Source organism: Telmatherina bonti, assembly GCF_933228915.1.
Source record: "Telmatherina bonti genome assembly, chromosome: 24".
Taxonomy (NCBI): domain Eukaryota; kingdom Metazoa; phylum Chordata; class Actinopteri; order Atheriniformes; family Telmatherinidae; genus Telmatherina; species Telmatherina bonti.
In genome coordinates, this window is record NC_136633.1 from 16,419,421 (window position 1) to 16,550,141 (window position 130,721).

Below are 130,721 nucleotides of genomic sequence, written 5' to 3' on the forward strand. Positions count from 1 at the left end.
AACTTTCTTTCGTACACTGCTGACTCAAGTGACATCACCTGGTGCAAGTCATGAAATCCTGCGCTTCCCCTTTAACAAAAACCCTTTAAGTGATTTTTAGGAGAGGGTGGGGTTGCACCAAAAATAGACACCTGATTCTTCAAGTGTCAACTCCTTCGCTGGCTTTAAAAAAAAAAAAACAGCTTCTTTCTGATGCTTGTCACCATGTCAACATGTCTGCAAGTATCACAGCGGTAATATAGAAACGCTGTTCCACCTCAGATGGCATGCAGAGCACAAAAAGATGTCAGAGAGGACTTTATGGATAAATAATTCTGTTTTATATACGTGTTTCGTCAGCGGCTCCTCTCATTGACAAATCTCTTCTCTTCCACTTCTATTTACTCGGGTGTGTGTATGTGTGTGTGTATATGCATCATGGTGGCCTATTCTGAGTTCATCCATTTCTTTTACACACATGACTGGTGATCTGAGTGTGTAAGGAATAAATATCTGATTTCTCTGCCCTCTCATTGCAACCCACAGTTTGATTTATTTTGGCCAGAAAAATAAAGAAAAAACCTGCTTTTAATGTTCCTTCGGCCCACAATGACATGGCTCTGCAGCTCATTTCCCTGCAACAGTTTACATTTAAGGCCAAACTGAGCTAAACGGAAGAGAAATTGTTCCATGGGAAGACAGATATGAGTAAACATTCTCAAAAAACACTTTTTTTTTTAAGCCTACAGTGGAAAAAAAGAAGGTGACTCAGCAGATCTACGCTGTGTGATGCATGAAGTTACGGTGACTGGGAGGTGTGCAAAACAAAGATTTCAAAAAACACATTTCTAAATTCAAAAACAAAATTGCATTTTGAAAACCAATTTGCAATAAAAAAAAAAAAATTCAATTTCAAAAACCAAGTTTAAATTTTACAAAACATATTTAATTTTTTTTTTTAAATCCCTTTTTAGGAAACACTCAGGAAAAAAAAATATGTTTCAAGAAACATTTTTATATCTATAGGAAACCAATATTTATTTTAGAAATAAAATAAAATTTAAATTTTGTGGGTTTTTTTAAATTTCAATTTGTTTTGCACTTCCCAGCCACCGTACAAAATAGGCCTCAGTGTTAAAAATAAAAGAAGTCATAAGCTCTGATATTAGTTAATGTAGGAACTTAAGGTACAAAATTCTCAGATATGGTTTTATTTATTTTCTTTCTTTAAAAACACTGCTCGATCTGATCACCACAAGTCCCTGTCACAGCACAATTTCATGTAAAATAAAGGTTTAAAGGTAAATGTACCATTTTTAAGCGTACTTCATGTAACAGAGAAACACACAATCATTCACTTTTTCTAACACTAATATTTCTACAAGTAAGAAAGTAAAAACAGCTGATGAAAGAGAAATATTTATCCTATTTGCCCTGATTACCACAAGCTGTTGGTCCAAACAGGGGAAGCATGGCCGGTACTGTACATGTATAACTGTAGCTGCGACTGTTTTGTAACCGAGGGATGATTTTATGTAGAAACAAAAACCTTTTGAAAAAATTGATACAACTATGTAATTTATTATACATTTAAATCAAACACTAAAACTGTACAGACTTATAATTTTAACCCAGTGGAAGCAGTTGTTCCCCTTTTTTACTATTAATATATAAAATAAAGAAGAAGAGCTGCTGGAGATGGAACAAAAGCCTCTCTGTGTTCACGGCCTGAACTGATGACCAGCAGGTCGACAAGCATGTTTTAATGATGCAACAAGAACTTGCAGAACTCAGATTCATCAGAGTTCTGTACTCCAAGATGACAAAAGCTGAACCACATTTAGTTCAGATCTTGCAGAATATTTACAAATAAGCTATTTCACTGATCTTCTAAAAGTTTGGAGCCTTTTAAAATAAATCTATGATGTGCTGAGAAGACATGAGAGTACATAAAGACTGACCAAGAAGTCTGCACCCGCTCCTCAGAGCCCGACTGGGTGGCTTTACTGCTATAAGTTACGTTAAATACTCACAAAACACTAATCTGCACAAATGAAAGTTTTTATTTCATTATGAGTTGTTGAAGACTCGTCGTCTCTTTCTATTGGCTCAAACCGAATCTGAATCCCTCCACAGCCTATCAGCACACTTCTATCAAACGTGTCCAACAAAATCGTGCCACTTCTTCTGCAACAGGATCCTCATCATATGAACAGCTGCTGTTTTGTCAAAGGAATAAAGTCACCAAGCTTAACTAACCATCATCTCATAACTTGCATGTGTAAAGTCGGAGTTTATTCTGTTTTCTGTGTCAGAAAAAAATTCCAATTAAAGTCTAAACTTGTTCTCCACCCGTGAGCTAAAGCACAGTTTAAAACATTTAATCAGTCTTTCATCTGTTTCTTCTCATCTAATTATTCGATGTCATTAGTAAAACAATAATAAGTCAACAAAAGTGACACAATGACAGTGATTTAGCTTCATTAATGCATTTTTAAATAAACATTGTCAACAGTCTTATGATTAATCTTCAGAAAACTTTTGTAAATCACACCTAAAAGCTCAAATCTCTCCACCTTTATGTCCACAGTGGTACAAATCCACTTCTCATTAGTCTCTCAGGGAGTCGGACCACCTGTCCCTGCTGTTATATTGACCCCTTTACAGCCTGCCTGCTTACCCTGTTCAAACGCTGCATGTCAGAGCTGCTGTAAATGGCCTTTTTGGGGAGCTTTCAGCAGCACCAGAGAGCTGTTGAGGAACACAAACGCCAGCATGCTTTCAGAAAGAGCCTAAAGCTGATGCTGTTGGTGCATTTGACAGTGATGGGGGTTCGCTTGGGGTTTTTGCATGTGGAATATCGCCCCACATTGCATAATGCACCACTTAGGAGCTCCTGATTTCAGACAAAAGCAAGCCTGCAGTACCAGAAGCCTTGCTTTAAACCAGAGAGGAATTATCAGTATGAGGAAGATGAGAAAATTCATTTTTAATTTGATTTTTTTATTGAGAGGGTGATTTGTTAGCTGCAATGTAAAACCATGCAAATGTTTTCCACTAGGCTTTGCCAAGACAGATTCATAAAGACTCAAACTGAGCCTCTTCCTCAGCATGATGGAGCGAGCCGTTTAAAAACAGAGGTATTTACGACTCAGCGCTCTCCTCTAGTTCCTGGAGCTCCACTAAGCATGTGGGACAGGCAGTGTGACACCACCAGCTCAGTTTAAAGATAGACGGGGCGTTGGTTCCGTCTATTTTGTGTCAGGGTCTGCACACCTGCTTGTCCGTCTGTCTTGAGGAGTTGAAGCACGACCCGACATTTTCTAAGATAACTTAGTCAGCAGATGTGCGATCCAGAGAAAGGAAGCCACAACAGCTTCTTATCTAGAATAAAACCAGAGTGGCATGGGAGAAAGTGTGCGTGCTCTATGTTCATTAATCCTTACTAAAATGAATAAAATGTCATTTTTAAAAGATTTTTGTTCATCTAAGCAATACACATTTTTTTCTGGCATCAGTTGACAGTGTCCCTTTTTTTTTTATTTACAACTCTCCTTAAAATTTCTATCATTTAAAAAGAAGAAAAAGAGGAAAAAGAATATTATTTCAACGTGTAATGTTGTGAATTCCCATGTTTTCAATAGAAAGGACGGTTTGTAAAAATAAAACTCAAAATAATCATTGAAAATGTGCAGATGTGATTAAAATTAAAAACCTGCTGAGACATTTTAAGAATCACAGAAGAGATGTCTTTGAAAGTTGTTTAAAGGTGGAGCATGTAAGATTTTCAATATTTTAAAAAAAATTAACTAATAAAATAACTACAATCATAATTAGACAGTTTTTTGAACATGTAGGTTCCAGTCTGTTCATATTTTATGCGTTATTAAATTACAAGTTTAATTAATGACAAAAAGTAAATTTTTTTACTGGTAGGCAAACATTTAAGAAGGGTCTTTGTCATTAATTAAACTTGTAATTTATTAAAACATCAAATATGGACAGACTGTAACCTACATGTTTTTAAAAAAAAAAACTATGTAATTATGATTGCAGTTATTTTTTTTGTTAATTTATTTTGAAAATATTGAAAATCTTACATACTCTACCTTTAAGGTAAAGAGTAATAAAAAGTTAATATTAACCCTAAAACCACTAATCCACTCAGATGGCGTTTAGTAACATTATTATACCTAAACTAAATAGTCTTTCTTTTATTATTTTATGTTAAATTTGCATTTTGGCAAGTGTATTAACTTACTGTTTAATCAAAGCAAACTGCTGATAAAATAATTACGTCAGTTCCATGATAAATGAAACGCTGCTTGTGCTCTGTCGCCACCTAGTGGCTGAAAGTAGAAACGCATCCAGCGCGTGGGCCATGATGATAAAAACACAGCTGATTGTTTCAGGAAAATTATGTTAAAAGTCCCCAAAAACAGATGTGAATCTCTGGTGGATTTGAAGGACTGCAATATAATAAGATGCATTGTTTCACAGCTGCTGTTTGACCAAAATGTTATAACACAGACTGGTACACAGTGATAAAGAGTGAGTTTGCATTGATTGAGGTTTTGAACTACCTGGAATTTTCCTGGAAATAATATAAAAACCAGCCCGTGTTTGTTTTTATATTTTCCTTTAACTTCCGAAAACCAGATGAAGGGTATCTGTTCACTGCAAATGACTTGGAATTCATTAAAAAGATGGCGGCTTATGGCACTGCCTGCTGCTAAATGCATACATAGTCTGTACTGGTTTATACCAATACAGGGTCACGGGGTGGCTGGAGTCTATCTGCAGATACAAGACGAGAGGCAGGGTACATCCAGGATCGGGCACCAGTCCATTACAGAGCCCTGCTAACGACTAAATGAGCCAAATCAGGTAATCTTGCTAGATTGTGTTTGCTAGTAACCAAAACAGGAGATAGTTAGCAGGTTATTATCTCAGGTGTATGCTGGAGAAAAATCTCCCAATGAACGACAAACACTCAGATCAGTGAGAAGGTACAAAAGTTCTATTTGTAAGGAGTTCGCACAAGCTAGCAGACAAAGTTGTACAAGCTGGTGGACAAAACTAACAACCAACTTAGCATGACACCCTGATATACTCTTTCCCCCAAGTCCATCTGGGAACATTTTATTTGCTACGTTTACATGGGAGTTTTAATTCCTGTTTAATTCCGAATTAAAGTTAATTCCACTTTAAAATTTGCTTTCTAAGCACTGACCTGTTGCTGCCAAATGAGCCTGATGTGGCTCCAAGGGGTCCTGGACAAACCTCAGTAAAGATTTATGGGATTAGTTGCCAATATGATTTTTTTTTTTAAAAAACAAAAAAAAACAACCATGCATCCATTTTCTGCAAAAAAGTTAATTCATGTTCGTGGTTTAGTCTGAAAATGAAGCTTTCCTGAAATAAATGAGATGTTTAACTTATAAGTGAAGTTCTTTTATGTTTTCAAACTGAATCCAGTTTCTTCCTGGAAGAAACTGATAATCATGATCAATTGTAAATGTTTCAGCTCTGTGTTTGAGATCTTTCCAAAACTAATACTTGTTTGGAGCTTTTTAATCAGGCTTCAGGTAGAAACGAGTCAATGAAGTGCTGGCGCGTCATTTTATAGTATAGCTTTTGTGATTTTTGGTTGCCTCCGCAGTGTGACCTTGTCTATCTTCCAGTCCAATCTGAGAATGTAGAAAGAAAAACAAGCAACATTCACTGCTTCGTGAGTCTGGAAAAAAAGGAAAACGCTGATATTTGGAATGCTTCGAGACACCTTCTCAGGTTACAAATGGAGTTTGACCAGACAGACTTCCATCATTTGCCAGGATTTGCTGCACAGCTTCGGTCCCGGCAGCTATGCTAACATCTTTATCATCAGTTCAAGTTGTCTTATTATTTTCCACCTTGGGTCTTGATTCTTGACACTTCATTCAGTCTGGGATGTTCATTTACAGTTTGACTCTCATCCTCAGAAGAGATTTCCCTTTTTCACCCTCACAGCCAAACATGCAGGCTCATGCGCCCGCAACTGGAGACATTTTTGTCCAATGGTCAAACACAATGACCCAGCCAAGACCAAAGTAATACAAACCAGGGTGGGTATGATGGATCTATATCCTTTTATTAAGTTTAATAGTCTCATATTAAGAAAGTCAGCTTTCCTCTCCATCAAACTTAGCAATGAGTTCCTCTTTTATTTTCCTATTTCTGCTTTGTTTCTGATTCCTTCCCTGTGGCTCTATGTTTCTCCAACTTTCACTGCTTGAGCTTGCCAAGTCTGGAACCCTGAGCTGTTTTTGAGAATCGAGGCATGGGAACTTTACCTCAAATACGTCAATTTCAGAAATGAGATCTTGTTTACAGACAGTCAGAGCAGACAGCCGGGATTATGGCCCAAGGAATTGTGGGACATACAAATTGCTAATGCGCTTTCCCTTTTGGCTCAGTGACCTTTTCTCTGTATTTAGGCATTTTGGGATGACTAAAAGTTGTAAAATATAATTTTACGGAGATGCATGAAAAGTTTTTCAAATAAAGTTGCCAATTTTAATTAACGGTTTTACATTTTAAACATGCTTTTCTGCTAGCTGCCACAAGAGGGCAGTGTTGTGCCTGTCAACCCCACTGCAGCAGTCTGTTCTACAAGGTTCCTCCTGTGTGCTGAATGAGGAGAAACTGAAATAAATTATGTTGTTAATTTGATGCATCAGTCAGCAAAAGTCATTTATTGACAAGATAGGTATAAAATGCACTGAAACAATGAAATTATATTGTTGTAAGGGGGAGAAAATTTGGATTTATTTAATTGTTTATTAAAATGATACTGTAATGTGTAACTACTATCACCTTTTAGGGAAAGGTTTAGAGGTCTTACCAAAACTTTCCTAAAAATAACAAATTAAACCACCTTGCTCGTTGTCTGTCTTTAGTTGAAATATTCCTTCTCAGTTTGGTTTCATCAAATGCAAATGTTGAAAAATAAAAGGTGGTAAATGATTTCATGCACAGCAATCAACTGCTAAACCCCTCTGTCAGGATGAGTGTCTGACGAGTGACTTTACTGCAACAAAGTTACTTAGTTTGAGTTTCTGCGTGCTGTCCTGAACCATCTGCCTGAAATGCTTCTGTTTTGCTTGGAGTCTGAGGCAAAACGGTACACACAGCCCTGCCAAAGAAAACCCTGTAAAAATAAATTAGTGAGAACGAGGACTGAGTTCTGAGGAGGTGAGGCCTGTGACACATGTATGAGCGGCTGCGCCAAGTCTGGCAGGACAGGAACACATTAGTGCATCCAAATCTCAGTGTGGAGCCGAAGTGTGAATCCCGCGGCCTCCGTCTTGCGCCAATTGAACTGAAATTTCAAACCAAGAGACCACTTCACAAGAGAGTGTCTCTTTAATGTGGAATCCAACTCAAATACACTTGTAGACCTGAAAAATGGTGGTATTATCATCCATACGGAACTGCTAAGTAACATTTTTGTTATTAATGTGTAGCACTGCAATTAAAAAAAAAAACAATAAGTTTAGTTGTTTAGTATGCAGAATTTGAAGCAAACTGATGTGCAAAATAAGCTTAAATGTAGCTGTTTTTGATAAAAAAAATAAAAATAAAAAAAAGTGTGAAATCCACCAGAAGTTGAAGAGAATAGAAGGCGAGACATCAGATGTGTAAAACAAAGGGGGAGTGAGGACATGTTCTGCTGCATCATACAGCAATCATGACTGGAACTCACAACTCAACCATCATATTAAATTATTCAACACAGAAAACACAGGTGGACGCTGCAAAACACAAAGAAGAAAAAATGAATAGGTAGAATAAAATAATACCCTAAATACTTAAAAAAAAAAAAAAAAACTTTGATTTTAATGACAGCTGTCTTGCGTGTCCTGCATCTGCTCACAGCATCATTGTGCTCAACCTCAGACATTAATGCTGCTCGCTTCTCAGATAATCAGCTCGCCACGCTGCCTCTAAATGTTTTCAGGCTGTTTCTCTAAGTGAATCAACTCAACTTGTTAAAGCCTACTCTGTGTTCACCAGACCTCCACCCAGTTACGTTTATTGTGTTGGGGAATGCTTTTCTGATGTGTGGCTGTTTTCCTACTGGCCTGAAACATGCTGCGGTCCAGCCAATCATTAAAAAAAACCATCTAGATCCAAATGTCCTGTCTAATTTTAGACCAATCTGAAAACTTCCAGTTGTGTGAATATCGTAGAGAACGTTGCCTGTGATCAAATGTAGGTTTAACTTGATTTAGATTAAATTGGTGAAAAGTTTTGACCTGCTTTTTTACAGTGCTGTGAATCTAAAGTCCTTTTGCTTAGGACTGCTCTCCAGCCTTCAGCACTGTGGATCCTTCCTTCTGACCTGCCTGGAGTCACACAGACTCACTTGGTTTTGGTTCTCTCTCTCCAATAGACGCTTATCTGTAAATTTAGGACAGTACCGTTTCTCTGGGTGTGCTCCAGGGGTCAACACTAGTGCCTCTTCTCTTGTATATGCTCCCCCTGAATTCTGTTTTTAAAAGCACAAAGTTTGTTTTCCTCGTTTTTATAGACGACAGTCAGATTTATCTGCCTGCAACTGAATGTGACAGCCAGTCTGCAATGAAAGAGCTGCAGGACTGTCTCAATCATGTGCAACCATAGAGGAGTGCTAAGTTTCTGAATCTAAATAAGAATAAAACCAACATTTTGATAAGTTGTAACGCTGGTTACTTCTGACCAATCGGTGAGGTGTGAGAGTCAGAATCAAGCTTTAAAAGCTAAGTTTTACTACAAAAAGGTTAAAAATGAGCTAGTCACAAATGGACGAATGTCCTTAAGTGCAGGTGTGCTGTTAGCCAAGCTGGGGGGGAGTCAGCGGAGGAGGTTGGGTCTCTTTCAGCTCCTGTTCATGTGGCAAAGCCCTTCAGCAGGCCAAGCAGCACCTGAGCTTGCACAAGTTCTGGTCTAACATGCCGTGGACCACCGACTCAGACCTCTACTGTTCCTCCTCCTGGGCAGACCCTGCAGGTTTCCCTCCAAGCACACCTGGACACAGTTCACCCCACCACAAAGAGCCAGAATATTGTGTGTCTGCCTCTTGTGTGCTTCTCTTGCAGATTGAAAGCACCTGGTTCACCACCCACTCACACAAGAGCAAAATAAGCTACAGCTGTACCAGGTTTGGACTAAGTAACCCTCTGCATGGTCTTGACAGTGTGACTGGTTCTTTGTCCTCTTATTGCTGTCCTCTTGGGGGGGATTGATCAAACAAATACATCAGCACCGTCATCAAGGCTAGCTTCTTTCGGCTAGGGACCTTGCCAAAAGTAAATCCTATCTTTCTTTTGGCTGATTTTGAAAGAGCAATCTATAAGTTGCATTTAGGTGATTGTAAAGCTGTGTGTGCTGGGCTGGACGTGGACCAGAGCCATTAGCCATTAGCATACCTGCCTTGTTTTGTTCTCCTTACACGGGTTCCCTGTCTGTTGTTATGTTTAAGGTTTATTGATGGTTTTTAAGTGTTTGCATTTTACATTATTTGAGTGAGTTGTTGCAACGCTACACTCCGCCCAGACCTCGAGGTTACCTGTCCAGTTCCTGCTGGCTGTTGCTAAATCCAGGCTAACACCAGAGGGGAGAGCTTTTTCTGTGGATCCCCCAGACAGTCAAAATGCCTCCCTCTTTCTGTCTTTCATATCAGTTTGTGGTGCACTTCATAGACTGAAAACCCACCTTTTCTCCCTGGCCGTAATCTAGTGGAAATGTATTGCTTCTTATTTATATTTCATTTATTTATTTTATTTGTTTTACTTGTACCTGCTGCTGTTGTTGTGAAGCACTTTGATCGACTGAAGTTGTTTTTTAATGTGTTATAAAAGTACATTTTGAGTTTAGTTAGAATTAAATTACATGTGTCCAGAAACAATATGAATCCGGCCAGTAGAGGCAAAAGTGACAGGATTTGAAGCATCTTGATTTAGATTTCCTCCATATCAGTGATTACCAGTTATTTTTTGGCAAACGTGGCAATTCCTGGTCCAGAAAGTAAAAGTCGTGCCATGTTTTTGGATCTACTTGTACATTTACAACAGGTGTTTTCACTAACAGGCACGTTTACCTGCCAAATAAACTCTGCCGGACAGGACTTTTACTTTCTGGACCAGGAATTGCCACCTCTGTTTTTTGGCATATATTTAGCATTTATTGTCACATTGTCTGACCTTTAGTCGTCGTTTCTTTGTTTTCAAAAACCTGTGTTTACCTGTGCCTGTAGTGACACTTTGGAGTAAATATTGCTGTGTTTTGATCACCACTGCTGTACGAGGTCTACAGACAGACAAATTTGTTACTCTTTGGATTTATTTGCACTTAACTTCAACAAGCCACCATCATAGTTTGATCTTCAGTCAACATGGTCTCTTTGTAGGAGTCCATCTAAGCTGGACAAATACCGACCCGACATAGCTGGCCTGTTGAGGAAGCCGACCCTCTCCAAAGACCAACAGTAGCATTGTTTGCCTTTCCTTTCATGGCCTGGTTTAGATCATATTATTACTCCGTTACTGTTTTGACTAGCTCGAGTCTCATCTCTTCAGGACTTTGGAATGACACAATGTTCCAACACTCTGGGATGCCTGACATGGATTAATATGGTGTGAAGTGGGTCAAGATGATGTAAAACTGATCTGAGAGCAGAAATCTTATGAAGTATCCAAACTTCCACTATCCATTTGTTTCCATTAAAATTGTGCAAAATCTAAATGAAGTCTAGTTTAGTTTAAAATGTTTACAGAATCTCCTGGAGTCTATTTCATCCTCTCAGAGATATTTTTCCACTGTATTCACTTATCCAAAAAAATCAAATCATTTTTCAGTGAACTGCAATGCTTTCAACCCTGTCTCAATGGATTCCCAGGTGTTCATTCACTCATAAGTTCAACAGGTGGACATTAAAAACCAGTTCAGTTTGTACATGACTACCTAAAGGTAGAACAGACACAACTGTAATCCAAAAAGAAAAACCGGCTCCATTAGAGACATGTTTCCATTGCTAACTTTTATGGAAGCCATCACAAGACTCGGCATGTGCAGCCGAAGAAGGTCGGGATCAGTTTACTCTGCTCCTCAAAGGAATGCTGGGAATTGTTTGCACTGTCTGAATTGGCTTCTGCTTCGTCTGACTTTTTTAGCTTAAACTTAGCCGTTTCTGGAAGCGCACGAGAATACAGATCTTTAAATTCAAGAGTCTCGACTGTGAAGAAACTTGTACATCTGTGTTTAATGTTGCGTCCTGGAAAGAGGTGGAGCTAGTGTGTTTGTATCACGTCCGAATGTGGGAGTTTAAACCCATAATCAACAGAATGTGGGATCAACATCCTGTTTCCAGCACTGGCAGGCGAGGCGTAAAAGCAAACCAATTTTAAAGATATTAATGCTAATAGATTGCCAAGTGCAGAAATAAAGCAGGGCTCTGCGGTTTCATCGAACACACAAACAGAAAGGAATTCAGCTGTTCACCACAGTAAAATGTGAAATAAAGGATTTCTGTTTTACATCACACGTTGACAAATGTTCCTGAGAACCCATGACAAGAATCTCTAATGACTGCTTCGCAACACAAGGCCGAAATAGTTGTGGTTTGATGCTATTCATAGTTCAAAGCATGTAAAGTACATGGCAAATTACTCACGGAGGAGGTGGCTGTAAATCTTCACCCACCCACCACCGAGTGACCTGCGTGATGGGAAGAAAAGAAATCCATCATTCATGTGAAAATGATCTCTTAATTTTTCTGGACAGCCCTGACAGGCGTGTTTTATAGGTGAGAGACGGCACCGTTCCTCCTGGGCCATTTTCTGAGCCAGTAATGTTTCACACTTTCAGCTGCATTTGCCGTTCCTGACTTTAAAATAACACGCGCACAAATTTTCTGACCATTAGAATAAACACAAGAGAACATAAGGCCGGGCAAATTCGTTTACATAGCACATTTCATAGAAAACGCAACCTAATGCGCTTTACATTATCAAAACAAACAGGCAAAATAATGCATACAGTCAGTTATGACGCAAACAGACATTAACAGGAAATAACATCTTCATCGTGATCATTATCTTCATCACCAAGACCTGATCTCAAAACACGAAGCGTTGGAGCTTAAAAACAAAATGTGGATCCTCTTTGTTTAGTTTTAGCTCTGTTGTAGAAAAATGATTATCAAACATCTGGTGGAGAAAGAAATAAAGACATTTACATGGTGAGCGCCACCCAGACTTAGGGAGCCTGAGGAGCCTGAGAGGAACTGCACAAAGGAAACATGTTTTCTGTGTTGAACGATCTCATGTCCAACACACAATGTATGAGAATAAGGCTCCTTCTCACAGTTATTCCCCCATAACACTCTGTCTTGTCTTGCAGATGCCCTGCTCCAGCAACCCCATAGCAAGCACACAAGAGACCTGTAAAAACCCCAATAAGACAGTCAAGCCGGCGGAAAACAAATGCATGAATAACCGTTTCTAAATCACATCGAGTCCTTTTTTTCCAAGGTGTATTATTCAGATGATAAATGGCTGGTTTGATTCCTGCTGTAATATGACAGATTTCTGACTTTATTTTAACATTGCATACTGAAACTAATCTTTGGATGCTTCTCTTGTGTTTCCAAAGGTGATGCTTTCAGATTTACTTTTATTTATCTGTAAAGTCAGGCACATCCAAGTATTGATTCAGCTTAGGCACCCACTAACGCATTGCATGGGACTATAGTGACTCCTTATGGCTTATTTATGGCTTTATTTATTTAGAATTTTTATCACTTAATTAATGTTTTTAGTTGTTTTCTTAACCAGCATTCAGTTAAAGAGACAGTATTCAGGGAATGATGTTTTTCAGGGAATGTGGGTGGGTGTGGAAGGGTTCTTTGCTCTATGTCCTTGTGTGTGTGTGTGTGTGTGTGTGTGTGTGTGTGTGTGTGTGTGTGTGTGTATGTGTGTGTGTGTGTGTGTGTGTGTGTGTGTGTGTGTGTGTGTGTGTGTGTGTGTGTGTGTGTGTGGAAAGAGCTTGTGTCTATTATTTTTAAATGCCTTTTTATCCACTGTTTGTTTTAATCCTTATGACTTGATTTTATCCTTTAAAGCACTTTGTGTTCCCTGTGGCATGAAAAGTGCTCAAGACATAAAGTTTGATTTGATTTAATTTGATTTAAAGATAAATAGACACTGTGATGATAATAATTGCTTTTTATTTCATTACTCTTACTGTAGACAACATAAAACTGGACTCCATCTTTTAGACTCTGTACTTCTTTTATTCCCCTTGGTCAGTGGATGATAAACACGAGAAAGAGGCTGATCATTTGATCAACGAAAGAGCCACAGTTTTACCCCAGACTGTCATGTTTACTGGAAACATATGCATATAACATAAATATAGCATGAAAATCATGACAAATACACAACGTAAACTGCTGTATTTAGCTGAAAGGGTGACAAAAGATGCACTTTTTGCTTTTTATTCTTCATTTTAAAAAAAATCTTAGAAAATAAAACAGGGAGAAATGAAAAGAAAAATAAAATAAAATAGGCAAGAGATCATCTTAGGTTGGGAAATAGGCATGAGGTCTTATTTTTCTTTTTTGTCATGTGAATTATTGATGAACCAAACAACATCAACAAATGAAATACTGGATCATTTGAAAATGTAAACCTATCAAACTAAAAGTGCAAAATTGCATTGGTGGATTTAGCTCTAGTTTGTTGTGACTGAATAGAAGATGGCACCATTTACACATATTTATTTAATTTTGATTCGCTTTCTCCGTTAATCTTTTCTTCTCCAGAGTACATCTGACTTACTGAATCACCGTGTCGACAACAGCTTGTTTAACCTTCAATTATATTCATTGTGGAAGCCACTAATACATTTTAGTGTGTACACTTAAATTGGGGGTTGAAATCCATTAGGGATAGTGTAAAACATGTAGAACAGTAGCATAGAGCAGGATATCATATGACTGTATAGCGAAGGTTTCTGCTCATTTTTGGAAATGAACACCTTCACCAGCAGTCTCAGTGAGGCAAAGCCTCCATTAGAGCAAATAATCCTTTAAAGTTTGGTTAATCTTATTTTTAGCCATATTAAGGTCAGTTGACTGTGGAAATGGAGAGTTTAACACTTGTTCAGAGTTCAGAGCCAGTATTTATTTGATCTCCTGGACACAGGGTTCTTTTTCAACCTAATTCCAGTGACCACACTGTGCTGCCCGGCTGCTATTTCCAAAATAACGGCTGTTAAACTCTTTTAATCCCTCAACTATGTTCCATTTCATGCTGTCTGGGTTTTTTCATAATTGCATTGCTAAGAAAAATACCAGTTCAGGCTTGACAGAACGTCCTCGTGTTTTAAACCCATGATACTAAAGTTATGGTTCTTGCTCAGTGTTTAAGTAATCAATCACATAAATGAGAAATAAATTGATTGTCTTGATATCTAATGAAGTAGCTGGTGACGCGATGAAGCCAAGTAACACTGTGTTATTGCTTAATCAGGAATATTGTTCCCTTTCCCAGAACTTTATTTTAACAAACTTTAACTCTTACAGTGTGTGAACATCTAAAACAGGTCTGGTCATCAAGATCCTGCAGCTATTAGATGCAACCTTTGTCCAACACATCTGAATTAAATGAATGTCTCGTTACCAGGCCTCTGCAGGGCTGGATGGCGTGTGGATGTGGGAAGTCAGACATTTGATTCAGGTGTGTTGGAAAAGGGATGCATCTAAGGCAGGGGTGTCCAAAGTCGGTCCTCGAAGGCCATTGTCCTGCAGGTTTTCCATGTATCCCTGCTCCAACACACCTGGCTTCCATTTAATGGATTCAACAATCAAGTTCTGCACAATGACTGATTAGTTTGAGTCAGATGTGTTGGAGCAGGGATACATGGAAAGCCTGTAGGATTGGACCGGAGCTGAGCATGCCTGATCCTTGTCCACATGTAGCAGGGTGTCTCACAAAACGAAGATATATTTCTCCAATTTGGCATGTCATCCACACAAAAACGCAGATTTATGCAATAAAAAACTATTCTTTTAAAAAGCTTCAACCAAAGTGAAGATTTGCAAATACTCTGTTTGCATGTCTGCATGTGGAGATATTGAACTGGGGTTTTAGGTTTGGAAACGTCACCGTCTGTGACAAAAAAAATCATGATGTCACATGTGTCAGCGTTCGCCATTGTCCAGGCACTTTGTGTTCATTGTTTCTACACTGCCATAGGTACCGCTCCACATAGACAACCAAGGGGAAGGACAGGATTAGGGACAGGTATTTTCCACCAACTAACCATATGACATGAGAGGCGTGTTTTGTGGAAGTGATGTCGTGAGATGGAAGGTTATTCAGGTTGGATAGAATTAGAGGCTCTACTGATGCCAAAAGGTTATGAATATGTTTAACAATGCGGATATGTGTGGATGGATTTGGTTTGAAAAACAAAGTCTTGTGAACTCCTTTTACTTATTTTTTTTTACTGGCCAAAGGGGGGTTTTGATATTTGGTTTGACAAAAACCCTGCTACATGTACATGATCTAAGAGTTGCAGGATGGTAGATCTCCAGGCTGCAAAATGGCACAGGATTGGATTTGTCGCACAAATATGGTTTTACTGTGATGCTAATTAGCTATTTTCAAGAAGCACAAAAACTTAATTCTGGAGCATTGGATGAAAAATATGCTGTAAATTGAAATTACAATGTTTTAAGTCTGCTGTATGGGTCTGTTGGGGCAGCATTGTTATCCAGGGCAGCTTCAGCTGTGTGGTTCAGAGAAAATAAGACATCACTTTCACCCAAGACAGATACTCCAAGGACTGGAGAATCTCCCTTCCTGCACACAAAGTAACCCGGCGAAACTGTAAGAAAAATAAACAGAATACTTTACTCGTGTATGCAAGTCAGTGGCCAAGTCCACAGCCAAACTGGGGTAAGTGATTGTTCCTGAAATGAACCCAATACTGACGTTACAGTATGGGCAGTTAGATTATAAGATTGCCTGTGCAGTGACCATTAGTGCAATGTCAAAGCCTCCTGCCTGCTGAACTAGTGGTGTTCAGCAGGCAGTCACCCACTTCTCCATATGGATGACATTTTCTCTGACATGCGTGGAGCCACTGTTTTCTCCATTATCAACTTAGCAAATGTTAACCATCAGGTGTTACTGGCAGAAGAAAGCCATGTGTAACAGGAGTGAGCAAGTGGGAAACGCTAAAATGAACGCTCGACACATAAATAGAGTTTAATCATTTATTTGTATAAACACTCCATTTACCACTTCAGTCCGTCTGGCTCAGCATTAGTTTGCCCTTCCAGCAATACACACCCCGAGGCGGATCACCCGCTAAGTACACGGCAAAATTAACACACTGGAGACATTCTGATTTGCACGGCAACCCACTACACATCAACAGTCACTTAAGTATCATGCATCAAAGATTCGGGATTGGACAAACCAGTGCTGAGCACCCCGGAGAATAAAAACTTTAAGGGGAGCGACTAAGAAAAAAAACACAAAACAAACAAAAAGAAAACATAGTTAGTCCGCTCTTACATCACCACGAATTGTGGCCGGAACACACAGATGGAGCGGACTAACTTAAAACAAAACAAAAACTAAATCAAACAAAAGGACAGCATGTAGCGGCACATCACACTGTAAACAAAACAAAATATAAAATTACTATAAAACAAAAACATTTTAATTTTACTTCCTTTTAAAACCATAAAAGCACAGCGTACCTGCACCCTCGAATTCCCACACCCCGTTTCATTCATCCAGCAGTCTGCCAGAGCCCAGCCCTGTCATACAAAGCATGTTAAAACCATGTCCACACAATAGAAAATGCAACACACTAAAAACCTATATTTACCGGATTACTGCTGAGGTTCAACACTTCCCCTGAAAGTCAATGTGGCCACTGATGCCCCTGGCTACCAAACAGGAAGCTGGCATAACCTGGCAGACTGCCACTTCCCTATTTGTAAAGGACCTGCCCCAAAGGCCAGCGACACCCCGTGGTACCACTTACTTCACATGACATGACTGCAATTATAAATCACTAAGGACTGTTCAGGTTCCACAGAGTTCTGTATGGGTTGTGTTCAGCCACAAGTGCATACTCCAAGATCATGTCCATGTTTCTGAAAGACCTCAAAGGGGTCAAGAACTATCTGGATAATGTGATAGTGTATGGCAAAGACTAGCAAGACTACAACCACAGCCTCCAGGCGGTGCTAGCTGCTCTCAAGGAAGCTGCTCTCTAGCTCAATACTTAAGTGTCATTTCAACCAGAGGTGTTAATAGTCATTGTTTCTGCATGTAAGACTACCAAGTCAAAGAATTTTGAGATTTTTAACTTCCAAAATTGTACATTTGTATGTTCCCAATATTCCATTTAATGCTTTTTTCTATGGTATACGTGTTTCCCCACAGCTTAACACAATCATTCTGATATAGCTAAATAAGTCAGAAAACAGTCAGAAAATAATATGGTAATTTGATAAATATCATTCATGTTCAAGAAAAATTCAAGATTTAGATTTTTTCTGGTCTGTAGAGTTTTTTGAAGGACACACATGTTGGCGTGTTGATTTATTTATGTTTTTCTCGACTTAAAAACTGATGACTTTTTCCTCTACTTGGGAATGCTGTGAAACACTTAAACATATTAAACTGTGATTAGTTTTAGAGATCTCTAGAAATATCTTCATTTAAGTGACTGATTTTCCACTTGTAATGTCCTGTAACCTGCACTTTCTCCCACTATTGGGTCCATACATAATGGTTTGGATCCACTAGGTCCAAACTTCAGCCAGAGACAAAACCAAATAAACAGGCAAAGATTCAGCAGATTATTTTTTTGCTTTTGAATCCACCTTAAATCTCGATGTTGTTTTTTTTTTTTCTCACCATCAAACCCTGGGGCTTTCCAGTACAGACATATCCAACCCCAGTTCCAAGGGCAGCAGGAATAAAATGCAAACCAAACCTTTTTGGCTTGAGCTTACAGCCAAATAAATCAAACATTTGATAGGGACTCTCTGTTTTCTCATACACATCTTGACAGGCATTGCATTACATCCTTGTTCAAGGCTGATGAAGTACACTCAGTCAGATGACAGCATAGCTGACAAAATGTGGATGTAAGTGGGGAAAGTACCACAATTCTGTACACACTCTGCATAAATTCTGTATTTTCATACAGAAAGTTCAAGTTGAAGCCAGAGATTTTAAAGCCTTGACAAAGTCAGGTATTGGCAAGTACAACCCCAATTCCAAAAAGTTGGGACGCTGTAAAAAAAAATGTAAACAGAAACAATTTAAGGATCTGAAAATCTCACAAATCCATATTTTACTCCCATTAGAATATAAACAACATAATCCAGTGTTTAAGCTGAGATATTTGATCATTTCATGGGAAATATTTGCCAATTTTGAATTTGATGTTAACAACACCTCAGAAAAGTTGGGTAAATATGGTTTTTAGCATTGTTTACCATTACCTCCTAACAACTGTGTCTGGAATGTAATGAGATCACTTGTTAGTTTTAGGGAAGGAATGTTTTCCCATTCTGGTCTGATAAAGGATTTTGGCTGCTAACAGTCCCGGGCTTTCCTTGCTGGACTGCAGGCAAGCCAGTTCAGCAATGACACTCTTCTCCTTTCAAGCCATGCTGTTATGGATAAAATATACTGTTTAGCATTGTCCTGCTGAAAGATGGGCCACCTCATAATGAGGCATTGTCTGAATGCTGGTCTGAATGCTGGTATATGTTGCTCCTAAACCTTTATGTATATCTCTGCATTGATGAAGTTTTTACAGATGTGCAAGCTGCGCATAGCAGCCATGGTTTCCATAAAGAAAATTCATACTTTGATTCATCTGACCACAGAACAGTTTTTCACTTTGCTTCATATTATGAATTCATTTTTACCCAGAAAAGACAACAGCATTTTCTGCTCGTTTTCACAAATGTCTTCTGTTTTACATGATAGAGGTTTAACATGCATTTGGCCTGGTGGACTGTGTTCACACACTGATTTTTGGAAATGTTCCTGCACCCATGCATTAATTTCCAGTAGAGAATTGTGTTTTTAATGTAGTGTTCATTTTTATTCTCTGAATCTTGTAATATTTTATACTGTAAATACTGGGATTTTTAAAGTCTTTGCAATTTTACAGTGAGAAACTTGCCTGAAATTGTTCCACGATTTTAGATTGGTGAATCTCTGCCCATCTTTGTATGTGAGCCTTTCTGAAATACTCTTTTTATATCCAGTATGTTGCTTACTTGTCGACATTGCATCAAACTAGGTGTTTATCAATTGTCATTCCAGCCGTGTGTTCTGCAAAATTAGCAAATATTTTCCATTAAATGTCTGTTTTAACAACTGATATGTTGTTTATGTTCTACTGCATGTAAAATATGGGTTTATGGTATTTGCTAATCAGTTTTTTTGTCTTAAAACCTAAAAACTCTATTATAATTGACTAAAAATACACTAAATACAGCATATTTTCTCAATACTTTTAATCTAATTACTGTCTGGTTGAGTGAATTTATTTATATAAGGTTTTTTGGAATCCGGTTATTCGGGTTTTAGCCTTTGTGTATTTTTTTGGGAGCGAACGTACATCATGAGCATCAGGCAGCAGCCAGGCAGTGTGTAGGAGTTGATGACTGACATACTGCAGAAAAGCAGAAAAAGTAAACAGTTGTGGATCATATTCACCAATCTCATAGGTGTAATTACTCTAATTCTGTTGTGGCTAACCGTTTTACTGCAGCCCAGAGGCCCATGGATAGAAAACTGTGCACAATTACTCCATTGATGGAGACCTTTTCAACCTGTGAAAACTGTTTTTTATGTCTTTCGTGGCTCTGGAGGAGATCTGTCGTGTCTGGGACCATCAAATAAACAAACATATTGATTTCCTCTGGGTCATCTCAAGTAATGTTTGGAGTTTGGAGAATTTGAATTATTAAAATCAAATTATTTTGTAATGCTTGAAGAACCTTATACATCAAGGTGACTGAAGGAGTCACACAGTAACATGTAGGGTGTGCACATACTACTACTTGCCACTGATTTCATGCCACATTGTTGTGAGTACATTTGGTGTCTTTCACTGGCAAAGTGTGACCATCAAGAGGGAGTGTAGCTATGGATTAAGGAGGCAAGAGTTGTTTGGGTTGTTGTTTCATACGCCAGAAGCAGAGCTTTGAATTTGATGTGTGGTGCGTGCACCTAGAAGCCACTGAAGCACAATTAGCAGCAGAGTGACCTCCATAAGCTGTGTTAGCTTGGTTGAAGTCCAGACATACTGCTGTATTCTGAATCATCTGGAGAAGTTTAACTGAGCATGCAGGAAGGCCTGCCGACAAGGAATTTCAGAAGTCAATGCATGAAATGACCAGAGACTGAAACCAAGAGCTGTGTCATGTGTTCTGCCAAGTTGGGTTTGATCCTCCTGATGTTGTAATTCAATTCAATTCAATTCAATTCAACTTTATTTATATAGCGTCAAATCACGGCAATGCCATCTCAAGACGCTTTACAGACAGAGGGGAAAACATAATGAAGGCCAATTCATAACAGCCTATATAAGGAAACCAACAGATTGAGTTGAGTCCAACTCAATCTCCCATCCTGAGCAAGCACACTGGCAACAGTGGGAAGGAAAAAACTCCCTTTTAACAGGAAGGAAACCTCCGGCAGAACCCGGCTCAGGACAGGCAGCCATCTGCCTCTGCTGTGTGGGGGGAAGAGGACATAAAGACAACAGACAACAGGAACTGCTACTCCCGGCCAGGGAGACCTGCTGAGACAGGAGACATGCATGTTAATGATGCAACACTGTTATGGGGGGGGGGTAAAAGAAAGAGATAAAGAGAAAAAGAAAGAAGCTCAGTGTATCAGGAAATGTCCCTCAGCAGTCTAAACCTATAGCAGCATAACTAAGGGATGCTAATGTAGCCTCCAAGGCTCTTCCAGGAGGAATAAAACAACTTTTATTTTCCTTTTATTTTTCTCCTTGACAGGAGTAAATTATGGGCTCTTGATCTCCTCTTGCAGTCAGGGGGTGTCATCCTAGAGGACTGGAGAAAATGACCTTTTGTGACCCGAAAGAGGAGGACGGCTTCGGGTGTATTAGTTTTCTTTTCTTTTTCCCCCCAGATAAACACACAATTCACATTTACCTCCAGATTTCTCTTTCAGGACCTCCTGCAGACCCCAAACCAGATGGTCTGAACAAAACCTCTAACACAATTTACAGTCCCTTAGGTCAATAGATACGGAATGTCACATCGAACTAAGCAACTGGCTCTTGTCAAAATGACACCTTTACACCTCCAGATAAGACTCAACGGCGCCAGGAGAGAGACCCGGCAACTCTGCTTTGATCCTCCCCGAATATACATTCTGGGTGACAGATCCACCCCTCTTCCCACAGGAAGAAACTCCAGATGCACTTCTTTGTGTCTTAAATCTCCTTTCACTAACTGGTTTAATGTAGCCTACATGATTTTTGTTGATAGGTTTGACTGAAGTTTCCCTTTTTATTCATTCTCATATGTGATTTAAATCCTTGAACTGATCACACATCAGAATCAATCATGAACACTTTACTACATAATGTTGGATATATCTTTCCAAGTTTGGAACCCCTGTTAAGCAAATAATAGGAATGGATAAGAATGCAACACTCTTTCAGGATTCATCGGCTGAGGAAGACAAGTCATGCCAATGGATTAATCCACACTTGATAAGAAATATGTGAAATATACAACAATTGGGTTTCATGTGTAAAAGTATTACTATTGGTAAATGTTCCCTTTTCAAGCAAACAAAACATCTGCATGAGTCCCCAGAATGTTGATTGCCATGCTTAAAGCTAAGAAACAAAGTTAATAATTTGATTATCATGATCATGTTAATGAAATGGGAGAAAGGAACCAGGGCCCGCAGTGAAATAAGACCTGAATCACTCCTACCCTCTTGGTTAACAATCAAAGCTGACCTGATTGGGTAAAACTGACCAGCCTTCTGACGATTAGTGGTTTGCGATTGGTCAGGACCTAGGAGGAAGGGTCCAGTTAAATGGACCCGCGCTCTGGACTTAGCTTCTCTTGCTTCTTCTTCTTCTTCTCTTCTTTTTGTTTGTCCTAGCTTGTTCTTCTGTCTCGGCCCTTGACTCTCGATCGCCGTGATTCTTGTACTTTGACTTAAGTTCGTTGCCCTCTCGCAACTTTCCGCTGTACGCAGCTGTTTCTTTGTCCTCATAAGTTTACTCCATCTCTCTTCTTTTGTGCGCGTAAGATCTTAACGAGATAAGTTTGAACAGAAAAGTAATATTTGTGTTGAAGGCGAAACAAGCCTTGTTTAAGTTTACCCAGCGAACATTTTTATTTTTCCTTTTTGAGATCAGTAATTCACCAGAACCGCAGTTCCACTAATTTTTGCGTCTGTACAAGTACTGCCTACCCTCAGACAGTACGCGTGGAACACAACCTTTGGAATAATTTGAGTACGAGAAACACCGCCCTTGGCTCTGGGATTCTGCTGGACAGAGATCCCAACCCGTTCATCAGAGCAGCTCCAGACCTACTTCTCCCGACGCCAGAAGGTCCATTTCCCGGAGACTTGCAGTCCAGGACAGAACCACCCGGTCTGCCGGCTCCATCAACTGACCCAGCGGGAAAAAGTAGGATCTTCATAGCGCTTTGATATCACTTGTGGTGTTCAACAGTACATCAAATTTAACCAAAGTATAAATTTGAATTCTCATCCAAACACTAAGTATAATTTTAACAAAGATTTAAGTGAAATAACGATACCGATTTAATTTCTTCAATTCCAACCAGTTCCTTTCTGCCCCATTTCATTCAATTCATTTTTACCTCTCATTATTACTATCATAAATGAAAATCCCTGTAAACAAATTCACTTGACCATCTCACCAATAACCTCTCCATCATTGCTCATTTTCACTGCTGTATGTTTACCATCATTGTAATAAATATGTATAATCAATTCATCCGTTCTTGTCATAATTTCTGAATGTACAATTTCTGGTTCATTCGTTCTGAGAATTTACTACTTTAAGTGAGACTGTGTTTATTGAATTAAGTATATTTCAGGTTTCTCTCATCCTCCTGAATCTTAAGTTAAGTAAAAGTGATGAGTGGTGCTCCGAGGTAATTAAAATTTAATAAGTGGTAATTGATAGAGGCATAGTTTTACTACACTAACCATCCCTAGCTATAGGACTTATCAAAAAGATAAGTCTTCAGCCTAGTCTTGAAGGTGGGGAGGGTGTCTGCTTCCCTAACACTAACTGGGAGCTTATTCCATAAGAGAGGGGCCTGATAACCAAAGGCTCTGCCTCCTGCTCGGCTCTTTGAGACTCTAGGAACCACAAGTAAGCCTGCAGTCTGCGAATGAAGTACTCTGCTTGGTATATAAGGAACAATGAGGTCTTTGATATATAGTGGTGCCTGGTTGTGGAGGGCTTTATATGTAAGGAGAAGGATTTTAAATTCTATTCTAGATTCAACAGGCAGCCAATGAAGAGAGGCTAAAACTGGAGAAATATGATCTCTCATGCTGGTTCTGGTCAGGACTCTGGCTGCAGAATTCTGGATCAGCTGAAGGCTTTTCAGGGCATATTTAGGACAGCCCAGTAATAGAGAGTTACAGTAATCTAGTCTCGAAGTAACAAAAGCGTGAACCAGTTTTTCTGCATCACTCCGAGACAGAATGTCCCTAATTTTGGCTATATTACGTAAATGAAAGAAGGCTGTTTTAGTAACCTGCTTAATATGTGGGCCAAAGGACAGGTCAGGGTCAAATATTACTCCAAGGTTTCTCACTGTAGCACTGGAAGCTAAAGTAATGCCATCCAGGTTCATTACAAAACCGGAAAATTTAGCTCTGAGTTTTTCAGATCCAACGAGAATTACTTCAGTCTAGACATCCAAGTCTTTATGTCTATGAGACAATTTTGTAGCCTATTGGGCTGATTTGTTTCATCTGGTTTAAAGGATAAGCATAGTTGAGTATCATCTGCATAACAATGAAAGTTTATTCCATGCTGTCTAATAATTTTGCCTAAAGGGAGCATATATAGCGTGAAGAGTATTGGTCCAAGTACAGAACCTTGAGGAACTCCATGACTTACTGTAGTTTGGGAGAAGGACTTGTCATTTACATGAACAAACTGAAGTCTATCAGATAAATATGATTTAAACCAGCTTAACGCTGTACCTGTAATTCCAATCACCTGTTCTAGTCTTTGTAACAGAATGTTATGATCGACTGTATCAAATGCAGCACTAAGATCAAGCAAGATAAGTACGGACACAAGTCCTTTGTCTGAGGCCATAAGAAGGTCATTAGTAACTTTCACCAATGCTGTCTCAGTACTATGATGAGCTCTAAATCCTGACTGAAACTCCTCGCATAAATTATTTCTGCTCAGGTGGGCATGTAGCTGAGCTGAAACTATTTTCTCCAGAATTTTGGACATAAACGGGAGGTTAGATATAGGTCTATAATTTGCTATCACCTCTGGATCCAGAGATTGCTTTTTAAGTAAAGGCTTGATTACAGCAGTTTTAAATGATTGTGGTACATATCCTGTCACTAAAGACATATTGATAAGATTTAGTAGTGATGTATTAATTAAAGGGAAAATGTCCTTAAAGAGGCTCGTTAGGAGAGGGTCTAAGATACAGGTGGATGGTTTAGATGAAGCTATTATTTTAGTTAATTCAGAGGGTTGGACAGGACAGAAACTATTTAGACACAAGTCAGATCCTGGTTCTAAGGATGCTTCGGAGACCACAACAGGCTCAACATTATAGGTAGAAGGAAGAGTATTGTGAATTTGATCTCTAATAGTGTCAATTTTATTCCTGAAAAAATACATGAAATCATCACAACTAAGTGAGAAAGGAATACATGGCTCCACAGCGCTCCGGCTCCTAGTAAGCCTAGCTACAGTGCTGAAAAGAAACCGAGGGTTGTTTTTGTTTTCCTCTATCAATGATGAATAATAAGCTGTTCTTGCCGTATGTAAGGCTTTTTTGTATACGCTTAAACTTTCTTTCCAGGTTAAGTGAGACTCCTCTAGTCCTGATGAACGCCATCTGTTTTCCAAACGCCTTGATGCCTGTTTTAGAGCTCGAAGCTGGGAATTAAACCAGGGAGCCTTCATAATCTTACCTAATTTCTTCTTCTTTAGGGGAGCAACATTATCCAAGGTTGTATGCATTGAAGCTGTTATAGTATCAGCATGTTGATCAATCTGAGCAGGAGTAAGGCTTAAAGGGGGACTCTCAGTCATGCTAACACATGGTAGATGTGAAAAAATTGATTCAATTGATTGTTTAAATTTTGTAATATTATTGTCTGATAAACATCTACTATAGTAGAATTTATTTTTGGTCAGTGAGTAATCAAATAAAGTGAATTCAAAGGTTAACAAGAAGTGATCGGACAAGACAGGGTTTTGAGGAAATACTTTGAGCTTATCAGTCTCAATACCATATGTTAGAACAAGATCAAGAGTGTGACCATGAGAGTGAGTGGCTCCATTGACATTTTGTGAAAACCCAATTGAGTTTAGAATAGAGCTAAAGGAAATGTTTAAACTATCATTTTCAACGTCAACATGAATATTAAAATCACCTAGTACAATGACCTTATCAGTAGTCAGCACTAACTCAGACAAGAGATCAGAGAATTCGGTCAGAAACTCGGAGTAAGGTCCAGGTGGGCGATACACTAATGCTAAAAGGAGCGGTTTCTCTGAATTCCATTTTGGATGAGATAAATTTAATGTCAGGAATTCAAAGGATTCATAGTTAGTTTTGTGCTTAGGATTAATTAAAAATTCTGACTTAAAGATAGCTGCAACACCTCCTCCTCTGCCTGTAGTTCTAGGAATGTGAAAGTTTAAATAGTTAGCTGGCGTAGCTTCATTAATACTAACATAATCCTCTTGCTGTAACCAGGTTTCCGTAAGACAGAATAAATCAATGTGGTGATCACCTATCAAGTCATTGACTAATAAAGACTTATTTGGGAGGGATCTAATATTCAGTAGGCCACATTTTATTGTCTTATTTTCAGATTTTATTAGATCCATTGTTTTGGTTTTTTTGTTGTAGAAAGCAAATTGTCAAGACTGGGCAACATGGACCATAAAGGTCAGCTGGTGTCCACCACCAGGATTCCTGGTAGAACACATAGGCACAAATGTCATTGAATCAAACTGCACGCTTACCTGCAGCAGTAAGCAAGAATTGGCCGGACAGACAATAAGCTCAGTCTTGGACATATATAGCAGATGATGGTGATCCTTCATCCATACAGCAATATCAGCAAGATATGCTGATATTCACATTGAGACGGTTGTGTCAACAGGTGGGAAGGAAAGGAAAAGATGAGTGTAATCTCCATAGCAGTGGTAGGCAAAGCTGTGACAGCTTATGACACTGTGTAAGTAGGTGTACAGTGACAAAAGAAGAGGGCCAAGCACCAATCCCTGAGACACTCCTGTTTTCCGCTGCCTTTGACCGTGCCTTTGACCGTGTCAAAGGCAGCGGACACTTCTCTAAGTGTCCAGATCACCTGGATACTCTAAAGGAGCTTCCTGTAAATTAAGACGCTAACCGCGAAAGGACAAATCTTGACATGCCAAGCTCCGAGGGTGTGGTTGACCGTGTCAAAGGCAGCGGACAAGTCCATCAGAATAAGGACTGACCAGTGAATCTGGCAGACGTAGATAATCAGTGCAGTTTCAGTAGAGTGGCCCTACCTAAAGCCAGACTGATATGGATCAAACAAGTAGTTGTCATGAAGGAACTGTTGGATCTGACAGAAGACGGCACGCTACAGTAGTTTTGACAGATGGAAGCAGCGAGACCGGCCAGTAGCTTTCAACTAGAGTGGGTTTCATCAGCAGCGGGGTAACCTGAGCTTGCTTGAGGGCAGAGGGAAAGACAATTGAGCAGTTATTGGGAACGTTGTGGATCTTGTTCAGATGAAAGGCTACGTATCGGGCTTTAGGCAGGATTTGCGCCACTTTCTTGGGAGATGAGTCGGAAGGGCGGGTAGAGAAAACCTCATAAGATAGCTGTGTAGGTCTGAGAGATCTCAAGTTTTAACACTAGGACAACATTTTTGGAGCTACTTGAGTGACACATTGAGGGAGGACTGATAATTAAACCAGAAAGTGGTCTGAGAAGTGTAGTCAGGTGACTGACAGGTTGGTTTTGGTCGAGTCTCTGATCAGTGCCACAGCAAGATTATTGCCATCTTAGGTACTTTAATCAATTTTGAACCATAGGTCACCAACCCAGCATATTGCTCAGGTCTCCAAGGGGACCAGGTAGGGCTGGGAGGTCTGTTTGGGGTGTTAGCGAACACTATACATCACTGATTTAGTGAAGCCTTTTACACTAAAGCAGGTATCTAGCAACTAACATCCAGCATTCGTGGGAATGTAGATGGTATATTACACAAAGAAAGAAAATTCAGTAAAAACCATCTCTCATATCTGGAATCTCTTTAATCTTAATGCTAATCTTCTTTTTTGTTTGTTTAATTTGAATTTGTTATTATTATGAACTTGTTTTATCAGTGCACTATTTTATTTATCATTTCCATTCCTTTCCCATCAGTTTTTTCTAAGTCCTTGTCATTTTGGTAAAAATTAATTTTTTTGTAGATTTTGAGTTTATAAGCAAGAATTGAACTTTTAAATGTGTTCTTATGGGAGCCTGATTTTATTCAATGAGTTATTAACCTATTGGGCGTCTTGTTGTCTATGTCAGTTTTACATACAAGTGACACATAAATGTCTTTGTAATGATTTTATTGTATTGTATTATATATTGAACAAGAGTTTAGCTTGTTAATCTGCAAGTGAATTTGGTTTAGTTTTTAAATACAAATAAAACCAAGAGTGTTAGTTTGACCAATACAGTGTTCATTTTGAAAGGACTACAGGCCACTTTGTATTGGAAAAGTTGGGCTTCAAGTATGAAAGGTTAACAACACCTGCATTAGATTACACACATCATTTCTCATCAAATTAAATCCAAATTCAATGAGTAGAATATCAGATTTTCCTGATCCCAAGGAGTTTAAGGACATGCAGAGTTACTCCCAGATATCACTGGGTTTGCTGTTTATAATCAAGAATGCAGGTAAAAATAAGCTGATTTTTCTGTAAAGCAACGATCATTTATGTATATAGCTCATTTCATATACAAGGCAATGAAATGTGCTGCCACGTGAAGTCACAGTTCCGTTCATTCATCCTTCATTAGGAATGGTGCGACTGATTCAGGGAAATGCGTACCATAAATACCCCAAACCCTCAGGAAACAGAAAGATGGATGTACCAGTTAATACCAGCACATCTGGAGACATTTTTTTCTCACAAAAAGATGATTGATAACAAGTCAATAGCAAGCAAAAGTGCACTCCAATTCCCACCTATCTGAAAGCAGATCCAATCATTCACCACTGCCAATAAGATACAGTTGGTAATTATTCCGTCTGCTGAAGCCAGACGATTGCATCACACTTAGAAGAATATTTGAAAGGGTAGAGATCTACAGGATGTCCACCATCTACACTGTTATCCACCCATTCTTCACATTGAGCTTTAAACTTTACAGTGGTACAGACGCCTGCTCGAAGTTTCTGCCTTCTCTCAGACTCAAAAACCACAGAAAAATGTTGGTGAAAGCAGTTAGAGCCAAACGATCTTTTTCCTGTAGTGTCACGTGGAACTGGTGTGCTTTGGTTTGCTCTGTAATTGGCCTGACGTCCGCGAAGGAAAACACATGGTGACAAAATGAATAAACTATACTCTATTGCTTCTCAAACACTAAGTGCCTCAGCTAGCATTACGTTTTCACAAGCTGTCCCTCGCAGCATGCTACAGTGACTGGACGCCTACTGTGCCATATTAATGATAATATTTAACTTTGGGTGCAATTTACATACCTGAAAACACAGTCTGGTTTTTGTGAAGGCTCTTTCATTGAAAAGCTCACAAACACATTTGTGAAAACATTTAGACTGTATTTTCTATCATGTGCAGATATTTCATTCAGGAAGGCGGAGAGTTGAAACCTTGGAGTGGAAAGTGCTGTATTTATCTACTCTCAAATGTGATGTTTTGCATCTATTTTGAGCATATACAGTATATCTTTATGTTGTGACTTAAAGATATGGGTACAAGCATGCCTGAGATGAGGCAGTTTTTATAAGTTTTGCATGTTTGCACAAAATAATGCATGACAGTACGTTAGTTGTGTAAAGAAATGTATTAAGGGAAATCTGTGTAAACAAATGAGACATCATTTGTTGAGGAAAATACTTCTTAGGTGCCAAAATTATTTGAAGCACCTGCATTAACGTTTCATTTCATGGTAAAAAATTGAGCCTTGTGAGTTGGTTCTGGGTTTTATTTAACATGTTCACCACACATGTTTATCATTTCACAGAGAAAGTAGATTTCCATGAACCTGAGAAAGGCGTTGTTAATGCTCATCAGACTGGAATAGGTTATAAACAAGTCTCTAAAGAGTTTGAACTCCAACCCGCAGTTGGTGTTAAAATGCAGGAAATTCAAAACAGTTGTTACCCTCCTAGAGCAGGCAACCATTACCTTTAAAAAGGCACGTATTCAACTATTTCTGTTACATGGTGAGGCTCTGCTTTTGTTTAAACCTCAGCCATGTTTTCCAGTGAGTTGTATCGATACTGAACAGTGAGATGAAAACAATGTGTGTTCTATATGACAATAATCCCTATAGCAGCCAAAAGCCTTTGGAACATTTTCTAATAAAAAAAAAGGTTGTTGAAGTTCCCAGTATACAAATATTTGGGCATAACATTTATTCCACTCCAAGGATTCAGGAAAGTGTGTTTATTTAAATGCTCAGTTAACTAAGAGTACACGTAGTCATCAGTTATTTTCTAATTACAGTCAGTTTTCATTCAGACTTTTCTAATGAGGTTTGAAAACTTTAACTTATGCAAGTTAAAACTTTCATTCATTCATTCATTTTCCGAACCGCTTATTCCAATTCAGGGTCGCGGGGAAGCTGGAGCCTATCCCAGCCGGCTTTGGGCGACAGGCAGGGTACACCCTGGACAGCTCGCCAGTCCATCGCAGGGAAGTTAAAACTTGATTTTAAAAAAAAAAAAAAAAAAAAAAAAAAAACATCTTATTTGCTATGACTGTTGTAAGTTATGCATAAACCAGGGGTAGACAACTCTGGTCCTCGAGTGCCACAGTCCTGCAAATGTTAGAAGTTTCTCTGCTGCAACACAACCGGCACACATCAGACCTAATCAGCGTTCTTCTGCAGAGCTTGACATCAAACTCTGCACAAGTCTGCTAATTAGCCATTGATTTAAATCAGCTGTGTTGAGCAGGGAAACCCCTAACATTTGCAGGACTGTGGCACTTGAGGACCAGAGTTACCTACCCCCTGGCGCAAACGAATAAATGACTTATTTTTGTTGCAGTTTTTAAATGGATCTTTTTGTCTAATTTTGCATCAAAACCTGATATGTTTTCTGTTCAATCTAGGCAGAAATATATTAAATCCCTAAAGGTTCACAAACTTCCAAAGACCACAATCTGTCATCTCCAGAACTTTTTTGTATCCTCTCCCTTGTTGCCCTCGCAGTCCCCCCCTGCTAAACTCCAAAACTGGCCTCTGAAGATGGAAGGGAACGTTCGAGTTGCAGCCCCAACTCAAAGCAGGCTCTGAGACAACTGGATTAACGGCCAGACAGAAACATTCGGAGGTGGTCATGAGGGAGCAAACCGCTCGTCACCGCAGTAAGTAACCAGTTCCAGCAGGAATCAGAGGCTTTGCTTCTTAGCTGTGCGGAAGTACTGCAGACAGAGATGACTGATGTAGAACCTTTACTTTGTGCACCAGATGTATATTGTGATTGCGAACATGCACACAGTTCAGCCTGATCACATCGGAGCCATTTGGATTTGTGCCCTGCAGCTGAAACTGATATTTAGTTTGGATTGTTTCATATAATGACATCATGTAACTGCAGTCAGGAGCAGGGTCTTGACAACTGAGCCAAAATCTTACACTACCTCACAGAAAGCAAATCCAGGTTGTTCAAGTGCATTCTCATCAAACCTGGAAGGCTAAACAGCAAGGCTACATTTTTTCCTTCCTGTCTTCTGTGTACCTGTGGTTAAAGTGTGATGTAAAGTGTGGTGAAGGATCATTATTAAGTTTAATACATTAAGCAAATTGGAGCGACAACTAGTTTAACATTCATCTTGCATCCTGTGTCTTCTCCGAGCTCTTTATAACCAATAATAGTCAGTCTAATGTTGACACTTTGCCTTTCAAATGCTATCTCTCTCTCTCTCTCTCTCTATCTTTCTGTCTTTCTTTCTCTCTCTTATTCTTTCTCTTCATTCGATAACATCCTCAGGCATTTTTTGGACAAAGGTCAGAGTTAGCGATGCACCAGTCAGCTCTTTTGGGGTTCCAATCTCATTCAGTTTCTGACATGTGGATCAATTCATCAATACAAGTATTTTTTATACCAGATAAGTTATTATGAACATTATGTTACTGTGGTTGTTGTTGTGTTAGATTTTGTTAGAAAGTCATAAACCACACATCATTTCTGAACAATATTAATCCAATTTAGATGTTTTCCAAACTAATGTGTGAAAAAAAAACATAAAGTTAGCAGAAGACAATGTCTGTTGTTGCTTCATAATCTTAACAAAAGTAATGTACTCATAATTTAGCTGTTTTCATATTTAAGCAGGATGTATGTCAGTAATCTGGGAACACTAATGTGACAGCTTTACAGACAGACTGTGGTCTGCAGTACTGGCTCAGAAGGCTCGTTTCTCCTTACGAGGACTTCTGATTATACTGTTCAGTCTGTCCAAAACGTCTGTTGTCCATTTGCAGGAACTTTATTTAGGTTTGAACATCCTACCAACAGGACTGTGCTTGTTGCACCCTTGAAATGACCAGCAGTGCGGCAACTTCTTTCTTTGCCTTTATTTGTCTTTTTTCAAACATTTTCATTCCACAAATGTCTTGTGCTGTCCCAGTGTCCTTGGGCGAGACACTGAACCCTAAGTTGCCCCCCCGATGTGCCTATCGTGGTATGAGTGCGTGTGTAAGTTGCTTTAGATAAAAGCGTCTGCTAAATGACCCTAGAATAGAATAGAACAAATACACAGCCATCAGTATGTCCCCTATGAAAAACACATAGTGTAGAGTGTAGGTTAAAATTTGGATTAAGTTTTCAATACAAAAGAAGAAGACACTTACACATCCCAAAGCCTCAGCTTGACAGCTACAGCACAGCACTTGTCACCCAAGAACACTGTGGGCCTAGTATTTAAAAAAAACTCTGAAGTTGTAAAGTGTCTTTACGATTAGCAATACATGATTATTTGTGTTCACCATGACCAGAAAAGACTAACAGTAAGAAAAGGAAAATGGGCTGACAACATGCTATTTAAAGATGTGATTTTAGATAGCAGACTTGTCCAGAATTTTCCATAACAGATAGAGACTGGTGGACCAGAAGGATGAATTTGAGCAACTTTTCTGTGGGCTACCGTATTTTTGCGACCATAAGGCGCACTTAAAGGTCTCTTATTTTTTCCAAAATAGACAGAGCGCCCTATAATGCGGTGCGCCTTATGTGTGTACCGAGTTGCAAAATCTGTAAATGTTGTTGTGTGACTTTGATGAGCGCTCCACTTGACTGACTGAGAGCGTTCCGACATGCCGTTTATACCCAATCCAGGATCCAATCCAGGATCAATGAATCCATGGTTTGCAAGTGGAGGAAGCACAAAAACGAGCTTTGCCAAGTCAAGAACATGAAGCTGAGTATCCATGGAAACAAGGCGAGGTTGTCCAAATTGGAAGACCAACTGGAATTAATTCGGGCTTGATTAAAGAACTCCAACCGCTGGACATTGGTATAAACAGGGCGTTCAAAGTAAAGTTGCAAACGCCGTGGGAGCGATGGATGACAGATGGCGAACACAGTTTTGAGGCAGCACCAGGCGAGTTACGTGACAATTTGTGAATGGATTGCGGATGCTTGGGCTAACGTGTCTGCTTGCACTGTTGTTCAAGCTTTCGCAAAAGCCGGCATCATTTATGAGGAGCCACATGGCAACGAGACTGACTCTGACAATGACGAGCTGGAAACCGGCACTGTTCGATGGAGAACTAGCCCAGCTGTTCATTTGGATACAGAAGATGAGGACTTTGATGGATTTGTGAATGAGAATTGATCTAAAAACAACATGAAAACATTGCTAAAGTCTTCACTAAAGTACAACTGAGCTCAGTTTTTCTTCCACTGCCTTTTTTAAAACACACGCAAGGAAGCATGTTTTAAGCAAGAGTACCAGTCTGTTTTACCATGCCCACACCCTAAAATCCGGTGCGTCTTATGTATGTGTTAAATACAGAAACAGCACCCGTAACTGAGACTGCACCTTTTAATACGGTGCACCTTATGGTCAAGAAAATACGGTTATTTCATCAATCTTTATGCTGGAAGTTTACCAGTCCACTGGAAGGCTTCAGGGAGGTCTGCTGCACTATTTCCTCTTACTTTTTTAGCTGAACATTGTTTTAAACCTACTCACATATTTTAAGTTGCCATCTTGCTTTTTGTTTTCCTCACTAAAATATCCTCAATTAGCAACATGCTAAAGTAGCAAAGGCAGCTTCTTCCCCATCAGATTTGTCAGTGCAGGTGTAGCCCTGCGTTTGAACTCAAAACATTAAAGCACATATAATTATTTATACAAGTTCTAATATTAAATGGAAATATTTCGTGAACTGATTCTGCTTTTTACAAGCAATATTTTCTTAGGCTTAAACCTGCGTAATAATTATAATTTGTAAACGTGAGACCACATGAAGATCTGTAAGTGGATAAGGGGAATTCAGCCCGATATACGACTTAGAAATTGTGTAAATAGTACAGCGTGATACAAATATTGGATAAGATCAGCCTTAACCCTAGTCTAGTTGTTAGCATGTGATTTAGTGTGTAAAGCGAAGCTCAGTTGTAAAATGACACAGTGTCGCAGCATAAAGTTTCTTAGCCTTGGAGAGTGTAAATAGGAGTGTAAATAATTACCATCACTGTGCCATCAAGTCAACAAGTCACACGCATTTTTAAGGTTTGAAAGTTACACATAGCTACTTTAAAATAAGTTTAGATTTTTTTAAATCGTGCATTAGAAAATATCCAGGAAAACATTATTCAGCAATCAATTTAAATAAAAATCAGACAAACGGTTGTCCAGATAGAGCTAGAGTCAGCACTGGGTGGACTTTTGCTGGCTGGAGAAATCTCAGAGAAGAGAAAGGGTGCAAGATGGATGCCAAATTAGCCTTTGTTAAAGGGTTACCAAGTGCAAAATCTGCCATAGCAGGAGTATGACGGTCTTTGCAGCAGTACTGTATTAATAAACCATTTCTTTGTGCAAATAAGCAAACTTTTTTTGGTTTTGTGTGAGATGCACACAGGATAGAGACTGGAGGAGCTAAGTCTAATCAAAGCTACTGAGATATCTTGGCCCGAGAGTGTTTTGACGCGCCCCTTTACCGTGATTGACTTCACTCAGATTGCTTAATTTCAGGTTCATCCATCTTTTATTCTATCTGCAATAATCTTGTGGCATTTACATGTCACTCCCTGCAGTCAAAAACTATTTGCCTTCTGAGCCAAACATCTACCAAACTAGTGACGTGTCCCCCCTATATGCGTCACCTACCCAGGTAACAATACAGCGCCCTCTAACAGCACCAATGAGAACACAACTAAAGAAATCGGCTCCTATAGAGACGATTATAAAAATAACTTGAGTAAACACTGAATCTTTTGTAGAGGCCTTGGTCATTAATCCTACATCACAACTATGTACAGAACATGCACACTATGTACCAAACACAAGTCAAATTCATGGTCCTCATGTTGGTTTAACTTGTGACTCTGCTACCAACGTGAGTTCAGAAGAAGCTGATTGGGGAGCTGGAAACATGAAGTAATAAGAGTCATTTTCAAGGTTGCCTGAGCTTTTTGTATCGCTACAGTAACTTGTGTCTGAGATCTGAGTGTCAGGCTTATAACTACATGAACAGGAATTCTGCATGCAGACAGGTATGAGGTCAGTATTTCCATGGAGTACACTGCTTCTTGTTCTCTGCAGGGAAAATTAATCTCTACTCCCTGGATATAAATTGAGAGTGAATACTGAAAGATGATCAACGACAAAAGAAATGTTCAGCTTTTGGCATTTAATGTAAAAGTAATAATAGAAGTGGCTGAATATGTAATGTTCTTTTTCTGTCTATGTTAAATAAATAGTTAATTTAACATCACTCATTGCAAATTACTTTAACAAGCAGGAATTTGCAAGGTAAAACCAACCAAAGTCCAACCATGAAATCAGTCAGGAGGGGATCTAAAATGTTTTCTTTATAAGCAACTCCTGCATGAGAACATGTTAAAGGACCAAAATAGTAACACAAGGAATTATTCCTTAAATCTGAACCAGCTGTTCATAGCGTGCATGTTTTGCCCTCTCCCTCTGGTTGTTGCTGTGATGCAGAGAAAGGTTTTGACAGTGAAGTTTTATCATTTATCAAACACACCTCGTCTTTTATCTGTATAATGTTTTTAAATGATAGTAAATGCACAAGTTCAAGCAAAAGTGGATAAATCTGCTAGGATGTTAGAGGTGGTATGACAGCAGATATTGTCTAAAGAGATAAAAATTCAAGAGATTCTGATGCTTTGGTTTTCATCAGCACTTAGTGGCTCACTCCACCATTGTAAAACCACAAATGAGAAGAGTCTGAACTGAGATTACTTTGTGGATCAGGATGTATTCTGGAAGATTTCAGACTGTTTCAAGAGATGCAACCTCATTTTTCTTATGTTGTAGAAGAACAAAGCAATATTGTCAGAGATGGATATGTCACAAGGTGGTAGAGGTCAGGATCCAAGAGGCAGGTATCTGTGATTTATTGAAAATGAAGGAACACAAGACTGAGGACAACTAAAGAACTGGGAAGTCTACAATAACTGGGAAAACTAACACAAAGGACTACACAGGAACTGCAATGAACCAGCAAAGTGGAACTAAATCAAAGTGGTACATAAAACGGAAACACAACTAGACACAGGTGAAATAGAAAAGCTAAATGAAACCAGGTGAACCAGCGAACAAGAAATGCATGGAAAACTACAAAAAAAAAAACAAAAAAAAAAAAAACAGGAAACCAGAACCAATGACAAAACAAATGCTCCAAACCATGACAGAATAGTGGGTCTTTTTTCATTAAAAACAAGGTTACCAAGAAACTGAAGGGTCGGACATTAGCAGACATATGTAAATAAAACAGGTGGAGGTGTAGAGTGTATGTACTGTCATCTTAAAAAAAAAAAAAAAAAAAAAAAAGAAAACATGATTGAAAAGGACACAGTCTATTGTTTCTTTTCAGGCCTCATTTATTTTTACTAAGGATTTCATAAACTGACCATCCTATAAGCCAGCCATCTAAAAACTCATCATCTCACAACTTATAGAACAGAAGACTGTTTTTTGATAATAAAAGCATGATGCACTGACCTGAGATTCTTTGCACATGGGCGGAATCATTTGCTCATATTACTCTAAGAAATCAAGCCACTAAAAAAATACTTTTTTTGGTCTCAGTTAATGACTACAAAATGCATGGAAACCGAATAAGTGTGACCATCCTGCAACAAATGACATTGAAATCTTGGACAGCACATCTGAAAAGCCTGTCATTTAGGTATGAGTGACTCCCCTCCAAAACCATCCTGTGTTCCTCCTACAGCTCCAAAACGGCTTTGATGACTCTTTCCTCCTTCATCCCAAAAATATTTCCAAGGAGAGAAACGTGTTACTCTGGATCTTTTTGCTTTGTTTCAATGTCTCCTTTTGTGACAATAACTGTAGCTGCATGCATAGTTACATGCTGTTTGCATGTCCTTTTGAAATGCTTCTTGCATGTCCTTTTGAAATGTGTTGAATATAGACACTGTTTCTATCAGCAGCAATTCTCTCAGGTTTGATAAATCACATTGCGGGTGTCAAACATAATATATTTTCATTTTCTTCTCCCAACACAGGGAAAATAGCATGTTAATGCTCTGTATTGCATATTCATTGCAGCAGACAGCGCATCTGCATCCAGTTAGTATATTAAAAACTGTTTCATATTAATCTTGTTGGAACACCCTCTATCTATGTATCTGTCACAATGAGATGTTGTGACTCTACTGTGGTTTATGGATTAACGACAGCAAACATTTGGGTAACTGGTTAAATTGGTTTAATATGTTTTATATGGTGTTTGTGTGAAGAAACCTGGAGTCATCCATATTAGGCATCCCTGTAAAGATAAGACTGGAGTAATGGGTGAAGTGGATTTAAGGGTCCTGAAGGATGTGCAAGAAAACTGATGTTTTACTTACCTCTGATTGTCTCTGCTTTCCAGGACTGAGTAATGGAGAAAAGACATCACAGGTGTTCAGGCGCCTTTTAATGGTTCCGGGGGGAGGGAACTGAAGCAGTGGAGTAAATGAAGGGGGATTTTGTGGAGAATGGATTTTTAGAGTGGGGTTAATCAGGGGCTGGATAATTTAAGTATAATTGTTGGGGTGGTTAGAGCTATGTAAATATATGTATAGTTTCTGTTAAAATGTTAATGTAAATATCTTTGTGTTTTCTGTGTATATAGCTGTTTTGGGAACCTGAAGGAATGGTATGGTCCAGTTAAGCTTGGTTATATAAGCAGGCAGTTTTAATCAGTCGGGTTGGTTCTTTGAGTATGGAAAATAAAGGTTGACAACTATATGTCCAGTTGTTTGCCTCTTCTGTGTGCTTCCCATGAGGTTTGCCTCCGAGACTGCTGACTGAAGTTCACACTATCTATCTATCTATCTATCTATCTATCTATCTATCTATCTATCTATCTATCTATCTATCTATCTATCTATCTATCTATCTATCTATCTATCTATCTATCACACTCTGCTGCACGTCATGGTGTTCTAGACTTCGCACCGTGCATCATAACTGTCTAATGTACGGCTCCTTGTTGTTTAATTCTTACATAATACAGCCTGTGTATTAGCCTGTGTATTAGGACGATGTATTAGCCAAACTTGATGGGCTTCCTGATATATGTTCTTTAACTAATTGTAGTGCTTTATAACCACACTACAGCTGATTGTAGGTGTGGTAAGATTATAATGGCATCACAAGTCTTGCTACCACTTTTTGTTATTTAACTTTACCAAATTTGAACCATTAACATGATTTAGCTTTAATCACAGCTTCTCAACACCCTGCCCTTGAAATAGCATAGTTTTGTCTCTTCCACCACATTTTGATTAGCTGGAAATGACACCACTTTTTGCTATTAGGTGACAGAGGAAGTTTATCTCCAGGCCAACATTCCACAAGCAAAGTGGCTGAGTGGAAGATTTAGTCTCTTTTTTTTTTTTCATACTCAGAGGTTGAAAAGCAGAGATAAGGACAAATCGAACACTGACTCCTCAGAGAAATGGGCATTTAACCAATTTCAGCATCTTTTACAGTGAGTGAACTTTGTGTTGGAATGATTTTATTAACTACAGTATCTACTGTAGCTGCCACAACAACCTCTTCTCTCAGCGAGAGTTTGACCTCAGCAAACGCTTCCTAACCAGCATTAGACTCTGCTCTTGAATCTTTCCGCATGCAAAGAATGCACAAAGAGGTCCAAGTCAAACGAGAATCTTCCTCCTTGTGATATATAGTTGTGCAGCTGCTTGGATTTCCTCTTTCCCCCCCTCACTTTTGTCTGTATGTAACCTCTAACGCTGCAAACATAAAATTCAGTGGTGGTTTCTCTCTCACACAGATCCCATTTTTCTTCCCTCCATCCCCTCACATGTACAAATCTGTTACGTTTCTTCTCTCAGCCTGTTCAGCTCCACCCACCTGTAGATAAAAGCCAAAGCTTTACCAGGGCTGCTTTACAGTGTCTGTCCCAAACTAGTCAAAGATCTGTGAGACTCCCACTCTGCAGCAGCAGTAGGAACAACACTCAAAGGTAGGTCATATGTCAACACTTGCCCAGCAGGATTTCATTACGTTAAAGTTGGAAAGACCACCATGGGATGTTTCTTTGCATGCATTCAGTTAGTACAATAAGAAGGCATGAATTTAGTTCATTGCACGGAAAAAACTGTTTTACTTTCCTTTTCTGTTGCGTGATTGACCTCTTGGAACAACACAAGTAACTTTCAAGGCTGCACGTGATGTAAGAGAGCACGAAAACAGAAGCAAAGTTAGGGTTTCATCTGACTTTCTATTTCACAGCCCTTACTGCTGCAAAGGCTCTTTTGACAGATTCTGTGTAGATAATATTTGAAAGTGTTCCCAATGCAAAGAGAAAAAGGAAGAAAAAGTCCAGGAGAAACACCTGGGATGAATAACTCTGCTTTAAGCTTGTTAAAATAAATGCACTGTGCAGCATCTTGACAGGATTAAGAACCAGTTAATGGAATGTCATGACATTTTAGAAATATTTCGTTGCATGTCTTTCAGCTCACCAAGAAAAGTGTTTTCAAGTTCGGGTTTGAGGTAGAAAGGTATTCCATTTTAAAGCTGGTTATGCTTTAGTTTTAAATTTCCCATATAAACAATAGGAAACTGGATTAAAATCAGGGTGAGAAGCAGACTTTCTGGCTCTAAGAAATGAGTCAGATGGAAATTTGGGGTGTTTTTTGCAATGCAGTGGTTAACAATTTGCAGTGCTGTGACTCAAGTTCAAAATTGCTTTGATTTTGCGATATTTCAAACTGACTAACTCCCAAGCAGGCAAATTTCTCGCCTCTTTTACCTCAGTGGACTTAAAACCAGAAATCACTGACAAGGATTAATGGCAACAATTTAAAAAAACAGCTAAAATCAAGCTGATGTTCAGCACTCTTTTTGCTGCAGAAGGAGCTGGAAAAAGATGAAACCAGATATGTGCCGGTACCAGCAGACTACAAAGTGCTTGTTGCTAATGAGCTTCACAGGCCTTACTGATTAATATCTTCTTAACAGCTTTTTAATAAAACATAAAAATTAAACGAGATAGCAGAAAGTTCTTGGGTTTTCATGAAGCAAGGAGAAAGATTTTCTCTTTATGCATGCAGCTCATAATTGCATTGAAAAGAATCCCAGAGAGATCATGTTTTCTCTCTGTTAGAGGTAAAACTCAGAGGAAAGGGAAACGAGGTGAAAGCAGCTTGTGTAGTCGAGGGTTATAGATATATAATGATTACTTTTAGATTCTTATTATGATTTTTGATCCACTGGAAAGACTGGAGCAGGAAGGAAGTAACTTATAATACTATTCTGCAGATGTGAGGAGGTCGAAGAAAAAATCATACCAAGGGAAGATAATAAACCATTTACCCAAAGCATCTCGGCTTGCTTTTATTCTGATTTGTTTTGGTTTTGTAGGACTGCAGGCTTTTTACAAATTGGCCCAAAGAAGAAAATTTGTTCGGAAGCTCGGCTCAGTTCTCAGATCATTTTGCGACTCACTAATCTGTTGGGTCGGGGAATCAATCTGTCGAGGCCAGTCCTCACACATATTGTCACTGCAAATAAAATCATGTATTCTCTTTGAGGTTATGCGTGTGTTTGAGGGTGCGCCCAGCGGCTCGAGGGTATTTGGATCCTCTCATGAGAAGTCTGAGTTTTGGCTTCAGATAAGCTTCACCTTTCCAAGTTCTTACTAAATGCTGCTGTCCACTAAGACGAAAACACATTCTGGAAAACAATGAGCTGGACTAGAAGTGACCATGGATTCGACATGCTGTATAGTAATCATAACTCTTGGAGCTTTGCAGTGTGTAACTACGGTTGTAGATGAGTTTTGGTTTTTTTTGTTTTTTTCCTGTATTCTTTTTGCAACGATGTGTGATCTGAAAGGTGTTTGCTGTTAATGCAGATTTTTACCAATAATTCTCTGAGGCCAGATTTCAATATTTTGATTCAAACAGCGAGCAGTCACAAACCTCCCAAGTGCTGCCTTACAAGAACAACACCTTTAACTTCATTAGTACCTTTCCTATGAGTTGCTGGCATGTGCTCAGTGTTGTCCTTGTAGAGCGATTGAGACTTTGAAAGAAAATGTGCAAGAAATTCCCTCATTTCTGGAGATCTTTGTTGATATAAATTTATTCCAAACCACTGGACATATGTTGCTTTAAAATGACTTGGATAGTCTTTTAGGTAGATGAAATCCATGGTCATGAAGTCAAGAAGTTAATAGAGCAGGAAAACAGTCTCAAAATGACTACAGGTTGACACATTGTACTTGTTAGGGTGCTTATTGGGAGCATTTACTGGTAGCAATATTTGACTAATTTTTCTGTCTTATAACAGAAGAAGGAGGATAAAATTGGGAATTGTCCTGTACAGCATACAGTGCATGTCAGGACAGAGAGTAGGAGACGAGCAAACAGATGTGAGAGCTGCAGACACGTAAGCAGAATACGAATGTATCCTGATTTTTGCTTTAACTTTAAGATTCAGGCTTCAAGTAAAGTTGTAAGTTTAAATCTGTAGCTCTGTTAATGTGCTCCGAGTGTTTTTGCTCTCATTTTCCCTCACTGTTCTCACCTACCGAGCAGGAAGTGTTTACGTAGCTCGGAGGGAATGTGTCTCTTGATCCCGCAGCTGAAGCCTCTGTGATTTGAGTCCATGTGTTCAAACATCCTTGCTACCGTGCAGACTTCTGCAGTTTCAGATGTCTAAAAATATTAAACGTACTGCGTGCCACTTTGGGACAATATCCCATCGTCAACAGCAACCTTTGAGGGATTTATTACACACAAATTAGCATTCCAGTGTTGTTTATTTTTGTGTCACAAGTAGCATTATCTTTTTTAAACACCACTCAAAAATAATAGCTTTATAATATTTATTGCAAAGTATCTGCCATCCAAACTGTTGTAGGATTTATTATCCTTCATAAATATTCCAGTGCAAAAACATGTGGACGTTAGGAAAAGGGAGGATCATATTTATGTTTTAAGAGGCATGTTTTATAGTGCTACTGTGTTACTCGTTAATTTTCTTGGGACTGTCATCGTATCGCATTCCCATCTATGGATAAGTGATGTGAACATGTTGCAAAATGCCATAAAAGATCAGCAACTACTTTATTAGCTCAATAAATTGAAATGTGATCAAGAAAGTAGAAAGTTTTCACATTATTTAGCATCTTCAGATAACTAAAAAAATTTAATTATTGCTTATTGGAAAGGTCTCAAACACCCACTCATGGTTTATTTTAGATGTTTATATTAGAATGCTAGAAATCTTCCTTTTTTTTTTTTTTATAATTTTTGGAGTCCAGTCAGAAAGTAAACATTTTATAATTCGAGAAACAATGTTTGCATCCAATGGTCCCCAGTCTCATGATAAATAGTGAAAAAGATATGAAAGTATTTTGTTTTATTTATTCAGCAACACATGATCAGCATCTTTTTTTATCCTTCAGTTGGATTTTTGTCATGTTTTCATGTGTCAGCACAGGCTTTGTTGAAAAGATGCAGAAAGACAGTTAATTATGTCCCACCTAATAGCAGTACGTCTACAGTCACCTCCTTCCGGTGCATGTCCAGAACACCTCGTTTGGGTCCTTTCACTGAAGAGCAATAGAAAGTGCATTGTGTGGCCAGACATTTGGTGACTTCCTTCCGCCTGTCTGCACACAGACATTTTTTCCCACATAGATGGACAGATGTGCAGTCCTCCAAAAATGCATGGCCCTAAGAAGTAACACATCATGTTGGTTGAATTTTAATGCTGAACAAAGTAGCAAAAAGACAAAAACTAAGAAGCACAAGTAAAAGGAAAACATAAATTGGACAGTCTGCATAGTTTAATGCTTAGTTTCAGCATGAAAGAGAACTTGTCCTAGTTAAAGTTAAAGATTCACACACAGTATCAGCTTAACCAAGAGCCGTCCACAGCCCAGACTGTGCCACATCTTACTGGTACTGCCCCCAAGTGGCTGCAAAATGCCAAAAAGTATGGTTATATGTGCTGGCAGGAGCTGTGTGCCAAGCAGTCACACAGAATTATGTCTGAGTCTGAAGAGTAAGGCAAAGAGGATACTTGCTTTTTAATCAATTGTTTGATTTTGCAACAGGCTCCAATAAGAGCATAATTGCTTATATACCTGCTGGTTTACTTGTTACCAGAAGGTTCCACTCAGCGGCACATTAGGAAACTCAAATCCGATAGAGCTGGAAACAAAGTGACAAACATGCTGACGTGTTTGCATTTGGTTCATTAATCTTGGCGGCACTGGTTCATCAAAAACCAGTGCTTAGTACCCCCACGAAAATTCTAAAAAATGTCACATTTTCAAGGCACCAGCCAGGAACTTTATGCCGCTCCTTATAAGCCCTATTTAAAAAGGCAGATTGTGCAGAAAGAGTGATAGTTACTTTAACTCTTCCTGCGCAGTCTGCAGAATGCATAGCTTTAGCATGCTAATAGCATGCTATAAGCATAGCAAAAACTGATAGAATAGTTTATGCTATGCTATTTAGAAACACTTGTCCATGCATTTATCTTTAGCAGACCAGACTACTGTAACGCTGTCCTTACACATCTCCCTAAAAAGTCTGTCTGTTGCAGTTAGTTGCTGCTCGAGTCCTCACTATGATGAATAAAGTGGATGCTATAACTCCAGTCCTCCTTCCGTCTGTCTGTCAAGAGTTGACTTCAATATCATGCAGTTGGTTTATAAAGCACTGAATGGTCCAGGGGCCCTTTTTTTAGCCTTTATTTTACCAGGTAAATCATTTGAGAACAATCAACGTTTACAATGATGACCTGGCAAGAGTCCCCAAAACAACAAAATAGGATCAAACAAGGCCAGAAAAGAACAGGTAAAAGGAAACAATGTAGGCAAATCAAGACTCGCAACCAAAAATATGGCGATTGTGGAACTGGCAACCTGTCTAGGATGTACCTGACTCTCACACACTGATTGCTGGGATAGACTCCAGCTTTCCAGCAACCCTTAATTGGTTCAGGACCAAAATACATTCAGGATCTTTTGGTATGTTATGAACCAACCAGATCCCTTAGGTCATCAGGGTCAAGGTTGGGGTTAGGGTTGGGGTTAGGTCCATATTCTGTTCCCTGGGAGTTTATTCCAAATGCTTCTCACATATAGAATAAACTCCCAGGAACCTGCAGGTCCGCTGAAACACGGCTGCTTTAAACCAGGGTTAAAAACTTTTCTACTTGCTGTTTTATATCAAAATAACTACAAATTCTTCACACTGTAACTTTAATTTTGTGTTTTATCTTATTTTAGTTTTTTTCTTTTTTTTATTTAATTCCTTTTCAAAGTTTGTTTTCCGTGCTGCCTGCACCCCGCTGTAATGCTTTTGTTTCCAGCAGCAAAGCTTCACTTTGGCTGAGACAGATAAAGTGTCAGAATACTTTAACCAGGTTTTTATAAAGAAGAACTTACTTGTGGAAGAAGTCTCATATTTAAGCTTCTCAATTTCCATCCGCCCAACCATTTTCTATCAGGCTTACTCCAGTGCAGGTTTGTAGAGGACTGGATTTTTTTCCTGGCAGCTACTAGGCAAGAGGCAGCATACACCCTAAACAAATCGCCAGTCCATAGCAATCAAATTGAATCTTCATTTTTTATTCATTCCCCATTTCTGAGTTGCAAAAAATTATTTTCAACAGCAGAAAAGCCCCCAACAAAACCAGACAGGGTTGGGGAACTCCCACTCTTCAGTTGTATTTTTGAATAAGTAGCTAAAAGAAGTTGTTATTCCCGAGAAAAGCTGCCTTGCATCTACTAGATCCTGTATATTTTCATTGATATGAATGTTGCATTTTGCTTCTGTACGTGGTTGAACTGGAGCTACATGTTTAGCAGTTCTGCTTCCCAGTATTTGGGTCAGCCCCCTCCAACAGGTCACAAATAAGTCCAGCTATGCACACTTTCTAGACTTTACTTTGACGTGCTGCACTGTGAAATTTAATTTGACCTTTTTTGAGCCTCCACTGGCTTTTTAAATGAAACCATGTGGCCATTTTTTAGCAGAGCAGCCAAATGCTGCATTTCCATCAATAAAAAGTGAGAATGCTGCAACTTCTTGAAAGTCTTTGTTACATTTGGGTGAGAATTTAACCTTCACCTACACCTTATGATATGAAAAAAAAAAATCTCCTTTCCCCATAGAAATGTAACTAAACTCTAGAATAGCTGGAGTAATTCACAACAATGTCGTACTTCATCTGAATGAAGTTCCTTTAATAATAACAGCTCATAGACAGAAGAAGGGAGACATCATGTGGCTTCTTGCACAGTATGGGTTGGTCTTTTCTTATTTGCACAATTTACTAAATGTATTTATGCAGCTGGAAACTGCAGAATTCATTCAGTCAAGTCTGTGGTTTTAGCATAGTGTAACTTATCAGATCTGGTGTTCGGCCAAACATTGTTCTTGCATATGAAAATATTAATTTGCTAGGAGAGTGTCCCATTTGAGAGCCTGTGCAAATATGGAAAAAAAAGAGGATGGGGGAAAAAAAAATAGAAATATTGATAAACCACTTCATATTCAGGCATAAATTTCATCTGATGATCAACTAAAGAGCTTGAAAAAAGTCTGAAAGGCCTCTGAAACGTCTCCTTCCCACTGTGTATGATAGTGGAGCATATCATGCAAAATAAACTCTATAAACTTCTATAAAAGTATGTAAAAATCTGAGTTCTGACTTGCTATTAGCTGCTATCCACAGACATCAGATACTCTGTTTAGACAGAAGTCGAGTGCTAATAGGAAAATAATTCTCCTCCCGGTGCGAAGAGATGAATATTGTAGCCAGACATTTGGTGACTTGTGGTTCTCAGAGCAGCAGGAGAGGAAAAATGGGTGAAGAGGTCCGACAGTCTGTGTGTATGTGTGTGTGAATGAGGTGTAATTTATGTGTGTGTCGAAGGTGAGTGGAGCAGGAACCAACATAACACACTTCTATTCATGGTCACTTGATTATTTAGAGAATCAGTTCAAATGTGTTACCGTCCAAAAGTAAGTCTTTTCAATCCAGTTAAAGGTGAGCTGACCTCTCCTTGGTCAGTGCGTGGACGCCCTGGAAGGCGACTCCGGGCCTTGTCCTGCAAATACGTCAAGTAGGTGTGAAGGAATGCTGAAAAACAGCAAAGTTGCATGAAGAGGAAGTGAAGTGGATGACGCAGTCGTGCCCATTTGATCTTCATTTTTCTGTTTACTGTGAGTAAAAAAAGTGTGTTCCGATCAAGAGCTTCAGGAACGCCATGACTGACCGATTGATTTTGGTTTCTTGACAACTGAGCGAGCATTAATTACCTGGAAAGAGACAGACAGAGGCAAAGAAAACAGCATCATCTACAGAATATAATAAGTACAAGTCAGCGGTTTGTGATTATAACAGGGTGAGATCCCATTGTTGCTTTGCGGGCTGCAGATGGAAAACAGGAGGTTTCATGCATGATGCATGTGTGGTATTAATTACACACACATGCATCATGCAAATAAAGCTTTTTTGACTAAAAAAATAAATAAATAGAAAGCCAAAAGGGAGAAAAGTTTTTATTAGCATAATTAGCATTCACTTGCAATTGCATTTGTGGGTATTTCTCTGTGGATATAAGTGAAAACTGACCGATATGATCATTGGTTGATAGAAAAACTGCAATGGACTGGTGATCTGACCAGGATCTACCTCTATCTCTTTCCCAAAGGCTGCTGGGAAAGGCTCCAGCTCCCCCGTGACCCTCAATCGGATGAAGCGGTTTACATAATGAATGAATAAATGAATGAATGAATGAATGAATGATATAAAAAAAATGGAGTTTGCTGCCCTCTGCTGAACCTTTGCCTCACTACCAGAAGTACCTGTGTTAATCATTTAAAACTCTGTTCTGTTTTAATTGTTTGTATTTGTTTTTTTTTCTTTGTTTAATGATAAACATTGTAACAACCACCTTTTATTCTGATCTCATATTTCTATGCAGTAAAATGCTTTTGGCTGCAGAAATTCCACACACACACACCTGCTCTTTAAGCACTCCAAACAGAATGGCTGAGAAAGTGGTGTGTTTTTCATATAAGGGTGAAGTAATACTCTGCATCAGCTCACACGCGTTCAAGCAAAACGTTGCACTCTCACACACACAGGTGCATTTTGCAGATGTCGTCTTGGCGCTTACAGTACACTGCTGTCAGCTGATTGTTGCTTTCCTTTGACACAGTGACAAAATAGTTGCAGTATAAATGTACAGGGCTTGCTTTTATCAGGAGAACACCTCCTGAGGCCTAAAATGCTGAAATATTCTTGTCATAAAAAAAACCTCTGCTCTGTATGCAAAAATCACTTTTGAGTGATCTTTACATGAACTGATGTGTCTGGTTGTCGGTTTCCTTCACTTTTGGCTATTTTCTTATTATTCAATTTGCTGAACACAAAAGCCATGCCCGATCTAAATGAATTAAGGCTGGCACTCTGACCTGTAGCAGCGACATGCCTTTGCTCCTCATCGTTTGTTTACCAAGCGGTAGAGTCCCACATCTGCAATGTGTCAGGAGGAGCACACAGAGGAGGAATGGAAATTTGATTATTTTCAAAGCCAAGCAGGAGGTGATAAAAGACTTGTGGCTCATCACCAAGTGCAGCCAGCTGCGGTTGTAAATGTTGGCAAAGGAGCTCAGAGAAAGCAGCAACCACTCTGGGCTGAGTGGTTTCTGTTGCATGGGATTGTCATCAGGCCAGGCATGTCGAGGTGCCTGAAGAGTTTCCTTTATTAAAGCTGAGGTCATTCATAAAATATTAACCGGATTAAACTTCAGCAAACAAGGGGGGGGGGTTGAAAGCGATTCTTTGATGTGTCTTTCCAGACAGCATGAACCAAAGATATTAAATGTTTTGTTTCATCAACATCATTTTTGTTCAATATCATGCTTTTTCCATTTGTGGCCTGAAGTTCATTGTGAAAGATTTGGGACATTAAAGCTTTCATTACTTTGTAATGTTGCTGTTCTTTCTCACAATGCATAAAGTTTTTTCTTTTTTTTTTTTTTTTTTTTAACCAATGAGCTCTTCTGGCTTGGCTCCAGCATATCACAGTCTTAAGTAATCGTTTCAAGTCCAGTGGTTAGAAAGAAGTACAAGTTTCCTATTTCGCCGAAAGTGTGAAGCAATGGATGATGTGTCATTTATTAGCCTGCTGTAAGAGTTACAGCATCAGTTTCAGGCTGAGAAAACAAATGAGGTTAAGTCTAATTGTACTGATAAGGAGAATAAATAGTAGTAAGAACAAGATTTAAATTAAAGAGCTGTAAGTGAAAGTGGCTCTGTTCAATTCAGTTCAAATCAACTTTATTTATATAGCGTCAAATCACAGCAATGCCATCTCAAGATGCTTTACAGACAGAGAAAAAGATATAATGGAAGCCAATTCATAATAGCCTATATAAGGAAACCTACAGATTGAGTTGGAGGTCCAACTCAATCTCCCATCCTGAGCAAGCACACTGGCAACAGAGGGAAGGAAACTCCTTTATAACAGGAAGGAAACCTCCGGCAGAACCCGGCTCAGGACAGGCAGCCATCTGCCTCTGCTGTGTGGGGGGAAGAGGACAGAAAGACAACAGACAACAGGAACTGCTACTCCCGGCCAGGGAGACCTGCTGAGACAGGAGACATACAAGGCAATGATACAACACTGTTATTGGGGGGAGATAAAAGAAAGAGATAAAGAGAGAGAGAAAGAAGCTCAGTGTATCAGGAAATGTCCCTCAGCAGTCTAAACCTATAGCAGCATAACTAAGGGATGCTAACCATCCCTAGCTATAGGACTTATCAAAAAGATAAGTCTTCAGCCTAGTCTTAAAGGTGGGGAGGGTGTCTGCTTCCCTAACACTAACTGGGAGCTTATTCCATAAGAGAGGGGCCTGATAACCAAAGGCTCTGCCTCCTGCTCGGTTCTTTGAGACTCTAGGAACCACAAGTAAGCCTGCAGTCTGGGAACGAAGTACTCTGCTTGGTATATAAGGAACAATGAGGTCTTTGATATATAGTGGTGCCTGGTTGTGGAGGGCTTTATATGTAAGGAGAAGGATTTTAAATTCTATTCTAGATTCAACAGGCAGCCAATGAAGAGAGGCTAAAACTGGAGAAATATGATCTCTCCTGCTGGTTCTGGTCAGGACTCTGGCTGCAGAATTCTGGATCAGCTGAAGGCTTTTCAGGGCATATTTAGGACAGCCCAGTAATAGAGAGTTACAGTAATCTAGTCTCGAAGTAACAAAAGCGTGAACCAGTTTTTCTGCATCACTCCGAGACAGAATGTCCCTAATTTTGGCTATATTACGTAAATGAAAGAAGGCTGTTTTAGTAACCTGCTTAATATGTGGGCCAAAGGACAGGTCAGAGTCAAATATAATTCCAAGGTTTTTCACTGTAGCACTGGAAGCCAAAGTAATGCCATCCAGGTTCATTACAAAACTGGAAAATTTAGCTCTGAGTTTTTCAGATCCAAAGATAATTTCTTCAGTCTAATCTGAGTTTAAGAGGAGAAAATTTCTAGACATCCAAGTCTTTATGTCTATGAGACAATTTTGTAGCCTATCAGGCTGATTTGTTTCATCTGGTTTAAAGGATAAGTATATCTGAGTTTTCTAATAATTTTACCTAATGGGAGCATTTATAGTGTGAAGAGAATTGGTCCAAGTACAGAACCTTGAGGAACTCCATGACCGTACTTTGTGAGGAGGACTTGTCATTTACATGAACAAACTGAGGTCTATCAGATAAATATGATTTAAACCATCTTAGCGCTGTACCTGTAATTCCGATTACCTGTTCTAATCTTTGTAACAGAATGTTATGATCGACTGTATCAAATGCAGCACTAAGATCAAGCAAGATAAGTACGGACACAAGTCCTTTGTCTGAGGCCATAAGAAGGTCATTAGTAACTTTCACCAATGCCGTCTCAGTGCTATGATGAGCTCTAAATCCTGACTGAAACTCTTCAAATAAATTATTTCTGCTCAGGTGGGCATGTAGCTGAGCTGAAACTATTTTCTCCAGAATTTTGGACATAAACGGGAGACTGGATATAGGTCTATAATTTGCTGTCACCTCTGGATCCAGAGATTGCTTTTTAAGTAAAGGCTTGATTACAGCAGTTTTAAATGATTGTGGTACATATCCTGTCACTGAAGACATATTGTTAAGATTTAATAGTGATGTATCAATTAAAGGGAAAATGTCCTTAAAGAGGCTCGTTAGGAGAGGGTCTAAGATACAGGTGGATGATTTAGATGAAGCTATTATTTTAGTGAAATGAGAGGGTTGGACAGGACAGAAACTATTTAGATACAAGTCAGACCCTGGTTCTAGGGATGCTTTGGAGATCACAACAACCTCAACATTATAAGTAGAAAGAAGAATACTGTGTAAGTGAAATACATAGAGTAGTTTTACATGTCACTTTTTATTAAACAGCAATTTTCTGAGCTATTTTTTTTGTTTGTTTGTTTTCTTAAAACAAGGGCAAAAAATTTAGAGTATACCCACTTTTCGAGGGACCACTACATTACTTCTGTAGTGGTTAAATTATGTTGTGTGTGGGGTCCAAAGTGTGCCAAGATGATATCCTCCCCGTACCACCAGTAGCCTGAACTGCTGATAAAAGGCAGGATGGATTTGTGCATATGGATATTGTTTCTAACTATCTGAATGTGGAACTGAAACAGAGACTGGATATTACCTTTTTCAAGTGGCAATTTCCTATTTTTCAGACCTTTCTCTGCAAACCATGTGTGTTAAAAAGCCAGTAGAGCCATGGCTTCTGAGATGCACACAGGTTTTTTGTGTTTTGTAGACATTGTTTACAGTATATCTTGGAAAATGTGAAACTGCATAGAAGAGCTCAGTAAATCCCGCCCACATCTACGTCTTTACAAATCAGCTGGTGATTCTTGGAAGAGCTGTGAAGACAACTTCCTGGAATTTACTTGATATTTTCAAAAGACTCATAAGAGGAAAATTGACAAACTCTAAGTTAACCACGGCATGTGTGATGGGGAATTAAACTAAAACACAAGATGATCCAGGAGGTCATTCTATGGGCCCAAAAGAATAATGAAGTGCCATAGTGTAATTATTCCCTAATTACTGCATTTTAATGTCTGTGGTCCAGACACTTTAATTGCCTTCCCATTACGTTGTCTGGGAACCAAAAGATGACTGATGACTGATAATCAAAGCCTCTTTATATTATAATATAGTGGAGGATGCCATATTTGTGTTCACATGGAGGAGGCATAAAAGTTCCAGTGGGAATATAAAGCTGGAGTGTGAATGCCATGAAGTTGTTGTTTACAAGTAAACACCATGTTTGTGAATCTGAGGCTTCAAGGCTCATTGAATATGATTTTTTTTTTTGTTGTTGTTGTTGTTAAGTAATCAATTTGAAAAAAAAATCCATTATCAAGATTTTTGTCATTTTTATTGTTTTTATTAATCTTTTAACTCGTCTTCTTCAGCATTAGAGCAGCAGAATGAGGGTCTGGATACTGTGTTGTTTGTCCTAATTGAATTTAAGAAAAATGATGAGTAACAAAAGTTTTGTACATTTTTTTTTGTTGTTTTTTAAATCAAATCGGTACCAAAAAAAAATGGGAATCGAATCGAATCGGGACAAAAGCATATCATCACAGCCCTACATATTTCTGTTCATCACAATCACATGATGAGAAATTTCCTCCATGAATATAATCCTGACATGTCTTGAATTGGGCCTTGTGATGGACTGGCGAGCTGTCCAGGGTGTACCCTGCCTGTCGCCCAAGGCCAGCTGGATAGGCACCGGCTTCCCCGCGACCCTGAATTGGATTAAGCAGTTCAGAAAATGAATGAATGAATGAATGAATGTCTTGAATTGTCTGAGATTTAATGCTACACTTGACCGTCCCACCAGAGATGCAAGTTCAAGCCCCTCTGACTCATTTTCTACAACAGCTTTTAACATGACGTGAAGTCTCCTCTGTCAGCTGTGCAGCTCTTTTAGTAAATGGAACAGGATGCTTTTATGTTGAATGTTTCTCAGCAGGCACTGAGGACAAGAATATTGCTTCCTTTGACCAAATCCAGGAGATTTTGACTGAAATATCTATCAGTTTAAGGTCCTGTTGAGTGACGACTTGTTCAGTTTATGAACTGTTGGTTTTATAGCTGATAAATAGATGTTCAGCAAATTATTCCCTCTTTCGGTTTTGGAGAAGTTAAAACGTTTTCAGCAAGTTTAGTCAGATGACAAGCTGTTGTTATCTCCTAATCTGAATTTCTTTTACATTTATTGAAAAGAAAGATCCACATTCACCCATTTTAGTTGCCAGGTTGTCTGACATCTCCGTCTGCTGCCTTCTTATTCCTGTCAAGACTGATTTTTGGTATGAACTCTCTATTTTCACTACTTGCTCGCGCTAAACCAAGGCCGCATTCCCAAATATCTCAACGATACATGTCAGTCTTTCCAAACTGGGGGTCCTGAGATCATTTCACTGGGTCTTCTATTTATCAAATAAAGTTGAGATTTCTGCAACGACCTCTGAAGTTATGTGGATTTGACAGGTTACTTTTTTTTAAAGCATTATTGTATTAATTGCAAAATCTTTACTTAAGCATCTGAATTTAGCACAATCTTGGTGAGAGAAGCTGGTTTTGGTCGTGTGGGTGCTTTGTAACAGCAGTGAACGAAATCCATCAGAAAATGCTTTCCATGTATTGCTTCTGATTTTAAAAAAAAAATCTAACATAACAGGGGTTATAAAATGCTACAAAACAGCAAGTTCTTCAAAAGAAGCAACAAACTTGTCAAAAATGTCTTGAATTTAATTGTGAAATATATTACAGGAGCCTGTCAGGAGGTCAAAGCAAGTCTGAAGGCAAATGGTGACAATAGTGAGTAACTTAAAGAAAAAATCTGGTAATCTTGAATCTGGGTTGTTTCTCCATCCTTTATAATCTAAACAAGTAGTAAAGACTGAGAGGAGTGAGAACACAAACTGGAAACATCAAAGCATCAGCCATCCACCAAGTGATTGTCCTTATAAAGGTAAATGTCTTTGTTTCCACTGAGTGACTCAGATTGTCTGACAGCAATATGTTGTTGTGTCTCGTACAATGTGAGAAGGTGCAAATTAACAGCAGTTTACCATCAGTTTGCAGGGATGTTTTGCCTACAGTAACTCTCAGCACTGAATATTTAGGGTTGGTTGAGGATTTTATTCCATTTTTCTGTCTCAGCCAAATATGTTAAAATCTTACCTTAAAGTTGTAATACAAGAAATAAATGTCACCGTTTGAAAATTCAGCTTTTAAAACTCATTCAAGCTGTGCTTCCATCAGACTGGGAGAGGCAGCAGCAGCTGGCCAAGGAGTCTGAATGAGAAGAGGAAATTGAGTTTGTGATGACAAAATATCAAATATTAACCAGTTTGTTTGTTTTACATGGTTTAAATGCTAAAGAACAAACTAAACATTCATTCATTCATTCATTCATTTTCTGAACCGCTTAATCCAATTTAGGGTTGCGGGAAAGCTGGAGCCTATCCAAGCTGGCTTTGGGTGACAGGCAGGGTACACCCTGGACAGCTCGCCAGTCCATTGCAGGGCCACAAACAAAACAGTCCTGTTGAAATGTGTCTATCATATCTGATTTTAAATTACTTCCTATCTCTGCTGAAGTCATTTCACACATTTTATCACAATGCATCCCCCCGGATTTACACATGTGTCTGCTTCTCTTAGGGGTTGTAGGAGACCCTACATGAACCATAATGTAATGGTTTGCATTGTCACAGGAGCTGCTGTTAATTTACTTCTGGGTAAATGGATTAATGACTGCAAACATTTGGGTTAATTGGTAAAAATGTTTTAACCTCTTAAGAGGAATTGTAAAATGAGGACACAGTTAGTTTAATTGGTTTACTGGTTCATGATATGTATGTGTGACTGTGGAAGTAGAAACCATTATGCTCTCCTGTAAAGTATGGTCAGTATGGTGTTAAGGATAATTAAAGAAATTAATACTTTTTACTTACCTCTGAATGTTTCTGTCTCCCAGGTGTGATGCATGATGGAAAGAGGTCTCCACGTGTTCAGGCACCTTTTAATGGTTCTGGGGGGAAATGAAGTAAAGGTTTAGATTAAGTTTGTGTGGAATAAATTATTATAGTTTGGTTAATCATTGGTTGGATTATGTAAGTATGATTATTAAGGTAGTTTGGGCTTGTTTAAATATATGTATTGTTTCTGTTAAGCTTCTAATGTAAACATTTCTGTGATTTCTTTATATATTGTTGTGTTTGGAAACCTGTGGGCGTGGTGGCATCTTTGCTTTTATCCTTCAAGTTTGTGCAGACTCAAGGCCATATGTTGAGTTATTTTAATTTATTGTGTTTGTTTTTAAAGGTTTGTACACATTTTTTTTTCTTAATTTATATAGGTGAAGCTTTTTAATGCTTTTCTTTTTACAACAAAGTTTTATTGTCATTTATAACATAGAGGCAGAATCAATCAGATTAAAAACTGACTGCTTATATAGAAAAGCTTTTCTGGATAAGGAGTCAGTTTTTAGAATTCTGGATGGATTTTTTGGTGTAGTAAATAAAAGTCAACTGCTTCACACCCAGTCGTTTGCCTCTTATGTGTGCTTTCTCCATAATGGTTGCCACTGAGACTGCTCACTGAAGTTCACACACATCAAACAAAATAACTATCCCTCCAAGATTTCTTTAATCTTTTTTCAAGTCTACATTAAAAAACGAGGATCCTGTTTGGAAAGCTGTCTGTAACTCTTTCTCTATTGATGTGATGAACAGATGTGTCAGCAGCACAAGCGTTTCAGCTTGTTTAAAATCCCAGACATTCAGTTATTAGACTCTGTCCATGGTGCTAGATCCGCCATGCATTTGATAAAAGTTAAATAATATCTGCTGAGTGGCAGATAATGGTAACAAAGCACATAGATTCACTTTGCTGGCATGCGTATTTCACAGGGCCCAACAGGACTGCTGCCTGACACCTGGCTGGATCCCATGCTGTCCCACTGATGCCGTGGAAAAAACAGAAGGAAGTTACCTAAAAAGGAGGGGGAGTAGAGGAGAACACTGGTTCAGGTGGGATAAGCCAGGAGATTCAACACCCTTCCTTTACAGCATGGTGAGACGTTTCTACTGCTAAGTCACTGAAACTAAGCACTGATTTGTTTTATTAGTAGATCCTGTATTTTATATACACAGCAGAATACAAATCCATTTCCAGCTGAGTGTGTGTGTGTGTGTGTGTGTGTGTGTGTGTGTGTGTGTGCTACTGCTACTTAAGCATTTTGTATTTTGTCACAGAGATTATTTTTTCCTTTTTAATGAGTTTTCTTGGATTTAAAGTGGTTTTTCTAGCATGATAAGCTTTACATTCAGATTACAGCAATTCACATTTGGTTTCCCACACATCTAAAAAAAAAAAAAAAAACAGCTCTGTAGTGCGTTTAGTGTGCTTTTCCTCTTCGTAATGAGTTGTTTTTAATGTCACAGTGAGAATTTTCAGTGTATTCACACACTGATAAGCAGAAAAACCACATCAATAAAGATGCTGTCAGGAAAAGCAGCATCAACGATGAGAGATTTAACACCAGTCTGGATCTGAACATCTTCCCAGGGAACGCTAAGTGTCAGTAGGTGTACTGATAGTTAAGGAGCAGGTGGAAACCAACCCTGTTTCCTTTCTTTTATTGGCCTGTTTCTGGCTTTCTCATGAGTCTCCTTTCCTCACTTACCATGCTGCCTCTGCCACTATCCACACATTTTACCTGAAAATAAGCAAAGAAAATCCTACCTGGCCTTTAACTGTATGTCCATCAACCTATTCCACTTAAGCAACTGTCAATCATTCTGGCACATGCAGGCTTCTCCCATCACATGCAATAACAGACACCACAAACAGTTTTTTAAAACTCATGAAATAAAAAGACATAAATCAAAGAAAAAAAAACTCAAGTCAGCAACAAATTTTCCAAATATCTAGTTGTGCATTAGAAAACATCATTTTGACTACACACACAAAATCCAGCAAATACAACAAAAAATAAGACTTTAGCTAAAGCTACAGTACTTTTGTAAATATAATTCTGCTCTTTTACATTTAATAACTACAAGTGGCCACATTGAATACATATATGTGCACTGGGTGTTTATAGCACAGATAAGGATACTCTCAAATATTCCATAAAGAGCTGGCCAAGTACACTGCCTACTTTAGCTTTTTTTCCTATAATTGCTCCAAAAAATGTAAGCAAGTTGTACTTTAATTATTGCAGCTCTACAAAATCTTTGATCTCTTTGGATCTGTTTCAGAAAACACAAATACCACAGCTGAAGAAAACATACACTCATCCATCTATGTTTATTTTCATACAGTGCTGTTGGCAGCACTTAGCAGATCGCGCTGGCACAGGCTTGTTTGAAGGATTAAGGATCATGTTCGAAAGTGACCACTTCCCTGTGGGGCCTCTTACTTGTATAACGTGCGTTTGTGTAATTCACTTTGAGGTAACTGAAGGGAAGGAAGGTCAAAAGGATATTCATCACAGACAGCTTATAGATGAGTTTCTATGCAGTGTCACAGAGGTGTGTGTGAATTCAGAGGCCGAATGGAGCACTCAATCCACCTTCCTTGGTAGAGACAAGCTCCAAAACAGGCATGTCAACTTAGTTAATTTACCAAAGGTGGAAGGAAATTATTCTAAATTTTAAAGGGATTACATCCTTTTACTAAAAACAGAAGATGACTGTGGATTCTGGCCAATAAATGTGAAGGAGTGAAGTCTCTGCAGAGCTCATTTTATCTCCCCTGTGTTATAAGTGGTCTCTTTTACAACCATGCACACCATTGGCAAGCATGATTTGCTTGCTTTAGGATTTCCTCTTGTATAAACACTTAATGTGTTTCAGACCATGCAATTACCAAGAGATTAAGAATGACATGGTTATCTTGGAATGACACAGTCCCTGGACAATCAGGTTTATAGGGTCTTGTACAGCAGATGAAAGTTCAGTAAATGCATCAGGTTATGTAGTATAATTTGCAACAAACGCTTGTATATTCTATGCTTTCTCAAGCTGAAACTATCATCACCAGCCTGCTGCTAATGTTGTTAAAAAAAAAACAACTGTTGAAAAACCAGGTTGCATAATTCAGATTTCCATCCATTTTCAATGTCAATTATTCCAGTTCAGGGTAATTCACAGGGTAATTGTTAGATAAATTATTTATCTCCATACCAATTATGGTTGAGTTGTTTCATTATTAAGTCAATGTGAATTTGCAAATGAGGGTCTATTGACGATTACAGGATGTTTACTCCAATCCTTTGACAATCAACTGTTCTGGACCCCTGGTTGCATGCACATACAGTAACCTTTGTAAGCAAGAAATTCTGTATACTTACACATTAGTGCAAACCATAAGACGTAACCGAGTTTTCTTTTTTCTTTCTTCTCCACTCCAGAAAATGGTGGCTGTACCGAACAAGTTTAATTACCAGTTTATCTTAATGTCCCAGCTTTGTTTATCGCACTTTGCTCATGGTGGAGAATATTATGGACAGAAACAGCCACCTCAACAACACCCGCCTTTACCACAGTACAATGAAGGGTTTCCTCAGCAACAGTTTCTGGGGAATGAGATGCCACACTCACCTTATGGCAAAAAAGGACCATTGCTGTCTCAATATGGAAAAGAGTTTCCTCAGCTGCCTTTGCAAGTGGTCAAGCGGAGACCACTGACAGATGGCAAAGGTAAGTTTGATTTACAGCACATAAAACATATGCATTTTCATGTGCCTGTCCATGAGGTGTCTCCAAACTCGAATGAGTAGATGTTCTCAACTCAAGACATGGTATATTAACTGAATAAAGGCCACCAGAACTAAACCACCATTGTGGTAGGGGTTGTGTATAGTAACTTGAAGGCTGTCATAAGGGCTAGATCCATTACCCATACGATAACAACAATAACCGGTAGCATTAGTTTAACAAAACAATCTACTTTTTTAATGCTGTTGCAACAGGAAGTGGCTTAAATATAACGTCATATAGCCGTCAATGATATCAGATTTCATCCGAAACATTTAAGATTAACATTTGTGGATCATTAAGCTGATTTCTACATTTTCTGTTGTTTCCAGGACAAACTTTCCCTAGAGGAGCTAAAGGTCCGCCCCTACCTGTACCTGGTGGGGAGGGTGTAAGAGAAGGCCCTCAAGGAATTCAGGGTCCCCCAGGGCCATCAGGGCCACCAGGACCACAAGGCCCACCTGGACTTCCAGGGCAGGGAATGCCAGGTCCTCAAGGAAAGCCAGGGCCACCTGGTCCTCAGGGCTACCAAGGAAATGGAAAACCAGGTATGCCTGGGATGCCAGGAAAACCAGGAGGACCAGGAATACCAGGACCCAAAGGTGACCTTGGTCCAAGTGGTGGTGCAGGGCCAACTGGACAACCAGGGCTTCCAGGGCTCCCAGGTCCTATAGGACTCCCAGGGATTTCAAAACCAGGAGGTCAAGGGCTGCCAGGACTGCCAGGCCCACCGGGAGAGGGAGGTCATAAAGGTCTACCTGGGATTCCGGGGCCTCAAGGCCCAAAAGGAGACAATGGGCTTGGTTTACCTGGTTTTCCAGGTTTAAAAGGACCTGCAGGACTACCAGGTCCCCCTGGACAAGCAGGACTTCCTGGTGTTGGTAAACCTGGCCTTAATGGTCAGCCAGGACAACCAGGGATACCTGGAAAACTTGGTCCTCCTGGGGAACCAGGGTTAGTAGGGCCACCAGGCGAAAGGGGTCCGCCAGGACCACCAGGCTTACCAGGAGTTGGAAAACCAGGGATAGATGGTTTCAGGGGACAACCAGGGATCTCTGGAGGAAAAGGGGAACCAGGGCCTCCTGGTTTAACTGGGCCTCCAGGGTTGCCAGGTTTTGGTAACCCAGGATTTCCAGGACAAAAGGGTCTTAAGGGATATGCTGGTGTTCCTGGACCATCAGGTTCAAAAGGTGATAAAGGACATGGAGGTCTTCCAGGAGTTCCTGGTCCATCTGGTATAAGTGGAATGCCGGGCCCACCAGGTCCAATTGGGCCTCCTGGTAGCCTTGGTTTCCCAGGACTGAAGGGAGAGGATGGTGCTGGAGGCCAAAGAGGAAATCCAGGATTAAAGGGTCAAATAGGGCCTCCAGGTGTACCAGGACAGCCTGGCAGGTCAGGGGAAGGTGGACTACCTGGACCACGTGGTTTTCAAGGGCCCATTGGTCCTAAAGGTGAGGCTGGTATCAGAGGTTTGCCTGGTTTCCCAGGTGCTGCAGGATTACAAGGACCAAGGGGAGAGGGAGGAGAATCTGGAGCCAAAGGCCAGCAGGGACCACAGGGTATTCCTGGACTTACAGGACCAGGTGGGCCCATTGGACCTCCTGGGATTCCAGGGCAAAAAGGTGACACAGGCCCACCTGGTAACCCTGGTTATCCTGGCGAGGGAAATCCTGGACCCTCTGGCCAAATTGGTCCTCAAGGTAGTCCTGGTCCCAGTGGCCCTCCTGGACTTCCAGGACTGCCAGGACAACCTGGGCCACCTGGCCCTCCAGGACTGCCTGCTGCATCTCCTGACCTTATACAGATCCTTCCACACAGTGGCACTTACAATGGCCAAGGTTACAAGAAACCAATAAACGGAGGTGAAATTAGTGGAACCGGCCTGGAGATGCCTGCATTCTCAGCAAAGCTTACAAATCCGTTCCCTCTCGTCGGTTCTCCCGTCATCTTTGACAAACTCCTGTACAATAGCAATCAAGACTACAACCCCCAAAATGGTATTTTGACCTGCAGCATACCAGGCATCTACTACTTTGCCTACCATGTCCACTGCAAAGGAAGCAATGTTTGGGTAGCACTAATGAAAAACAATGAGCCAGTAATGTACACTTATGATGAGGTCAAAAAGGGCTCACTCGATCAGGCTTCAGGGAGTGCCGTACTACCATTGCGGAAAGGAGACACTGTGCATATACAGCTACCATCAGACCAGGCCGCAGGACTTTATGCTGGTCAGTATGTCCACTCCACATTTTCTGGATACTTATTGTACTCAATGTAAGAACGTTGAAATGCTGATAATGACACATTGATGGTAAATTTACCATAATGACTGTAAAACTACTTCAGACTCAAGATATATTTTAGGCAAAGTAACGTTTACAATAAGTGATAGCACAATAACCATTTTACTTTGTACTCCTTCATTGAATTATTCTTTACATCTATGCATCACATCTGTTACAACAGGGGTATCCAAAGTTGGTCCTTGCGGGTCGCTGTCCTGCAAATTTTTCATGTATCCCTGTTCCAACACACCTGGTTTTCATTAAATGGATCCAACAGCCAATGGAGTTCTGAACCATGACTGATTAGTTTGAAGCAAGTGTGTTTGAACAGGGATACATGGAAGACCTGCAGGATTGTGGTTGTTGAGGACCAGAGCTGGGTGTTACAAGCTTTGATATATAGAAAGAATAAATTCCTATTCTGACTCTGAATTAGGGAAACCTACGGTTAAAATGCACTCCTATTATCATTTTTTCATTTTTACATGTTTACATTGCACATATCTTGTATTCATCCTTAACAGTATATCAGTGTCCATGATAAGGCAGTAATAACTGCTGGAAACATAATGTTGTAGATTTTCATTTACAGGATAGTTTTTTCTTTCTGTTATTAACTCTGTACTTGGCAAATAAAGCCGTTATCAGAATGATTATGCAATTCATTTACCTGCAGTTATAACATCATGTATTTGTGGCCATTATGCATTTATTAGGTTTGTCTTTTTATGTCACTTTGAACATTCAACTTCTTAGTACATTTTTCATGCCTGTTTATCAGTAAAATAATTATTAGGCAGATTTGATGCTCCACAGGAGAATACAAAAATATATGGAAGCAAAAATACTTTGCAGATTTGCCCACTATTTGTCAACTGATTTCCATTATTGCTCTTTAACACATAAATTTGTCCTGTTTTGTTTGTGATGAATGTTAATTATTTTTTTAAAGGTTTTGTCATTATTCTCTGTAATTTATTTTTTACTACTGATTACAAAGATTTGTGACACTTTTTAACAGTAAATTATTTAATTGAAAAATACCAACACAACAAACACAGTCTAGCAAAGAATATTGAAAGATATGTCCAATGAACGTACACTTTGTTGCAAAATGTCTTTTTACGGTGCTTTAACTATGGGTGTGCCATTTTTAAATGCAATTCTGAAATGTTTTCCTTTCTTTTATGTCAGACAATGGTGCTGATAATTAAATAGATATTGTGCCCCAAATATGTGATTTTTTTTTTTTTTTTTAAACTTTTTAAGTTCAATAGAAATAATGAAAACTTGCATTTCACATTTAATGTTAATTGTCATCGTACTTTCACTTTTAAATGCTGCTTATCCGGTGTGGAGCTGATGTCAGAGAGCGATATACATGAGATTAAAAAAATTTTGTTTGTTTGTGCAACATAATGGTGACTGCTAGTCAACCATTAAGGCCTCCATTCAATTGTAATTGAACAGTGGAGATAAAAGATAACACCTGATCAGGTCAATAATGTCAGTTATCCAAAGTGAGTCCAAACAGTTTCATCATTTCTCTCTGTATTTTCATTGTCATTTTTTAAAACCATCCATTTCATCAAAGAGACATATTAAAAAAAAACAAAACATAGAATATCTTGACATTGTTTTTGGGTAAAACAAATATAACTTTCTCTTAGCATCCAGTCACATGATAGAATAGGTCTGTATAGTTTCGTTGTAAATTTAATCAATATTTTTAACTTCTCCAAAGCTAAATGTATGCCTGAGATTGACTTTGACTCCTTTAAGCGTTTACCAGCACTCATCAGCTCTCTGGTTCTGAGAAACGTATTTATTATTTATTATTATAGTATTACCTCTTTTAAAAGTCTGTCTTAAGTCTTAGGACAACTTATTTTGACATACAAGTAAAATGTTTTGACAGTACACAAAAGTCAAGTAATTTGTGCAAAATGATAAAAATGCGGACAGCAGCAGGTAAACATAAGTGTAGGTTTGGCGTGGATGCAGGACAGGGCAGCATTTACTCTGTAAGATTCACATATACTCGCTTTAAAGTTTCGCTGAAAGTTTCACGAAGACAGACTGAACTGGACTCTGGCAAAATGGGAGATCTGAGCGTTCTATACAACTGAAGGGTTTTAAATAATTAACTTTCATTTTTAATAGCTACAGCTTTGACAGGTGGTTTTAATATTATGTATTATTGCTTTATTTAAAGGTTCCAAGTTTCATCAATGAAAATCAACGAGATAAAATACAAAAATCTTTCTGAGGTGAACATGAAATAACATGAAAGCATAAGACAAGTCTCCAATGAAGTTTAGAGCTTTTTATGTGAAGTCTGAATTATTTTCTTTTTTTTTTTAAATGATGATAAGTTAACCAAATCTAAATGAAATACTACCCTGTTAGTATGGTCTGTACCAACTCCCCTCTAAAACTAATCGCAATCTTCTACTTTATGTTTGCCAGGCAATATGGATTTTCATCTGCAGCAGTTTGGATGAATTAAACATGTTGCAAACGTTTAAGCAAGCAACTTTGATAGTACTCTTTGTCCCTCACTGATGAACATGCTCAGATAAGACCTGCTGGTGCAAAACTAATTGACACCCTGCCTCTTCCTCTGCTCAACCCATGTAGATGTACATCTAGATACCGATGTGCATCTGTTTTTCTAAATCCACTGTAACTTGCATTTTTAACAACTTTACACTATTGGGAAGTCTGATTAGTTTGTTATAAACATGGGAACTACATAATGCTTTTTTTTTTTTTTTTTTTTTTTTTTTTTTTTTACAGAGGGTGGATCAAATTGATCTACAAAACAACCATGCATGAGCTTCATGTGGATCAGATCAATTAAAAAAACATTTGATACTTCAGTCCTTTAAGTACCTCTAGGTATGTACTCTGGACCACATTAATACTATTGATATAGGATTAAGCTCATTCAATTTAAGGACAGGAACTTAATTGGAACACCTCAACACAAATATACCAGGCCAACTACAGTTTATGCAAATAATTGTTTTAATAATATATGGTTTGACTCCATAGTTCATCTCAGCTTTTCATAAATTTAGCATTTAACCCCTTTATTTAAAATTGCTGAAATTTACCCATTTTTACCAATGTGTGTCATGTATCTCTATTCCCTTCTTCTATTTTTTTTTTTTTTTTTTTTTTTTTTTTAAATCACCACATTTGGTCTTGTACATCTTTTGTCAAGCAGCAGATCACGCCAGGTAATGACTGGCTGTATTTAAAGTCCCATGAACTTGTTCAAAGCTTCTGTAATGGGTGATATTAACAGATATGGCTGTTTATTGTCACAAGCAATAGCGAGCAATAAACACACTCCTATGCATGAATGTTTATGAAGGCAGTTTTTTTTTTGTTTGTTTGGGGTTTTTTTTTAAATTTGCTATTAAAACTACAACTATCTGAATTTACCTGATTTCCAAGTTGTTTTGATGGAAGAAGAACACTTCAAAGTAATTGTTTTAATCCAAAAAGTTTTGGTTTTTTTTATGGTTAAATTATTCTCTCCTTTAATGAAACCAAATGGTGCCAACACTGTTGGGAAGTCTGATTAGTTGCCTACAGCGAGTTGTAACTTGAAACAAATGCTATTTTATATAATCATGTTGCTCACATTTGGCCCGTTTTGTGTTAGTGAGTCTGTTTGTCTCTAAAATCCACATTGACAGTATGTTCCAGACAGACTTATCAACCAGAGCGACACTTTCCCTGCAGCCACTCCAGAGCTGACTGGTCAGAGAAGAAGAGAAAGAGACCAATCACAAGATGATACGTCATCTTTCCCCGCCCCTTCATCTTCTTTGTACGAGCTGATCAACTAGCTGGACCTTAGCTTATATTAACTTACTTTTTTTTCCATAAATGCTTTTTATAAACATCAGAACATAAAAAGGTAAATTTAATGGTTGATAAGTTGATAGTTAAAACTATATTCGTCATTTATGTGTCTTTGCGATCACCTACAATGTGCAGTACAGTGGTTAGCAGTTAGCTTCAAATAAAGCCTTTTAAAAAGGCTGTTAGTTCAACAATGTTATAGTATGACTTGTATAATTTATTTAATTCAAACTAACATAACATTGGGAGTGGTACGTGACGTAAAACAAAACTTTGGACGATAATATTTTTCTCTGACAACATAAGTGTCATACAAAATGTGGTTGCGAAATGCTAATGCTAACTTAGCAACGCTAGGAAAAGCTGTTTACATATTTAAGGTAACATTAATATTACACATATTTGAAACTGCTGTATCATCTAAATGCATGTTTATAGACTGGGACATTGTCATAGATATTAATATATTTTACTTTTAAGCTATATTTTGATCTGTCATTATGAAGTTGGCAGCAAAGAGGTAATAAGAGAAGCTAACTTTGTGCAAGAAACCTTTTCTTTGACTAAGCAGTTTCCTGGTTGTCATACCCATGTTTATTTATTACTTAGGCCACTTAACCTATATGATTTTACAACTAACATTACTCTGTCATTATTAGTGGTGTATTTGCACATGCAAAATATCTCTAAAGTCAGCTTATATGTCCCTGCAGGCAGTACTATGGCTTCACGAGCAGGTCCTAGAGCCTCAGGCACAGATGGCAGTGACTTTGAACACCGTGAGCGAGTTGCTTCTCACTACCAGATGAGGTTGGTTTATTTATTTAGTAAATTAACGTTTCTTTCTTTTTTAATCCCACCATTGAACCTTTATTTCCCATCTGCTACAGTGTCGCCTTGAAATCTGAAATCCGTAAACTCAACATCGTCCATTTGCTGATTTGGGTGCTGATGGCAGCTCAGGTGAGGTAAAACCTTTGGAAGTATGTTTGGTTTTTTTATGTTATGGTATCCTTTATAACTGTGTCACGTCTCTCATCTCAGGTGACTGTGAGCCAGCTGAACCTGGTGTCGCACAAAGTGGTGGCTTCTCCTTACCAGTGGGAGTACCCCTACCTCCTGAGCATAGTTCCTACAGTTTTCAGCTTCCTGGCTTTGCCTCGGAACAACATCAGCTACCTGGTTATTTCCATGATCAGTTCTGGGCTCTTCTGCGTGGCCCCTCTGATCTATGGTGGTATGGAGATGTTCCCAGTGGCTCAGCAGCTGTACCGCCATGGCAAGGCATACCGTTTCATCTTTGGCTTCTCTGCTGTGTCTGTGATGTACTTCGTCATTGTCATCGCCGTGCAGGTGCACGCCTGGCAGATCTACTACAGCAAGAAGCTGCTGGATCAGTGGTTCACCAGCACACAGGAGAAGAAGAAGAAATAAATTCAGCTTCAGCACGTTAAGACTGACCATGACTAGACAGAGGATCTTAGAACTGAAGTCTGTTTGGAAAACCAAGAGAAGTGACTCGGAAGATGCTGCTGTTTAGCATCTTTTTCTATATTTATACTCGACAGTGATGATTTCATTGATGGTTGAAAATCAGTTCTTATTATTTGATCACATTCATGCTGTAAATAAATGTTCCTGCCATTTCATGATTACCAAAAATTAACTGCAAATGTTTGAAACGCCATATTTTAGGTAAAGACGGTGATTTGTGGTGGAAATCTAGGGATATGCTAATTATTTTGAACAAATAAAACTGAACCCAGAAACAATGAGGAATTTATTATGTCATAGTAAAGTTAACACGATTAAACAATACACAGCACATTTACATTACTTAATAAACAATCATTAACATGGTTGTTCTGCATAGTTGAGGTGTTTCAATACATGATTATTTACGTGTGTAATAATGTCAAATTTAAAACTGCAGAGTTCAGAGATGCATCATTTACAAACAAAATGTATCAATGTTTACAAAGTTATCAACTAATTTTCTACATTTAAAAAAAACCCAAAAAACTAAAAGTAAAGCAAACTCTTATTCTTACATGGATTTAAAGAGATTAATAAAGAAACAATTCCCCCATATAAACCTGTATGTAGTAATCATGAGTTTCCCTCACTGGACAGTCATCCTCTATAAACGGCACAAGAATAACTACTACAAATCCCAAGAAAAAAAAAAAAAAACATTACATGGTAACGAACAATCAGTATGTTTCACTGAAACAACCAGCATCTGCCTTGTTTGGCAAATAGTAATATTACAGACTCGACTGTCTGACTGACAGTGTTCCTAAACTTAAGCATAAAATCATTTTCCTTTGAGGATCTGACGCACCTGGAAAAAGAAGCAAAAATACTGTTATTCATTCTTTACAAACATAATGATGTAACAAACTTACAGAACTATTTTCCTTGCAGTAAGAACAGTGTTATTACACTGTTATTAACATCCAGTTGTCATTTGGCAAATCTTAGTTTACAGATTTAGCATCATGTGCACAGACTCACAAACCCTCCTGTTCTTTGGGCTTCAATTAGAGCCTTAAATAAAATCTTGTGTTATTTTTTGTTCATCAAATAGTCTGAAAATAATGGGGGGTGTTCGACAGTATGGTCTTTATTACACTTTGTCAGATTTAAGGTGTGACAAAGAATTTATTGAGCAGTCAGTTTGATCTGAAAGGCACGTGGTGTGACAACACTGGGAGGACATTATGAGGGTTTTAAAAGGTTATAAAAATTAATCTGATGACGGCACGTTGCCTGGAAACAACTTCATTTCAGTTACTGCAGAAATAATTTTTTTTTTTTTTTTTTTTTAATTTTCACTCTTAGCGATAATAAAAACATCACATATTTTTCTGCAAACTCTCAAAAGAAAAAAAAATCCAGAAATTCTTTGCAGAAGATATGATGATTTTTCCACTTCTGAGCGGATTTGTTCCCCCGCGTCATCAGTACGTGGTTAAAATGTATTTTCAGGACTTATGGACGTCAGTGGCCATGTTACATGTCTGCTTCGGAGCCTTCATCCACATTTCTGACAGTGTTAAAGCCTCGAGCTTCACTACGCAGCAAGGAGGGCTCAAAGTCAGCATCTCAGACTCACCTTTTCACCAACGGGTCCTTCAGGCACCAAATGGGACGGCAGCTCATTCTCAAAATTCCTGCTCCCTGGATCAGCGCCTTTCCTCATCAACAACTTGACAGCTTCCACTTGAGCTTGATGATTTTGCAAAGAGCTGACGACGTGCAGAGCCGTGTTTCCACTGAACGTCTGAAACACATTTTTTCCCACGCACGTTTAGAAAAAGCTTCGGCTGTCAATCATGACCTTTAAGACCAAAAAGCAACTTGAGGGACGACTTAAAACGGCAAGGTAAGCAAAGTTACAAACCTTGATGTTTACAACTGCCAGTGAAGTCGACTGGTCAAGAAAAAGGTTCAGCAGCTCCATATTCGCCTCCTCGGCTGCCATGTGAAGACAAGTCCGTCCACTTTTCAGATCCTGCAGACATAAAAACATGAGCTAATGTTTCTGTTTGAACAAAAACTAGAATTGCCATCCATTAGTTGTAATACTCACCTTTGTCCCACAGGAGGCGCCCATGTGCATCAGAGTCATAATACACTCCACATACACGCGTCTCTTCTGTATGAAGTCCTTCGTCACATATGGACAGGGGTTTTCGACACTCCTCATCTCTTTGACAACGGCGTTGTGAGACATGACTGCAGCATGAAGCGGAGTCAAACCTCCAAACATAAACGCAAGCGAAGGATTAAATCAAGAAAACATTGATGTGAAGATCACGCAAGGTTGTCAGTCATCAGACACACTCACCATCATAGTTGAATATTTCAACGTCGAGTTGTTGTGCATTCCCTAATAAGGCCCTAGAGATGCTCTGCAGAAAGAATCAAAATAAAATCTTACTGCTTGGATTGAAGTTCGACTTTAACCTGAAGGTTTTAAACATTAACAGGTTTTGTCTTTAACTAATAAAACGGTTATAAATTAACAAGTTCGATACAGTAGCATTGTCTGCTTTTCTCTCCAACACTCAGAAAATCACTTTAATCCCATCTATATGGCATTAAACCACTACTGAGTCATCAGTTCAGACCAGCTTGCATCCATACAATGGTTTTGTGAAATCAGACCCCGTTTTTGTTTTTCTTTCATCATTTTTCACCATCATACCTTTAATAAGTCGTCATTTGTGTGCAAAACAACTGAAAATGTATCCAGATATTCACTTTTCGTGCAAGAAAACATGCAAATATGACGTCCTAATTTACATATTTATTGTAGGGAAAGTCTGCCAAAGTTGCCACAAAGTACAAACCAGACACACAAGACTGCTCGAATCAGTTTACTGAGTCCTACAGCAGCTTAGAGCTTCACCTAATAATCCACACAACAATACACACAGATTAAACTAATTGGTGATTTGTTTACATTGTCTCCTCACGATGAGTCCAGGAGGACGACTGAAAGGTTAAAAAATAAATTCATAGATAAACTGGTTGACTGGATGAGTAAAGGTAATTGAAGATGGCGGATCCAAACATCCAGAAAGGTGTTTTTGTGTCAAAAAGGCTCTCGTGATACATTAACATGTCAGGTAACTCTCCGCTCCTGTGTTAGAGACGCTTGCAGTTTGTCATTTCTGAAGATCAACGTCTAAAGTCAGGATGTAACAACCGACTGGTTGACATCATATGAATACCGCAACACATAGGAGCACATTTTAATCACAAGCGTAAGATCAGATTACTCTTTACTTCCGTTTTTTTTGTTGTTTTTTTTTTGTTTTTTATGAAAAGCATTTTTTTGTTGGAATATTTCTTGGTAACTTTTAAAAGATAAAGACATATAAAAGAAAGAGAAAAAACAAAACAAAACAAGTTATGTTGATCATTTCTCCCCTATTGAAGTGAAGAGAGTAACTCAGGATCAACAGCTCTCATATGCATAACAGAGTAGCCGCCATTGCAAGCAGATCAGTGTTTTATGTGTGTTTATTTCCCGTTCCATGAATCAGTTTCACAGATCAGCTCATCCTGACTTCTCCACAGCAGGCCAACACAAGCTTCAACATGCAGAGAACAAAACGCTCCTGTAGCTCAACATGATGCTTTCTCCCAGTGGAAACACGACATATTTAACTACACATGTGACAAAGCAAAGACGTCATCTTCCCGTGACTAACGGAGTTTCAGAATAATACACCGTAGTATTATGTTTTTCTATGTTCATCTGTGGAAATATGTATGGGGATATGTTCATGAACTTTGTTGATATGGTTTCTTTGGGTGGTCGATATATTGTTGGGACATTTGGGGGAAAATCCCATTTATTTGTAGTGATGGGAAGTTCATGGGAAGGGGCGGGGCATTGTGTTTTTAAGACGCTCATTCAGAGCGGACCGGGGGCAGAGTGTGAGGAGTTAGTCGGAGAACTTGGTGTGAGTAATAAAAACGGAGTGTTGATGGTTTGCAGAGCGGGCAGCCATTATAAATACAAACTTGTAAATTGTGTAAATAGCTGGCTGGTCACTGTAAATATCACTGCACTGTGGAGATTGATGCGCACAATAAAACCCACAGCAGAAAAGGAGCCACGACTTCGCCACATCATTGTACAGCGAATAGAACCCCGTCACAACATGATAGCAGATCTTCAACACTACGTTGTGCAATGCAGACAGATCCTTTCCACAGGTTTAGTGAAACAAAAACAACACATCACGAACGGATACCTTACGCTCATTTCCACACCGTTAACACAACAGAACTTGTCTGGAGTCGATCTGTCACATCATCATCGAACTACACACACCTCCAACACACCTGACTTCCAATAAACGGATCCAACAGCCAATGAAGTTCTGTACAATTACTGACTCATTTGAGGCAGGTGTGTCGGAGCAAGGATACATGGAAAACCTGCAGGATTGTGGTTGTTGAGGACCGGAGCTTGACACCCCTACTCAAGGATCATCTAAAGACAGTATTTGCCCTATTTTTCTGAGATATTTTGTTTGTTTTGTGCAGCGTTGCTATGCTTCTGCACCTTAGAGACACATAAACCCCACATTGGTATAAATTCATCCTTATTTTTGCTTCCTCCAAAATTTTTCCCCTCATTCTTTTTATAAGTCACATTGTTTGTTTTTCCCTCTTTTTCCAAGCATTCCTTAGTGATTAAATCATTAAATATAAAAGCGAACATCACATCCAACGTCCTATGAGGCCCACAACCCAGCAGGTTTTCTATGTATCCCTGCTCCAACACAGCTGAGCCAAATAAAAGAGTCACTGTGCAGCTCTTTAAACTTGATTCAAGTGCGTTGAAGCAGGAATACATACTGGACTCTGGCCCTCGTAGGACCGAAGGGAATGCTCCTGGTCTAGATGCACCGACAGTGAATGTTACCTGAAGACTTTGGAAGTGGCCTTTCTCCGCACAAACATGCAGAGGAGAGCGACCCCACAGGTCCCTGGTGCTGATCTGCGCTCCGTGAGTCAGCAGGTCGTACACGATTAGGTGCTGGTTGCTGGCAGCCGCGATCTGTAGAGCCGTCTGCGCACAAATAAAACGAGTCAGCCGAGAGGGACGCACGCGCATGCAGCGTGGGAATGCTGCAAAGAATCTGCACCTGCCCATTGTGTTCCTTCATCTCCAGCGAGCCGCATCCTGCCATTTTTACAGCGAGCACGTACGCAAGAGCGCGTCTGCCCTGCGCCACTGCGATGTGAAGAAACCTGACCAGAAAGGAAAGACAGTTACAGGTTTGACATGTTGATGGGAACAGTAACCAAAACAAGGAGGAACAAAAGTTTGGCTTTTTTTTTGTTTTTTTTATGTAATACTTCCTTTTATATTAAACATTGCAACCGTTCCAACTGAAGTCAATCATGAACGTCTCTGTAAGAAACTTTGTGGTTATGCTTCAGGGCGAATGTTGTCAGGCTGAATGTTGTGAGTAATTTCATGGGAAAGTCTGAGCTACAAGGAAACTTGAACGCGGTATTCACCAAGGCGGCTGCCAAAGCTCCCTTCTGCCCACCACCTTATCTTAAACCAGCGGCTCTCAACCTTTTTGCAACACAGTACCCCTTGTAAAATAACTTTTTTCAGCCAAGTACCCCCTAACTAACCACTGCAAAGTATTTTTGGTTAAGAAAAAACAGGAAATACAGCACTTTATCTTTTGTGTTTGATTTGTTAAACTTTAACCATCTATACGCTTCAATCAGGACTGTTTGTGTTGTCAAGGCGACGGTGAAGGATATGATTGTGTAAGACAAGATATGATTTGCCTCATAACGGGTGGGGTTCAACTTAAGTGGGAATGTGGGATTTTGGGATTTTGGGAGGAATGAAATCGTGTAAATCTAAATGTAAATTCAGTTTATGAATGTTCATGTACATTTATTGACATATATTTATATTATTTTATTCAAGGATGTTTTAAAGAAAACATAAAAAGATATGCTTTCAAAAAATTCTCACGTACCCCCCTGGAATGCCTTGAAGTACCCCCAGGAGTACGGGTTCCCCCGTTTGGGAAACAGTGTCTTAGATGATCCATTCTGGATGTGTTCTGAGTTAATTCTGTCCCGCAGTTCTGGCTTTGGAGCAGGTCTACCATGTGAAACTTTTAGATTTGTATGAATGAAAAGCTTGTATGACTCAGGCCAAACAGGCAGAGCAGTATTTGCTGAGTATCGATCAAGCTGCCGTGCAGCTGTTGTGTTCATACCTTCCTCAGGCCGGAGTTGGAGGACAAACCTTCACTGATCTCCAGGTTTTCTTTGGTTTCATCTGCACTGTGACAACTACAACTGACTTTAAAGGTGCAGTGCAGAATTGCTGACATCTAGATGGGCATTGCAATGACCTCAAATAGCAAGCACTGTCTTCTATGTGCTTTATAAAGTGTTACTCGCCCCAAACGGTGCTCCAGCGCCTGTTGAACAAAGCATGCACTGCTGTTCTAAAGCTCAGAGGGGTCTTATCACACAGTTTGTCCATTCAGAGACACCGTAGTAAACATATAGCATGTATGTGGTCCCACAGCAAGTAGATATAAATGGATGATTGTTATTTTAGTAAACTAATTAGATACAAAAGGAAACAGTGTTTAACAATGACAGTATTGTAATCAATGACATTTGATTTTGTTGCACGCTGCACCCTTAAAGGAAAAAAAAACCTGTTAAACATTAACAGATTTATTCAACTCTTGATAAAAAATTAGTTGTAGTTGGTTTATAAAAAAAAAAATTCTGCACTTTGGCCTTTTGGTTTTATTGTTGCTGGGGTGCGGACTCACAGGATTTTGCTTTGTTGCTCATTTTTTAAACCACTTGTCATGTTACCGCTCTTCCTTATTTCTAAGAGGCTCATCTTTCTCATTCTTTTACACCTTATTATCATTTCTGTTCAGTGTTTAAAGTTTCATTACTTTCTATGCTGCTCCTCCTGGGCCTTATATCACAGGGGTCTGAGCGGGTAAAAGGTGGCCTGCTGATATTTCTTTTCTATACTGTTGTGTGTCAGCACACATTGTGTGAAGCCAGGAAAAGTGGGCCAAATGCTTGATAAATATTACATTTCAGGTTAGGAAAAAAGCTTCTTCAGAGCAGCTTTATCCCAGTTCCCTTCTGCTTTCCCCTATTTTTCCAGTACACGGACCCTTAGCTGAGAATGACTTGTCTGAAACATGATTTAATTAATCCATACATACGTGTCGCCATCCGAGTCCTGCTTGTTCAGCAGCTCAGCAGGAAGTCTGCCAACATTCTGCGCTTCTTGTTGTATTTGCCAATGAAATAAAGTCATTTTGGCTTCAGGTGTTGGAGAGTTTTGTTGCTGGTTAAGTGGTTCCTGCACCAGATGGTGAATTTCTTGCAGGGTTGCGTTGTCAGGGGCAGGAGAAAAACCAGCAGTGGCATCTGGGTTTACTGGTGCTGGAGGGCTTGGCAGGGGAGGACTCGCATCTTCAGTTTTTGCATGTTTGAGTTTAGGCTCCATGATCCCTTTCTGAAAGAGAATCAAATGCAAGTTGTCATCGATCAATTCTTAGCAAATGAATTAAAACCCTTGTGAGCTGTTTTTTTTTTTTATTTCGGTTTTTTAAAAAAAATCTCTAAAACAACACGATCAAGCAACAATCTAGACAAAAAAATCTGGTCTAAATGTTGCCATAAAGTAAGTTTAGGAAATATCTAGGCCCATGTGAAGCTATTAATTACTGTAAACATTCCCATTTAGACCAGATCTGACCAGAACCGGTCCATGTTTAAACTAAGTCATAATTAGCTCAATAAGGTCTGAATTATTTAGGATTAAAGTGCCATAAATTTATCTGAGATAATTAAACTTAGACATTTTGTTAAAGTTACAACTAAACTATGTTGGAATCAAGAATAATCCCATCGAATTTGTATTTATCATTTTTTAGTGCCTTGAAATTAGAAATTTGAACCTAAAATTGTCCTTCTGGTATGAACCAAGACCTCCATTCTGTTGTTACATTAACAAAGAAAAAAAAAGTTTTATACTGAATATGAAAGAAAATGAAGTGATAAAAAACAGTCACTTGCCCCATAAAGGGTTAAACAGCCTTTATGACCTCCATACTCAGGACTATCTGTCCTGTTTTCAGTTTCAAATATGTCCTTCCTCATACTGTGGTAGCTCAAAATTCATAAAAGTTTGTGTTTCAGCCAAACCAACGCTAACCTCACGTCTCATCTTTAGCAGTTCTTTCACCGTTCTCACGGGTTGGAAGAAGCCCGGTGGTCTGGGATCAGCCAGTAAATAATCTAAAAGCAAACAAAAAGTCAAGTACTGCTAGCAGCAGGGATTCATTTTTACAGTACTTCTACTGCACTTTGACAGAATAATACTGTGCATTGTACTGCAGTATATGTAGGTTTTATATAACATAGGACAGAGTTGAGTAAATATGAGTTTAACAATTAATCTTCTATGAGTAAATGAACAGCATTTGAAGATAAAAAAAACCAAACCACTTGCAGGAAAATCAGCCAGTTATTCTTACTGGGGATAGATCTCCACGGACATGCATACGTAAGACAGCAGCTACTGTTAGAAACATGCTTTTTTTGTACATTCACGAGACTAGTTCTAGCTCTTAAATGCTTTAACTGAGTGATGTCTTTGAATCAAACACTAAATAGCCTTGCTACAGGCAACCTCCGTTTTCTGATCGATGATCAAGTGGGTAAAAATACAACATACCATAAAGATAAAAGTTGTAATTTATTCACCTCAATGTAGTAAAACATGGCAGAAGAAGAATTCAGCTCATTTCTTTATTCAGTTTATTTCTTGTTATAGCTAATTAGCATTATTTTTGCATTATATGGTATTTTTTTCCCCCTTTGTAGACTCAAAACGATACTAAACTGATTTGCATGTCACATATCAAATGCAACATGAAAGCCTGCCAGAACTACAGTAATATAATGATGGGGGAGGGACTCTTCTTCCCTGGAAAGAGGGCCTGTCATTCAGTTTGATCTGTGCTTATGATAGTAAAGTTTCTATATATGATATATATATATATATATATATATATATATGATATATATATATATGATTGATATATATATATATATGATATATATATATGATTGATATATATATATATATATATATATATATATATATATATATATATCATATATGATATATATACATATATATATATCTATCTATCTATCTATCTATCTATCTATCTATATATATATATATATATATATATATATATATATATATATATTAAGGTTCATTTAAACCAATTACACAAGGAATTAATAAATTGTATCACTGAACTTTGTCCTCCTCGTCTTGAACTCATAAAAGCTTTATTTAATGTTTTATTTTTCGACAGTAAAATGTATCAAACTGACCATTACTGTGGGTGAAGTTGGAGAAGGGTGGTAAAATCTGGCAGCGTGGATCCAGCATTTCCTCCAACGACTTCCCTCCCACACACAACCGCCTGGAGGGAGACAGGTGGGTAAGACACGTTGTCAACACGTATTATAAATGGCTTGTTATTATATAGTCATAAATACCTGCTCACTTGTCACGCAAGATCAGAAACGACGATCTGGCACCCAACTGCCACACCTGGCGCAACTTCCTGGTTGGTTGTCAGGTGACTCAGGTGAAGCTGTTTTTTATTTCCAAACGAGGATGTTTGACATTTTGTGAGTATTAAATGTAGATTCCAGGGTACATATATTTAGATTAATTTAAGGCTTTTTACATGCAGATTAAGTTTAAAGTCCCACTCAAACTTATAAAAACATGCACGAGGGTAAAATCATTAATTCTTGCAAAAAAAAAAAAAAAAAAAAAGAAAATGCAGGTAAATTGCTGTTATGTTATGAAGAGGCCTATCAGATCACTTTAATGTCAGTTTTTCTGATAGACAAACAAGGTGGTGACGATCGGTTCATATGCAAATATACTTTATGATCAAAGCACAAGGAGGTATTTTATAACTTAACAGCCTTTAAATTAAATGAAGAATTTTATCTAAGTTGAAAAGTGAAACATTGATATTTGGACAGTAAAATAAAGAGACTTACTTGTGAAATGAAAGGCCACCACTTCTGCAGCATGAAGGGCCAACACATGATATCAGAAGTGAACAAGTTGATTTTGTTACTGCAGCTAACTCCTCCCCTCTGTACAGTTCCTGTTTGTTGGGATTCCCACCTCTCCCCAGAGAAAAGCCAAGCGTGGAATAAAAATAAGCACAAGGAAAAAAATCCTCACTTTTTAAGATAAATAAAACTGATCAGGTGCAAAGTTCAGATTAAAAACAACAGGCCTGGAATTACACTCAGATTTCTCTTTAATCAGATGGAACCTGAACAGACTTGTACTTTTTTTTTTAATCTCACTGACACACAAACACATCAGTTTATGATGGAAGAACATGCAGAACTGTTAAAAAAAAAAAACTTCCGTTTTCCTTTTTTCTCTTTTTTTGGTCTGTAAACTGTTTATATCCCAACAAAACACTCCATCATGTCACTGCTGTCGACGGCTTTAATAAATAAACTGCATGACTTTACAAAGAAAATGCAAAATCGCTTCATCTGCGAATCCTGTTGCGACTTCAAGCCTCACTGAGATACAAACAGAAAATAAAGCCACACAGAAGGCAAACATGATGTATCCATGACAACAGCAACAACAGACATTTGTGTACCTTCGACGTCTTCCAGTTAAACTTTTCCTGCCTGAAGTAAAGATCCAAGCTCCTTAAATTTCATTAAACTCCCTTTAAATCTAGTGCAATTAAACTGCTTCAGTGTGGAATAATTTTACTGGTGAATAAAGAACAACTGGATCTGACTGCAAGAGTGGAGGAATAATCCAGGAATAACATAATCAGCTCAGATCAACATGTTTTGTTTTTTTTTTACCCCATAAAGTCAAGATGAAAACATTTTAACCATAAATTTTCAGATTACATCAAGACAAGCTTTAAAATGTCACGTTTTTTTGTGCATAGTTAATGAAAGAACATGATTACTGCTCTTTTACATCTTTAAGATACACACAAGACTTATATTTATATATATATATATATATATGTATATTTATATATATATATATATATATATATATATATATATATATATATATATATATATAAATACAAGTACACAGTTTTGCTTTCACCAGAAGCAGACAAGTCAATTTTATCAAATTATTTCCCTTGTTGGCATATCATAGAGACCGCTCCAGTGTCGTCGTCCCAACAGTTCACATCCAAACAGTTCTGTTTGCAAACAGACCAAATAATATAAAGTGCTCTAAAAGAAATACTTGTGGCTCTTTAACAGCAAAACATCAGTGATGTGACAAGAGATGCAAGTTACACCGTATGCTTCAACAACATCTAAACTACATAAATAAAACTATAAATTCATATCTATTCTAAAAAAAAAAAAAAAAAAAAAAAAAAGGAAGGGAAACGCTGCGTGAACATGTTGGCTTACACTTCTGTCGTGTCAGTGTTTGAGTTTTTTTTTATTTAAATGCCACAAATAAAGTTAGAGTAAAAAGCAACACTAGTCCTGTTAGTGAGCTAAAGATGTCCTGACTTCATTCTTCTGGAATGGTTTCTGCTTCCAGTGCAATGAGAGTACCAGAGGTGGTCGAGCATTTGTTCCCACTTTCCTCTTTGCTTTTGCAACCTCCAAGAGTCGGGGACTAGTTTTGACCTGAAGTGGACAGAAAACAACAACAGTATAATGGGAAACCATACTGGTTGAAATGATCACTCAGAAACAAAAGATGTGAGCTGATTTAAATATGAAATGTGAATATTTCCTGGTGAACAACTTCCGTCAGCATTTGATAGATAATTTTCTCGTTGTGAAGCAGATAAACTTACACCAAATATTTTGGCAACCCTGTCCTTCACACAGTGTTTAGATGAGCTGATGAAGACACTGACCTGTGATGTATTTCGCACCGATTAACATCAACATGCTGCCCATGATGTAAAAGCCCAGAGGGACACTGCTGAATATACTGGTTTCACCTGTTGATCACAATTCAGATGCACACAGAAACGCAAATCAGTTCCCTGCAGTGCTAGTTATCCACTAACAAAAGCCAGAATTAATTAAACATTCAAGTATTTGTCTCTTATTATTAATAAACTTTTGTACTTAACACAAAACATATTTGTAAAATTCGACATTCCAGATCAGGTCTCGCTAAAATGAACCTATTCAGGAAGTGACAAGTCCAAATATTCATACTAAAAGCTTTTGGCATTAAAATGAGAGTCCTCTTTTCTCCTCATGTGTTTAATGTCAACATCTCTAAAGCCTTTAGATAAACAGGTGTGTGTGTGTGTGTGTGTGGGTGTCTGAATCCAAATTGGAGTCTGTTGCAAATCTATTGTAAAGAAAATAAATGACGAGTGTTATTTGAGGACTAGAAGCCAGTTAAGCCAAAGATTGGAGAAGTTAGGTGTGCAGGTGACTCTAGATGTGTGCAAGTCTACATTTCCAATTAAAGATTAAACTGAAACATATCAGATGAAAATCATATGCTACAGTGGGGTCGCCTAAGTCCTCGAGATCTTCCATCCTGCAACTTTTAGATGCAACCCTCCTCCAACACACCTGAATCAAATGAATCTGTTGTTGCCAGGCCTCTGCTGAGCTGCATGACATGCAGAGGAGGGAACATTTGCATGGAAATGTTGCAGGATGGTAGATCTGGAGGACTGGACTTGGGCATCTCTGCACTACAGCAGTGTGGTTGTTTGTCCAGCCAATGAAAACACAGAAACGGTTCTCTGGCGTTTCTTGTATTGATTAAAAAAAAAACATCACACCTGCTCTGAAGCACAACAGTGGTAGTGTTATGATATGGGGTTTGCTTCAGGAACTGGTGGCTTACAAGGCCAAGTCGAAGCTTAAAATTTAAAACACTGAAAATACTACTAATATTACTAGTTGTCAGTATAATGGTAGTTATTTTGTTCATTTAGACTTAAACATGTGAACTTGTCCTTTAATATCAAGCAGCGTTGTCACTTAGCAGTCAGGCTAGCAGCTTCTGTTGAGTTGTGACACTGAGTACATACCGTTTCCATTAGTTACAGGTTGCGTTGTTTCCCAGTTCATCGATTTCTCAACCGCCTTCTTCCACCGCGCGTAGCGAAACTCGCTCTCTGCTCAAAGCAAAGACAAGCACTTTCTCAGCTCGATAGAAGACTGAACAACACCGCCCAACCTCATGATGGCGGCAGCTCTTTGCACCTTCTGGGTTGATCTGAGGCTCGAACTTCTCTGACGTGACTTCACTTAGGTCCTCGGGGTTCAGGCTCCACACGCTCACCCCCTCCGCTGCTCCCGCTGCCATCGCTGCACCAAGAGCTGTGGTCTCAGGCATGGACGGTTTCACTGAACACAACAACACAGTATCTACTGTTAATCACGACACAATCTTATTGGGTTGGAAGCAGCCAAAGCCAACAGAGAATTTCTAATGTTCTAAAACAGGGGTGCCCAAAGTGGGGCCTGCGGGCCAAAGTCGGCCCGCCAGCACTTTGCTTTTGGCCCTTAAGCCATTGTTTATATTAATGCCATACAGAGCTTGATGAAAAGACACTTTCAGTGTCATGAACCCCAGTAAGACCAGACTCAGCGGGACCCTGACTGACTCACACCTAAAGAACCTTGTCAGTGAGGCAGGTGCAACCCAACATGGAGAGACTGGTAATGTCCAAAGATCAACTTCATGTTTTCCACTCAGTAACAACAACTTGCCTTGTTCCACAAGCACTGTTTCTGGTTGGTGACACGTTGCACTTTGTTGCAGTTTAGTGGCTGAAAATATTGTTTCCTGTCCCTCTAACTATGGCTTCATTGTTCTATTGCTATATTGATTTTTTATGTAACACTTTATTTGCCCAGATAGGAAAAATCTGGGCAAATAAAATTGCTATTGAACAATAATTAAAATAACTGTGCATTTTTTTCGTGTTTCATTTTTTTGTTAAAGCTGCAGCATTTGGCCCGTGGTTCACTGGATCATTTTCAGTTTGGCCCTTGGAGGCCAAAAGTTTGGGCACCCCTGTTCTAAAAGAAACTTTTGATGAAATGGTAGAATACACTTAAAGTCTGCTGAATGCAAACAAGCGAATCCTCAGACAGGCATCTATAAGACAATAGAGCAAGCCTGCAGTTGCAGCACCGGTTTGGTGGCTGCTGGTTTGTACAAGCTGTTTCCAGCTGATTGCTGCCAGTCTCACTGTGTTTCAATAAATACCACTCTTACCAACAGGGATACAGAGAATGTCGGCCTGCAGCTGCATCAGCAGCCTGTTGGATGTCATTCCCCCGTCCACCTGGAGCTGAGTTAGAGGAATGCCGCTGTCCTGGTTCATAGCATCCATTATCTGAATCCAGACATGATGGTTAGGAAACAAAACCTTTCTTATAATAAAGAATTCTAATATCAAAACAGTGATAAGACTAGTAGCTGACCTGACGACATTAGTTTTTGCATTTTAAAGTGTGAAAGAAACATTTAGCTACTTCTAAGTTCTCACCTCTCGTGTCTGGAAACACACAGCTTCCAGAGCAGCAAATGCCAGGTGACTCTTATTTGTAAACTGAGTTAACCCGCAAATGATCCTGTGACACAAACACATTAAGACTGAGTGATTTAATCATTTGAAGGTGTTTGCTACACTTCAGAGTAGCATGCTGGTCATACCCTCTGGCACTGGGCTCCCAGTAAGGCGCGTAAAGACCCGAAAATGCAGGAACAAAATAACAACCGTAGGAGGTTCCGACCGATGCAGCCAACTTCTCTGCAGAGAAAACCAGACAACTGTCAGACTAAACCCTGCATCCTCCATAAGAAAAGAGAACTTTTTCTTCTCCTCAAGCTGCCGAGAAGAAAACTGTCTTTTTTTTTTTTTTTTTTTTTTTTTTAAACAGATCTCAACAAATCGGGTCTGCGATGGACTGGCGAGCTGTCCAGGGTGTACCCTGCCTGTCGCCCAAAGCCAGCTGGGATAGGCTCCAGCTTCCCCGCGACCCTGAATTGGAATAAGCGGTTTGGAAAATGAATGAATGAATGAACAAATTGGGTTTGCAGAACTTTTGTCGTATCGCGTGATTGGTTGGACATTTGAGGTGGGCGTGGTTAACACGGAAAAGCATGAAGCGTCGCCACTTTCTGCAGTTTTTGTCAGTGCATGTGAAACGGATTGTTTTGATAAAACAGCTGAACACGAACATTTTTACAACATGTAGCATTTAAACTACGGATGTACCGATACCAGTATCAGTATCGGTATCGGCTCAATACCAAGCGTGTGTACTCGTACTCGGCATTAATAAAAGTGCACCGATACCACAACAGATACCACACTGGTCAAGCTAGCTGAGATGATGACATACTTCAGACATGTTATAAAAGAAATAAATGCCTTGATTGTAAAAATAAGACATTTTTTATTACACTAAAAGCGAGATCTTTGTGTCAAACCCACACATTTATAGTTGTATTGAGGTAAAATGTGTCACATCATGGTAAATGGTAAATGGACTTGTACTTATATAGCACTTTCCTAGTCATGCAGACTACTCAAAGTGCTTTACACTACTTGTCACATTCACCCATTCACACACACACACTCATCCAACACACTCATACCCAGATAGGCACATCGGGGGGGCAGCTTGGGGTTTAGTGTCTTGCCCTAGGACACTTCAGCCTGTTAGGGGAAGCCTCGAATCGAGCCCCCAACTTTCCAGTTGAAGGACAACTGCTCTTCCTCCTGAGCTACAGCCACCCCATCAAAATAAAACTTGTTGAAACTGTTAGATCTGTAATGTTATATTTGTATTGGTGCGGTAACTTAAAAAGATGGGTAATTTATTACAACCTAATGAAATCTTACACAGTTATACCAGCAGTAATAACCATAGTCACAATAATGTGAATATCGGTATCGGCAGATATTCAAATTTCAGATATCTGTATCGGATCGGACCTCCCAAAACGTGGATCGAGGCATCCCTAACTTAAACACACACACCCAGCCACGTGCACAACCCACCATGCCGCGCACGAAATGTCTTCTTACATATGAAATAACAGGGTTCATTGCACATAAAAGCAGACATCGCCGCCCGCAGTGATCCCTCCCCGCTGCAGACAAAGCTTCTCATGGAGGATGTAACAAGCTTTATTTAACGTGACACCAACTGTGGCCTTTTGAGCAGTTCTTGTAGCACAAAGAAACAACTTCTACTGATAATCTAGAGACAAAATGCTTGTTTTGATGCTTTTGCAGGGCCTACCGAGCTCTTCGGATGCTCCGATGATGCCAAGATTGTCCTGCAGCCAGCGAACCACAGCTCCAGCGATGGCAACGGAGCCCTGGGCAACAGGCAGCAGGAATAAAAGCTGTAGACAGACAGATCTGCAATATGTTTGCATGATCTCAGTATATTTACCGTACCTCCAGTGCATAACAGGCAGGTTTGTCCCGACCAAGTTTGTAGGCGACGGTGGTCAGCAGCCCGTGATCAGACATTACAGGCTGCAAAACAACAGACACAACATACACGTCGCTGTAAATAAACGCATTTAGATTTTATTGTAGTATTTTCTGCTTTACAGCACAAGTCTGCAGGAATGTACCTTAGCACCAGTGTTTCTCAGGAGAAAGCAGCCAGTCCCGTAACTGGAACACAGATGGCAAACATTGGCTCAAACACAGGTATATATTTAGAGGAAACTTCACAACACAAAGCCACCTACGTGTTCTTAGCTTGTCCATCCTGAAAGCACATCTGCCCAACAAGAGCCGCCGACTGATCTCCAAGGCACTGTTTTATCACGAGATGAAAACACGATTAACCCTCATCAAAGTGCAAGCACAGAAGCAAAAGGAAAAAGGAGACTTACTCCTGAGATGGGAATTCCTGACAGAGCCCCGGATTTCTGAAAAAATTCAAAATATGTCAACAAATTGACGATATGTGTCTCCAATCTGATAAACTTCTAGTTTAACATTATATTATGTCTGCTCTGATGAAGTCAGAGCAAAGGTTAGGGCTGACAAAGCCTTATACGTTTAAGTACAATTCAAAAACATCAACAATTTAATGGAAATCTGCAGAAAAAACATTTTTTCAATGCACTATGAGTAACAGAAATGCATTGTTACATTATTTGACTCAACAAAGCCAAATAACAAGAGGAAAGTTTGACTTCTATCTGCAGATTTTTACTCATGGTGTGACGATAACAACACAGTGAGGGGAAAGAAAGGAGTAAAAAGATTTCAAACCAGTTTAAAAAAAACAAAAACAAATGTCTTCACTCCCACATGCAACTTTGGTTAGATACTTGGAGACAAAACGTACAGCAAGTACAGCAAATTGCCCAAAGAGTGAAGAGATTTAGGAGCTGAAGAAGAAGGTGTTCTGACTGGGAGGCACTGATGAAAACCAGTTGAGCAGCATGCCACCACAGAAGCAATGAGGGTCAGGCACTATCCAGCACATTTCCAATACAGCCTATAATGCACATGTCCAAATCACAGGGGATAAGAGCTGCTGTGCAGATGTTGTACCTGCTGGTGGCCATTTGGGGGCAGTAGAACAACATTTTCTTTCCCATTTAAACATCCAGCTGATTTAAATCCAGTTTTGTCGTATTTTATCTCAGAGAAAAAGCTTTGGTTTTGTTTTTGTTCCTTTTTTTTCTGAATAAACAACAGCTGAAGTGTAAAGTTAATTTACAAAAACAGTACAAGTTTGCAACATCTGACCTGTTTGTACAAATAACACAGTTTAACACTCATCTACTGAAACATTAGCCTTCATCTGAAGCTTGGAAATGCACTGCGTTGTGGTGTAACTGTTTTGACCACAGGGAAGCGGGACGGGTTACTTTAGCATGATGAGGTAAATAGTGATGGCGAGGGTCACTTACCCGGCTAGAACTTATTTTCTACCAGTGAGAGAAGAGAGATAATGGCACACACACACAAAAAAAATGCCTAAAAAGAATTTCTCAGTCAACTTTCATGCAATTAAACAGTCTGAAAGCACGTTAACGAAAAGATTATATGCAAACAAAACAAACCTCTATTATCTTATTATTGGCCTGCTGTGTGAGACATTCCACTCTTTGAACAAAACACTAGAGTCACACTAGACACAGCAATAAAACCATTAGGATAAAACTTCATCTAAACACTTATGATGGTAGAATTATATGGAGACATGACTAGTTTATTCCAACTTACCATGAGACCATATATTTCTGATGAGCTCCTCACTCTGGGCAAGATCTCCATGGGAATACCGAAATATCTAAAGGAGAAGAAAAGATTTCAAAAAGGAGAAACAGATTGTTAATAAAGTTTAAACAAATTTAAGCTCTAGAATTTTTAGTATTTTGTCTTTTTAGTTCCGCTTAAAATCCTTTCAACTTTGTGTTTGCAATGAGTTTCCCCCATGACTAATAATGTATCTATCTAGTATCTATCAAGTATTATTCATCCATCCATCTATCATCTGTCTATCAAGTATCTATCTATCAAGTATCTATAGATTAATCTATCGAGTATCTATCTATCTAGTATCTATCAAGTATTATTCATCCATCCATCTATCATCTGTCTATCAAGTATCTATCTATCAAGTATCTATAGATTAATCTATCGAGTACCTAGTATCTATCAATCTATCTAGTATCTATCCAGTATCTATCATCAATCTATCCAGTATCTATCTATCTATCTATCTATCTAGTATGTATCTATCTATCTATTTAGTATCTGTCAAGTATAATTAATCCATTCATCTATCATCTGTCTATCAAGTATCTATCTATCTATCTATCTATCAAGTATCTATAGATTAATCTATTGAGTATCTATCTAGTATCTATCTATCTAGTATCTAGCTATCAATCTATCTAGTATCTATCCAGTATCTAGCATCAATCTATCCAGTATCTATCTATCTATCTATCTATCTATCTATCTAGTATGTATCTATCAATCTATCTATTTAGTATCTGTCAAGTATAATTAATCCATCCATCTATCATCTGTCTATCAAGTATCTATCTATCAAGTATCTATAGATTAATCTATCGAGTATCTATCTAATATCTATCTATCTAGTATCCATCTATCTAGTATCCATCTATCTATCTATCTAGTATCTATCTATCTACACTTTATGTAGATAAGATACATAAATGGAGGTTCTCTGTAAAGCTGGAGTGTTATTACCTTGTTGTAGAAAAAAAGAAGTTAATCATGAGTCTCGATGAGAAAATCAAAGTTTAATAAAGCTTATGCATAAGGAGAGCTAACACACAGATCCACTCGACATCTGAATGAGAACTCTGCTTACATGAGAGTGGTTAAACCTTTAATAGATTACAGGAGATGTGGATTTGTTATAGAAGTCTTTTCCATTCTTCAGACACAAGAATTTCACTAAACGAAATGCATGTTTCTAGTAAGAAATTAAATAAAGTAATTAAATTTCCTCCACAACCTTCTTAGTTGCCACTATAAAGATTTTTAACAAATATCTCTCCTGTTTGGGTAAGTTGAGGTCCAGTGTTCCCAGGTGAAAAGCTCTGGGAAACTTCCAGAAGACATAGTGGTCTGAGAGACAAAAACGACATCCTACCTGTCTGTTTAGACTCTTTGGAGTTATGAAAAAACTAAGTTTATCCAAAAAAAAAACAAAAAAAAAAACAACTCTTTCCACATATCTGAATCTGTGGTAGTAATCTAGGTATTTAGGATAGTTTTTTCTTGTTTGTTTTTTAGGGGTTTTCTTTGTGGCCTTGAGTTTCCTGAAAGGCGCCTACAAATAAAATGTATTATTATTGTCAAGTTTGCAGGAATCATTTTAATTGGCAAATTGTTTACCTCTTTTATCTTCAGATAATCTGTTGTGTGGCCCCTTAAATCAATAAAGTACCTTTATAATTCTCCAATTATCTTCAAAAATGTTTATTCATATACCTGAAAAAACATCTACGAAGTGTGTGAGTTTCCTCTCACTGTATTAACATGCTACTGTCTGCAGCCACTTCAAAGTTTAGGTTGCAAATCAGCCAACTTAAACATTTTACCTTTTCTTTCTTACAAATAACAGTAAACAAGTCATTTTGTCATCATAAAAAGATGCTGTCGCCTTGCAAAATTTTAAAGCTCAATTTACTAACATACTATATTTTTTTCTCTTAAAATGAAATGAAATTAAATGAAATAAATTGGGTTTTTTTTTTTTTATAACTTGTAAAATGACTTTACAGTGTTAACGAATCCTGTATTTGAAGGCAAACAGTAACCTTGCATCTGATGAAGGCTTTTTCTTGAGGAGTTCTGAAGTTTTACGGAGCTAATTCAGAGAAATGGATGCCGCCCACTTGATCAGCCCACTGGAGTTGACCAATCAGGACAGCCGGGGCTTATCTGAAGGGAGCAACCCTGCTAGTTTCTGTCCACACAACCCACAGTAAAGTAATTGTTTCAGAGACACATGCTTGAAACCAAAACAAGATATAGATTTAAAACCAGTCATACTTGCAAAGTTCTGGGTCCCAGTCCATGGTGTGAATATTAAATAGCATGGTTCTGCTAGCATTGGTCACATCCGTGCAGTGGACCCCACCTGCCTTCCCTCCTGTCAAACACTGTAAGACAATCATCAAAAACACACAAAATCTAGTCACTCGTTCAAAACTCTGCACACACAACATCTATAAAACCACTGAGACAGGTAATTTGATTACCCAGATGAGCCAGGAGTCCACAGTCCCAAACATTGCCCGGTGAGACACAACAGCTTTGTGGACCTCGTCCACATTGTCCATCAACCAGCGAAGCTTCACCGCACTGAAGTAAGTGCTGATTGGCAGCCCTGTTTTATGCTGCAGCGGGATAAAAACATATAAACTTTACTTTTAAAATGCAGAGTCCTAAAATAACTAAACTCACAGAACAAAAAGAAACGAAACGTTCACCTTCAAATGGTTCTTATTCCTTCCTGGAGTTTTATTAATGAGACGCTCGACCGTTGACTGAGTTCGCAAGTCCAGCCACACTGAATAAAAACACAGCATGTCAGACGTCGATGCCAGATCTGCAGCAGCAACTAAATCTTAAGATGCAACTCTAAAACCCAGTACCTGGGCTTTACAAATACTAACCACTGGAAATTATATATTTAAGAACATAATAAAGAATGGATTCACAACTGTACCGATTGCATTGTAGAGCGGCTCTCCTGTCTCTTTGTCCCAAACCAGAGTGGTCTCCCTCTGGTTGGTCACTCCGATTGCTAAACAAGTTGAAGCAACAGAAATGCTTTACATCTCTTTGAAATACACCCCTTGCAGTGTAAAGACTCCATAAATTGTGAAGAAATATAGAAATCCTTTAAATGCTCATTCACAGTCAGCACATAGACTGTATGATCATTACCTGAAGAGGAAGCCAATGCACTTACACAACGCTAAAACTGGCTGCAAACGGCTGTTAAATATGGTCATAGTCAGCATTTCTAAATAATTAACCTTTTCACAGCAAGCTCTTCTTAAGATGAAACTTTCCATATTTAAAATAAACAATATCTGCATGTCTGTCCAGCCTGCAGAAGTCGTCTCATGGACATTTCTCTCACTGGATGAAGCGACAAACGAATCTGAAAGAATATCAGGAATCTCAGCCCACAACACCGTGGCTACCTGGAAGCCACACTGGATCTGCTCACTGTAAATTACGTTGTTTCTAAATCAAGATCAGGAAACAATGTTTCAGAAAACTCTGTTCAGATATGAGCGGACAAGCTGCATGGCTGCATGAACGAGGAATGGCTGCTTATGTCCTGCAAGGTTTAAAACGAACTGCAATCTGTTTTTACTTACATTTCACATCAATGTTTGAGGAAACACATTTACGGATGGCAATGTTGCTCGAGAGCGGCTTATCACGAGGGATAAGCAGATAGTACCTTTAATATTTGAGATGTCTATGTTGAGCTGCGTGAGTTTTTCACACGTGCGCTCCATGCACTCGTACACGGACTGCAGAATTTCTTTGGGATCTTCTTCAACCCACCTGAGCAGCAGGACAAAGTCAGAAAAACATGAACAGAAGTATCACAGTAGGTGACGAATAACTGGAACTGTGAGGAATATTAGCAGATATTTTGTCTCACCCTTCCTTAGGGAAGCTCTGTTTGATTTCCACCTGATGATGGCTGAGGAGCTCAGCTGTTTTAGAGTTAAACACCTTCAAAACAAGAAAGGAGAAACGATGCAGTACCAGCAGACAGTACATTTATCTCCCTAAATTGAACTTCTGCTGCTCCCCATAAAAATAAAATTAAACAGTAGTTCATTGAGTCTCGTGTTGTCACCAGAGAGAGACACACACTCGAGGAAGCGTTTAAAGTAAGATTAAAAATCTTAAATTGAGTACACATATGCTTATTTTTTTAAAGGTAAGATAATTCTTAGTTTTTATGCCAGAGAATTCCTCTAGTTTTAAGAGTATTTTTACTTGTTTTGTCTTGACAAGCCAAATTTTCTCCCAGTCTCCCTAAGAAATGGGATCAAAGACTTCCCCACTAAGCCTCTACATCCAACCACCACTGAATGAATCGCTGCTTCCCAACCTGCCTCCTACTCTTCTGCCAGCTCAGTATATTTGACAGCTCATTTGCTGTCACTATCCTTTCCACCCTCTCCCAAGAACTGTCTGTTTTAGCAACACCTGGTTGAGTCTCAGACTGTAAATCTAATAATAGTAGATTGACCTCTGTGTTAACGCTTCTTCAAATAATCCACACTAACAGAGCTTTTGGTTCCTTTTGATTAAGCCAAACCTATCCAGAGTCCACACATACGTAATAAACCAGCGTATCCAGTCCAAACAACCTGAATCCAAAAGGCATTCATTGCAGGCAAAGATAGGCACAAATATTCATCTTTGCGAGATTAATGCTTTTGAATTATTTTTAGTAATAACAATTCTTTCTATTACAGAATTATAACCATAATATAAATCATACTGCTTCAATTATCATAGAAGTTCCTCAAAAAACATCATCTTTTGAATGTTTATGTATCATGTAAAAAAAAAAAAAAAAAATCTTACTTTAATTGTTTTCAGGATGGAAATCAAAACATTGTACAAACAAGGTTTGATATTCTTGCTACATTTTCCTGACACAACAGATTTAACATTTTACTGAGGGGGATTACAGTTGTATCTTTTAATCACTTTACAAATCAGATAACGCCTTGTCCAAAATAATCCAGAAGTAATCCGTTTATTGGTATACATTGTCCCAATGGATATCAAGCTATAGGGGAGAAGAAACAAAACTCCTCAGAGTAATAAATAAAATAGTTTGAACTCATAAAATTAGAAAATTTTGTTTAAAACCAGAATTTTGCAATACAGATTTTTAAAAATATACTTATTTATATATTTTAAGTCATTTTTATGCAAAAGCTTTAGCAGATCCTTCAAGGCATTCTAGGGGGTACGTTAAATGTTTTGAAAATATATATGTTTTTATGTTTTCTTAAAAACATCCTTAAACAAAATAATATAAATATAATATTTGATAAATATTTAATATTTCATCCAATGTAAGAATACATTAATAAACTAAATTTACATTTAAAAAAAATAATAAAGTAAAAAATTGAATAAACCAAACACAAATGACAAAGTGCTGTATTCCATGTTTTTTCTTAACCAAAAATACTTTGCAGTGGGTAGGGGGTACGTGGCTGAAATAATATCTTACGAGGGGTACTGTGTTGCAAAAAGGTTGACAACCGCTGAACTAAGGCAGACTTTTTATTGATAGAATTTAAATTGAAGCCATAATATTATATAAATTAAACATTTGTTTATAGCACAAACACATGTTTGTCTTGAAGGACAGCTAAACTACCATCTTAAGGCAGTAAAAGGCAACATTATGTGTTGGGAGACAGTGATTTATAGTCAATTAAAGAAACTTAATGGAGTCGAAATTGCGCTTATAAACCGCCACCGAGCGCACAATGAGAAAGACAGAAGCTCTACTGTTCACCCGAGGCAAGGACACAGCTGACAAGAACCAGATATTAAATATAACACCGGTGGTTCGAGGGTGGGGTGGGGTGGGGTGGGGGGGGTCTCTAACCAGCGGTTTGTCTTACCAAGAACCGAGTGGAGCTCGTGCCCTGGTCGATCGCAGCAACCAGTGGCCCCAGCGTTATCCGATGCGAGGACGCGGCCATGGTGCTGTTCATGGGCGACCACGGGAGCTTCGCCGTGGCGCTGGACAGCAAACCGGTTAATCTCCACTGGTAACGCTGGGAATAAACCACCCAAGGTAGGCGAACGGTCAGTCGCGACTTTTGGACGTAACGATGGGCTTGGCTCTTGCTGATGACGAAACCGTTGCAAATTATGGTGAATTTTTTTACGGTGAGACGCCTTGAAGTAACACTGCAAAAGCCTATTATAGTCTTTTTTATATATTACATTATTGGTTAAACTTTCTTAATAATATATATTATCGAAATTTTACTGTAGAAAATACTAAAAACCTTTTTCCATAAAGCCCAGGCGACAAAAATCCACATTCCCATACCGGGAGTCGAACCCGGGCCGCCTGGGTGAAAACCAGGAATCCTAACCGCTAGACCATATGGGAGGTCTACAATAGACCCTGCACTATTCATCATATATCTCATAAAGGATAGAGGATCTATGGCTGAGAATTGGACAGGCAACATTAATTGCTCAACGTGGTGTAGGAAATGAATGGATAAACTCTAAAACAACTCACCACTGAGTTCATTTTTAAAATTCAAGAATTCATTTTAAAGAGGACGTAGCGATGTGTGTATGATGTTAACTGAGAAAAACACGAGGATTTTGCTGCCCGCCTCAAACCAAACACGTAGTTTTCTACTGTCCGCCAGGGGGCACAAACACATACAATTATGGACTAAAATAAATATTCACAAACTAATATCGAAACTCAATGGCTGACTTTACAATCGACTCGGGAAACAAATGTTTATGTGTTTACCACATAGACTGTATCTAGGTTTATCACAGCTCTTCACAGATAAAACATTTTGCATTCTTCTTGAGCTTTCTTCAGTATGGCGACCGTAGATGACGCAATCATAAATGGCCATTGTTGTCATTCCTGAAATGTTGAAAGCAGTATTCATTTTATTTTGCTCTTTTTAAACATTTTGACGTCTTTAGACCATTGGCATTAAAATGTAAGTAATAAGTAAAACACGTGTAGTTATAATTCAGCTGCTGCAGGACACATTGGGTCATTTATGGAGCTTTGTGCAGTTATTTAGTCAGTTAGCTATGTTAGCTGTGCATGCTAAAGGCAGTCTGACTCAGTCGTGGTTTGTTCACTAATTTTAATTTTGTGAATTTTTTAAAGGGCTGACTACTGGAAGTCGCAACCGAGAAAATTCTGTCAGTATTGTAAGTGCTGGATTGCAGATAACAAGCCTGTAAGTAAGAGAGTATACATAATGTTGCTGGGGAAGAGTTTTCGCCCACATTTAACCCATCTAATATTTCCACAGAGCGTAGAGTTCCACGAAAGAGGCAAGAATCACAAAGAAAATGTGGCTGCTAAAATTTCAGAGGTACGGACAACCAATTTGAACTTTTATTATTGTTTGTGTTTGCCTGCAATTCAATTTAAACCGCAGTAACAAGGTCATTATAGAACTTTGTTTGAATAAATACAACGTGAACGACAGTATTATAATAGACAATTTTATTTTAGACATGTTTATTGGTGCTGGGACTGGAGCCCCACCAGTTAAAAAATACCCTCCCTTTTCTTCCTTTTATAACCAGTTGTTGTTTGGTTGCATCTAGTTTCGTTTGGCTAAAAACTTTTACATCTAGTCAAAAAGGGAAGATGTATAAAGGGAAAAAGAGAGATATTATATGGATCTTGTTATGAGGCTCTGAATTACACTGCTAAACGCAAGATCTGCTCATTAACAAGCCCATTTTTTGGCAAATTTATAGATTAAATACATTAAATGCAGCTATAGTATGGATTTACGTGTAGCAGATTTTCTTGAGTGACTCTACTGATAAGTTCAACTCACCTGTTTAACCAACATTAACATTAGAAATGTATTTTTGTATGCACACATCTGCAAATCAATGTTATTTTCCTCTCTTAATAATTGGGATTGTGTAGCACTTAAACGTCTTATTAAAAGGAACCAAACTTGCTGTGCACATGATCTGAAACCTGGGTCCATTAATGACCATGTATACAGGAATATAGATGATGTGTTTCATGTAAACAGAACATCCAGATAATGATTAAAAAAAGTAGACTATATTGCATTTGAAGCAGTCAGGCTTCAGTAATACCAGCTGAAGGACCAGCAATATTCTTAGGACTGGTAGGAGAGATAAGCTCCAGACATTAACACTGAAGGTCTCTTCGAATTGGCCTCAAACTGCTGCCAATCATCTCTCTTTATCTTTTGCTTTGCAGATCAAAAAGAAGAGCATTGACAAGGCGAAGCAGGAGGAACGGATGTCCAAACAGTTTGCAGCAATGGAGGAGGCTGCACAGAAAGCCTATGAAGAAGATCTGAAGAGGATGGAAATGGAGTCGAAAGGTGAGAGTTTAGCAACATGCAATGTAACCCCTTCACCTGATCAGGAGGAAACTTCTGCTGTTTCACCTAACACAAAATGTTTTGTGTTAGGATTAAGTTATCAGGCTCCAGCACCACCAAAGCCACAACCTCAAGTAAGACCTCAGCCCAAAAAACAAGAGAAGAAACGAGAGAAAGCAAAGAAGAAATCCAGAGGGCAGGCAGGACCGACGCAGGTTTGGGTGGAAGGCCAGACAGATGATGGATACACTTATTTTTACAACACAATAACTGGAGGTGAGGAAACCCAACATGACAACTCCTGCTGCATCTGCTTCGGACATCTGCCTCGGACATCTGCCTGAAAACTTCAGTCGATCTGACTTTAATCTCAGCTGCGTTATGTTTGTATTGTAACAGAGTCTCAGTGGGACAAACCAGCAGGTTTTCAGGGGAAAAGTTCAGCCTCTGCACCGTCTGAACAGCGTGAGGTCAATCATTCTTTACTTATTATCTATTTTATGTTTCATTACATTCATACCAAGTATTTTGCTCTTATATATATGTTGATGTCATTCTCTTTAGAGTTCCTCAGGCTCTGTTTGGATGGAAGCTGTCAGTCCTGATGGTTTCCCCTATTACTACAACACAGAAACTGGAGGTTATTTATTAACCATAAATTCATCTAAATTGCTGTTTTTCTTTATGATTCCTGTTGCTTGTAGTGACAACATGCTGGTAATCATGCTTCTTCTTCTTCCACTGTCAGAGTCCAGCTGGGAGAAGCCAGCAGACTTCCCTTCTGATGACGCAGCTGAATCCAGCAAACAGGAGGAGAGCCAGGAAGAGCCTTCAGCTCCTGAGCCGGAGCCCCTCTCAGGAGGAGAGGAGAGCTCCAACGGAGCGCCTCAGGAGGCACAAGCTCCTGAAGAAGCACAAACTCCTGAAGAAGCTGGTCAGCAGCCCAAAGTCCCAAAGATCAGCTTCAGAGTGAGCGCAAGCCTGACACAGAATGAGGAGAAATTAAGACCGATGTTAACTGCAGCTGTTTAGATTAGACTGATCTGTAAAACATGTTTTTGTTTTTAGAAAAGAAAAGCCGAGGCTGAGCCTGAAGAAAAACCAGAAGAGGATCAAGTCTGTGATGATGTTTCTAAGGAGGAAGAGAAAGAAACAAAAGAAGAGGAAAAAGCCCAAAGTACAACAGAACCTGAGAAAACGGAGATAAAGCCGACATTAGTGGAGAGACGAGCCAAAAGGCCGAAAGCTGCTAATCCGTATGGAGCCTGGGAGCAGATCAAGGAAGAAGTGGATCCATAGTAAGTGATTGAACAAATGAATGTGCAGACAGCTGCAGGTGACAGGTACTAATCCTTTTCTCTACATTCCAGTGCAAAGGTGGACTTGCAGCTGCCCCAGGTTGAGGAAAGCACAGCCAGCGCTCCAGCTGACCTTCCGCCAGAGCAAAAACCAAAGTTCAAAGAACGGGTCATCACCTCCATCGGAGACGACAGCGGACCTGCTTCGTTCAGAAAAAACAAGACACAGAACGGCAAATCCAGAAGTCTTCGACAGAGAGACAGCGATGACTGACAGGAGCACAGTTTCCAAGCTGGGATGCGACAGATGGAGACATTCACAGAATGAAACTATCGCCAGGAGGCCCCCCCCTCCCACACACACACACACACACACACACACTGCATTTTCAATTTAAAGAGTTTTATTTTTGTTATTTTTGGTGTTCGTACATTTTCTTGTCAGTGTCTGAGAAACTACTCATTTCTTTAAAAACCTCGTAGATGTCGACTATTTGATACAGTCGGTATTCTTCTTGGTACAGATTTGTCATAATGTAGTTTGTGATAATTACATTCATGTAAAGGCTTTTTTTTTTTTTTTTTTTACTCCAACAGTCTGGTGTGATCGGATCTTACCACACAGATCAATTCCAGTTATTTTTTTTCCATTTCCAGATCTTTTTATTTTTTTAAAATCACAGGGTATCTTTACATAAGCAGCCCTGCATCGTCTGTTAATTTCAGCCATAGATGTGATCAAAATAAATGACTGTCCTGGCAATGACTAAATGTTTTTGTGGTAAACGAAAGAATATAACTAATATAACTAATTTAATTGCTACAGAAATAATACTTTAGGTTTCGGGCCAGTTGGCACACACATGCAGGGTGTGACCTGCTTTAGTGTGTATAAAGCTGATAGGTGGCTTCACCGCGCCCTGGCTGGCAAAGAACCATGGAAGATACTTTTTGACAATAAACAACGATGGCTTTATGCACTTAGTGAAAAAAAAACAGTCTGCTTGATTTTTTTATAATCGTTCAAATTCAAGCAACAATAAAATCTCTGGGACACTTAAATGTTTACTGATGTGCAGAGCTGGTGGCTTAGTTTTAAAATTTGTGTCATTTAGAAAGTAAAAAGACAAAATAATAAATATACAAGTTCAGTTTTATTACAAAAAACGTCAATTCTGAGTCGAAGCTGCAGTTCTTGCACAAGAATGAATTGCACCGTTAATGCTAAACACTGTAGCGCTGGGAGATGTGGTGGAAGATGCAAACTGGGAGTCACTCTGCAGACTGTAGTCCAGTCAGACTATTGTTGCTGGTCTCCACCACCTCCATGACAGCTTCCCGTTCAGCGTGTTCAACGATGTCAGAGATCAGCTCATCGAGGGCTTCTCCTCCTCTCATGAACTCCTGAGCACAGGGACAGTTTGAAGATGCAGCACGACTAATGAAACCCTTGCTGGTTGTAAATTAGGGATGTAAATCTAACCTTAATGTCTCTGGTGACGTATCCGCTGCGGTGGTCTGTGACGCGATCCTGGCTGAAGTTGTAGGTACGAATCCTTTCTGACTGTGCCCTTGTGCCCACCTAAGAGGGAGGCTCGTGATTAGAAACCAAAACAGGCTGAATATCAGATATTTTCCTGCTTTGCTCACCTGCTGCTTCCGTGCCGTGTCCCTCTGCTCGCTCTCTTTACCCATCATGCTCTGGTAGAGCCTTGCCTTCAGCACGTGCATGGCGGTGTCTCTGTTCTGCAGCTGAGAGCGAGTCTGCTGGCACTCAGCCGTTATACCTGTTGGGATAAGATGATGATAAAAGAACAAAAGACGACATTTAAACCTCCTCTGGCGGTATTTACCAGTCGGAAGATGAACGACTCGCACGGCGCTGTCTGTCGTGTTGACACTTTGGCCTCCGGCACCTCGTGATCTGAACGTGTCAATTCGAAGATCCTTCGGGTCGATGTGCACCTCCAACTACAAACAGAAGAAACACAGGTGGAGTTTAATCCTGATGAATGCCGGCTGATGAATGAATGCAGGTGATGGACAGACCTCCACCGGCTGCGGCAGGATGACGACAGTCATAGTTCCCGTGTGAATGCGCTGCATTCTGGAGGAGAGGCCCACCTCAGGGATCCGTTGCACCCGGTGCGTCCCTCCTTCATGCTTCAGATGTCTATACACGTTCTCTCCGGCAATCCTCACCGCTGCATGGTGCAGTCCACCTGAGACACAGTCAGTTCAGGCTGTAGCTTCCAGATGTTTACACACAATGAAAAGAATAAAACCTAATTATAATGTGACTGCCAACTTTAGGTGATAACTGTCAGACGCACAAAGTCCAAGAAAGAGAATGAGTCTTGATGCAGTTTTGGGTGTATACTTGACCCTTTTTGAAAAAGATTCACTTCGTCATACATTTTCTCTGCATCTCTGCTTTTAACACCATCATGCCTCCCATACTGGAAGATAAATTTATAGATATGGGGGTAGCCCCCCCTCCCTGACATCCTGGATTATGGACTATTTAACATCAAGACCACAATATGCCAGGATGGGGGAGAAGTGTTTCTGGAAGCAGCACTGGGGCTCCACAGGGGACGGTTTTAGCTCCCTTTCTTTTCACACTCGCTCAGAGTCCTGCCACAAACAGAAGTATTCAGATGATACAGCTGTCATGTCATGTGTGAGAGGTGGACAGGGACCTGGTAGAGGTCTTCACAGACTAGACTAACAAGAACCGTCTTCTCCTGAACATTTCCAAGACCAAAGAGCTTGTGCTGGATTTCAGGAGATCTACATTACACAGAAAGCCCGTCTGTACTGATGGAGAGGAAATAGAGAATGTGAAAACCTACAGGTACCTGGGGGGGGGGGTTCTGGACCAGAGGTTGGAATGGCCAGCCAATACAGACGCAGCGTACAGGAAGGGACAGAGTCGCCTTTTCTTTCCTCAGGTACTTTGGTGTCTGCAGTGACCTGCTGCAGATGTTCTATAACACAGTCATGGCAAGTGTGATGTTTTACGTTGGTGTCTGCTGGGGGAGCAGCATTACACACAAGGACTGCAAACGTCAGGACAAACTGATCAGGAAGGCTGGATCTGTCCTCAGCAGAAGTCTGGACCCTGTCAGAGCTGCGGTGGAGCTGAGGATGAGGAGGAAACTTTGGGGTATTTTGGATAATAAAAAACATCCCATCTCTCTTCGATGCAGGACTGAGAGGTTCAGAAGGTCCTTCGTTCCAGCCGCAATTAGACTGTTTAATATTAATCTTTCATTTAATCTATTTATCTTCCTGAATTCCCCCTTGGGGATGAATAAAGTAAGGGAGTGAGTAAGTGAGGTATGCATGTATCTATCCATCTATTTTATTTGGAACTGAAGAACTACTTATGTGAACTAAGTGGTCAAAAGAAAATATCAGCACTCCCTCAGCCTCTCTCTGTACCAAGCAACAAACAGGCTACAGACAGATACAAGTGACATGAATTAATTACTCAATCACTCAGCTCCAAACACACACACATGCACACACAGACCTTCAGACACACATTTCCCCCTAGTGGCAAACACGTAGAATAGCATCCTTTTCTGTATTTATAAATAATTACATGACCATAAAGTCACTTTATACTGCACTGTATTCAGTTATCATATGTTAAGTTACTGCATTCAGTTATTATTTAACTTTTATGCATCATTTCAGCTCTTTTTTTTTTTTTTTTAAAGAATGGCATGAATTACCATAATCTGCAGGTGTGTAGTTCAAAACTTCAAAATCCCAGTTCTTGTAGTGGGAAAAACCCTGGTACATGTCAAACACCTCTCTGGTGAACTGCTGACAGATGTCACCTGAAACCAGACATTTGAGCTTAAGTTGGATTTTTACAAACACAACTATTGGAATCTGCAAAGTGAGCATTAAATTTGCCAATGCAAGCAGAGAGAAGAGAAATACTCTGCTTTGCTTTGTACCTCCTGTTGTTCGTCCTGAAACAACCTCCAGCACAACGTCGCTCGAGTTGAGAGGGTCACTGGGGATAAGAGCTTTTATCAGCTGGACAGAAAAGTGAGTGAGTTTATTAGCAAAGTTTATTTTTCACACTTAATAATAGAAATCAAAACAAAAATGGAAGAAAAAAAAAGAGGAAATTACCATAAATGCGATTAAGAAATTACAATTTTAAAGTCCTAAAAAAGCAGAGAAATTTTTGAGGATTCCACCTTAAAACAGCGTCGTTATAAATTAATATTGAATTTACTGCATTAATGACTGTTGATATAAAACTGAATAAATAACAGCATCCGTACAGAAACAAATACTTCATAGTGGAGCGTTCAGGTTCCTTAAATAAAACAATAACAGTTCAAATGGAAGTTGCCATCATGCATTTGTTCAGGATTTTATTTCCATGTAATCTTTTAAAGCTGATTATTGTTTTACATGATTTCTTTTCATTGCTCATGTCTGAACAATGAACTTTATGGATTGTAGGTCAATGAATGTTTGTTCTTACCAAGAACCATATTTGCGTTCCCTCCTCTGAAACCCCTTCTGGATACTACAAAATACTTTTTAATTAATTACTGTACATGTGTTGTTTTCAGGTCAAATGAATGCTTTTGTTTGAATGAAGAGTTTACTTAAATAAAAAGGAAATAAAATGATGTATAATGGATCTGTGTTAGTTTTATGTGTTCCCCGTACTTAAACAAGATGAGAGTATGAAGGAACAGTAGACGGTGAATAGTGACGCTCGACTGAGGAGGTTTTTTGATTTTGTGTAATAATGCAAATGAACTAGAAACCTTTATATGTTATACTTCACCTTATTACTACAGTAATACATTTTATTTTAGTTTTTCAGTGATTTAATCTGAGCTTTTAAGAGCCCGGGTGAATATTGTCAAGAATGATTCATTTTGTTTTGCTTTCATTCAATGTTAATGTTCATCATCATCAAACCATCTTTTCAGCATCATCAAGTATCCAGGAACTGCTGCAGGTTCTCCCCACAACTATATCATATTTATTTTTTCACATTTTTGCCAATTCATATGCTTTATTTTTGTGTAAATACACAAAAACGTTCCCCATGCTCAACCCTGAAGGACCCCACAGATCATTGTGTATCTGGTATTTGCACATATTGTCTGTAAAATCGCTGCTTATCTGGTTGCCATGTCATTAATTCTACACCTTTTTTATTAGTCTACCATATCAAAAGCTTTGATAAGGCTAATACTTAAAGTGAATACCTATATTGCATATTAACATGAAACTGTGATGCTTTAAAAAAACATGACTTACATCTCTTCTTAAGGCCACAATTTTGCTTAAGATTTCTGCTTCTTCATCCTTCAGCAGCTGGATCAGGTGTTTATCCTCATCTTTGGTGTTTGCTGAATCTGCAAACAGGAAGAAGAACATGTTTACATAATTACATGTCAACACGTCCAAATGTGATTATTCACAGCTGTAAATCACCGAAGGGACCTTTTTTTATTTGCACTAGAAAATAAATACTTCACACATGTCTGTCATGTTTACACTAACTTCACACAAGTAATGACAAATTTACATAAAAGCACAAAGCCCAACTCACTGTGCATTAGTGAAACTATTTCTTCAAGGTCTTTCTTGGCTTGTTTAATGCTTCTGAACACATTTGCTGCAGGAAATAGATCTTTGTATTTCTTCAACAGTGCTTTTCTATCCAAATCATTAAGGTGCGCGTGCTGAAGCTTATCACTGATGTCCCTGAACTCCTCCATGAGCTGATGAAGATACCTCTGAACGGACTCCTTCTTGTACAGATCCCCCAAATCTCCGTGACAGAGGCGTCTGGGTACTACTGTTCCCCAGTAATGCACATGTGTCACCTTAGCATATTTCACCCTGCTGTGTCCCATCAGTGTCCTCCATCCTCCTCTACTGCTTAAAACTACATGATTACAAGAAGAGCACAACCTAAACAAGCCACGAACAAGCATTTGACTGAATTTATTGTTCGTATGTGTTGCTCAATTGCATACATTCCTGTTACGGCTAAGCTAACAGATGTCCCGGATGTAGTTTCGAGACGAAAGGGACGCTGGGAATTGTAGTCTAACTCAGCTAAAATTAAACTGCTGTATAGTACATTTGAATGTATATTTAGTATGTAGCTACGTGTTTTTATTTTATTTTTTAGTCTCATGTCGATGTCCCAATGTACAAAATAAGTCACACCAAAAAGCTCAGTTTGAGAAGACATAAATAAATAAATGTTCACAAATATTGGTTTGGTGGAATTGTGCTCTCTTAGTTTATTTGTTTGTTTTTGGCTCACGTTTTCACATATTTGTTAGATTTTTTTGTGTGTTTTACGTTTAGTTGTTAGATGTGTTTTATTTATCTGTTCATTTAGCTCTTTCGTTATTAGTAGTTTTTGGATTTGTTGGCTTCTAGGTTGTGTATTTTTGTTGTACAACTGAAACCCTTAATACCAGCAGCTAACATAGCTATAAGCATGCCAACCTTTACTGACGGCGGTGAAGGTGAGAAGTTATCAGCTTTATAATTAAATGCTAAATGCCAAAATTAAGGGGAAAATGGGAATGAATTTGTGTCAAAAACACGAACTCAGATGTTAGCATTGTTGGCCAGTTATCTTGACCAATTAGCTAATTAGCTTTTACGTTTTTACCAGCATTAGAAACTGTCCAAATTGTAAGGGACATTTATAAGAGTATTTATAAATGTCTAAACTTTATCTTTACTTTTTATAAGCTTTTGAATGAACTTAACAGCTTTAGTTGTTTATTAGTTTACAGACTGTTTATAAACAAATGACATGATGGGCTATTTTAGTCTAAAACACCATCACCAAGAAAGAGGCAATTATGGAAAAGTCTAATTCCTTTGGAAAATTATATTGAGATTCATTTTATTTAATGGTTGTGACAAAGAGTTAATAAAGTAATGAACACTTCATAGAGTTATGCTAATGCAGGTTTACTTCCACTTCCTACATCCACCCCTCTTCCAGTGTAGTTTGGGCACAAAAATGCACAAAAACAAAGAACCCCCCAAACTCACTCCTAAAGAGATTTAAATGACATTATTACCACCATTTCAGTCCTGAGGTTTTCTATTTTGCACTATTTGGATGTTTGCAGTTTATCACTTCATTTACAAACAAGACAATCTCATGATACTACATTTACAGGTAGGATTCTTATTATAAGCACCCTGATGTGTAATAAATCGGTTCAACCTCTATTATTTTTATTGAAATATGTGTTTTATTTTAATACAGTTAAAATATTATTTGGACATTTTCCCCGTGGAAAACCTCAAACCACTTGAACATGTGGCAGAGACTTTGGACATGCTGCTTACTTGTGTCTTATAGTAAACTATAACAAAGTAATCATAGTATAATAATAATAATGTGCAAACTTAAACATTTTTCTGCCATCTTTGAATATGCAATATTGACTCTTTTTTTATTTAGTTTATTTTTCTCCCTTATTTGTCAGGATATCAGGCGACTGATGGGCTTTCATTAACCAGAGCAGTGGAGGATGTCAGTCAACATGGCTATGCTCAGTTGAAGGCCCTAAAAGAGAAAGAGAGGACCCTCAGCATCCTGCAGGTTCATCTTTAGCCTCACATAAGTAGGAAGATGTAAAACCGGTCATAATCAATATAACTTTTTTTTTTTTGTAACTACATTAACTTAGCATATATGACAGGTTGATCGTATATTAATCATATCGTTTTCAGGCAACTCTTTCAGATGTTGAGAAGAAAAGTGAGACTGCTGAGCAGGAGCTAAGACCTAAAGAGAGGGAAGTCCTGATGCTTGAAGGTGAGGTGGAACATCTGGAGAGAGAAACTAAAGCCCTGCATGATCGCTGTGTATCTATTAGCAAGGAAAACACAGAACTTCAGGTTCTTATATGTGAGGAGGAGGAGAGCGCTCGCCTGGCAGTGGAAAGGTTTGACACTTACCGAAGGAAGATGAAAGATCACAAAGCAGCTGTGCTGCTTGCTATGAGCCAGACGGAGGCTCATAAAGAGCTGGAGGAGAAGAAGGCGATGGTCCAGATGCTGACACAGAAGAGAGATCAGCTGAGGGAGGGTTTAGAGAATCCAAATGGAAACGCGGTGCAGATGGCAAAGGTGGGAAGAAATGCAACTATCATGATATTAGTTTTTTGTCTACGGCATAAAATCCAACTGAGAGATCTTTGTTTTGGCATTTCTTATAAATCTGTCCTTGTTTTTTTCACGTACAGAGAGAAATCGATGCTTTGAGGAAAGAGATCTCTGAGAGGAGGACGACCATAGCTGAGACAAGAGAGCAGCTGAGGAGAGAGTGTGAGACTCACACTCAGTTAAAAAAAGACATAGAGGTGTGCTGGAGGACTGAAATTGACTAACTGTGGACATACAGATAAAACTACTAAATAAATCTTTCATAAACATTGTATTTTAGCCTGAGCAGGAGCACATGTTGACCGCCTTTTTGCCTGCTCCCTCTGACTCAGATCCAGAACAGGCGCCATGAAGCCATCATCAAGCGCCTCCGCTGCCAAGTTAGCAGAGCTCAGGTCATGCACAGGTACAACTAACATAAAAGCATCACTAGAGCTTCTAGTATCTATATTTATGTCACACAAAAGTTGTTGCAAAAGACGTATAATTGCGATCTCTTGCATTAAGTGTTCCACGCATTAAATGCTTTTGAACTGTCTGCTTTCCAGGCAGATGTCAGATGATGTCTATCACCTGCAGATGCAGTTAGCTGAGCTCAAAAGGCAGCAGCAGTCATCACAAGACTCAACAGTCAGTGATCATTAAACTGTGTTATCAGGCTTGTTTTGGTTTGGGGATAGAAGTAGGCCTTCACAGTTTTGTTAGTTTAGAGAAGGTTTGTTATTGCTGCACTTAAACAACTGGGGGCAGCATTGTCTGTTTAATGTTTGGCTTTCATTACTTAGACTGTATCATATGCTTGGTTTACACCAAATGTGATTGTATTCAAGCAATGTTTTGTTTAAAAAAAAAAAGATTTTAAAGAGCAAATCTGTTTCTATAAATATGCAACTGAAAAATGCTCAAGATTGCAAGAGTTCTTTCACTTTCTGTGTGGATCGGGGGCGACACGAGACCGTTGGATGAAATTTCAGGTCAGGGGATGACAGTAAATCACTTCATACATAACAGTGTCCGGTGCAAAACAAAAGCCAAGTGTCTGCTGCCACTGTGGACGAGATGGTAGTTGTTTTGGTACGCGCTGTTCCGTCTTCTGCTTCATTGGAAGGCTTGACGGTTGCAAGATGACGGTCCCACTGTCGGTTAACGAGGGCGTGACTGTGCTACTTCAGCCATAACTCCAAACTAATCAAACAATAAAACTGCCTTTTCGTGAAATTAGTGCACATCAGGCAGATCTCCGACAGACTCTGAGAAAGTCTAGGAAAGTAAAGTGTGTGTTTTCAGATAGGAAATGTGTTCTCTGAGATGAGATGGCTTCTTTCCCACTTGTGCACTAAAACAGCTGTTCAGCTAAAAAAAAAGGCAATAATTCAAATGTTTTATTTATAAAGGGTCATTTTAAGGTGTTTATGATTAAAAAATAATTTAAAATGAACTTTTTTTCCTTCTTTTTATACAGATCATCCATTGTGCATATTGTGCCTTCTGATAACAGCCATGTTTACTGTCAGCCACAAAACCAAGAAAAATAACAGTTTAATGTCTAAAACAGTTATTTCTTTTATGATATATCGTTAAATTACCATGTGGAGATCTGGTTTCACTGTGTGGAAGTGAAAACATTAACGTGCAAAGAGAGGATTCAGCCGTAAAGTGTGGTTCAGATTGTGCTGTGGAAGTGTGTGTCTACAGTGAAGCTGTGAAGCTCTGTCTCACTGACCTCATTTAAAGTGTTCGGCCTGACAGCGACTGGATCTGTCCTGTTCACGCTGCTCTGCTTTGGGCCTCTTCTCCCCAAACCACCCAAAACATCCTCTTACAAAGAACAAGCCCGTATAAATAGAAACATACTGCATTGAATTTGCAGTACATTTCCTCCTTTGTGCATTCATTTTGTGCATTTTAAGCACATCTCTGCACATCCATACCCATAAAACACAGCACCTGACTTCATATTATATGCATTAAGGAGATATTACCTCTCATAATGCTGGTAATAAAATGCCCCAGTATGGCAGACTGTGAGAAGTCTGATAAAGATAAAATATGATGATACACAAGTTTCAATATGTTGGTTATGTGCACACATTTCCATCTAATTAATCCTCGTTAATTTGAGTATTTCATCACCAGCTCTCTGCAATATGCAGAAGTTAACTTTGTGTATCAAACATTTTTAGGTTTTGCAGCATTTTCCTCCTTTAAAATGAATGTCCTTCAGTGACAGAATAAACATTAATCTATGAATCTGTGTTTAAACCTTCCTTTGCCTGCTCTCCTTGTAATGGCCTATTAATGCCAGTAAACATGCAGCTTTCACACTGATTGATGTGCACTGAGATAATCCACTGCTCATTAATGTCTCTATACAACAGTGTTTCTCAAATCCGGTCCTCAGCCCCCCCACCCCGCCTGTTTTAGACATGATCCTCCTCCAAAGACCTGAGTCCAATTATTGAACTTCCTCATTAAGTTCTTTGCAGCCTGTTAATGAGCCCTTTATTTCATTTAGGTGTGTTAAAGTAGGGTTGCCTATAAAACATGCGGGGCAGGCTGAGGATCGGAACGGAGAAACACTGCTCTACAACAAACAAACCAGTGTGACAACCTATAATTTTATATTCCAATGTGTTTTACACGGTGGCAGCTTTACCAGCCACCCACTTGCTGCACTACATCCTCTGCATGTCGAAGTGTGTGCACATTCCAGCTGCTTGAAGCTCATCTTGCCAGCTGCCCGTGTTAGTTACGTTAAGGCAGGGAAATAGTTATGTGCATGCCTCGGGTGTTTGGCTGTATGGAATGACTTCTTGGGATCTTACTACTGTTGGCTGAGGCATCCTTACTGCTGAAACATAGCAGTAGGAACCAGTTGATGCACCATGGGAGTGTGTTTAGACTTAGACTTTATTTAACATCACAGTGGAGAAATTCACTTGTTACAGCAGCTTTTACTGTGGAATAAAGTGTAGGAAGCAACAGAAAAAAATGAACATGCATCACAACTAATGTAAAATAAATATAACACACAAATATACACATATGTATAAATAAAAGTATGAATAAAAAAACTCACAAGCTATTTACACATATTTACATGGTGATGGTGGAATATGAAAAAAGTATGATGACACAGGTAGTGATAACAGAGGTATTGTACAGTGAAATTTAAATAAGTAATACATAGTATTATGACTATGTATAGTATAGTATTTTTACTATGACTATTATACATTACTTGTTACTATACATTACTTATTTACCCGGTACCCGGTAAAACCAGCTTATCTGCCCGTGCTTTGAGTGATTTTGTCATTTTTATCTCTTAAATAGAATCAGCGTCTACTGCACACATTCAAGCATGCAGGTGCGCTCTGGAACACGACCTACGCCTAAAACTTCTCAGAAGCAAAACTTGAAATAATCACCTTGAGAGGAAAACTTTATGCCCTCTTTTATGTGTTGTGACTCATCTGCATCCCTACAGATATTTCTCGTCCCCTGGCACTATACCTCTTAGAATAACACGTCATGTGACGACTTGTTCAGACTGTTTTTCACAATGCAAAGTACACCAGGAGATTCTTCTAAGAAGTCCATGTTACGTATTATTCCTAGTTTTAGCAGAACAAAACAATTCAGGAAACTGTGTTGTTCGCTTTCTTGGAAGCATATCAGCTCTGTCATAAATTTAATCTTTGTTCTACTCAAGTATGTTTGCATCATACCCCTTTAACTCTTTCACAGCTCTGGAGTTCTGATTTTTCTAATTGAAAGGACCAGTAACAATGAGAGGAGCTGGTTCTATAACATGACTATAAAGCCATATTGTGATTAGCTTGTCGTAGCAGAAAGGCGGGACATGTGAGCAAGCAGCCCTCTGGTTTACTTGGCAAGGTGCACCGTGTTAATAAAAAGTTTATAACTTAAGTAAAAGTCTGCCGTTGTCTTCAGTAGGAGTTGATTAACAATCCACACACTAAACGTTTTGATGGAGAGATAACTTCTCATCATCAGTAACTTCTGCTATGAGATGCATTTTGATGCTGCTTTTTCTTTGTGCAGCTCCTAGTTAGAAAACTTTGATGCTAAGCTAACCAGCTGCACCCTAAGGTAGAGATATCAGTGTACTCTTGTGGTGCTTATCAAGCTTGAACATCTATTCATTCGTCTTCGTGCCGCTTATCCGGGGTCGGGTTGCGGGGGCAGCAGCCTAAGCAGGGAAGCCCAGACTTCCCTCTCCCCAGCCACATTTAACAACTCTGTGGGGGGGATCCTGAGGCGTGCCTGGAACACCTCACCAGGGAGGCGTCCAGGAGGCATCCTGACCAGATGCCTGAGTCACCTCAACTGGTTCCTCTCGATGCGGAGGAGCAGCGGCTCTACTCTGAGTCCCTCCCGGATGACCGAGCTCCTCCCCCTATCTCTAAGGGAGAGCCCGGCCACCCTGCGGAGGAAACCCATTTCAGCCGCCTGTATACGAGATCTCGTTCTTTCGGTCACGACCCACAGCTCATGACCATAGGTGAGGGTAGGAACGTAGATTAACTGGTAAATCGAGAGCTTCACTTTCTGGCTCAGCTCCTTCTTCACCACGACAGACCGGCGCACAGCCCGCATTACTGCAGACGCCGCACAGTGAACTCGTAAACAAGACCCCGAGATATTTAAACTCCTCCACTTGAGGCAGGACCTCACTCCCGACCCGGAGAGGACAGTGAACGGAAGATTTAACATTTCTTCATTATATGTTTATTTCCACACACTTTAATTTAATTGAAATAAAGCTAACGCTGCACAATTTTAGTTGGTTGCTGCTGCAACTAATCTCTCAAGTAAATAAATTAAATAAAGTGTTATGATTTGTGGAGATGTGGACCCAAATGCAGAACGAAGAGGCAGGAGGCAGAGGAAATGCAGCAGAAATGCTATTTAATAAACTGAAGAACAAATAGGAGAACTACAAACAATAAACCAGCAAGTGACAACAGAAACCAAGTGGTATAAGTACACAGGAAACACAAGACCCAGGTTTAATGGATAAGCTAAATGAACCCAGCTGAACTAACGAACAGGAAACAATGTTAGACAACAAACAAGGGAAACTACAAAATAAAACAGGACACCAGAACTTCACAGAAAAACTCCATGCCCTGACCCAAAGAAAGAGTTTGAGAATATAAGAGATAAACTGAGAAGGATTTTTCCCATTTGAAAGGTTACAGACACCAAACATTTATTTGATGAACAAAATAACTCATGTTATCAGCCATTTGATCTATCCCCGTCTACATGCTGTCAGTACAGAATCTTTCCATCATATACAGCCTACTGTATCAGCTTGACTCCAATGGGTTTGTAAGCCCGTTTCTTGTGTTGACAGTCCACAAAATGGTGTACAGTACTGGGAAAACAATCTTACCGGGTACAATTTATTCCTGACATTAACCAAATATATATTTTATGCATAAATCTCCATGACAACAAGGTGAGGGGATCTCAGGCTCAAGCTTGAGGCTAAAATGTGTTCACATCATGGATAAGACGCAAAGATTAGACTCAGACACTTTATAATGCAGCCCTGTTCAATTATTACTTAACTCACATAGTTAATCAGCCAATCACATGGCAGCAAGTAGATGTATGTCGTCTTTTAGACATGGCCAAGATTACTTGCTTAAGTTCAAAACTGAGCAACAGAATGAGGGAGAAATGTGTCATGGTTGCTGGTGCCAGTGGTTTACTGGGATTTTCTGTACATATCCATTACTAGGATTTATAGCGAACGGTCCAAGAAAGAGACATTTGCTGCGTTTTCATCGCAATTTTCTCAAATTAAAAGCGATATTTGTACGTTTCGACAAATAACAATTGTGATTTGCGGATTTTTCCATTGAACAGTGTTTAGCGCGTTAGCCTCTTCTCAAATTTTTGGAAAATCTCATGACAGGAACGAGATTTTACAAAAATTGCAGCTTGTGATAGGTAGCCACGTAGCGTTATTTTAGTGTTTTCTACTTGCAGCGGAGAATTTGCTACGGCTTTTCGAAGCTTTTCTCTCTCATTTTCTTTTCTAAAACTCTGAAATTTGTTGTTTTTTTCTGCACCGCACCATCTTTACCGGAAATTCACGACCCCCCCCCCACGTCACATCCAGGGGCACGTAAATGCTTAAAGAAATGCTTCCATTACACATTTGCAATTTGTGTTTTTTTAATATCAAAAGAATCTTTAAAAACCACCCCATGAGAGCCTAAAAACGTTTCAGCGATATTTGAGATGTAGGTGTTTCCATTATTGTGTTTTTAATACGATATTTAGTTTTTGCGCAATTCTAGGTGTAATGGAAACGCACCTCCTGCAAATGTCTGGAAAATGCCTTGATGGCGTCAGACATCAGCGCTGAATGGGACTGTTGGAGATGATAGAAAGGAAACTGTAACACAACTCTTCTGGTGACTGCAAACAACGAGATAATGCACCATGTCACAAAGGTCAAAGCATCTCAAACTGGTTTCTTGAACATGACTCTACTCTAAAGGCCTCCATAGTCAGATCTCAATCCAGTAGAATAGTGGTTTCCAACCTTTGGTCCCTGACCCTGCAAAGGGAGTTCAGACGGTCCCTGGGGCTTTGACTACCTAGAGTCGTTGTGAATAGGGAGTAATCTCTCTTTTTTTGTCATTTGGACTTTCTGCTTTCCACTGAAGCAGCATTTTGGGAGTTTGAAAACAAAAACCTTCAAAATCAGGTCCCAAAGTAACTAAGTGGATGGCTGAAGCTCCACAATGGTAAAGTTTCTCACAATGCTTTACAGCCAGATTATTAACATTATTCATTTCCATGTTTACCATGCATTGGTGGTTTGGAGTGCACACCTTGCAACACAATGCATTTGTTTAACGTGTTTCTCATCTTGTGTTACCAATGGTGGAACAAGCTTCCTTCTCTGGTTTGGCAAAGGGCCGAGGAGCCTTAAATCTGGGTGCTGGCTCATCAGGCTCTACATTGTGCTGCTGGATCATGGAGGGAGGTTGTAAGTTTAGTTATTTTGGAGTTTCTTTCTACTTATTGTTAGTCATTTTGTTTTCTCCTCTGTGTGTCATGTGGTTTGACCAAAGCTCTGAAGAAGTTACCCCCATGTGTCTTTGTGTGAAGGCAGTTTTTGATTTAGAGTTATTTAGTTATTCTTTTTAGTTTTGTTATATTTAGTTAACCTATTTTAAATGTAAGCTAGTTTTAGTTTTTCTATTTTTGTATTAATATTTGGTATCTTTCTCTGTCTTCGTTGCTTTACTGCTTGGTTCCTGACAAACGCATCATTAAAATCTAATATATAAAGATATTTTAAAAACCAATATCATTACTAAGAAATCTAAAAAATCCACTTATTGAGACACATCTTCTATATCAATCAGTTTTGTGGTGAAAATATGGAAGTGCGCATGCGCAGCCTGGATAGGTAAAAACGCCCTAAAAGCTGAAGAGGGGCAGACCACCTTCGAAGACGCCTTACGAATCACACGCGCATTGTACTACTTTGTAATTTCTTCCTGTATTTTATAATAAACCATCCTTTTTAATCAAGTCGTTGTTCGCCCTCTTTTCTGTTGACACAATGACAGGAGACGACGGCTGGTGGAAGCTTTACAGCAATCGATTCTCTGAACATCCTTCTGATGAGTGTTATTATAATGTTTTAATTTTATTTTTAACACAACAGTTTTTATCCATGTAACGTTGGTTTAGCCATGTCAGCGAGCTGGTGGAGGGACGGTAGGGAAGTAGTTTGTGTCTGACCTGGTAAGCTGGAATTTTTCTGACCTATTTGATTAATAAAACATGTCTGAGAAACACCACAGTGCAAATAATGCTAACTAAGTGCTAAGTGTATGATGATAATTCACTTAACTCTGGTTTTATCACATTTATGGTAAGAAGCAACCTAACAAAAGGTTTCAGTCTTTGGCTTTTAGGTAGTTGTATGAAGAAGGTCTTCAATGGAAACAGGTTGGGGTCGACTGCAAGATTCTCATCTTGGATGTGCAATCAACAAATCTGCATCAACTGTGTGATGCTTCGTGTCAATGTGCAGCGAAATGTGTGAGGAATGACTCCAACACCTTGTTCAGATTGTGCCATAAGGAATGAAGAGAGTTCTGATGGCAAAACGTGGTCCAGCCTGGCAAGTTTACATCTCATGATGTCAGCATCTGCTATGTAGTCAAGGGATTATGTCCTCTGTACTTTTTATGTAACGTTAACCTTTTTGTGTCATTAGATGCTGTTGACAAAAAGGTTTTTTTTTTTTTTTTTATACTTTAATTTCTTTATCGTTCTTTGTTTATTCAATTAGAACCGTGCAGGTGAGCATCAGTACTGAAAAGTTCCCTCGGTGGTCCCAAAGCATGTGAGAAGATAAACACTACCGTACAGAAACAAGTCAAATTGAAATAAAATACAACTCATAGACAAAGACAACACAAGAATTAAGCATGATTACTGGTTTCATGTTTTTAAGCTTTTTTTCTTCTCATTTCTGCTCCTTTATTAATTTTTTTGAGAATTTAATACACAAAAAAGTCTCATCCATGAATGGATGATGTTACGTGACCCTCAGCAGTTTTTCAGGAAGTCCTTTTCCAGGATTGGCATCGGTCTTCCCACATCAGCCAGTGAATTTAGGATTAGTTATGTTGTAAACACAAATGTTCACATGACAAAAAGAAGGTGGACTGACTTCAACTACACTGACTATTTTACTTTTTCTTTATTATAGTCTGGAGGTTGTTTGTGTCTAATCCCATCCACACCCTTAGTAAACCATTACCAATTCAATTCAATTCAATTCAACTTTATTTATATAGCGTCAAATCACGGCAATACCATCTCAAGACACTTTGCAGACAGGGAAAAAAACAAAAAAAACAAACAAAAAAAAACATCATGAAAGCCAATTCATAATAGCCTATATAAGGAAACCAACAGATTGAGTTGGAGGTCCAACTCAATCTCCCATCCTGAGCAAGCACACTGGCGACAGTGGGAAGGAAAAAACTCCCTTTTAACAGGAAGGAAACCTCCGGCAGAACCCGGCTCAGGGACAGGCAGCCATCTGCCTCTGCTGTGTGGGGGGAAGAGGATAGCCAAAGGCTCTGCCTCCCGCTCAGCTCTTTGAGACTCTAGGAACCACAAGTAAGCTTGCAGTCTGGGAACGAAGGCTTACCTTACCACGTTTCTGTGTACAGCTCATGGCAAGAAGACACACAGCTCAGTCCTTAAACATGAGATACAATCAACAAAAGGCCTCTGAAAGTCATTCAGAAGTTCCAAGGGAACATTTGGTTTAGGACTCAGAAAAATGAAAGTATTCAGTATCCAGAGAAACCTGTATTTCGCTGCTGGTGTTGATTGTTTCCCTTTAGCCATAAGCACTGGCATGCCTCTAGACAACGCCTCACGTAAGTATGGCTTAACTTCCAGAGAGTTGATTTACCTCCCTTTTGTTTTGTTCAAGTAATGACTGTCTCTGCAAAGTTCACAAAGATCAAGCCCTGTTTCACAAAGCAGTAATCCTGGCTGTTGAGCAAAGACAGCATCATTGCAGGGAGAATAAGTGCACAGTGTGTGTTTGTGGGTAAGAAAACTGCACCGTAATGAGGAGGGAAGTTCCCTCAGAAGGGAGGGCTAAGCTCCCAGAGGAAACCACCATGACTCCTCTGGCTTCTGATTACTCCCATCGGTCCTTGTCAGACTAAACAGCATTTAGCCTGTTTATTGACAACACCTGCCAGCTTTTAAACCAGCTGAAAATATCCCACATGCTGCCATTTCATGCACATCATGAAATATACAGTAATAGCTGTCAGAATAGGGGGCTTGTTTATGATCCGCCAAATGGTGTCTTTCAGCTTTAAAAGAAAGAAATAAAGCCTCAATTGGGGGTGACTTTCAGAGGCTCCCTAAGCACTGAGCTGTGTCTGCTTGGTATGTAGCTACACACAGAAAGTAGGTAATGCTTTCTGTGTGTAGTTTGGGTGTGGACAGAGGATTTTTTTTACTTGCACAGACAAAAAAAATGACTGCAGCTGACTGACTGTCAGGAATACTTGATGAAAACACTGAAGAGGGCGACGTGACTGACAGAGCTTGTTAGACTCCAGGAAAAGATCCCAGACAAACATTAATGCGATAAAAGGGAACTTTAACCCCCGAGCAGCCTGTGATGGAGCCCCACCCAGCTCTCTACCTGAGCTATGCAAACAAACACGCTCATACACACAGTTATCTCCTGGTCTCCATGACAGCACTTTCTGTAAAACACAACTTATGAAACTTGCATCAGGAACACAGGTGGGTGCAGGACTCACATCAGCATTTCGGAGGGAATTACAAATATATTCATATATATATACATATATATATATAGATAGTGTGTTGTAAATGTGGTGTCATCTCAACACCTGGAGGTGTGAAGTCAGTGCTTCATATGCACACAACATGCAGTCACTCAGATGTGTCAGTGCTAAAAACCATTTTGACATATGAAGCCTTCCTGTAGTTGTAAGCTGTGATAGACAAGGCGCCATGGTGACATGTTCATTATTTATTGTGCTACAGAGGCAGCGTTTCATCACTTTATTAATTTAGTCTCTTAATCACTTAGTCCAGGTAAAGGTCACTGGGAAGCTGGGATCTATCCCAGTGAATCACTGGGTGTGAGGCAGGAAACACCTTGGACAGGTTGCCAGTCCATCACAGAGAGACAAACAACTGTTCACACTCATTCATTCCTGGGAGAATTTAAAGTAACCTGTCAATGTAACATGCATGTCTATAGACAGAGGGAGGAATCAGAGTACCCACACATACACAGAGAGAGCTTCCCCACCTCCCCAAGCTGAGGCTCAAACCAGCAACCTTCTTTCTGTGAGGCCACAATGCTAACCACTACGCCACCGTGCAGCGCTACCCTAAAAAAATCACTTACTTATGTAAAGCTGGCCAGTTTTGTTCACTCAGGGTTCATTTAGTTAGACCAAAATTCACATTTAATTCTTCAGGTTCACACATTTTAGCCTCTCAAGCATGATCATATTTGTTTTTAGTTTTCTGTAAAACAAAACCACACATAGCATGTACAAGATGGACTCTTGTATGAAAACTAATTCCTGTAGAAGCATCTCCAAGGTATGCAAAGTATGATTTTCCTTTAGAAACAACATACACCCCCATGCTACAGTCATATCTTATTACCCAGTAAAAGTGACCATCAGGTTAATGTAGACACCAGGAAATGTGAGTGTGAGGGCTCTAAAAACATAGTGATTATTTCAAAATGCTTCAGATATAAATACATTCTGTCTTTGTTAACATGAACGTGGACTAAAGACTTTTGCAAGCAGAAAGGATGAGTAGATTTCCATTTTGATAATAAAAAATGCTTCATTAAATGTCAGAAAATAAACCCAATTCTTTTAGAAAAATACATGATGGTCTTAATTATAATTTTCATGTCTTTAAAATGTAGAAAATGCAGTTTATTCCACATTCACCACATGTCCAGGTTATGCTTCTTAAGTTAGTGGTTGTCTAGCCATCCACTAATTATGCAGCCATGGTGACGTCACCTGATACACTGAGTACTGATGCACTTGCTCCTTTTCCTTCATGTATAAATATATGTCAGTATTACCATTATTAACACATTTATCCTTTTTCTGCCGGTCTTCCTGAATAAAAGTTGCTGTTAATGTTAACCTGTCTTTCCTGTCCTCTCCACTCCAACCAGTTGAGGCAGATGGCTGCCCTCCCTGAGCCAGGTTCTGCTGCAGGATTTGTCTTCCTGTTAAAAGGGAGTTTTTTCCTTCCCACTGTCGCCTCATGCATGGTCAGGATGGGGGATTGGATTGAGTCATGATTCGATGCAATCAGTTGGTTTCTATCATCTAGGCTATTTATGAATTGGCTTGAATTGATGTGTCTATAAAGTGTCCTGAGACAACATTGCTGTGAAGCGGCGCTATACAAATAAAGCTGAATTACACTGAATTTAGAAAAAAAACACAGGTCAATCAGACTGGAACGAAAAAATTATACTTGAATTTCTTAAATAAAACCTAACCATGGATTTAACATTGTAAATTAGCCCCATGGGAATTAAAAATCTGTATTTGCTTCTAAAATCTAATGGAGAACAGAGCAGCAAAACTCAGACAGCTGAGTTGAGCAACAACCAGTAAAATAAATCCAAATGGTTTCCACTGAATGTCTCCCAGAGCAGTTTATTCCCAGTTGAAACCATCTGAAATCTAATTTCATCAATAATTAGCTCTGTTTGGACTCTGTGAATTGTAATTTGTGTTTGCAGAGCACGTAAATCTGTCCATGAAATCACAGAAATATACAGTTTTGGATCATTTTATGCTGCTGGTGTGGTGTGTGTCACACTCCTGCACTGTACACACATAATATATTGCTCTTGACAAGCTCTGTCAGTCAAACTTAGATTTGTCATATGTGTGTAATTTGTGTGGTTTTTGTTGAAAACACTGAACAAAGCCAGTGAATCCGTTCACAGATTCTTAGATCATGTTCAGTGCTTCGTATCATGCTGCTGCTAATCTTCCTCGTATTTTAATCTGATGAGGTTTTCAAGACGAGTACATGGCATCCCAGAAAAAAAAAGGAGCCTGTTGCAGAAGTCTGATGGGATATCTTTTGAAAAAAAAAACAGAAGTGAGGGATTGCTAGCAGCTCACTGTTTGTATTTTGATACCAGGTTGTAAAGTCAAACCAGTTAGCGGCACACCTTAAACACACCACTTATAAATAGCATGGGAAATACATGGTGCTGTGCTGGGCGTCAGATGGCTTGCATGGCATGCATGCACACAGTACTGAAAAAGCATCGTGGAATTGCAGCACAAGAGATGAGGAGGCTGGATCTTGCTCTCCCACAACCAGAAAGTAGGGCAGCTAGGGGGGAGCAGCGGGGAGTCCCAGGTCCTCCATTACAAGCTGCAACACAAGGACAAGTTGGCGTGCAAGCAGGAGGAGGGAGCCTCTCCTTAGCTTGTCTCCTCTGTGTATCCCAATTGCAGCAGTGGGGCAGTAAATTATGAATGAAAACTGAGAGGGTAGCATTGGTGGGAAGGAACTGGAGCTTAAGTATCTCTCTTCGCCACAGCTTCTTTTCCTCTCCAGCTTGTACAGATGGAAAAGCTTTGCCCCATCCTGCACAGAATGTTTCCTATTTATTCCCCTTTTGCAGGCCCACTGAAACAACAGCTGCAGTTTTTATCGCTTGCATGAGTTTCTGTCGAGGTGAAAGAAATGCTTTCCATCAGCTACTCTCTTCTGTACCAATAGGATTAACTATTTGCTCTTGTTTTTTAGTCATCCAGACACCTGTATGAAGCCCAGGTATCCTGCAGCTATAGATAACCTAACAAAATGAAAGAACTGTGCAAATGAAAATGATGCAATTCTCAAATTAAATTGGTCAGATGGTAGAGATGAGAAAGATTCCCACTACATCAGTAGCAAGCATTTATAGCCTCACACAAGTCAAGTTGGATTTGCTGAAATATCATATACCACTGAGCTTTATATGAGCTTGCTTTGATCAATTTTGGTCCTGTCATTGACAAATTATTATGTCCATCCTTCAATCAGCTCCACTTCTTCTGTGTCAAAAAAAACCAAACTTCTACGTCCTCTTTTTTCATGTTTTTTTAAAGTAAAGTAAATTTGAACAAGTAATTCTGTTTTATACCAATCCTTTGCTTCTCTCCTACTTTTCATGTTCATATTTCCTGTTTACAAATACAGCTAAATTCCCAACAAAGCTTGTCTCATCCACGTTTGTTTCTGTTTCTTCTGTCAGAGAGAAATGAAAAAAGTTTTACAGACTGTTGTCTGATTCTAAAAGAAGAAAGAAAATAAAGTTGATTTAAACAGCTGCATGATGCGACAAAAATCACCATATAAATGAAACACAATCCCCTGTGTTATTTTTACAGTAATCTCCCAGACAAGAATGTAGAAATGACATGTTTAACAATTTCTTATACAGGAAGAGAAGTTGCTCTTTCAGGACAGTAAATCACCAAGCTGGAAAATGCTGGTGGTGTTTTAAACTGGTGGTTTCACACTGTGAGAGAGGGTAAAAGTGTGGTGTGATCATGAACTGTGAGACTCCTGATATATAATGTGTTGAATTATTAAAATCTACCCTTTAAACAGCATAACTTACAGCAACTAACTACCTTTCCTTAACCCTACTGCACCAGAAAATGTCCTGGAGGAGCCTCCAGAGGTGGAGCCCAGACCATTTCATAGCTGTGCCCAAGAAGAGCATAAACCATTACATATAGAGACTCTTATAAACACTTGTTTGCTCCATGAACAAACACGGTACAGCAAACAAACCTGGTATCTCTTCAACCCATGTAAGAGAATAATCTGCCTAATCACAACTTATCTTACATGAGATGTGTGTTGGTTTTAACCATAAACTGTATATACAGAGATGGACGGAGTCTCTGTGACGTCACCCGTAGGTTTCTGAAGAGCTGAATTGAAGTTCGGTGGGCGGTTCCTACCGTCGCCATGTTGGCAGCGTCATGCGCGTCGTCTCGCATGGAAATTACAAATATGGGCAAAGAGGTGGAGCTGAGCGGGCAGCCGTGGCGATGATCATGGCGGATGATTGACATCGAGCGAACTCCGAGCTTTCTGTAGCTTAAAGCTAACCGAGCTAACCCCGAGATAACGGGAGCTACCCAGCTAACGGAGGTAAGCGAGCTAAATGGTAAGTCACGTTGTTAACCATTAGCCGTTGTTCTATATTCTTCTTACTTAAAGCCAGAGATTGGTACCTGTCAATTGAAAGGACACGCCCCTAAATTTGAACTTCGAGATTAAATTACTTTTAAACGGGCGAGTTAGAAAAAAATTCACTCCCCCCACAGTTGTCATGAAGGTAAACCTGACCTATTAACCGAAAATGGATTTTTGAACCAGGCTGTAAACATGTTTATTTCTGCCGTGAAGTTGGCCTTTTTAACATGGGAGTCTATGAGGATTTGCTCTGTTTTGGAGCCAGCCCCTAGTGGATGAAGGGGGAACTGCAGTTTTTTGCACTTCCGCATAGGCTTCACTTTTAACCTCCGGAGGTTGCTGCTTGGTTTTAACACACTAATAATAACCCTTCCCCTGTTACATTTCTTTCAAACTGGCATGAATGAATAAACTTCTTTTCATGATATTTTCATGTCGGCACATTAGATACATCCAGCCTTGATTTATATTTATCAGTCAGCACACACACACACACATACACACACACCTTGAGGGCAAATAATCCTTTCAAACATGCTGCATCACAAGCTTCACTATCACGACTACATCTGCTGAGATCCTGTGGAAGTCGGCTCATGTTGTTTGCTTTGAAATGCTCTATTGTGAACCTGAAAGGCTGATACAGCCACCATGAAGAAGAAGAAGAGGGGGGAGATGTTGGGAAGCCTGTAAAAGTGCAGGAACTGTTGTTCAAAATACATTACAGCTATGGCGTTTTGCACTTTCTACCCACACACTGCAGTTTCGTGACTTAAGCTGAAACTCTGACCCTTCCTCTGCTTGTTGTCTCCTGATGGCTCTTGTGCGTGGACTTTTATCTGAGCATGTGTGAGTTTGGCAAAGCTTCAATTCCCACATTTCTGATGTTACAGACACAGTGATTATGTGGGTGTTGGATCAAGATGAGAAACAAGATATTTTCTGAAAATATTTTGAAGGTACAGGCTGCATTATTCAGTCTGAATGTGGTTTCAGAGGCATAAGCAGCAGCAGCAGCAAATAACAATGCAGATTTTGTTCAAATGTTTATTAATAATGGGAAACAGTTTAAGCCTACACACATCAATGAAAACATTCCCTTTTTTTTATTTTTCATTTATTTTATTGCATTGCAGCATGCAATTTCAAGTGTTTTTATGTAGTAGACCTACACAAAATGGAATAAAAGTGTTGAAATGTTTTAAGATTTAAAGAAAAATGCATTAAAACCCACAAAGTCAATATTTTAAAGAGCCGCCTGTTGCAACAATTACATCTGCAACCATGTGAGATTTATCTTCATAAGCTTGACACATCTCCCTGCTGATCCTCGTTCCTCAAACCAGGGATTCTCCACCTCCGTAAAGCTTGAGGAGATACATGAATGTTTGTGTACATCTACCCAAAAACCGTGCTGAAATGATCAGGGTCCTTCCAGCACATTTCAAATTAGTTACCCCCAAACTGTTTCAGTTTTTTTCTCTGAATGGTTTTACTGGAATACAAACCTCTGCCCTCATGTCGATTCTCCAGAAGACTGAGACTGGATGTCCACGAGAATTTTCTTGCTTATACCACTGCTTTCAGTTCTGCCTAACTTCAGTGCTTCATATGCCAAACTACCCCACAGCATGATGCTGCCACCGCCATGCTTAACAGTGGGAGAAGGGTGATGAGGGGTTTCTTTATCAAAAAGTTCAGATTCTTTCTTTTGAGGTTTATTTTCATTAAAACATTCAATGTGACGAAGATAATACTTTCTTCTGGTATATAATGCTAATGCTTTATATATGATTGCCTTTATCTTCATCTTTATGGACGTCTCACTCTAACTCAGGATGATAACAGAACAAGGTTGGTGAGTACTAGATAGAAAAAGAATGAAGTACAGGCAGCTGATGATGTCCTTACATGCTGAGACTTTCATTTTTATTACTGCTATAAATGATGTACTTTAGAGGCAGCTGAACTGCTTTCTGTCACATCTGTTCCCTGATTGATCAGCTTGATAAATCTCAGGAAGAAAGTTTGCTTGGCTTCATTCACCAAGGCTCGCTGAATTACTTCCTCCATCATTTCATCCCAGAATGCCCCATTTTTCGCATCACACATACCAGTCCAACAGACTGCAGGCTTCATGTGTCCCATTCCTGACATCCATGGATAATGCAGCTTTGCACCTGTCCTGTTAGAGCATAGCAAAATGTTCCTTTTGCTCCCACAGATGGGCATGTTTAAAACAATGCAAAGAATGGACGTGTCGGCCTCTGTGCATTCAAGCTGGGCAGTTAAATTCTCATGCGTGACACATGCGCGTGAAAGCGTGCTAGAGGTCTGTAAACTCAATGTACAGACTGTACTGGAACATGCTGTTCTTCTCAAAGCCAAAAAAATCAGCTAAAGGGAGGAGGGATGGCGATGGACAGGGTCATCAAGTGATGCTGCCCACAGTAGGTTTGAATTGAATATCGCTGCACTGGGCAGACTGGGCGTTTGATAGAGACAGAGATAGATCTGTGTGTGTGAGAGAGTGTGTGAGTGTGTGTCACACTTTTTGCTTTTTAATGAGAAAAAGACAAAAAGAATAATCAGTTTTCACTTTTCAGGACATCAGATTTCTTTAAAAGCTGTTTTTAAACCTATTTTAAGATATTTAAGTTAAACCAAAGTGGATTACAAAACATCATGTGAGAACATTCACGTTCACTCTCTATCATTGCTACTTCAGGAACTCATCTCGAGACACATTCACTTGATTTTGTAAGGTTTAGTTTGATACACAGTAAAAAAAAGGCTTGAGCGGCTTTCTGGACAATATTAGTTGGTCATGTCAGGATATTGGGAACGAAGAGGCAACTTTGCATCAGCTTTATGATGGGTTATGAATTTAATACTTTTTAAAGCCAGACTCATGAAAAAATTGTAAGAAATATCCATTTTTTAATATAAGACCTTTATTTGTCCCATTAACAAAAATGTAACAAAAAATTTAAAGTTTTTGGGAGGATATTTATCATGTAATGTGATATGTTCAAATTATTATTAGAGAACAGAAGACCTGTTTGTGTTTAACATGATTTTGAGCAAAGTTTTTTCCATAAAGTGATACAAAACGTCTCAGAGACTATATGTATCCCATGTGATACGTTTGGCTTCACACAGTTAAGGAGTAAAGAAATTACTTACAGACATGAGAAAGTGTTAAATAAAATAAAAAGTAAAATAAAAACAGAAATAATTCTACTAATGGTTTTGTAGGTGAAAGTTACTCTAGTCTTCTTGAGCTTATACACCCTCTGACCTCTCTCATCAACAAGGCATTTCATTGCATGTTTTCTGTTATGCAGAGCGTTCTCTGTAATGATGGTTGTGTGAGAAAATCCCAGAAGATCTCTAGTTTTTGACATAAAGACCAGCCCATCTGGTACCAGAAACCATACAACATTTAAAGTCACTTAATCCCTTTTTCCTTTCTGATTCTGATGCTCACTTTAAACTTCAGTAAGTCATCTTGACCATGTCTACATTGCCTCAGTGGTTGGAGCGGCTGCCATGTGTTTATATTTGTGTTAACAAGCAAATAAACATACCTGGTTTACCTACCTACCTGGCTGTACAGTATGATATACAAAATTAATTCAGTGAAGACCACAGGTTGAAGCCAGTTTCAAACGGAGTCAAATTGTCAAAATTGCGACACCTTCCAAGCATTTTATCACACCATCCTGTTGGAGAATATTCCAAAGTTTTGGATGAAGTGAATTCTTTAAACCACTTCAATCATTGCAGCCATGACACACTTCTAAATCTCAGCTTGTTCAACAAATAACACACACTGTTTAGTTATAATCTTCTCTGCCATGTTAGTTTGTTTTCTCTGGTTAAGTCAGTTCATGCGGATAAGACACATATGCATCACAGATAAGTAAGTTACTTATGGGAATCCTCGAAAATCGGCATAATCCATTAAGACTTGACAGTTTTTCAACATCAAACCAAGATTCCTTTTAAAGGTTGTTTCGGTCATATAGCTGTGTTCCCATCAAAAGGACTCCAGGAGAAGGGTGCTGAACGGTTCAGGGTTCATTTAAACATAAAGCTCCTCAAATGACATTAAAGTAACAGAAAAAAGCAGGAATCCAGCAGAAGTAAAGCTCTTCTGGCGTACTGCTGGGTCACTGTACAGCTGTCACTGCGGCTGTAGCTGCAGTTGTCAGGATTTAGGCTGGGACACATTTGTTTTTCAGTCTGACACTCCAGAGCGCATGCAGAGGTTGTGTGTGTTGTGATAGCTGTGTCAGACTGACGCCACTGTCTTCCTTGATTCTGTTTTCTTGTCATGTGTTGGGAAGATTTTCATCATCAGATGCGCTGTAGCTGGACATATCGGCACTGACTGAACCACAGCCGCCAAAATGTCGAACAATAACCATTTTCAGCCTCAGGTTTCCGCATCGCAGCCAAGCAGAGCAGCTGCAGCCGGATGCTTTCTGAGATCAGATTGTAAAGTCAGTAATGAGCGCTGTGAACACAACATAAAATGACACACCACCCATCCTTATTCTGTATCTGCAGAGTTTTCTTTAAATGGCGTTCACCAAGGTTCAATGTTGACACCTTTTGTGTTTAGAAACTATGAATGTTTATAATCTCAACCATTCCCCTGAAATTACTCAGCTGTTGTCTGCAAAAGTCTGGATTTTTATCAGGGGTCTTTCTGTTCTTCTGCTTACCTAAATGTTTATGCGCTGATCTAAATAGTTAACTGAAATCAAAGTGTATTCAAATCTAAATAACAGATCCATAAAACAAACTAATCAATGACCAGACTGTTGGTTATCTTAAAATGGCACAATAAAGAACATAAAGAAGCATTTGCATTATTTTCAGAAAAGATCAAGGAAAAATAAAGGCTTCATACACAACACACCGTCCCTAACATGTGACATGGTGAATGTTTATGGTTGGAAAACATTGACTGTAAACATAACCATGGTTTCTAGATGTGCAACAGATTGGGAATAAAACTGATTTGGACCAACAAATCAACCATTTACTCAACTCGATCTCATGATACAGGCAACATGGATATGTTGAAGGCTCAAAAATTGTACCATAACTATGTTTTCCACATTTTCTACATTTATACAGTCATTTCCTTTTGTCTATACGGAGACACAGCTCATATCATGACATATGTGTCAAGGTTTGCAGAGGATGTGGACCCTAATTCAGGTTGATAAGACAGGATGCAGGCTGGTGCCAGAATAAGCTTTACTTAAAGAACTGAAGACCGGTGCAGCTGGAACAACAGACACATGATACTAAACCTGCAAGAGATAGATGAACGCTATGAGGTTATATACAATATATACAGTCATCCTCTTATTACTTAAATTTCCCCTCGGGGATGAATAAAGTATCTTTGATCTGATTTGATTTGATTTGATTTGATTTGATTTGATTTGATTTGATTTGATTTGATTTGATTTGATTTGATTTATTCCCTTTCATTGCAGAAAAGGCTCCAGTCACTGAAATAACTGCAGACTAAAAAAAAAAAGAACAGTAAGTAAAAATTTGCTAAATTATAATTTCGTGATATAAGACACTGTTTTTTCATTTTATTGAGTTAAAGGGGAAAAAAGTCGGTCCTGAACAAATTAGAGCAGTTTTCTGGTGAACAGTGTGAGGAAAATACCTGCCAACAGGTGCAGAAGTCTGACTGAGAGGAACAGAAAACACCTTAAATGATTGTTAAACAAAACATTTGTTTATGAGTGATGTAACATATATTATTTTGTCCTATTTGTTTTCTTTTTTTAAATAAAAAATATTTTTGTTGCACCAGAATTAGAAAATAACTAAGATTTTCATAATAATTTTATTATTACTTTTGTTAATTTTATTTGATGTCACAGGCAACTGTTTTTTCCTTCTTTAATGGGAGGGTATGAATGCATATGAGGATGATGGGATACACACAGGTGAAATAACAGGGAGCAGCTAACAAGCAAATCAAACCAGGTGTACTAACAAACAGGAAGCAGATAAAACTGTATACACCAGAGGAAAAACTACTGAATAAAACAGGAAAATTGAATGACAACACAAAGAATGACAAACCAAAACTACAATACAACAAATGCAGATTGTAACAGTATGTGGATGATAGTTGTGTTTACATGCAGCATCTTGTTACATAACCTTGTTAAGGTTACATACTGTAAAGGCACAAGGAGGTCAGTGGATGGAGTTATCACGCAGATATATTAACTATGTTGATCATTGATTTTTATCCTTAATTGAAGGTAATACTACCTAGAAATCAAACAGCTTTACTTCAGTAATAGCTCTATTACATGATGTACGAGGAAGCATGTCTTGTAAATACACACTCCTCTGGTTTTACCTGTTTTTATTGTACCTCAAACACACCATACAAGTTAGGGAAATGTCACAAAATTTCCCCAAACAACAGCAAAGTGCAAAGTGTGCCAGGCAGTGTGAAGTCTGGTTTGCATGTTCAGTCAGGCAGATTTGTGAACTTCCTCTGAATCTGTTCACATGACAGAGACCGTGGGATAGATAACCCGTCTATCAATCCATATTCTACACCACTTATCCCAGTTAAAGCTGGAGCCTATCCCAGCAATTAGTTGGCAAGATATGGAATGATTTTTTTTTTGTCTGATTTTTGTCTATGCTCACCAAGTGCGATGCAACATTGTGGATAAATAATAACAATTCAAAAACAAACTCAAAAGGTGGCAACACACACATGGAGTCCACATCAAGCAACGACGATATTTGTGCTGATGCTGCAAAATAAAAGAACTTCCTATTCTAGAAAACAGAGGAGAACTTGGGGTGTTTAATTGTTTAATCCATGAGCTGACGCCATGAAAAGCTTGAGGACGGACTTCAGGATGTCCATGAGACAACTTGGGGATCTGCTTAAGCAAAAAGCTGCTAGCTTAAACAATCAGAGAAAAAGAAGACAGACACTCCGCCATGGTGATTCAAAGCTTGAATGACTTACGGTGTGTTCAGACCAAACGCGTTTTGAGCGTCAAGAGCGGCAGGTTTCCATGTAAAGTCTATGTGGAGGCGCGGCAAGGGGGAGTCTCGCATCACGTTTTGAGCGTTTTGGGCATCGGGGTTCCACGCGGAACGTGCGTCAAAAGCCAGAGATTAACAAAGCTGAACTTTTGCCGTTCGACGCGGGGCGTCAACCAATCACAGCGATCAGCTCGCATCTCCTGGAGGATTCCTGTGGTAAACCCAGACACGGGGCTGAGATGCGATTACTCTGTGCAATATTTAGGATAACCATTCCTTGCTAAAAAGCTGAATGTTACTGATTTGGCAACGTAGCAGGATACGTTGCCTAGCAACGCTTTGTTCGGGGAGGGCGGGGCGGCTCTCTGCTGAGTGCGGCTCTTGTTGAATTAACAGTGACTATTACTGCCCTACAACAACGTTCTCTAGCTTTATTTATTAAATAAAACCATGTCATCTCTCTACTGCACCGCCATCATTCAAACTGACCGTAAGAAAAGCTCCGCCTTTCCCCCTCTCTTTTCCGCCGTGTTTGCTACTCGCTCCAGACAAGCGGCAAACGTCGCAGGAGTGTTGGGAGCGTTTTGGGCGTCGGACACAATAGTGGCAGTTTAGTGACCATCGTCGAGCGTTTGGTCTGAACACACCGTTAGCAGTGACAAAACACACAACAGGCTCTGGTGATGTCAACACGCTTTCTCTGATTTGTCAATTATATAGCTGTGAGATATCAATGTAAAAAAAACCAACATTAGTTGGAAGAAATACTCATAAATTAGGTGGATGGAATTTTATCTCGTATACAGGCGGCTGAAATGAGTTTCCTCCGCAGGGTGGCCGGGCTCTCCCTTAGAGATGGGTTGAGGAGCTCGGTCATTCGGGAGGAGCTCAGAGTAGAGCCACTGCTCCTCCACATTGAGAGGAACTAGTTGAGGTGGCTCGGGCATCTGGTCAGGACGCCTCCTGGACGCCTCCCTGGTGAGGTGTTGTAGGCACGTCCCTGCGAGAGGACACCCCGGGGAAGACCCAGGAGGGTTATATCCCCCCCCACCCCCAACAGAGTTGGCAAATGTGGCTGGGAGAGGAAGTCTGGACATTTCAGTCAAATTTATTTTAATATGCAAGTCCAGAAGGGCAAGAAAAAAATAAACCATTTTTCACAAACAGCAAGAGAAAGCTCCACCTTATGTCCTGCCTGATTGGTCAACTGCTCGGAGTAGTTATACTGAGTAGTGAAGGTGGGCGTGGCTTTCTTCTCGTGAACGTGCACAACCTAGAGAAGATGACCAATCACTGAGTCCCTCCACCAGGATATCACTACTCTGAAACCAATAGTTTCCGTCGCCATGGAAACCGAACATAGAGTGTGCTGGGAAACTCAAACATGCATTTAGGTGAAAAAAAAAAAAACATTTAAAAACCGGAAAAGTTCATACGTCTGAAAAGTATTCAACACTATAGCACTGTAGAAAGCTCAGAAAACGAGAAATAGCATCACAGATGGTTGTTGCAGTAGTCATGGGTCGCCTTCAGACTCGATGTTTTTTATTGCCACCATAACGTCTTCTCACTGATCACTTGTAAATTTTAGGATTTGTTTAGGCAGAGATCTGGACTCGAGTTTGGGACTCGGACTTAAGTCACTCATACATCAGACTCTATCTAAGCATTGTCTTATTGTCAATGCTTCCATGATCTCTTTAACTGGTCGCCTGTCTGCTGTACAGGAATAATATCCCCAGACGTAAAACGGATGTGACATTACCATATATAAAAGCATAGTCTAGCAGACTGTACTGTATAAAATATACTGAAATATACATCTATACTCTCTATATACAGTCTATGGACATTACACAAATACACATGCACACTACACATGCTTAAACATTTGGCAGCATCAACAAGCACACCTGTTGGCGCCATTTGTATAAGAAAGTAAACAAAACTTTAATAATACAAGCGCTGTTGCGAGGAGACTTAAAAGAAATGCAAAATTACTCAAGAAAACTACAACAATTTTAGTGATTTTATAGTTATTTTGATGCAATATGATGAATATGTCATTATAATGGACAAATCTAAGGAAAAAGGTTTATTTCTGTCATTTCTGCCTCCATCATCAGCTGGTGATAGTAAATCAGGACCATCTGGTGGTGATTGTATCCAACTGAGAGTCACACGGTTTTTGGTTGGTTTTTTACTGGCTTTATTTAAGTGCATCGACTTTATAGGCGGCACACTGATTGAATTGATGTATAAAAATCATTTGACTTGTGCAGGTATCACATGACTGACTGTCAGCAGACTATCTGCAGGACTCAGTAACGTGTCCGATGCTGCAGCCACACTGCAGATGGACAGTATATACAGATAATTCCTTTTTAATGCCATCCTCCCTCAGACATAGACAGCCATCCTCCCTCCCTCCATGCTTCCTTGGGTTTTTTTTACATTGTGTGATTCTGTCACTCTGCATTTCATGCTCTGTGTGTGCGCTCCCCTCTTCTCCTGCCTGTGCTTGCAGTTTCCTCCCGCTTCACATGTCGCCGACCGAAAACGTGACTCAGGTTGAAGGAGGGCAGAATTTAAAGCAACACCCTCTCACTGCTACTAGCAGAAGGAATTGTGGATGTGAAAATGGTGTAGAGGAGGAGTGAAAGACAGTAAGAGGAAGAAAGAGAAGGATGCTGATTTCTTTTCCTGTCTCAAACATGGGAAGCAAACAGGAAGCGCCGCAGTGATCAAGACTGCCCTCAGACTGCGTGTTTACAATCACGTGTGTGTGTGTGTGTGTGTGTGTGTGTGTGTGTGTGTGTGTGTGTGTGTGTGTGTGTGTGTGTGTGTGGTTGGAATCCCTGTACCAGACATGAGTTCAAGGACATGCAAGATGCATTTAAAGTATATGCTGGGAGCCTTTGTGTGTGTGTGTGTGTGTGTGTGTGACTCAGAGCTGAATCTGTAACTCTGCTGGTTTCTGAGTAAATGTGCTTTCAGGAAAAGTGTCTTTGCTGTGTCAGATCATCTGCAAGCTCAACACACCCACTCTGCAGCTCTGCAAACACACAGTGGGATTAGAGAGTTCCCGCGAAGGGCTTTGGATGTTCTTGCCGCAGACAGACAGATGTCAACCAGATGATGTTTCCAGCTGCTTATTCACATCTTTGCACAAACCTTCCAGCATCCAGACTTGATGATCGGTCAGCTTCTCGTGGATCTTTTGAGTTTGTCTCCTGTTTGTGCTGAAAACTGAGATGTAAAAAAACACTGGGCAGGTTTATTTCTCTCCTCATCTTGTCTGAGTTTAGGACTCATGGTCAGCGCAGACGGGGTTGTTTTTGCTGTCATGTCGTTGTGTCACAGGAGGGCGAGACGTCTCTTTCCTGCCATCTGAAGCTTGAGTGCTGAGTCGTGTCCATGCAGAGGCAGAGGAAGGATGTGTTTAAAGCTCATGCTGGCGTTGTGACAGCGTTGCGTGCCCTCTGATTGTTGCTGCTCAGCACAAAGACAGCCGGAGAACAAACTGTCTGCACTTCACTTCATCAAACAGAGGACGTCAGGCTCCAAGCAGCGACTTGTTGCCACAGATGTAATTACAGAGAACATTTAGAAGAGCTCCCACTTGTCTTTCCACGCAAAAACACCCAGAGTAAATTAAATTAAACAACATGAAGACAGTTTTGTTGTTTCATCTCCGAATCGTGTGTATTTCAGATGTTTTTCTTGGTTTTTTTTTACATTGCATGATTCTGTCACTCTGCATTTCATGTCTCTGTTTTGTGCAACCTCTACTGCTCCATTCTCATTTTGCATCTATTTGTGGCCTCATGTGCTTCCTTGTGGATTATTTGGATGATTTTTCATCACATCTGAGCTATTGCTTCTTCAAACAGTAATTCTGTGTATATGTTTTGAGGTTTTTGTGGTTCTATTGCAACTCTTTATGATTAATTTAGGTTATTTTGTCATTTAATTTGGTCACCTTGCTTGTTTCTACATTAATTCTGTCTCTTTTGCATCTATTAATGCAAGTTTCCTATTAAATTTTGTTTACTTTGTGTCCAGGTTATCATTTTGCATCTGTTTTTGGTTGTTTCACTTTTTGCACGAGTCAAAAATATAGACACACATACTCATTTGTTAATTTTGGTTAATATGTCTCACATGTTGGTCATGCAGCACACCTCCTTGGTCCTTTTTTGACCCTATGCAGCTACTGTGTGCATCATTTTGGTGGAATTTACACTACATGTGACGTGTTGCTGTTTTAAAGCATCAGACTGACAAGGATCTCTCACAATAAAAGTAAATTAGTCTTAAGTCTGGCGAAGCTGGCGAGATCACTTTGTTATGGTAACTTGACAGCAATACAAACAAAGCATAACATGCCATAAATCTGTCAGTACTGCGATCAAAGCAGAGTAAGAGTAACAACATCACACTGAAATGTCACACACAGTTTGGCTGTCACAACACCTTTATGCATGTCATATGAAAGCTTTCCTTGTTTTCAAGCATAAATGTGGAACTTAAATCAACCCTGCAAGGGACAAATAAAGAAAGTAAACAGCATTGGTTTAGCAGCGCAGAGGACAAAGCCGAACTGATCCGCCCTGTGGATGTGTTTCAGTCTCAGGTGACACCGGCTGGAGCTGCTGGATGACAAACATCCACAAATCCAATACAGATCAAGGCAGAGCTGCTAATGTTACTGTAACTCCCGATGGCATGCAACAACAGCTTCAACCTTGATGCGTTAGTTGTGAGCAGGGCTTTCTACGAACATATCAGGTAACCACAAACTAATGATGTGTTCACTGACCTTGAAGGTAATGCTGTGTTCATTATGTGTGGAAGGTCATTAGCTGGATGTGCAAACACTTACAGCTTTTAGAGTTGTGTCAAAGTTACGGCTTCACTTGCAAAACAATGTTTTTGGGGCAGATTTTGGATTGTATGAGTGCTTTTATTTATTTGTTTTGGTTTTTTTTTTTTTTTTTATTTTGACTGCCACAGATGAAGACATTGTGCAGTGGTGTCTTGTGACCGGTGGGAAGTTACAGGTTGAGCCCCTTGTGGCCAAAAGTTAAAAGCTGGAACAGTTTGGAAAATAAAAAGGGGAAAAAAAAAAAAAACTTTTTTTTTTTCAGACAATATAAATATGAAACATTTCTTAGTTTTATTCTCCTCAACATCTTAATTTAATGTACTTTTTTTTCAATTTTAGATCTGAAACTCATTCCTAAAAGCATAATGAGATCTACATGTGATAAATGGTTTATACAGTTCACAATGAAATGTATTTGTCTATTATTTACTGTTCATTGATCAGCTGATTGTGTTCTCCCTGCACCCCTAATTTTTACTGACTTATGTTCAAATTTGCCTTATTTGTAGAGGGAAAAATAACAAGTATGTCAAATAATTATATTGCAGATTTACTTTAATTGGCTGACATGATCACACATGATGAATCAGAAATTGATATTTTCCCCTTCTCTATCTGCTCCTTTTATCCTCTGCCACTGATCAGATTATGATATTTTGCTAACTCATAGTCTCCATTTTTATTGTTACATTTATAAGTTAACCTGTTTTTGCGGAACAAATCTGTGTCACAGCCTCACTGTGTGCCAAGCTGGGTCTGTTTATCCGCGTTTGGACGCCTCCTCCAGCCATCGGCTGACAGAAAATTTGTCGAAATGTAATAAAATGCGAAATTAGGCCAATTATTGGTGAATTACAAGAGCACGGCTGATAAAACTCTAGACTTTTGTCACGATCGTAGTACAAAGTAGGTCAGCAGTGACGCAGTACTTCTCTGGTGTTGTTTTGGCACACATCATCCCAGCAGATCCAGCTGATTCCCATAAACAAAAACTGTTTCAAGTTCACTTCTAATAAACTGGAGCAGCATGTGGCAAAAACAGCCTGATTAAGAGCAAAGCTCCTCCATTGTTGAGCCTGTTGTTGTCTGTCCTGCTGTATCAGTTCAACAATGATGTTTTGCTGGTTAAGTTACATGCACTCAAGTTAAATCCACATGGTATTTAGAGTTACATGGAAGGCATTTGTTGTCTCTGTAATTACATTTTCTCCAGCAGCTTTAGTGACAGCAGGCCACATATTTGTTTAGTGTATTCCAGGTATATTGGCTGGAGGTAGCTGTAAATGTGTGTGAGCTGGTTTAGTCTCAGCTACGCCTGTGTGAGGTGGCTGCAGGAATGCAGCCGCGTTCTCACAGAGACACAGCTCAAAAAGAGAAAACCGGTCCGTCCAGATTTACACTAAACACAAACTCAAACAAACAATTAAGTGAAGGAAAAACCATTAGCAGCTAAGCAGACGGTGCAACAGACGCACCACAAAATGCACTTGCATCGTCTTCTTTGTCAGATACAGTCGCTCTGGTGCTGTTTCTGAAGGCATCGATCATACTGCAAATTCTTTTGGACATGTGGCATTTGCTTTAACACAATTCTCTTATGAGTTTTATAGAATTTGCTTTGGTCATGTATCAGTCAACATTAACTATACTAAGAGACTCATTGCTTAAGTCATTCCATGCAAAAGAGTTAAACTAGTTGATCTGCTACTGAAGGAGATACTTTCCTCGCTGCATCTCAAGGGATGATATCAGATTAGCTGTATGTGGCCGAACAGACGGAAACGTCTTGATGCACAGGAGTGATTCATTTAT

The 130,721-nt window shown here is 39.2% G+C and overlaps 7 protein-coding genes across 9 annotated transcripts; 4 read left to right on the forward strand and 3 right to left on the reverse strand.

Moving 5' to 3' along the window:
* Nucleotides 1-30,798: 30,798 nt before the first annotated feature.
* LOC306774228 (uncharacterized protein) lies at nt 30,799-61,657 on the forward strand. 2 transcript variants are annotated; one of them, XM_079264223.1, is made up of 4 exons: nt 30,799-30,915; nt 55,293-55,455; nt 57,800-58,088; nt 58,478-61,657. In XM_079264223.1, the coding sequence occupies exons 2-4, from the start codon at nt 55,453-55,455 to the stop codon at nt 60,424-60,426; spliced, it is 2,241 nt and encodes a 746-aa protein (XP_079120349.1). In that variant the 5' UTR covers nt 30,799-30,915; nt 55,293-55,452; the 3' UTR covers nt 60,427-61,657. The 2 variants fall into 2 exon arrangements, with proteins under 2 accessions (XP_079120349.1, XP_079120348.1); XM_079264222.1 differs by lacking the exon at nt 30,799-30,915 and adding an exon at nt 39,185-39,244.
* Nucleotides 61,658-64,260: 2,603 nt separating this feature from the next.
* Nucleotides 64,261-66,073, forward strand: LOC306773747 (protein jagunal homolog 1-B). Its single transcript, XM_079263646.1, has 4 exons — nt 64,261-64,367; nt 65,026-65,122; nt 65,203-65,275; nt 65,357-66,073. The coding sequence occupies exons 2-4, from the start codon at nt 65,034-65,036 to the stop codon at nt 65,744-65,746; spliced, it is 552 nt and encodes a 183-aa protein (XP_079119772.1). The 5' UTR covers nt 64,261-64,367; nt 65,026-65,033; the 3' UTR covers nt 65,747-66,073.
* Nucleotides 66,074-66,629: 556 nt separating this feature from the next.
* LOC306774109 (NF-kappa-B inhibitor zeta-like) lies at nt 66,630-73,367 on the reverse strand (the record flags this gene model as incomplete). The annotated part of the gene is made up of 8 exons (XM_079264092.1): nt 66,630-66,656; nt 67,431-67,598; nt 67,719-67,829; nt 67,908-68,077; nt 68,166-68,229; nt 70,764-70,910; nt 70,987-71,092; nt 73,081-73,367. The coding sequence occupies 8 exons, from the start codon at nt 73,365-73,367 to the stop codon at nt 66,630-66,632; spliced, it is 1,080 nt and encodes a 359-aa protein (XP_079120218.1).
* Nucleotides 73,368-77,077: 3,710 nt separating this feature from the next.
* Nucleotides 77,078-90,322, reverse strand: LOC306773991 (glycerol kinase). Of its 2 annotated transcripts, XM_079263952.1 has the most exons (21): nt 90,135-90,322; nt 88,133-88,206; nt 87,926-88,032; nt 87,176-87,253; nt 86,937-87,016; nt 86,706-86,843; nt 86,497-86,606; nt 84,187-84,253; nt 83,871-83,888; nt 82,839-82,874; nt 82,692-82,759; nt 82,572-82,614; nt 82,390-82,470; nt 82,229-82,307; nt 80,631-80,727; nt 80,464-80,548; nt 80,190-80,310; nt 79,169-79,312; nt 78,994-79,080; nt 77,848-77,934; nt 77,078-77,611 (listed from the first exon to the last, which is right to left on the reverse strand). In XM_079263952.1, the coding sequence occupies exons 1-21, from the start codon at nt 90,225-90,227 to the stop codon at nt 77,601-77,603; spliced, it is 1,704 nt and encodes a 567-aa protein (XP_079120078.1). In that variant the 5' UTR covers nt 90,228-90,322; the 3' UTR covers nt 77,078-77,600. The 2 variants fall into 2 exon arrangements, with proteins under 2 accessions (XP_079120078.1, XP_079120079.1); XM_079263953.1 differs by lacking the exon at nt 83,871-83,888.
* An 808-nt stretch (nt 90,323-91,130) lies between these two features.
* wbp4 (WW domain binding protein 4) lies at nt 91,131-94,184 on the forward strand. Its single transcript, XM_079264234.1, has 10 exons — nt 91,131-91,217; nt 91,394-91,466; nt 91,542-91,604; nt 92,483-92,609; nt 92,700-92,885; nt 93,009-93,079; nt 93,174-93,249; nt 93,358-93,578; nt 93,678-93,907; nt 93,980-94,184. Coding segments are annotated over exons 1-10 (1,251 nt in total). The 5' UTR covers nt 91,131-91,215; the 3' UTR covers nt 94,182-94,184.
* Nucleotides 94,185-95,157: 973 nt separating this feature from the next.
* On the reverse strand, nt 95,158-99,957 carry mtrf1 (mitochondrial translational release factor 1). Its single transcript, XM_079264233.1, has 9 exons — nt 99,513-99,957; nt 99,218-99,315; nt 97,882-97,963; nt 97,651-97,758; nt 95,957-96,129; nt 95,761-95,878; nt 95,558-95,694; nt 95,391-95,489; nt 95,158-95,311 (listed from the first exon to the last, which is right to left on the reverse strand). Exons 1-9 carry the CDS (start codon nt 99,898-99,900, stop codon nt 95,180-95,182), a joined length of 1,335 nt encoding a protein of 444 aa, XP_079120359.1. The 5' UTR covers nt 99,901-99,957; the 3' UTR covers nt 95,158-95,179.
* A 461-nt stretch (nt 99,958-100,418) lies between these two features.
* Nucleotides 100,419-102,757, forward strand: ccdc122 (coiled-coil domain containing 122; the record flags this gene model as incomplete). The annotated part of the gene is made up of 6 exons (XM_079264093.1): nt 100,419-100,446; nt 101,431-101,546; nt 101,678-102,076; nt 102,193-102,309; nt 102,445-102,518; nt 102,661-102,757. The coding sequence occupies 6 exons, from the start codon at nt 100,419-100,421 to the stop codon at nt 102,755-102,757; spliced, it is 831 nt and encodes a 276-aa protein (XP_079120219.1).
* Nucleotides 102,758-130,721: the final 27,964 nt, after the last annotated feature.

What these genes read in the sequence shown, in the direction of transcription:
- mtrf1 (XM_079264233.1), bottom strand. Translation starts at nt 99,900, where the DNA reads ATGCTTGTTCGTGGCTTGTTTAGGTTGTGCTCTTCTTGTAATCATGTA. An exon ending in CTACACACCTGCAGATTATG is followed by an intron (nt 96,130 to 97,650) that starts GTAATTCATGCC and finishes ACTGTGTCTCAG; the next exon opens with GTGGACTGCACCATGCAGCG. An exon ending in TCCTGCCGCAGCCGGTGGAG is followed by an intron (nt 95,879 to 95,956) that starts GTCTGTCCATCA and finishes TTCTGTTTGTAG; the next exon opens with TTGGAGGTGCACATCGACCC.
- wbp4 (XM_079264234.1), top strand. An exon ending in GATGGAAATGGAGTCGAAAG is followed by an intron (nt 92,610 to 92,699) that starts GTGAGAGTTTAG and finishes GTTTTGTGTTAG; the next exon opens with GATTAAGTTATCAGGCTCCA. An exon ending in TCCCAAAGATCAGCTTCAGA is followed by an intron (nt 93,579 to 93,677) that starts GTGAGCGCAAGC and finishes TTTTGTTTTTAG; the next exon opens with AAAAGAAAAGCCGAGGCTGA.
- LOC306774228 (XM_079264223.1), top strand. An exon ending in ACCACTGACAGATGGCAAAG is followed by an intron (nt 58,089 to 58,477) that starts GTAAGTTTGATT and finishes TGTTGTTTCCAG; the next exon opens with GACAAACTTTCCCTAGAGGA.
- LOC306773991 (XM_079263952.1), bottom strand. Translation starts at nt 90,227, where the DNA reads ATGAACAGCACCATGGCCGCGTCCTCGCATCGGATAACGCTGGGGCCA. An exon ending in CGAGCTCCACTCGGTTCTTG is followed by an intron (nt 88,207 to 90,134) that starts GTAAGACAAACC and finishes CTTGTTTTGAAG; the next exon opens with GTGTTTAACTCTAAAACAGC. An exon ending in GATGGACAAGCTAAGAACAC is followed by an intron (nt 82,615 to 82,691) that starts GTAGGTGGCTTT and finishes TCTGTGTTCCAG; the next exon opens with TTACGGGACTGGCTGCTTTC.
- LOC306773747 (XM_079263646.1), top strand. Translation starts at nt 65,034, where the DNA reads ATGGCTTCACGAGCAGGTCCTAGAGCCTCAGGCACAGATGGCAGTGAC. An exon ending in GCTTCTCACTACCAGATGAG is followed by an intron (nt 65,123 to 65,202) that starts GTTGGTTTATTT and finishes CATCTGCTACAG; the next exon opens with TGTCGCCTTGAAATCTGAAA. An exon ending in GGGTGCTGATGGCAGCTCAG is followed by an intron (nt 65,276 to 65,356) that starts GTGAGGTAAAAC and finishes CTCTCATCTCAG; the next exon opens with GTGACTGTGAGCCAGCTGAA.